The sequence below is a fragment of the Mobula hypostoma genome, chromosome 13, assembly GCF_963921235.1.
Source record: "Mobula hypostoma chromosome 13, sMobHyp1.1, whole genome shotgun sequence".
Lineage (NCBI taxonomy): Eukaryota > Metazoa > Chordata > Chondrichthyes > Myliobatiformes > Myliobatidae > Mobula > Mobula hypostoma.
The window spans coordinates 13,648,272-13,792,450 of NC_086109.1; the positions used below are offsets into that span (position 1 = coordinate 13,648,272).

The 144,179-nt window shown below is 42.7% G+C and overlaps 2 protein-coding genes and 1 non-coding gene across 5 annotated transcripts; 2 read left to right on the plus strand and 1 right to left on the minus strand.

The window, feature by feature from the left end:
- Positions 1-52,000: 52,000 nt before the first annotated feature.
- On the minus strand, positions 52,001-52,073 carry trnak-uuu (transfer RNA lysine (anticodon UUU)). The gene has a single exon. It is a non-coding gene; the product is annotated as a tRNA-Lys (tRNA).
- A 260-nt stretch (positions 52,074-52,333) lies between these two features.
- On the plus strand, positions 52,334-83,071 carry zc3h11a (zinc finger CCCH-type containing 11A). Of its 3 annotated transcripts, none has more exons than XM_063065314.1 (19): positions 52,337-52,441; positions 56,963-57,177; positions 57,806-58,000; positions 58,436-58,555; positions 59,663-59,786; positions 61,052-61,267; positions 62,137-62,250; positions 63,624-63,704; positions 63,827-63,949; positions 65,048-65,137; positions 65,931-66,026; positions 68,465-68,530; positions 69,911-70,243; positions 71,045-71,257; positions 72,866-72,957; positions 73,804-74,113; positions 77,804-77,979; positions 79,296-79,354; positions 80,313-83,071. In XM_063065314.1, exons 3-19 carry the CDS (start codon positions 57,947-57,949, stop codon positions 80,563-80,565), a joined length of 2,520 nt encoding a protein of 839 aa, XP_062921384.1. In that variant the 5' UTR covers positions 52,337-52,441; positions 56,963-57,177; positions 57,806-57,946; the 3' UTR covers positions 80,566-83,071. The 3 variants fall into 3 exon arrangements, with proteins under 3 accessions (XP_062921386.1, XP_062921384.1, XP_062921385.1); XM_063065315.1 differs by having other exon boundaries at positions 52,350-52,441; positions 57,125-57,177; XM_063065316.1 differs by having other exon boundaries at positions 52,334-57,177; positions 72,869-72,957.
- A 3,484-nt stretch (positions 83,072-86,555) lies between these two features.
- On the plus strand, positions 86,556-95,224 carry snrpe (small nuclear ribonucleoprotein polypeptide E). The gene is made up of 5 exons (XM_063066441.1): positions 86,556-86,682; positions 88,066-88,092; positions 88,505-88,567; positions 90,260-90,338; positions 95,001-95,224. The coding sequence occupies exons 1-5, from the start codon at positions 86,629-86,631 to the stop codon at positions 95,054-95,056; spliced, it is 279 nt and encodes a 92-aa protein (XP_062922511.1). The 5' UTR covers positions 86,556-86,628; the 3' UTR covers positions 95,057-95,224.
- Positions 95,225-144,179: the final 48,955 nt, after the last annotated feature.

Sequence of the window (144,179 nt, forward strand, 5' to 3'; positions counted from 1 at the left end):
ATCTGACTCCACCACCTCCCCGGCAGTGTGTTTCGGATATCAACTGCACTCTGTGTACAAAAACTCCACCCTTTAAAACTCCTTCACACTTCAAAAACCATGCTCTCGTAATTTTGTTTCGCCTACCACAGGGAAATGATTTTAACTATACTTCCATAAAATTATATACTTCGGTCAGTTTGCTACAGGAAAACCCAACCTAACCAATGTCTAACCCTATACTGAAGGCCTCCAATGCAGGCAACATCCCGCTGAATCTCCTCTGCACTCTCTCTGGTGAAATCACACATACTCAAGAGCAGCCAAACGTGATCTACATGCTTACATCATTATGTTCTAGCTTTTATAATCCCTAGCTTTGGCCCCAAGCACTTCGGTGGCATGGTAGCATAGCGACTTGCGTAATGCTCTACAGCGCCAGCCATTGTGACTGGGGTTTAATTCTTGACATTGTCTTTTAGGAGTTTATACATTCTCCCCATGATGGTATCAGTTTCCTCCCACACTCCAAAGACGTACAGGTAAGTGTTAGCAAACTGAGGGCACACTATGTTGGCACTGGAAACGTGGTGACACTTGCCCCCAGCATTATCCTTGAACCGTGATGGTTATTGATGCAAATGACGCATTTCACTGCATAATTCAATGTTTCAATATACAGTGCAAATAAAGCTACTCTCTCTTTGTATTCTCTGCCCTGCAATATGAAGTTAAGCATACCATATGCTTTCTTCACCACGTCTTCAACCTATTTTGACACTTTCATGACCATTTGGACTTGGACCCTTCTGTACATCTGCATTCTTCAGTGTTCTATCAGTTATTGTCTACATTCTACCCTTATTTGTTAGTTTTGCTATATCCATGCAAGCAGCAAACAACAATTTTTTTCATTATTGGCCAAGAACAGGATTTCCTGTCTCACTCCATTCAAAGAAACTGCTGATCTTCACACGTAACCACAGTGGAAATAACCAAAGGGAGTTTCCTATTTGCTTACACCAAATGAAGGTAGCTGTGGCAACCCTCTGTATCTTAGGTTCACAGACACCCACCACTCCTGGTGTAAAACACCTTCCTCTGACATCTCCCCTAAACGTTCCTCCACCCACTTTAAATAGATGTCCTCTGGTATTGGCCATTGCCACCGTGGGGTAAAGGCGCTGGCAGTCTACAATATCTATGACTCTCATTATCTTATACTTTATACTTTATTGTCCCAAACAATTGATACTAGAACGTACAATCATCACAGCGATATTTGATTCTGCACTTCGCACTGTCTGGAGTACAAATTAATAGTAAATATTAAAAATTTAAATTATAAATCATAAATAGAAAATAGAAAAGGGAAAGTAAGGTAGTGCAAAAAAAACCGAGAGGCAGGTCCGGATATTTGGAGGGTACGGCCCAGATCTGGGTCAGGATCCGTTCAGCAGTCTTATCACAGTTGGAAAGAAGCTGTTCCCAAATCTGGCCGTACGAGTCTTCAAGCTCCTGAGCCTTCTCCTGGAGGGAAGAGGGAAGAAAAGTGTGTTGGCTGGGTGGGTCGTGTCCTTGATTATCCTGGCAGCACTGCTCCGACAGTGTGCGGTGTAAAGTGAGTCTAAGGATGGAAGATTGGTTTGTGTGATGTGCTGGGCTGTGTTCACGATCTTCTGCAGCTTCTTCCGGTCTTGGACAGGACAACTTCCACACCAGGTTGTGATGCACCCTAGAAGAATGCTTTCTAGTCATAGTCATACTTCATTGATCCCGGGGAAAATTGGTTTTCGTTACAGTTGCACCATAAATAATTGAATAGTAATAAAACCATAAATAGTAATATATAAATATGTAAATTATGCCAGGAAATAAGTCCATGACCAGCCTATTGGCTCAGGGTGTCTGATCCTCCAAGGGAGGAGCATTTATAAAAATTACTGACCGTTTTAGGAGACAGGCCAAATTTCTTTAGCTTTCTCAGGAAGTAAAGGCACTGGTGGGCCTTCTTGGCAGTGGACTCTGCTTGGTTGGACCAAGTCAGGTCATTTGTGATATTGACCCCGAGGAACTTAAAGCTTTCGACCTGTTCCACTTGCGCACCACCGATGTAAATGGGGTCATGTGGTCCGCTACTCCTTCTGAAGTCAACAACCAATTCCTTCGACTTAATACACCTCTATTAAAACTTATCCTCCACTGGTCGAAAGATGAAAGACCTAGCTCACTGAACCTTTCCTCGCAAGAGCAGGTGGTGGATGATCGTGTCAGCAGCTGCTGCGTATTACAAGTTCTGGTTATGTGACCAATGACGCCAGGTAGACAACCTCCGAAGAGTATTGATAATGACTGCGGTCACCTGTCTTATAAAGACACTGCCCAGAAGAAGAACAATGGCAAAGCACTTCTGTAGAAAAATTTACCCAGAACCGTCATGGTCATAGACCATGACCACCTATGTCAAACCACCGTGGCACATAATGACTATGATGATTCTTTCTACTAGTTTGTTAAAGTAGAAGAACATCCCTAATGGCAGACAAAAGACTACAGATCTGCAGAGTCTGAAGCAAAAACTAAGCTGTGCAGAGAACTCAGCAAGTCAGCATCTGTAATGGGAACTGGACTAACAATGTTTCATCTTGAGACCCTTCATCTGGACTGAAAGAGTAGGGGGGGGGGAGATGATCCATATAAAGAAGTGAGAAGGAGGGGAGGAGAAAGTGTTGGTAATTGATAGGCGGATCTGGGTGAGGATGGGTAATAGACAGATAGAGACAAAAGTGGAAATAGTGAAAGAGGCTGGGAAGCAAAGGGTGGGGGCAAATGATGGAATCTGATAAGGAAGGAAGGCAAAACAAGGAGCCCAGTAATGACATGGAGTAGACAGATATGAACCACAGGGAGAGGGATCCCAATGGGTAAATGTATGGGCAATGGGAATGGAAAAAAACTTTCCAATGGTGGAACAGGGCAGTGGCATAGAAATTCACATAACACTATAACAGTACCAGCGAGCAATGATTTGGATTTAATTCCCACCACTGTCTGTAAGGAATCAGAATCACGTTAATTATCACCGGCACGTGACGTGAAATTTGTTAACTTAGCCACAGCAGTTCAATGCAATACATAATCTAGCAGAGAAAAAAATAATAATAAATAAAATTAAAATAATAATAATAAATAAACAAGTAAATCAATTGTGTATATTGAATAGATTTTTTAAAAACATGCAAAAACAGAAATACTGTATATTTTAAAAAAGTGAGGTAGTGTCCAAAGATTCAATGTCCATTTTGGAATCAGATGGAAGAGGGGAAGAAGCTGTTCCTGCATCGCTGAGTGTGTGCCTTCAGGCTTCTGTACCTCCTACCTGATGGTAACTGAGAAAAGGGCATGTCCTGGGTGCTGGAGGTCCTTAATAATGGATGCTGCCTTTCTGAGACACCGCTCCTTGAAGAGGTTCTGGGAACTTTGTAGCCTCGTACCCAAGATGGAAGTGACTAGGTTTACAACCTTCTGCAGCTTCTTTCGGTCCTGTGCAGCAGCCCCTCCATACCAGACAGTGATGCAGTCTGGTAAAATGCTCTCCATGGTACAACTATAGAAGTTTTTGAGTGTATTTGTTGACATGCCTCATCTCTTATAAAGTATAGCCACTGTCTTGCTTTCTTTATAACTACATCGATATGTTGGGACCAGGTTAGATCCTCAGAGATCTTAACACCCAGGAACTTGAAGCTGCTCACTTTCTCCACTTCAGATCCCTCTATGAGGATTGGTATGTGTTTCTTTGTTTTACCCTTCCTGAAGTCCACTATCAGCTCTTTCGTCTTACTGACGTTGAGTGCCAGGTTGTTGCTGCGGCACCATTCCACTAGTTGGCATATCTCACTCCTGTACGCCCTCTCGTCACCACCTGAGATTCAACCAACAGTGGTTGTATCGTCAGCAAATTTATAGATGGTATTTGAGCTATGCCTAGTCACACAGTCATGTGTATACAGAGAGTAGAGCAGTGGGCTAAACACACACCCCTGAGGTGTGCCAGTGTTGATAGTCAGCGAGGAGGAGATGTTATCACCAATCAGCACAGTTTGTGGTCTTCCAGTTAGGAAGTCAAGGATCCAATTGCAGAGGAAGGTACAGAGGCCCAGGTTCTGCAACTTCTGCCACAGGGAGAATATACAAACAAGGAGTTTGTACGTTCTCCCTGTGATCACGTGTGTTTCCTCTGGGTGCTCCTGTTTCCTCCCATATTCCAAACACATACAGGTTAGTAAGTTGTGGGCATGCTACATCGGCTCCAGAAATGTGACGACGCCTGCAGGCTACCACCAGTACATATTCGGACTGTGTTAGTCATTGATCCCAGAGAGCTATGTTGGCTGGAGTCAGGGCTTTGCACTTTGGCTCTTGGTTGGGTCACCCCTGCCAAACAGGTCAAATGGTAGAGGCCTGACTAAGAGTGGTCTACCTGTCTTCCAAGTTTGGGGGATCAGCTGAGGGAAAACAACACTGTCTGGTAAAACAAAATTGTGGAAACAGCAAAGAAGAATCTTTGTACATCTGGGTGTACGTCCATTCCTGAGCCCTCACCCAGGACTTGTATGATTGACAATAGTAAAAACCGAGAGGAAGCTACTGAAATAATGAAGGAAGTCGTGAACACCGTCAGAGATGGAGGACCTTCATTGCTGCCCTAAAAACCAGTGGAACAATGGGCAGTAAGCAAGTCAGTTGGCCCTTCATGTAAATGACACATTTCACTGTATGTTTCAATGTTTCAATGCACATGGTGACAAATAAAGTTAGTCAAAAGAAAAATGGAAGATGGGATCTGGGAGTGGATGGCTTGGAAAGGACATGTGTGAGAGGTCTGAGCAGATCAGGAGAGTCAGTAATGAACAGCAAGGCTGAAAGTGAGAAATTAGAAACTCAGATATTGACTTCCTTTCTGGATGGCATGTGAAGCCAGAATATCAACAGGGTGATTTAGCCAAAGGGCAGAGGGGGTTTGAAGGAAGATAGAGTGGGGGTCAGTTGTGGAGTCTGGAGCTTTTGTGATGGCAAGCACAGGAGAGTGCCCAGTGATTATTTTTGGCAATGCCACTCATTGTTCTGTGAACTCAAAGATAAGATGCAGCCATGCGTAGGAAGATATCGCCTTGCACAATCTTATAGATGACTGGGGTGTACTATCTCTGCTCTGATCACAGTTTCTTCGCTTGGTATACTTGAAAAACAACTGAACAGCAGCTGTTTCCTAGAAATGAGGAGATAAGTACTTGCGGTCACTGCATAGAATTCTCGTGTCACGAATATGCTGTGTTTGTTGCTCTTATGTTCTGCAACTAAATTATGAGAAATTATCTCTGAGATTGGTTTCGTTTTCATTTCAGGTTCTTGTTTTGGTTGTTTAAGAACTTTGTGGTTTAATTAAAATTAAGCATTTTGGTTTATCACCTAATTCACTCGAAGACTTCTACAGACGTATCGTGGGGAGAATTCTGACAGGCTGTATCATCATCTGATATGGGGGTGGGGTAGCTACTTCACAGAATCAAAAGAAGCTACTGAAGGTTGTAAAATTAGTCTGCTCCATCATGGGTACTAGCCTCTGCAGTACACAAAAATCTTCAAGGAGCAGTGCCACTGAAAAGCAGCATCCACTATTTAGGATCTCCATCACCCAGGACATGCCCTCTTCTCATTACCATCAGGGAGGAGGTCCAAAAACCTGAAGGTTCACACTCAGCAATTCAGGAACAGCTTCTGCCACACGATTTCAAAATGGACATTGGAACCCATGAACACTGCCTCCCAGTTTTTTGAGCAACACACATCAAAGTTGCTGGTGAACGCAGCAGGCCAGGCAGCATCTCTAGGAAGAGGTACAGTCGACGTTTCAGGCCGAGACCCTTCGTCAAGACTAACTGAAGGAAGAGTGAGTAAGAGATTTGAAAGTGGGAGGGGGAGGGGGAGATCCAAAATGATAGGAGAAGACAGGAGGGGGAGGGATGGAGCCAAGAGCTGGACAGGTGATTGGCAAAGGGGATATGAGAGGATCGTGGGACAGGAGGCCCAGGGAGAAAGACACGGGGAGTGGAAACCAAGAGGATGGGCAAGGGGTATATTCAGAGGGACAGAGGGAGAAAAAGGAGATTGAGAGAAAGAATGTGTGTACAAAAATAAATAACGGATGGGGTACGAGGGGAAGGTGGGGCATTAGCGGAAGTTAGAGAAGTCGATGTTCATGCCATCAGGTTGGAGGCTACCCAGACGGAATATAAGGTGTTGTTCCTCCAACCTGAGTGTGGCTTCATCTTTACAGTAGAGGAGGCCGTGGATAGACATGTCAGAATGGGAACAGGATGTGGAATTAAAATGTGTGGCCACTGGGAGAACCTGCTTTCTCTGGCGGACAAAGCGTAGGTGTTCAGCAAAGCGGTCTCCCAGTCTGCGTCGGGTCTCGCCAATATATAGAAGGCCACATCGGGGGCACCAGATGCAGTATATCACCCCAGCCGACTCACAGGTGAATTGACGCCTCACCTGGAAGGACTGTCTGGGGCCCTGAATGGTGGTAAGGGAGGAAGTGTAAGGGCATGTGTAGCACTTGTTCCGCTTACATGGATAAGTGCCAGGAGGGAGATCAGTGGGGAGGGATGGGGGGGACAAATGGACAAGGGAGTTGTGTAGGGAGCGATCCCTGCGGAATGCAGAGGCGGGGGGGAGGGAAAGATGTGCTTAGTGGTGGGATCCCGTTGGAGATGGTGGAAGTTACGGAGAATAATATGTTGGACCCGGAGGCTGGTGGGGTGGTAGGTGAGGACCAGGGGAACCCTATCCCTAGTGGGGTGGCGGGAGGATGGAGTGAGAGCAGATGTGCATGAAATGACTTCTCTAACTTCCACTAATGCCCCACCTCCCCCTCGTACCCCATCTGTTATTTATTTTTATACACACATTCTTTCTCTCACTCTCCTTTTTCTCCCTCTGTCCCTCTCACTATACCCCTTGCCCATCCTCTGGGTTTCCACCCCACCTTGTCTTTCTCCCTGGGCCTCCTGTCCCATGATCCTCTCGTATCCCTTTTGCCAATCACCTGTCCAGCTCTTGGCTCCATCCCTCCTCCTCCTGTCTTCTCCTATCATTTTGGATCTCCCCCTCCCCCTTCCACTTTCAAATCTCTTACTAACTCTTCCTTCAGTTAGTCCTGACGAGGGGTCTCGGCCCGAACCGTCGACTGTACCTCTTCCTAGAGATGCTGCCTGGCCTGCTGCGTTCACCAGCGACTTTGATGTGTGTTGCTCGAATTTCCAGCATCTGCAGAATTCCCGTTGCTCACATTTTTTTAAATTATTTCTGTTTTTGCACTACTATTTTTAATTTAGCTATTTAATATACATATATATACTTACTGTAATTCATCTTCTTTATCTATATTTATCATGTATTACCTTGCTCTGCTGCCACTAAATTAACAAGTTTCACGACATAAGCTGGTGATATTAAACTTGATTCTCATTTTGGTTCTAATTTCCCCTCAAAATTGTGTCACCAGCCTTATCACTAAATAATTGAAGAAAGAAACAAACACATAAATAGATAGATAGATAGAGGCAACCTAAAGAAACAGAGGTTGACTGATTATTTTCTTACAAGAATACATGGTCTGTTAATAGATACAACAATATCCTCATTGTAATGTCAAATCCTCAGATAAACGCACTATTGTAACTTGCATCTACAGCAGAGATTCCCAACCTGGACTGCACGGATTCCTTGCTTAATAATATTGATTTATGGTGTAAAAAAATGTTGGGAACCTCTGATCTACAGGATGACGGCCTCAAAAGCACGGCAATTATCACCAACGATCCCCACCGTTCAGGCTATGCCCCATTCTTGCTGGTATCATCAGTCAGGAGCAACAAAAGTCTGAAATCCCACACCTCCACGCTCTGGAATAGCTATTTTCCTACAACCATAATGTTTTCAAATCAACCTCACAACCATAAACCTACCTTCGCAATGGAAGACTACAGACCACCTCTTGCGCTGTCGTGGGCTTATCTCTGATTTTTGCTTTTGCTCTAATGTCCTTGTTTTTCACATGCTTTCTTTTCTTCAATGTCTTGTACATTTTATGCATAATTTATATCCTGCGTCTGAACTTGCATGCTGCGAGCAAGTTTTTCATCGTACACTTGCACCAGTGTGCTGTCCATTTGGACTTGAGCTCAGCCTTCAACAAGGTCTCATATAGCAGGCTGGTCCCATGGAATTCAGGGAGATTCAAAGATTCAAAGTACATTTATTAACAAAGTAGGTGTACAGAATACATCTCTGAGATACGGCCTCCCACGGGCAGCCATGAAACAAAGAAAGAAACACCATGGAATCCCTTCAAGAAAACAACCTGCGAGAAAAGTAACAAATGGCACACATGGCAAAAAGCAAGCAAACAACACATAGAATATCAAACATCAAACCAAGAGTCCAGTATTGTTAGTATAGTTCAGTTCAGTGCCGTGTCATTAGCCCTCTGCAGGCCTCAGAGTCGTTCTTCACCAAAGCGCCCAGCCCCATTCAAATCCCTCCAAACAGCAAAAAAAAAGTAACCAGAGTCCAGAAACACATGCAACATGAACCTCAAAGTCCCCCAAAGTGAGTCCACAGCCTTTTAGATCAATCTTTACAACGTGTACCCCAAGACTCCTGCACTATCCTCTGACAGCAGCTAGCAAGAGGAAGAGGGAGACTGGTGAAATGCAGGCAAACAGTACTGAATGTCCACTTGTCCCCCACTCCCATCCTCCTCGGCTTCAACTGTGCTTGGCACCTAAATCAGAGAGAAGCAACAGAGTCGAGCGTGGGCTTGTGCCCCATCTTCAGCCATAGAGGCTTCCAGGTCGAACACTCTGCTCCAAACCTCACCGAACACCCTCGAACGCAGCAAAGCGCCAGATCGCTCATTTGGCCCAAAAGCACACCATCAGAATGTAAATCACAGTTTCCAATCACACACAGCTTAGTAGTAAAATCATAATTGAAAGAAGCAGTAAAAGAAGTCGTTTCGTAAACTGTCTGCAAGACGTCACTGTCGGTTGTGTTTTTGCCGGCGCCACCTTGAAGAGTAGAGAGAGAACAAGGCAGGTCGATTCATTGGCTCTTCACTCAACCCTGGAACATCTGGACAGCAAAGATGCATACAACAGGATGCTTTTTATAGACTACAGATCAGCATTCAATACCATCATCTCCTCAAAACCAATCTATCAGCTTCAAGACCTTGGTCTCAATATCTCATCGTGCAATTGGATCCTCGATTTCTTCACTTGTCCTGGTCAGTTGGATAAGCAACAACATCTCCTCCACAATCTCCATCAGCACAGATACTCCACAAAGCTGTGTGCTTAGCCCCCTGCTCTACTCACTTTACCCTTATGACCGTGCGGCCAGCACAGTTCCAATGCCATATTTAAGTTTGCTGGCAACACCACTGTTGTTGGCCAAATCAAAGGTGGTGATAAATCAGCACATAGGAGGAAGACTGAAAATCTGGCTGAGTGGTGCCACAGCAATAACCTCTCATTCAATGTCAGTAAGACAAAGAGTTAATTATTTTCTTCAGGAGGAGGAAATCGGAGGTCCATGATCCAGTCCTCATCAGGAGATCAAAGGTGGAGAGGGTCAGCAACTTTAAATTCCTCGGTGTTATCACTTCACAGGACTTGGCTAGGGCCCAGCACTTAAGTGCAATTATGAAGAAAGCATGGCAGCATTTCTACTTCCTTAGAAGTTTGCAAAGATTTGGCACAACATCCAGTATTCTGACAGACTTCTACAGATGTGTGGTGGGGAGTATATTGATTGGTTGCATCCCAGCTAAATATGGAAACTTTGAATGGAAAATCCCACAAGAAGTGGATATTGTAATGTGTGGATATATATTTTTTAGAGCGATAACCTCCCCTCCCCCCACATTACGTATTGATCTGTTATATGCACGTGTGCTGTTCTCTACACATGCACATTGTTCTCTCTCTCTCTCTCTCTCACTGCAATGTGAATATACCAGTTAAAGCCATCTCCCGCACGCGTGCTTTTATTTAATCGAAGTATAGTTGTGCACAGACACAACAAATTGGCAACGAGAACGAATCTGAAAGTCAGAAATGATCACGAACTGCACCGAGAGTTACGGCATAGTTACAGGGTGAAACAGCAAGAGTTAAGCAGTACAGAGAATGTTGTCATTGACGCTAGCATCAGAACATGTGAGTAACAATGAAAGATGCACTGAACCTAAAGTGAAGGTAACATATCGATGGCCTCAATCGGGAACGTTGACAAATTTGATAACGCTAATGAAGGCTGGGAGTCGTATATCGAGAGGGTTGAACTTGTTTGTAACACAAACACCATGGAGAAGCAAAACAAAGACCCTACATTTTTTAGCTTGATGGGCCCAAGAATGTAGTCTCTCACACGACCTAGTAACCCCTGAAAAACCAGCAAGCAAGACTTTCGAAGAAATTGTTACAATTTTACAAAATCACTTGAGCCCTAAACTGCTGGCAATTGCTAAGAAATTTCAGTTTTACAAAAGGAACCAGTCAAAATATGAAAGCATTTCTGAATACATTGCAGAACTGCGCTAACCTTCCCAGTACTGTGATTTCGGAGATGGACTTTCTGAAGCATTAAGGGGCAGGCTTGTATGTGGCATGCATATTCAAAGCGATCAGAAGAGGCAACTGTCTGAAAGAGATCTCAACTGAGAACGGGCAATATCGTTAGAGACAGCAGCAAAGAATGTTGCAGAACTACAGAAAAGGAAGTTAGATTGTGAAATGCACAGAATGTCCCTGAATGGTGCAAAAATTCAGCCAAAGATGTCATCAATGTGGCAAGTCCTCCTGCGATGCAAATGACTGCTAGTTCAAAGAAAAAGTCTATATAAAGTGTCATAGACAAGGTCACATGGAGAGAACGTGAAAGACAGACAAAAAGCACAATCGAATGAAAGGTCTCAAACACAAAACTAAGCAAATGCATAAAATTACCAAACATAAAACAGAATCAGGCAATTTAGATTCTGACAAAGGTGAACGGTCATGCCTAGAACTGCACAGTATAACTAAAGCAGATCACAAAATCAGGTCGATCACAATAGATGTGTCCGGTGTAAAACTGAAAATGGAGCTGGATACAGGATCAGCTTCGTTCATAATTCCAGAGGCTGACTACCACGGACTGTTTTCTAAGATGCCATTAGAAAAGACCTCTGTGATGCTAAAGACCTACACAGGCAAAAAAGTGTCTCCCAAAGGCAAACTGAAGGTGAATGTGACGTATGGAGGCCAAACACAGCAGTTAGAACCTTATGCCTTGAAAAGTGGAGGGCCAGTACTTTTCGTATGTGAATGGTTGAGAAAAATCCAACTAGACTGGCACTCAATCAAGCCGTCAGTGTGCCATCAACAGGCAATGCAACCCAAATAGCAGTGCTATCCAGAGACTGGCACAGCTGCTTAATGCCAATGAGAAGGTGTTTGAGAAGGGGATTAGTAAACTCAAAATATGAAGGCCAGAATTGAACTGAATGAAGCAGCAACACCAAGATTCCACAAAGCATGCCCCGTGCCTTACACTCTACGCCCTAACGCGGATGCTGAACTGCAGAGTTTGGAGACGTCTGCAATTCTCTGCAAGGTTGAGTGGAGCAATTGGGCCACACCCATTGTCCCAGCGATCAAGAAAGAGAAGGCCAGAGTCATTCGCGTATGTGGGGATTTCAAAGCAAGCATCAACCTGGTGCTGCTTACTGTGCAGTATCCCCTGCTGCCACGAGCGGAAGACATTCTGGCATCTTTGGCAGACGGGGAGGGGTTTTCAAAGATTGATTTGCCACAAGCCTATCTTCAAATGGAGATTGAGGAGTCAAGCAGGAAGTTCCTCACAATCAATACTCGCAAGGGACTGTTCCACTATAATCGTCCCATCTTTGTCGTCGCATCAGCTCCAGCAATTTGGAAAACAATGGACCAGATGCTCCAAGATATCCCAGGAACACAATGTTACCTTGATGACATCATCGTGACTGGCAAAAATGATGAAGAGCACCTCCAGAGCCTTGCTAAAGTGCTTACCAGGCTGAGTGGGTATTGTGTGTGTGCAAAGAGAGACACACGTGAGTTTCTCAAGAACAAAATCTCATATTGTGTACATATCACTGACAAGCATGGCTTACATAAGACACAAGAGAACGATTGAAGGAGTGTGACAGGCACCCAAACCGGAAGATATGTCACAACTCAGGTCATACTTGGACCTTGTAAACTACTACCACCGGTTTCTCCCAAATGTTGCTACAGTGCTGCACCCATTGAACATGCTGTTACAGACAGGAGCAAAGTGGGAATGGTTAGAAAGATGTGAAAATGCATTCAAGGAAACAAGGAGACTAATAACACCTGATGAACTGCTCACCCATTAGGACCCATCCCCGCCCATCACACTGGCATGCATTCCATCCCCTTATGGCAATGCAGCCTTTTTGTCACACACTTTGAAAGATAGATCTGGTGTCATGGTCCGGTCCGTGAAGTCCACATTCCGGTTCACGGAGCAATCCATGGACTCAGGACTCCGGGTCGTCCAGCTGTCCCTTGTTTTGTTTGAGCTAATCATAGGCATCTGATTCCCATCTTGAGGCTTGGAATATAAGTAGCCTTGGGGCTGAGTGTGGGCTGTGGGTTTGTCTTGTCAAGATCCCCTGGGAGCAACCTGCTGGTGGAAGGCTAGTGTGGTCACTTGCCATTTTTAGGCTGTGTTGGAGAACCATTGCTTCATGGAGCCTTACTGTCAGTAGTCAGAGCTATGGATTTGGCTGTTTCCTGGGCCAGCTGAGTGGCTGTCAGCCACTCTGAGCTAGGTAGGGATCTGGCTGTTTCTGTAGCCATCTGGGGTTGCTGGCTGTAACTGACTTGGATCAACCCTGAAGCAGAGATGGAACTGTCTGTTGTTCTTTGGTGTTTGTCTCTTCTTGTCCTTGACCCTGTGGGGTAAGTCAGGCTGTTCTGCTGTTGCCCTGTGGGGGGTCCTGTCTTGTCTTGTCTTTGCCTCTGTTGGGTAAGTCTGGCTGTTCTGCTGTTACCTGATGGATGGATTTGTCCCACCTTGGTGTGGAGAAAAAGTGGAGTCCCAGCTTGTCTAAGGATAAGTCCTGGCTCCATGTCTATGTACTGTCCTGTCTCATACTGGTGTGTTAAAGATGATACCTGGCTTTTCAAAGGATAAGTCCCAGCTCTATGTTGATGTACACTTCCCAGTCTGTCTCTGAGCTCCAGCCTCCGAGTTATCAGCCTCTGCAGCCTCAAGAGCCAGGTCTCCAAGCTCAAGAGCCAAAGCCCCAGCCACGTCCTGTCCGGTAGCCATGTCATGTCCTTGCCTAGTTCTGGGGTCTGAGCCTGAGGCAAGACCCAGGTCCTGGGTCCTTGTCCTGTCTCTGGCTCGGAGTCCAAGCCCTGGCTCCTAGTTCATAGTTCCTTGTCTGGGTTCCCTGTTTCTTGTCCATGTTCTAGCCCAAGCCTGCGGTCTTGTCCCTGCTCCTTGTCTGTATCCTGTCACATCCCTACTCTAGTCAAGTCCTGTTCCTTGTACTTCAGTGTCTGTGTCTTGCAATTGGGTCTGCTACCAGTGCCCCCTTTGTGACATCTGGACACCCAAGTGTGTTTACATCCAGGTCACTGACAAGTGCAGAACACCGCTATGCACAGATTGACAGGGAAAAGTTTACGCTCATGACAGATTACCAACACCTTGTGTCCATTTCCAATGCCAGGAAGGGAATTCCAGTGATGACTGCTACCCAATTACAACGTTGGGCACTATTCCTAGGAGCCCACTCTGATGACATAGAGTTCAAGGGCACCAAAAAACACAGCAACTCTGATTACTTGTCACATCTTCCACTATTGGCAACTGAAGAAGAAAAGTCTTCATATTGTGACCCAGCAGAAGTGTTCCACACTGCAATGGCAGACAAGTTGCCGGTAACAAATTCTGAAATACAAAGGGAAACAAGGAATGACCCAACATTGTCAAAAGTCTATGACGTCACCATGCAAAGATGGCAAGTTCATAGTAACCCTGTGTTTCCAGAGTTCTCAGCAAAATGAGACCAACTGTCAGTATGTCAAAGAATGCTGATGTGTTAATCTCATGCAACACACATCAAAGTTGCTGGTGAACGCAGCAGGCCAAGCAGCATCTATAGGAAGAGGCGCAGTCGACGTTTCAGGCCGAGACCCTTCGTCAGGACTAACTGAAGGAAGAGTGAGTAAGGGATTTGAAAGCTGGAGGGGGAGGGGGAGATGCAAAATGATAGGAGAAGACAGGAGGGGGAGGGATAGAGTCGAGAGCTGGACAGGTGATAGGCAAAAGGGGATACGAGAGGATCATGGGACAGGAGGTCCGGGAAGAAAGACGGGGGGGGGGTGTGACCCAGAGGATGGGCAAGAGGTATATTCAGAGGGACAGAGGGAGAAAAAGGAGAGTGAGAGAAAGAATGTGTGCATAAAAATGAGTAACAGATGGGGTACGAGGGGGAGGTGGGGCCTAGCGGAAGTTAGAGAAGTCAATGTTCATGCCATCAGGTTGGAGGCTACCCAGACGGAATATAAGGTGTTGTTCCTCCAACCTGAGTGTGGCTTCATCTTTACAGTAGAGGAGGCCGTGGATAGACATGTCAGAATGGGAATGGGATGTGGAATTAAAATGTGTGGCCACTGGGAGATCCTGCTTTCTCTGGCGGACAGAGCGTAGATGTTCAGCAAAGCGGTCTCCCAGTCTGCGTCGGGTCTCACCAATATATAAAAGGCCACATCGGGAGCATCTCCCCCATTTCACGTACATCTGCTCTCACTCCATCCTCCCACCACCCCACTAGGAATAGGGTTCCCCTGGTCCTCACCTACCACTCCACTAGCCTCCGGGTCCAACATATTATTCTCCGTAACTTCCGCCACCTCCAACGGGATCCCACCACTAAGCACATCTTTCCCTCCCCCCCTCTCTCTGCATTCCGCAGGGATCGTTCCCTACACAACTCCCTTGTCCATTCGTCCCCCCCATCCCTCCCCACTGATCTCCCTCCTGGCACTTATCCGTGTAAGCGGAACAAGTGCTACACATGCCCTTACACTTCCTCCCTTACCACCATTCAGGGCCCCAAACAGTCCTTCCAGGTGAGGCATCACTTCACCTGTGAGTCGACTGGGGTGATATACTGCATCCGGTGCTCCCGATGTGGCCTTTTATATATTGGTGAGACCCGACGCAGACTGGGAGACTGCTTTGCTGAACATCTACGCTCTGTCCGCCAGAGAAAGCAGGTTCTCCCAGTGGCCACACATTTTAATTCCACATCCCATTCCCATTCTGACATGTCTATCCACGGCCTCCTCTACTGTAAAGATGAAGCCACACTCAGGTTGGAGGAACAACACCTTATATTCCGTCTGGGTAGCCTCCAACCTGATGGCATGAACATTGACTTCTCTAACTTCCGCTAGGCCCCACCTCCCCCTCGTACCCCATCTGTTACTCATTTTTATGCACACATTCTTTCTCTCACTCTCCTTTTTCTCCCTCTGTCCCTCTGAATATACCTCTTGCCCATCCTCTGGGTCACCCCCCCTCCCCCGTCTTTCTTCCCGGACCTCCTGTCCCACGATCCTCTCGTATCCCCTTTTGCCTATCACCTGTCCAGCTCTCGACTCTATCCCTCCCCCTCCTGTCTTCTCCTATCATTTTGCATCTCCCCCTCCCCCTCCAGCTTTCAAATCCCTTACTCACTCTTCCTTCAGTTAGTCCTGACGAAGGGTCTCGGCCTGAAACGTCGACTGCGCCTCTTCCTATAGATGCTGCTTGGCCTGCTGCGTTCACCAGCAACTTTGATGTGTGTTGCTTGAATTTCCAGCATCTGCAGAATTCCTGTTGTTTGTGTTAATCTCATGTTGTGTTTCCCTCTGAACTGCGCACCAAAATGTTAGAAAATCTGCATGAAGGACACCTGGGCACAGTCAAGGCGAAGAGTCTCACCCAGAGCTATGTGTGGTGGCTGGGAATAGATAAACAGATTGAAGACTTGGCCAAGAGCTGTTCGGGATGCCAAGATGTTCAAAATGCACCCCCACAGCCACCATTACTTTTGTGGGAGTGGCTGTCTTCACCATGGCAAAGAGTACATACTGACTTTGCTGGGCCATTCATGGACTCCATGTTCCTGATTGCTGTGGATGCTCATTTGAAGTAGCTGGGAGTTATACCAATGAAGTCCACCACCTCAGCAAAGACTGTCTCTGCTCTGGGGAACATCTTCGCCAGAAAGGGCTTACCCGAACAAATTGTGAGTGACAACAGACCACAATACACATCAGAAGAATTCCGAAGAAAAATGGCATCAGACATTTCAAGTCAGCTCCTCACCACCCAGCAATGAATGAATTAGCTGAAAGGTATATCCAAACCTTCAGTAAGTCTATTAAAGCGATGCACAAGGAGGACATTTCTCTACAGCACAAGTAGGACAGCTTCCTTTTGGTGTATCGGAATTCTGTTCATGCTGTTCAGTCACCGGACTTACCTCTCATTGATGATCATGTCACTGATGGCAACGTGACGCAGGAAAACGAGAACACCGTCTTAGACAAGGCACCTACCAAACCCGATGTCACTCCACAGGTCCAGAGGCGCGATGAGAACATTGTTGCTGACGAGACATCTGCCAAACTTGATGTCACTCCACAGGTCCAGAGGCACTATCCTGAAAGAAACACAGCACTACCCAAAAGACTGAACCTTTAGAACTGTGAAGTTAGTTATGGACTGTTAGTGTGAAAGCATGTCTCTTTGGAATATGGGTTTATGAAAGGGAAATGGAATGTTTTGTACATACACAGTTTTATGTTGCATTAATCTAAAAGGGGAAGAAAGGTAATGTATGGATTTATTTTTTTAGAGCAATGAACCCCCCCCCCCACCCCCAGCACTATATATTGATCTGTTGTCTGTGCAGAACAGGTATGGTTATGGCCCAGCTCATCATGGGAAAAGGCCTCCTCTTCATTGAGCACATCTGCGCAGAGCACTGCCGCAGGAAAGCAACGTTATCAAGGATCCCACCACGCAGTCCCCACTCTTTTCTCACTGCTACCATCAAGAAGGCGGTACAGGAGCCTCAGGACTCACATGATCAGGTTTGGGAACATTTATTACCCCTCAACCATCAGGCTCTTGAACCAGAGGGGATAACTTCACCCACCCCATCATTGAACTGTTCCCACAACCTATGAACTCACTTTCAAGAACTCTTCATCTCAGTTCTCAATACTCATTGGTTATTTATTTACTTTTATTATCTTTGCTGTCTTTTGCACTGTTTGTTTGGGTGAGAGTTTTCACCGATTCTATTATTTTTCATGGATTTACTGAGTATGCCTGCAAGAAATTGAATCTCAGGGTTGTATATGGTGACACATATATGTACTTTGATAATAAATTTATTTTGAAATTTGAACATACATAATAAGGTTTGACCTTATAGAAATGTTTAAAATTATAAGAAACGTACATACATAAAGTTGGACAGTAAAAGTCTTTGCCCCAGGGTAAGGAAGTCCAAAACTCGGTGCCATAGATTTAGGGTGAGGGATGAAGAGGCATCAGGGGCTACTTTTTTCAAGCAGAGGGTGCTGTGTGTATGGAATGAGGGGAGGTTTGACTGAGTTATACAAAATTATGAGGGTATACGTAGGGTAAATGCAAGCAGGCTTTGTCCACTGAGGTTGGGTGAGACTAGAATTTGAAGGTCAGAGTTTCAGGGTGCAAGGTGATTTAAAGAGAACCTGAGGGGAAACATTTTCATCCAGAGGGTGGTGTGAGGAGGAAGAAGGTGCCTGTGGAAATGGTGAATGTGGATTTGATTGCAACACTTAAGAGAAATTTGCGCAAGTGCGTGGATGGGAGCGGAATGGAGGGCTATGGTTCAGGTTATGGTTCAACTGGACTAGCAGAATAATAGTTTGGCACAGACTAGGTGGCCTGTCTGTGTGCTGTCATGCTCTATGATTCCATGACGCTAATTCGAAATGGTTTGGGTGGAACCAGGAAGTAAAAGAGCTAAGAAAACATTGGCATGAGAGAAACAAGCTGTGGGACGTATTCAGCCGTCTGTGGAGGGGGATGGACAGTCGATGCTTGGGCTTGAAACCCTTCACCTGGACTGAAAGAGTAGGGGTGAGATGGTCAGTATAAAAAGGTGAAGAGGAGCAGAGGGCTAAGAACTGACGATGAATAGACAGAACCAGGCGAGGAGGAGTCGTAAGCAGACAGGAAGGAAAGGGGAGAGATAATGACAGAGGTAATTTTCACAAAGCAAAGTTAGGACTAAAGATGTAGATCTTCAATTCTTGGAATGTACACAAGAAAAGTACGGCAGAGAGCTAACAAGGCAAAGGACTATCTTAGATTGAGTACATTGTCATGAGAAAGGCTAATTAATAAACGTGGTGAAGGAACCTTGTGGAAAGAGTGACTGTGGTATGATAGAATTTTGCATTATTATAGCAAGTAAATAATCCAACTGACAATCAAAAGAAATAGTGAGTTACAAGGAACAGATCGCAAAACTACATTGAAGGGGTGGGTCAGTGTGGTTTTTGAAATGGTTGGCATTTAAGGTAATAACGCAATATTTTTAAAAAGGGGTGGCGGGGCAGAGATAGCACTCTGTCAAAGGAGGAGTAAGGTTTTTCCTTCCCTCCGCTATCCTGCAGGTCACCCTTGGGCAAGGTGTAGCACCTGCGTAGTCTCCTGATCAGGGTCATGTGAAGCCATGGGAGCAGGGGGTGGGTGGTCGTATGAGCAGCTGGTGCATATCACAAGTCCTGCTTACACGACCACTGACGCCAGGCAGACAGTCTCTGATGAGTATTGATAATGGCTGGGGTCACCCATGTTGTAAAGACACTGCCCAGAAAAAGGCGATGGCAAACCACTTCTGTAGAAAAATATGCCAAGAACAAACATGGTCATGAAAAGACCAAGATCGCCCACGTCATACCACATGGCACATAATGGATGAACAATTACAAAATATTCAAAAAAATTCATTCCTTTAAGACACAACTAGAAATGATTCTTAGCACCCACCCTGTCAATTCCTTCAGAATTTTACTCATTTTGTTGAGATTTATGAATATCTCCTTAATTATCACACACTGCTGATCTACTGTCTTGAATGACAGGCGTAAAATGACAGAGAAGCTCAACAGGTCAGGCAGCATCTATGGAGAGAAATAAGCGGTTGATGTTTTGGGCCAAGACCCTTCGTTAGGAATTTTGTGAGTGTTGCTCTGGATTTCCAGCATCTGCAGAAACTTTCATGGATATGATTTGCTTTGCTATCTTTACTCTGCTTTGTCTGTCCACTTAAGTCAATTTTGGCCTCATTCCATTGTAATTGCATTTATTTAAGGTTAGGACACCAGCCTCAGATCCGGGTGTTTCTGCCTCAGGGTGAATTTGTAATGCTACTGTTCTCTGATCGCAGTTTCCATGGACACGGTGCTCATCCAGAAACTTCATGCTGAAGAGGATACTTACTGCATAGTAGTTAGTGTAACACTATCACAATGCCAATGACCCCATGTTCAATTGTGCCACTGTCTGTAAGGAGTTTGCATGTTCTCCCCACGACCCCGTGGCCTTCCTCTGGGTGCCCTTGTCTCCTCCCACAGTCCAAAAAAACATGGATTAAGTTTAAAAGGTGTATTTGATTTATTGATTGAGATACAACGTGGAATAGGCCCTTCTGGCCCTTTGAGCCGTGCCATGCTGCAACCCTCCTGCTTAAACCTGGCATAATCACGGGACAATTTACAGTGACCAATGAACCTACCAACCAGTACGTCTTTAGACTGCGGGAGTGAACTGCTGAACTGCAGCATCTGGAGAAAACTCATGTGGTCATGGGGAGGACATAAGGATTCCTTCCAGAGGACGCTGGAATTGAACTCCAAACTTCAATGCCTCCAGCTGTAGCTGCATCATGCTAACTGCTGCAATACCATGGTAGCAGCATAGTTGTGGACGTCCACGCTGGCACCAGAGGCACGGCAGGCTTCCCACAGCTCATTCTCAGAATACGTTAGTCATTTACACAAGCAGCATATTTCCTTGTGTGTTTTGAGACACAAATGACTAATAGAACTAATCTATATTTAGGGGCAAGCTGACCCAGGGCAAGTAATGGGTTCTGTTTTCACAGAGGTCCTCAAATCAGAAAATACACTTAAATCACTCCATGTGGTAACCATTGTCCCACAGTATTGCAATGAAGAGTACCAAATGTGCATAAGATCAATAAGAAAGAATAATTACTAAAAGTGGAGAGAAAGAGCCATCTATAGGAACAAATGTATGAATTTACAGTAGACTTTTGAATGAAATAATATTATGAGAGCTTGTTTATGTGTAGGGATGTCCACTAGTTTTGTGTTTGTAACCCAGGGGCAGCCTCTAGTGAGTTCCAAACCTCCACTACACATTGAGTTAAATAATACTTCCTGTACCTAATAAAGAGGCCACTGAGTGTATGTTCGTGGCTTCTGTTCCTGTAACCCATCCAGTTCAACGTTGGACATGTTGTGCATTCAGAGATGCTCTTCTGCACAGTAGTGTTGCATTTGAGTGACTGTCACTCGCCAATCTTGCCATTCTCCCAATCTCTTTCATTAGCAAGGGCATTTTCACCCGCAGACCTGCCGCTCATTGAACGCTTTTTTTGGTTTTTTGCACCATTCTCTGTAAACTCAAAAAAACTGTTGTGTGTGAAGATGCCAGGAGATTAGGAATCTCAGAAGTACTCAAACCATCCTGTCTAACACTAACAATAATTCCATGGTCAAAGTCAAATAGATCACATTTCTTCCCCATTCTGATGTTTGGTCTGACCATGTCGGTATATTTTTAATGCATGATGTTCCAATAGATTAGATGATTATATATTTGTATTAATGAACAAGTGTACAGATGTACTTAATAAAGTGGTCACTGAGCAATACTTTTTCCAAAGCCTTTCTAAGCTTCTTACTATTAACTTAATCCTCTGACCCCCTAATTAAGGATCTCCCTGGTAAGGAAAATAAGTCTTTGCTGTTTCCCTCTATGCAGGTTTTTCATAATGGAGTAGATCCATAGAACAGTAGTCAGCATTACACTTTACAGTACCAGTGATCTTGTGATCATGATCGGGCTTCAATTCTCTGCTCTGGGTAAGGAGGTTGTACTTTCTCCCAATGACCCTATGCATTTCCTCCAGATGCTTCCTGCTTCCTTAGTAGTTTGTGAATATTCGTAATGGCATTCAAACCTTTGACAAACTTCTATAAGTCTGTGGTGAAGAGTATATTGACTGGCTGCATCACAGCCTGGTATGAAAGCACCAACGTCCTTGAGTGGAATTCTGAAACATATGCGATGCGGTCCAATCCATCACAGGTAAAGCCCTCCCTCCATTTAGCATATCTACACATGGAGCTGTCACAGGAAAATAGGAAAGTAGCATCATCAGGGACACCCACCACCCAGGCCATGCTCTCTTCTTGCTGCTGCCATTAAGAAAAAGGAACAGGACTCACACCGCCAGGTTCAGGAACGGTCACTACCCCTCAACCATCAGGCTCGTGAACCAAAGGGGATAACTTCACGAGCTCCATCACTGAAATGTTCCCTCAACCTATGGACTCACTTTCAAGCACTCATCATTTCATGTTCATGATATTCATTGCTCACTTATTTTTTATTATTATTATTTCTTTCGTTTTGTATTTTGTTGTCTTTTGCACACTGGTTGAAGGCCCAAATTGGTGTGGTCTTTCCTTGATTCAGCTATGTTTACTATTTTATGAATTTATTGAGCACCACCCACAAGACAATGAATTTCAAGATTGTATATGGTGACCTGCATGTATTTTGATAATAAATTTATTTTAAACTTTGGATTTTGGATGCTGCAGTTTCTTCCCACATTCCAAAGACATAGTAAGTTGCGGGCATATTATATCAAAGCCGAAAACATGCTGACACCCACAGATTTCCGCCAGCACATTCCGAGACTGTGTTGGTCATTGGTGTAAACAGTATGTTTCACTGTGTGTTTCAATATACATGTAGGAAATAAAGCTAATTTTTAATCTTTAATTTTATATAGCTCATATAAATGAAGAGGAAATAGACAAAGGAAATCATAAAATGACATTTGCAGACCCAGCTCTCTGTGAACCCAGGGAAATATCTTCAACATATTTGTAGAGGTTAGTGCCCAAATATGATTGTGGTTCTTTGTAAACTGCCTGAGCTATTATTGACTTTGGAATACAGACAGGCCCTCTCTGCAGACAGTACCACTGGCTCTCTCTCTCTATTCCTCTCAAATGCAGGGGTTTTTCCTGGGGCTTTCCACAACAAGACCCTGAGGAGCTGAGTATTTATTGACCAAATAATGTAGCATTTTCCATTCTGTTAGCATTATGTTATTTATTCTGGAACTTCTTCTATAGCAAAGAGAAAAAAAAGCATTGATAAATTGGCTATTATGAATTCAGAGTGGAATTCGGTCATAAAGTAAGTGTAATCATAAGGGAACCACAATGGCATTTTTTTGTCCAATGTAAGTATCAATGTTCCTATGACCATACCAGAGATGCTAGCTGTTGAACACGTACAGTGGCTCTCTATTTTACTTGTCAGAACCCGACCTTTGGAGAAGGCAGGAGAATGGATTTAAGATGGAAAATAAATCAGCCATGATTGAATGTTGCAACTTACTCAACTGGCTGAATGGATTAATTCTGCTCCCATGTCTTATGATCTTGTGGATGCTACACTAAATTCTCCCATTAGTATTGAAGCAGTTTTTAAGCTAGAAATAATCGTAAAATACACAAGAGATCTGCAGATGCTGGAAGTACAGTGTAACACATACAAAATACTGGAGGAACTCAGCAGCATCTATTGAAAGGAATAAAGAGTCAATATTTTGGGTTGAGACCCTTCATCTGCGCTCATGATCATAATTACAATCATATTGTGCAGTGTTAATCAATGCCGGAATACTATGTACTCCATTAGTTTTAACTGTTCATCTATTTATTTATTTATTGAGTTACTGTGTGGGCACGTGGCCAAGTGGTTAAGGCATTGGACTAGCTACCTGAAGGTCATGAGTTCGAGCCCCAGCCAAGGCAATGTGTTGTGTCCTTGAGCAAGGCACTTAACCACACATTGCTCTGCGACGACACTGGTGCCAAGCTGTATGGGTCCTAATGCTCTTCCCTTGGACAACACTGGTGTCATGAGGGAAGACTTGCAGCATGGGCAACTGCTGGTCTTCCATACAACCTTGCCCAGGCCTGTGCCCTGGAGAGTGAAGACTTTCCAGGTGTAGATGCGTGGTCTCACAAGACTAACGGATGCCTTTATCATTATTTATTGAGTTACAGTGAGGAAGAGACCCTTCTGGCCCTTCAAGCAATTCCTCAATTTGACCTTAGCCTAATCATGGGACAGTTTACAATGCCCAATTAACCCACCAACCGGGTCGTCTTTGGACTGTGAGAGGAAACCAGAGCTCCCAGAGGAACCCCACTTTGTCATGGGGAGAATGTACAAATTCCTTACAGGCAGCAGTGGCAGGAATAAAGCCCAGTTTGCCTGCACTGTAAAGTGTTGTTCTAACCACTACGCTACCATGCCCACTTATGGGTAGTGTTTGGATGATTATTCAAAGATTCAAAATGCAATTATTATCAGCGAATGTATAAATTATACAAACTCAAGATTTGTTTGTTTAACAGGCCGTCACAAAGCAAGGAACCCAAAAGAACCCAATTTTTAAAGAAGTAAGACCAACCCCACTGCCAACAGCAACGAGAGAGAAAAAACAGATCATGCAAACAATAGAAGCGAACAACAGCAACAGCATTGCGAACCAAATTGAGTCCTTACATCCAGATCCCGAAGCAGCTCGGAGTAGGCCGAAAGCCTCAATATTCAGTGCATCATGTTGGCGGGATAAGTTGTCACATAGGTCACAGTCACGAAGCACAGCAGCCAGAAGTAGTCTCACAGCCTTAGCATCACAGAGTGAGGAGCCTCCAGACCATCTGGGCTGGTGTTTAAGTTGTCCGAATCTTGCACTTGGAACTGGGCCGCGCTGCGGCGAATCACTCCAGGCCTGGATTTCACTGCCAGAGAAGCCATGCTCAACCTCTCCAAAGTGTGATCCAACCTCACCCAACTCTTGATACCCAGCCCTTCCGGTCTATCTGGATCGGTGTTTAGATTGTACAAACAGCGTATTGTACCTCGCATTAGGATCCAGACCTCGCCGTGTCAAATCGCTCCGGGCCTAGAACATGCTGCCCAGCAATTCGCTTCAGACCTGGATTTCACTACCAAAGAAGCCATTCTTGACCTCACCAAATCGGCTCAGCACTTAGAGCAGTCCACCCTCGCACCCCAATAAGTTGGACGGGCATCATCCCGTCTTCTCCCCTCCGAATCGTCCACTCCAACCAGCACAGCTCCAATTCCGAGTGCCAATTTTGATTATTCAATGAAATGAAAGAATTATAACAGAAGTACAACATAGCTACCTATAAAAATGGGGACATTCTGATTCACAGAAGATTTGTCTTACAGTTAACTCTTGGTAGAACCCTTACATAACCCAGGGACTGCCTGTATTGGCAGAAATACCAACAGAGGCTTTCACAGTCTTCTTCAAATGAGTGAAAAGGGCTCTCTTAAGTGAAAGAGCAGAACATCTGAGGATTACATTCCACTGGGAGATGGGGTTTCACTCCCTCAGCATCACATTGCATTGGGAAACTGGTCAATCTAAAACACTGGACAACAAAGATTTTGCTTCCTGAGTACCTTTAGGTGTACCTTATGAATTATGGGCTACTGATCATGAAAATCACCATGAAATTTCCCTATCATAGTCATAGTCATACTTTATTGATCCAAGGGAAATTGGTTTTTGTTACAGTTGCACCATAAATAATAAATAGTAATAAAACCATAAATAGTTAAATAGTAATATGTAAATTATGCCAGGAAAGTAAGTCCAGGACCAGCCTATTGGCTCAGGGTGTCTGACCCTCCAAGGCAGGAGTTGTAAAGTTTGATGGCCACAGGCAGGAATGACTTCCTATGACGCTCTGTGTTGCATCTTGGTGGAATGAGTCTCTGGCTGAATGTACTCCTGTGCCCAACCAGTACATTATGTAGTGGATGGGAGACATTGTCCAAGATGGCATGCGACTTGGACAGCATCCTCTTTTCAGACACCACCGTCAGAGAGTCCAGTTCCATCCACACAACATCACTGGCCTTACGAATGAGTTTGTTGATTTTGCTGGTGTCTGCTACCCTCAGCCTGCTGCCCCAGCACACAACAGCAAACATGATAGCACTGGCCACCACAGACTCGTAGAACATCCTCAGCATCGTCTGGCAGATGTTAAAGGACCTCAGTCTCCTCAGGAAATAGAGACAGCTCTGACCCTTCTTGTAGACAGCGTCCGTGTTCTTTGACCAGTCCAGTTTATTGTCAATTCGTATCCCCAGGTATTTGTAATCCTCCACCATGTCCACACTGACCCCCTGGATGGAAACAGGGGTCACCGGTGCCTTAGCTCTCCTCAGATCTACCACCAGCTCCTTAGTCTTTTTCACATTAAGCTGCAGATAATTCTGCTCACACCATGTGACAAAGTTTCCTACTGTAGCTCTGTACTCAGCCTCATCTCCCTTGCTGATGCATCCAACTATGGCAGAGTCATCAGAAAACTTCTGAAGATGACAAGACTCTGTGCAGTAGTTGAAGTCCGAGGTGTAAATGGTGAAGAGAAAGGGAGACAAGACAGTCCCCTGTGGAGCCCCAGTGCTGCTGATCACTCTGTCAGACACACAGTGTTGCAAGCACACGTACTGTGGTCTGCCAGTCAGGTAATCAAGAATCCATGACACCAGGGAAGCATCCACCATCATGCACCATTTTTAAATAAACTTATGTTTATTATTTCAATTCATAATTCAAGTCAATGTAAGCTGGAAAGTTTCCTATCTTGTCCAGGCACGCTTGGGCATGCTTAGGTTGTGTGGCTGCTGCCTGGCAGGACAGGTTTTAGTAATAATTATTGGGTTCAGGACTGTAGGGGTGGAATTTGCTATCACCAGGCACAAAAATTTCTATAAAGGATTTTGATATTTGAGACAGATGCTTCCCAAAATAACTGATGCTAAGATTAAGGAAAGCATATTTGTTGGTCCACAAATCAAACAGGTCAGCAATGACAGGCAATTTGAAGAATTTCTGGTGGGACTGGAAGGCACTCAAGGAAGTTGTTGAAATTTTTCTCGGCATCTACAGAGCACCAAACTACATGCAGCTGGTTGAAAGCATGCTTCAAGCATATAAAACCATGAAATGCAACATGTCACTAAAGATTCATTTTCTGCACTCCCATTTAGACTTCTTCCCTGCAATCTTGGTGCTGTTAGTGACAAGCATGATGAAAGCTTTCACCAGGACATTGCGGTCATGGAGAAAAGATACCAGGGCAACTGGAATCCATCAATGCTGGCGAATTATTGTTGGATACTTAAGTGAGGAGCCTCAGACACTGAGTACAAATGAAAATCATGAACAAAATATTTTTAACTTAGTTGAACTATTGCAAGGTATCAGCACCATTCTGCAATTAAACACATTACAGGTGTCCCCTGCTTTTCGAACGTTTGCTTTACGAAACCTCACTGTTATGAAAGACCTACATTAGTACCCTGTTTTCGCTTTCAGAAGGTGTTTTCACTGTTACGAAAAAAAGCAGCGCGCGCCCCAAGCAGCTACTTTTCCCGGGATTCGGAACAGCATTCTCGCCGGCATTGCTTAAACACGTGTCTGTGAGCAGCTATTTGCAAGCTGAGTTCTATGGTGTCAGAAAAGCCTGAAAGAGCTCGTAAGGGTGTTACACTTAGCGTAAAACTAGACATAATTAAGCAATTCAATCGTGGTGAACGAAGTAAGGACTAAGTGAGTTTGGCTTGTGGAAGCTGACGAAGATGATGTTGAAGAGGTTTTGGAATCCCATGACCAAAACCTGATAGATGAAGAGCTGATGCAATTGGAAGAGGAAAGGATAACAATCGAAACCGAATGCAGTGGCGAAAGTGAAGCAACTATGTGAGATTTTCGCTACAATGATAAAGTACGACTTTAATTTTGAAAGGGTACGTAGGTTTAGGGGATATTTGCAAGATGGTTTGAGTCCTTACAAAGAACTGTATGATAGAAAAATGCGCGAGGTTCAGCAGTCAAGCAAGCCTTCCACATCAGCCACAGCAGACGATGAACCTCAACCTTCAACATCGAGGCGGGCAGTCATAGGAGAAGATGAGCTGCCTGCTCTGATGGAAACAGATGAAATAGATGACACCCCAGTGTCCCACCACCCCAACACCCAGGCCGTGGACAGATACTGTACCGATTCGCGGAGAATGCAGCAGTAGCCGGGAGGTACACAGCACATCCTTAAGCAAAAAGCCGAAATAAACATGCTAATTAATTAGGTGCTGCCCGACATGTAAGTGTTGGCCCAGATCATAGACGACGCAGTCAGAAATCGGCACTGATCTGGGCCGACAATTATGTGTCGGGCGGCACCTAATTAATTAGCATGTTTATTTTGGCTTTTTTCTTAAAGATGTGCTGTGTGCCCCCCGGCTACCGCTGCGTTCTTCGCGGCAATGTATCGGGTTGGCGGCCCGGAGGGTGGGGGCCACTGCACCACCCCAACCTGCGACGACTCAGTCTAACACACCATCATCAGTGCACTCGGCGCTGTTTTCCCAATTCCGGTAAGTGATACTACACTGCACATACATTATTTCTACTTTATATAGGCTGTGTATTTTTATGTGTTATTTTATATGATTGGCAGCTTCATAGCTTAAAGGTTACTGGAGAGCGTGTTTATGCCAACAGCGCTCACATGAGATTTTCTGCCGAGAGCACTTGCGTGAGATTTTCACTACGGAGATCTGTGCAGGCAAGCGTTGTATAGAAGTAGTTCTACTTTATATAGGCTGTGTATTTATCATATCATTCCTGCTTTTACTATACGTTACTGTTATTTTATGTTTTATGTGTTATTTGGCATGATTTGGTAGGTTATTTTTAGGTCTGCGAGCGCTCACAAAATATTCCCATATAAATAAATGGTAATTGCTTCTTCGCTTTACGACATTTCGGCTTACGAACCGTTTCATAGGAACACTCTACCTTCGGATTGCAGGGGAAACCTGTATATGCAATAAAAGTTAATTTGTTGTTTCTCCAAATTCCTACGTGATACAAGTAGTCTGAAATTGTATTTGTGTTCATCTTCAAGCAGTCTATCATAAACAAAAGAAAATTCTGAGGAAGCAACACTTTAAAAAAAATTTGTTGTCCAGCGAAATCAGCCGAGCAAGTATTTTACGTCTGACATGGAGGCTTTGTTGCACAGGATTGGAAAAAGCTGCAGAGGTTGTCAACTCCTCCAGCTCCTTCATGAGCACAACCCTCCCCAGCATCAATAACATCTCCAAAAGGCAGTCCCCAAAAAAGGAGCTCACCACCCAGAACATGCCCACGTCTCATTACCACCACCAGGGGTGGAGGTATAGGAGCCTGGAGACACACACTTTCCACTTCAGGGACAGCTTCTTTCACTCTGCCATCAGATTTCTGAATGGCCATTGAACCCATGAAGACTATCTCACTATTTGCTCACTTTTTGCACTACTTATTTATGTCCTATATATATTTTTTTACCGTAAGATCGTAACTTTTGTATGCATTGCACTGTACTACTACAAAGCAACACACTCATGGCATACGTCAGCAATAATGAAGTTGATTCTGAGTAACGGGCACCTGGAACGTTCTGCCAAGGATTGTACTGGAAGTCAATGCAATAGGTCAAAGTTCAAAAGTTCAAAGTAAATTTATTATCAAAGTACATAGATGTCATCAAGTACGAACCTGAGATTCATTTTCTTGTAGGCATACTCAATAAAGCTATAGAATAATAACCACAACAGAATCAATGAAAGACTGCCAAACCAGCAGCATTTTAGTGGAGAAAGGGAAATTACAGTGGTATGAGAGAATTGGCCAAAGTAAATTGGAAGGAGCTGCTGGCACGGATGTCAGCAGAGTAGCAATGGAAAAATTGTTCCTGGGAAAAATGAAGAAGGTGCAGGACATGTGTATCCCAAAAATGAAGAAATACTCAAATGGTGAAATAGTACAACCCTGGCTGACAAGGGAAGTCAAAGCTGTTGTAAAAGCAAAAGAAAGGGCATACAACTAAGCAAAAATGATTGGGAAGATAGAGGATTGGGAAGTGTTTAAAAACCTACAGAGAGCCACTATAAAAAATAGAAGGGAAAAGATGAAATACAAAAGCAAGTTAGCAAATAATATCAAAGTGCAAAGTGGAAGTTTTTCAAGTATGTTAAAAATAGAAGAGAAAGGAGAGTCAATAGAGGGCCACTAGAAAATGAGGCAGGAGAAATAATAGCAGAGGACAAGGAGATGACTGATGAACTAAATGAGTATTTTGCATCAATCTTCACTGTGGAAGATGCGAGCAGTATGCCTGATGTTGTAGTGTGTGAAGGAAGAGACGGGGGTGCAGTTACTGTTACAAGAGAGAAGGTGCTCAAAAAGATGAAAGATCTAAAGGTACATAAGTCACCTGGACCAGAGGAACTACACCCTATGGTTCTGAAAGACGTTGAGTTAGAGATTGTGGTGGCATTAGAAATAATCTTTCAAAAATCATTGGACTCTGGCATGGTGCCAGATGACTGGAAAACTGCAAATGTTACTCCACTCTTTAAGAAAGCAGGAAGGCAGCAGAAAGGAAATTATAGACCAGTTAACCTGACTTCAGTGGTTGGGAAGATGTTAGAATCAATTGCTAAGTATGAGGTGATGGAGTACTTGGTGACACAGGACAAGATAGTACAAAGTCAGCATGGCTTCCTTCAGGGAAAATCCTGCCTGATGAACCTGTTGGAATTGTTTGAGGAGATTACAAGTGGGATAGATAAAGGGGATGCATTAGATGTTGTATATTTGGACTTTCAGAAGGCCTTTGACAAGGTGCAACATAGGAAGCTGCTTACCAAGTTAAGAGCTCATGGTATTACAGGAAAGTTACTAACATGATTAGAGCATTGGCAGATTGGTAGGAGGCAGCAATTGGAAATAAAAGGATCCTTTTCTGGTTAGCTGCCAGTGACTAGTAGTGTTCCGCAGTGGTCAGTTTTGGGATTACTTATTTTTATGCTGTATATAAATGATTTAGATGATGGAATAGATGGCTTTGTTGCCAAGTTTGCAGATGATACGAAGATTGGTGGGGGGCAGGTAGTGTTGAGGAAACAGGTAGGATGTAGAAGGACTTCGACAGATTCAGAGAATGGGCAAGAAAGTGGCAAATGAAGTACAATGTTGGAAAATGCATGGTCTTGCACTTTGGTGGTTGAAATAAATGTGCGGACTATTTTCTAAGGGGGAGAGAATCCAGGAATCTGAGATGCAAAGGGACTTGGGAGCCTTGTGCAGAACACCCTGAAGGTTAACTTGCTGGTTGAGTTGGTGGTGAGGAAGGCAAATGCCATGTTAGCATTCATTACAAGAGATCTAGAATACAAGAGCAAGGATGTGATGCTGAGGCTTTATAAGGCACTGGTGAGGCCTCACCTTGAGTATTGTGAACAGTTTTGGGCCCCTCATCTTAGAAAAGATGTGCTGGCATTGGAGAGGGTCCAGAGGAGGTTCACAAGGATGATTCCAGGAATGAAAGGGTTATCATACGAGGAATGTTTGATGGCTCTGGGTCTGTACTTGCTGGAATTCAAAAAGATGAGGGGTGATCTCACTGAAACCTTTTGAATGTTGAAAGGCCTAGACAGAGTAGATGTGGAAAGGATATTTCCCATGGTGGGAGAATCTAGGACAAGAGGGCACAGCCTCAGGATAGAGAGGCATCCTTTCAAAACAGAGCTGGAGAGAAATTTCTTTACTGGTGAATTTGTGGAATTTGTTGCCGCATGCAGCTGTGGAGGCCAGGTTGTTGGGTGAATTTAAGGCAGAGATTGATAGGTTCTCGATTGAACATGGCATTAAAGGTTACGGGGAGAAGGCCGGGAACTGGGATTGAGGAAGAGACAGAATAAAAGAATCAGCCATGATTGAATGGCAGAGCAGACTCGATGGGACAGATGGCCTAATTCTGCTCCTATGTCTTATGGTCTTATGGTTTTATGGTCTTCAACCAGAGTGCTGAAAGCAACAAACCCTGCAAACAGAAAACGCGGTAATAGTGATAATAATAATAATAATAATAAATAAGCAATAATTACCGGGAACTTCGAATGAAGAATCCTTCAAAGTGAGTCCATTGGTTGCGGGAACATTTCAGTGATGGGGCAAGTGAAGTCGAGTGAAGTTATCCCTCTGGTTCAAGAACCTGATGGTTGAGGGGTAATAACTGCTCCAGACCCTAGTGGTGTGAGTCCTGAGGCTCCTGTACCTTCTTCCTGATGGCAGTGGCGAGAAGAGAGCGCGCCCTGGGTGGTGAAGTTCCCTTATGATGGACATTGCTTTCCTGCAACAGCAAAGAGACTTTTAGACAGATGCATGAATACGCTGGGAATAGCTGGATACGGATGATGTGCAGGCAGAGGAGATTAGTTCAATTTTGCTTCATGGTTGGCACTGACTTTGTGGGTCAAGGGGCGTGTTCCTGTTCTGTTCTCCTCTACAGTATGTTTCATATATTATTTTGGACTCAGATCTCCGGAGGTTAGAAACCGGAAATCTCTGATTCAGAGGCAAGAGTTTCTGAGATTGGAGATATGCTTGCTTCCTGTGAGCCTCTGACTTTATCTTAACTTTTATAATCTTTTTTAAACTTGTGCTCAAATTACGCTAATGTCTTCATTCCGTCATGTTAAAGTCACACCCAAGTCCCTGCCCAAAAAACGCTCTATTTCTCGGACTTTGCCCTCTTCTACTGTAGCTCTTCTCCTAACTCCCTTCAATGCCAGCCAGTCAGACTAAGAGATGTCTACGTAGAACAGAATACAATACAGTACAGGAACAGGCCCTTCAGCCCACAATGCTGTGCTGAACTGATTAAATTAGTAATCAGATGACCACCTAAACTCATCCTCTCTGCCTTCACGTTATCGATATCCTTCCATTTCCTGCACCTTCATGTGTCTATCTCAATGCCTCTATCACAGCTCCAGACAGCACATGCCAGGCACACACCACTCTCTGTGTAAAAATTGCACTCTGCCCATCTCCTTTGATTTTGCCCCCTTTCACCTTAAATGCATGCCCTCTAGATTCAAAACCACTCCTTCGACTCTCCTCCTGCTCCATTTGTTTCATGGAACGTCGATCAGTAGACGTCAGGAACAGGCTCTTCAGCACATGATGTTGTTCCAGGCCGATCAAATTAAACTACTCCCTTCCGCCGACCCACGATCTCTATCTCTCCAATCCCTGCACGTTCATGTGACTCCCTGCGAACCACTTAACCACCTCTCTTGAATCTGTCACGTCCACCACCAGCCCGGTCACGTGTCCCAGGCACACCTCCACTATGTCAAACCTGAACTTACTCCTCTTCACCTTCAATACTCGCCTTAAATCTTCCTCATGTTCTGTCTGGGTAGCTTCCGAGCTGATGACATGAACATCGATTTGTCCTATTTCAAGTCATTCCCCCCCCGCCTTCCTCAATTTCCCTCTCTGGCCCCCTTCTTAACACTTATCTTCACCTAACTAACACCTCCCCCCGGAGCCCCTCCTCCTTCCTTTCCTCCTATTGTCTACTCTCCCCTCTGATCAGATTCCTTCTTCTCCATCCCTTTACGTTTTTTACTAATCACTTCCCAGCTTCTCACTTCATTCTCCCTGCTCCTCCAGCCACCTGGCTTCACCTATCACCTTCTATCTCGTACTCTTTCACCTTCTTATTTTGGCTTCTTCTCCCTTCCTTTTCAGCCCTGATGAAACATTGAGTTCAAGATCAGAATCAGGTTCATTGTTACTGGCATCTGTCATGAAATTTAACTTAGCAGCAGCAGTACGAAGCATTGCATGATAATATAGAAAGTAAATCAATTACAGTAAGTATATATATGGCCCACCTTTTTATCAAACCTCCGTCCACAATCACAACTTTAACAGTACTTAACAGGCGAATTAACAATTCATCCAGGGTACAAATATCTACCCCACTGGTTCAATGCTCAGGGTAATCACACAGCATCTAATGAAATCAATCCCAGAACGATACCCCCACAATTGTAACCCTCAGTTCGGCCAGAGGCTTAATCTAGGGGAAGACAGCCTCCCTCCCGGCGTAACTTGAGTAATCTTGTTTGGGTAGATGCTGTGCGATGCGTTCCCCTGTTACAAATCAGTACCATGAAATAACAAACAGTATACAATCTGCAGTTAAACAATTGAGCTTTATAATCCTTAATTTGACTATAGGTTAGTCTTCTTCTTCTTCACGTGCCTTGCACGTTACACGCTTGGGCGATCATGGCTCTCCACATCGAACGATCCCTCGCAGCGTCAATGATATCTCTCACACTTAGATCTGTTAGTTCTTTCACAGTGTCCATATATTTTCTTCTTTGCCTTCCTCTTCCGCGTTTCCCAGGCATACAGCTTTGTAATGTAAGGCATTTTATTTCTCCCTTCATAGGTTGGTAACATAGGTTAGTAAAGAAACAAAAAAAGAAAAAGGGCCCATTCGCATGGAACAGTCTAATGCATAGTTGGAGCTCACGGTTCCATCCATTCGTTCTCCATCGACCTCCTCCGAGCGTCATGGACCCTCAGACCCTCGCTCCAAGTCCAGTCCATCCGGCGACCTACCAATTCTCTCCACTCACATCTTCTCTCTTCATCACTCGCCAACAAAAGACCGCAAAATCCCTTCTCTCAGACCCACAAGAAAGAAACAACATGCCCCTCACTGGATGGTGCACATTCCAAAGCCCCCGTTATCTCCAGTCATAACCCAAACATTGCTGCTACAGAGGAACCATTACATTAGCAGTGAAGCATTACAGAGCATTACATATGTATATAAAATAGATTAAAAAGTGCAAAAATAGAAGCAATACATATTTTTTCAAAAGAAGTGAGGTAGTGTTCATGGGTTCAGTATCCATTCAGAAATCAGATGGTAGAGGGGAAGAAACTGTTCCTGAATCACTGAGTGTGTGCCTCCAGGCTTCTGTACCTCCTTCCCAATGGTAATGATGAGAGGAAGGCATGCTGTGAGTGATGGCATCCTTAATAATGGACAGTGCCTTTCTGTGGCACCACTGCTTGAAGATGTCTTGGATACTATGGAGGCTGGTACCCGTGATGGAGCTGAATAATTTTACAACTTTCTGCAGCTTCGTTCATTATTTCTGCTTATTCATTTCCATTGATCCTCCTATCCAGCTGAGTTCCTCCAGCAATTTTTGTGTGTGTTTCTCATCTTTCTATAAGATTTACCTTAAGATCCATTCTTTTGCAACTCCCTTCCAACACTAGCTTATTCTCCTCCTATTATTGTTTTTGTTTAGCATCAGAAGTTCTTAAGTCTGCACACAACAATAGGGAGCTATTACTTTTGTGTCAGAGAGATCTGATTTTCCAATTTCAGAGGTTTGAGCTCAAAATAGTATGTAGAATTTAAAACAGTACAACACAGGAGCACGCAATTGGCCCACATTGGCTAAGTATAATGCCAAACATCCCTTCTGACTGCATATACCCCCGCCCCATTTCCTGAATGTGTCTAACTGGTATCAAGGTGGGAAGCTGCTGGCTGTAGCCTCTAGCTGACTGGTGCCTGGCTCCAAAGTCTGCTGATAAGTATTGTGTATAAGAGCTGGAATGTTATGATGAGGTTGTATAAGGCATTGGTGAGGCCAAATCTGGAGTATTGTGTTCAGTTTTGGTCACCTAATTACAGGAAGGATATAAATAAGGTTGAAAGAGTGCAGAGAAGGTTTACAAGGATGTTGCCGGGACTTGAAAAACTCAGTTACAGAGAAAGGTTGAATAGGTTAGGACTTTATTCCCTGGAGCGTAGAAGAATGAGGGGGGATTTGATAGAGGTATATAAAATTATGATGGGTATAGATAGAGTGAATGCAAGCAGGCTTTTTCCACTGAGGCAAGGGGAGAAAAAAACCAGAGGACATGGGTTAAGGGTGAGGGGGGAAAAGTTTAAAGGGAACATTGGGGGGGGCTTCTTCACACAGAGAGTGGTGGGAGTATGGAATGAGCTGCCAGACGAGGTGGTAAATGTGGGTTCTTTTTCAACATCTAAGAATAAATTGGACAGATACATGGATGGGAGGTGTATGGAGGTATATGGTCCGTGTGCAGGTCAGTGGGACTAGGCAGAAAATGGTTCGGCACAGCCAAGAAGGGCCAAAAAGGCCTGTTTCTGTGCTGTAGTTTCTATGGTTCTATAACATCAGGTCCAAATGCAAGTGGGAGAAACAGGCCTCTTGACCTGACGTTCATTCCAAGCCCTGAGTCACAAGCATCAAGTCCACCCTCGCTAGCCAGGACATGCGCTCTTCTCATTGATACCATCAGGGAGGAGGAAAACAGGAGCCTGAAGACACACATTTAACCATTCAAAAACAACTTCTTCCCATCTGCCATCAGATTTCTGAACAGTTCATGAACCCATGAACATGTCTTTTTTTCCACATTATTTGTTAATTTTGTAATTTATAGTCATTTTATGTCTTTCCAATGTATTGCTCCCACAAAACAATAAATTTCATGTAATAAGACAGGGAAAATAAACCTAATTCTGATTCTAATTCTGAGATTGCATCAGTAAGCATAACTAATTGAAATGGTTTGGTTATAGAAAATTGATTTGTTATTTTGTCAACAATGTAGTTCACATCATCAGTATATTTATGCTGTTCTGTACCCTGCCAAAGTGATTAAGGATATGAGCAGACAGCAGAGAGTCTTTTCCCGCATTCTTCAATATTCACTTTAGTATCTGGGCCACACTAAAGATGCCATGTCGCCCCCTTCTGGTAAAGATGTGAATCATCCCAAATGCATTCAGTGAGACTGAAATCAGAACTTCCAACAAGGTACAAGCAACAGGAATTCTGCAGATGCTGGAAATTCAAGCAACACACATCAAAGTTGCTGGTGAATGCAGCAGGCCAGGCAGCATCTCTAGGAAGGGTCTCGACCTGAAACGTCGACTGTACCTCTTCCTAGAGATGCTGCCTGGCCTGCTGCGTTCACCAGCAACTTTGATGTGTGTTGTTCCGACAAGGTACTGTAATTATGTGGACAAAGGCCAATTATCATAGAATCAGAAGAGAACTGATAGGTGTGGATTGGGTTAGGTCATTTTCTAGCAAAGGAATGCTTGGTAAGTGGGAGGTCATCAAAAGTGAAATATTGAGAGTACAGAATTTGTCTGTTCCTGTTAGAATAAAACACAAGACTAACAGATTAAGGGAACCTTGGATTTCAAGGAATGTTGAGACCCTGGTTAAGAAGAAGAAGAAGAAGGAGGCACATAGCAAGTCTAGGCAGATAGGATCAAATGAGGCACTTAAGGAGTATAAGAAATACAAGAGAACACTTAAGGAAGAAAACAGGAGGTCTAACAGAGGATTGAGGTTGCTCTGGCAGACAAGGTGAAAGGGAATGTCATATAACATATAACAATTACAGCACGGAAACAGGCCATCTCAACCCTTTTAGTCTGTGCCAAATACGTGTCAAGGGATTCTGTAGGTATGTTAAAAGCAAAAAGATAGCAAGGAATAAAATTGGTCCTCTTGAAGTCAGGGTGGTCATTTATTCATGGAGCTAAAAGAGATGAAGGAGATCTGAAATGGATTTTTTGCATTTGTACTTGGGAGGTAGATATAGAGTCTATAGAACTGAGGCAAAGGAATGCTGAGGATATGGACTGTATCTGGATTATGGAAGATGAAGTGCTGGCTGTCTTGAGGCAAATTAGGGTAGATAAATCCCCTGGGTCTGACAAGGTGTTCCCTCAGAAATTGTGAGATGCTAGTGCAGAAATTGCAGGGGTCCTGGCAATGATATTTAAAACACCCTTAGCCCCGAGTGAGGTGCCAAAGGACTGGAGCATAGCAAATGTTGTTCCATTGTTCAAGAAAGGCTCTCAGAATAATTCAGAAAATTAGGCAGGTGAACCTGATGTCATTCATGAGTAATTCACTGGAGGATATTTTAAGAGACAGGATATATAAATATTTGGATAGACAGGACCTGACATGTCCTTGTGCATGGCAGGATGTGACTAACCAACCTTGCAGAGTTTCCTGAGGAAGTTACTGTTGTGTATTTAATACTTCAGTAATCTTTGAGTAATATTGTAAATATATTGTTTGATTAAATGTTCTTGTTTGTTTAAATAATTTATTATGAGTTATATGTAAAAGTACATGAATGGCCTACATTATCACCTCACCATGTCTTACATGCATGCCTCACTTAAAGAAAAATGAAACTAAGGCACTCATCTTTCAGGTTCCCTTGTTTTTATTTTGATTAGTTTTATGTTTTAGAGTTATAAAATATAATATTGGTGATGATGAAGTTTTAAACAAACCTGAAATAACTACCCACCTGTAGAACCACAGTGAGGCATTCAAGTTTTTAGAAGTGCAGTGAGAAACGGTTAAGTGAAAAAACAGCGCAGTACGTGCCTCTTCAGGAAGGGACAGAAACATTCAAGTTTAAAAAAAGGCAGAGAACAGACAAAGTCATGGAGTCATAAACAGTGAGGACCAGCTGATAATAAACATGAACAAAAAAGAGAGAAATGGCTGCAACACACACAAAATGCTGGTGAAGGCAGCAGGCCAGGCAGCATCTCTAGGAAAAGGTACAGTCGATGTTTCGGGCCGAGACCCTTCGTCAGGACTAACTGAAGGAAGAGGTAGTCAGAGATTTGAAAGTGGGAGGAGGAGGAGGAGATCCGAAATGATAGGAGAAGACAGGAGGGGGAGGAATGGAGCTAAGAGCTGGAAAGTGGATTGGCAAAAAGGATACGAGGCTGGAGAAGGGAGAGGATCATGGGATGGGAAGCCTTGGGAGAAAGAAAGGGGGAGGGGAGCCCAGAGGAAGATGGATAGCAGGCAAGGAGTATAGTGGGAAGGACAGAGGGAGAAAAGGGAGAAAAGAGAGAGAGAGAGAGAGAAAAAGGGGGAAAAAAATAACAATAAACAAATAAATAAGGGTTGGGTAAGAAGGGGAGGAGGGCCATTAATGGAAGTTAGAGAAGTCAATGTTGAGAAATGGCTGGCTACATGGAAAGATAAACGCATTCAATTCTACAAGAGATATCAGGATATTGTATACTGAGTGAATTGAACAGTATTTTGAAGTAAATAAAATAACTAGTGAGAAGCAAGTGCCTACTTTGCTGAGTGCATTGGATTTAAAGGCATGCAGTTTGCTTAGAATTTTAACGGCTTCAACCAAACTAGCTGAAATTGGCTTTGCTGATACCGTGAGAGTAATGCAGAAACATTTAGAACCAAAACCATTGTAGATTGCAGATCGCTTTAGGTTTCTTAAGTGGACTCAAAAGGAAGGGGAGTCCATTTCAGCTTACGTAGCTACATTGAAGAAGTTGTCTGAGCATTGTCAGTTCAGTGATGATGCACTGAGAGATTGTTTAGTTTGTGGAATCTTATAAAAAAAAATCACTTTCAATGTCTCCTAATTGAAGCACAATTTACATTTAAAAGAGCAGTTGAAATAGCTGTATCAATGGAAATAGTGGACAGCAATGGAGTTGAGTTACAGTCAGGAATGAAAGTAAGCGTGAATAAATTGCAACGTCTAAACAGAAACTGGCCTAGACGAACAAGTTCTGTTACTGTTGAGGCAGGGGCTTACATATACCAGGCCAATGCAGATTTAAAGGCAAAACTTGCAGAAAATGCAACAACGTAGGACACATACAAAGAGCACGTCAGGCAGACAAAAATAAGGGGACTGCACAAGGAAGAAAAAAAAATTTTAAAAAGTCAAGTTGCAGTTTCAAAAAGAGCACTAGTCTGTATGTTGCTAATGAAAAATCTGAAAATGATGAGTGTGACACAGGACTGAACAGCCTCGAGATTTATAGTGCGAAAGCTAACAATAGTAAGCAATATGGCTTACACTAGAAGTGAACGGTGAATTAATTAAAATGGAATTGGACTCCGCAAATATGGAAATGGAATCCACAAAATGAGTTTTAACAACATTTCAAAGAGAATAAACTGAAGCTTGTTAAGAGAACTAAGAGAAAAAAATAACTCTTGTGGGAGAGACGTTTGTAACAGTGATATACAACAACCAACAAGCCACATTGGGCTTGCATGCTGTAAAAGCTAGAGGGCCAGCATTGTAGGGTCATGAGTAGCTGAGACAACTGCAACTTCTTTGGAGACCCATCCACTATTTGCATGCCACATCTCCTGGAATAGGTTCAACTGAAGGTGAGTTAAGAAAGGTTAAGAAAGACGAGTTAAGATGGTGCCATGGCAGTGTTCAAGGATGGCACTGGAAAACTCAAACATATCAAGGGTAAAATAGCAGTAAATGAAAGTTTGCACCCAGGTTTTGCAAAGCCCTTATACCAACTGTGATAAAGTAGCCAGTGAGTTAGATCACATGGAAGCTGGATGTACTCCTTCCAAGGTTGAGTGGAGCCCATGGTCCCAGTAGCCAAGAAGAATGTGTCTTGTCAGGATCTGTGGTGATTTTAAGGTCAACATCAACCAGTACAGGAAGTAGAACGAACCCTCCATCCAGGATAGAGGATATCTTTGCAAACCTTTCTGCATGGAAACACGTCAGCAAAGTTGACTTAGCTGAGAACTACAGATGGAGATGGAAGAAGAGTCCAAAGTGTTTCTCACCATAAACACTCACCAAGGGCCTTATCACTACAATAGCTGAAGGATGCTCCGCAGTTCTGTCAGGGCTTGAGTGCCATCACCTCTTATAAAGTAAAGTCAAGTGACATCCGTGCCAGTAGGGCTTTGCTTTCAGGTGAGCCCAATGCCTCCTATGCATGCTTTGACCATCAAAACATGGAGTAACTAACACAAAATCCTGCAGCCCCCGATGACCCTGTGATTTCAGTTTCTGAGGCCGACATGCAAGCAGTCTTTAGGAGGGTGAACCCGCGGACAGGGTACCTGGCCAAATACTAAACACCTGTGCTGATCAACTGGCTGGAGTGCTCACTGAGACCTTTATCCCCTCGCTTTGGCAGTCTGAGGTACTTACCTACTTCAAGCAGGCTTCAATTATACTGGTACGTAAGAAGACTGCGGTAACCTGCCTCAGTGACTATCATCCAGTAGCTCTTCCATCACAGTGGTGAAGTGTTTTGAGGGGTTGGTGATGAAATATAACAATTCCTGCCTGAAAAGTGGCTTGGACCCTCTCCAGTTTTCCTTCTGGAGCAATAGGTCCACAGCAGATACCATCTCACTGGCTCTTCATACAACCCTGGAACATCTGGACAGCAAAGGTGCATACATCAGGATGCTCTTTATCGACGACAGCTCAACATTGAATACCATCCACCCCTCAAAACTAATCAATAAGCTTCAACACCTTGACCTTAATCCTGCCTTGTACAATTGAATTTCCTCACTTGCAGACCCCAATCAACATCTTCTCCACCATCTCCTTCTGCACAGGTGCACTACAAGGCTGTGTGCTTAGCCCCCTGGCTCTACTTGCTTTACACTTATGACTGTGTGGCCAAGCGCAGCTCCAATGCCATTTTTTTTTTAAGTTTGCTGATGACAGCACTGTTATTGGCCGAATCAAGAGTGGTGACAAATAGGCATACGTGAGGGAGATTGAAAATCTGGCCGTGGTGCCCCAACAACAACCTCTTCCTCAATGTCAGCAAGACCCAGGAACTGATTATTGACTTCAGAAGGAGGAAACCAGAGGGCTGTGAACCAGACCTCATTGGGGGATCAGAGGTGGAGAGGCTCAGCAACTTTAAATTCCTCCGTGTTATCGTTTAGGAGGACCTCTCCTGGGCATGGAACGGGAAGTGCATTTACAACGAAAAGCTCAGCAATGCCTCTAATTCCTGAGGAATTTGCAGAAATTTAGCTTGATATCTGAAACTTTGACAAAGTTCTACAGAAATGTGGTGGAGCGTATGTTGACCTGCTGCATCACAGCCTGGTATGGAAACGCCAATGCCCTTGAATGGAAAATTCCCACAAAAACCAGTGGATACAGCCCAGTCCATCACAGGTAAAGCCCTCCCCACCCCTGAAAACATCTACATGAAGCGTTACCGCATGGAAGCAGCATACATCATCAGGGAACCCCATCACCCACGTCATGCTCTCTTCTCACTGCTGCCGTCAGGAAGAAGGCAGAGGAGACCAGGACTCACACCACCAGGTTCAAGAGCAGTTATTATCCCTCAACCATCAGGCTCTTGAACCAAAGGGGGTAACTTCGCTTGCCACATCATTGAAATGCTCCCACAACCTATGGGCTCACTTTCAAGGACTCGTCATCTCATGTTTTCTTGATATTTATTGCTTATTTATTCATTTATTATTATTTTTGTTTGCACTGTTTGCTGTGTTTTGAACACTGATTGAACGCCCAGGTTGGGGTGATCTTTCATCGTTTCTATCATAGTTATTATCCTATTATGCATTTATTGAGTCTGAAAATGAATTGCAGGGTTGTATATGGTGACAGATATGTACCATGAGAATAAACTACTTTGAAATTTTTGGATTTTAAACTTTGTGGAAGACATGCCTGGCCCTTCTATGATGCAAAGTCCAAGTCAGCTGCATGTTGCTGCACTACCTGACCTTTGTTGAAGAGTTCTTCCAAGTAAATAATGTATCATTTCTTAATGCATGCATTACTAAATGACAATAAAAGAGGACTACGTGTCTTCATAATCTAAGCACAAGCATAATTGGGCATCAAGGGCTTGCTGGGCTGGAAGGACGGCTACCCTTGTGTATCTCTAAATAAATAGGTTGAACACACATCCATCAAGCAGTGGTCAATGCAGAATGACCTACAGACACTGCAGACCGGGACAGTATGGATTCTGTACACTTGTTCCCTGAACCACCCGACAGAACGTCTCATCACCAGATCTGACCAATAAGCCCCAAGAGTGTACTTGGGGCCCCTCCCAGTCAGAGTTTTCCTCTACAGATGATACGCCACTCCCAGCGTACACTGCCTTTGGGATGACTGCAGTGGGGAGGGAACAGTCATTCATTTCTTTACAGACTGATGCGAGGGTCCATGCACTGCTTCACCCCAGCAACTGCGCAGCAGAGGTCCCTCTCTCTGCTCCCGGGGACCTACACCGCGTCAGGTGTCAAGTGCTGCAGGAGGGCCATCATCTCAGCAGAGGTACCATTTCTTGGTCTTCCAGCACAGTGGGATGTCCGTAAGGAAACGCTGTAGACTGGCACATTCCATTCTGCAGCAGCTCATGCTGAGGGTCGCAGCAAAGTTCAGTCCAGCCAACGCTAAGTCTCTGTGGGGGAAGGCTACAGTCTTAGTTCCTTCCAACACCTCACAGAGGTGGGTGAAGGAGCCCCTCAAACAATGAGAAGGATTATCACCCCGGGGAACTCCGTGAGTGGCTATGGTGCCATGTTTGTTTGAGATGTTTTTCTGTGAAAGTTTACACTACTGGCCCCATGATGGTTGACCTGTTCCTTTTCTAAACGGCACAATCCTGAGGAAGGGTCTTGGCCTGAAACATCGACTGCTGATTCCTCTCCACAGATGTTGCCTGACCTGCTGAGTTCTTCCAGCATTTTATGTCCTTTGAAGATACATTTTTACTATGAATTAAGGTCATTTTTGAAATTAAAATCCACATTAATCCCATTTGCCAATACTTGGTATGTAGCAATTCAAGCAATTCTTCTTTCAGTCTTAAATGACCCACATACAGTATACATTCTGAGACTGTAACACTTATTTCTAGACATCCCTGCTAGGGGAAAACATTCTACTTCATCTGCCCTCTTGAGCCCTTAAAGAAATTAACATGCTTCAATACGGCCTCGTCTGATTCTTTTAAACTCTATAGCAGCCATCACTCTCTCCTGATGCAAGGAACCAGATGTAGTACACCCTGCAACCACTATGTGGCAGCAATGGGGGCAATGGTCTAAAGATTAACACAAGAAATTCTGCAGATGCTGGAAATCTTCAAATCAAATCAAGTTTAATTGTCATTCAAACTATACATGCATGTAGCTGAATGAGACAGTGTTCCTCAGGGGTTAAGGTGCAAAAACATACCTGCGCATTCAAAATAACGAGAAAGGGGAAGCAAAGAACATAGTTACGTAAGAAAACAAATTTTAGATCAAGTTCCTGAGTTCCAAGTCCTGCAAATTGATGGTTCCCGGCTGTCCAGTCTGTAATTTCACTGATCCACCAGTTGGGGGCAGCACTGCCAGGAGAGGCCACCCCCCCACCCCACCCCTGGCCCCAACCGAGCCCGGATGCCACTCTACAGTGCAAGCTGGAAACTGAGGCCTAGTTCTAGTTACAACCGCGGTGACACTGCCTCCTCACCGCCTGACCTCCACCAAACAAGGGAAGCAGACTTGGAGCAATCAGTGTCCAACAGGATCTTGCGATTGCAAAAGAAACATCCAAGACAGTCACTCACGGTTTCGCTGCATGCCGCCTTCGCGCCAACTTGAAGATACCAACTCTGAGTTGCAGGCAGCAGCGTGGTCTCCACCCACGTCAGAGCTTCCGAACCCAAGCCGGCTTCTCCTGCGGCCTCACTGGCCGATTCAATTCGAATCCAGAGCAACACACACAAAATCCTGGAGGAACTCAGCAGCTCAGTCAGGCAGCATTTATGGAGGGGAATAAGACTTAATGAGTTCCTGAAGCATTTTGTGTGTATTGGTCTCCTGATGAACAAGTTTGGACAGAGCTTTGGTCTACTCACCCCACAACACCTAGCTTCCCATAGAGTCATAGAACACTACAGCACAGAAATAGGCCCTTCAGCCCATCTAGTTCATGCCTATTAATCTGCCTAGTCCCATCGACCTGCACCCGGATCATGATCCACCATACCCCTCCCTTCCATCTACCTATCCAAATTTCATTTAAACGTTGAAGTCGAACCTGTCACAACCATAGATTCGGCTTTGCAGTAGATACAGCAATTGCACTTGTGAATATGCATCTGTCAGTTAATTATTATTTCACTGTGATGGTATTTAACTCCATACTTGTTGTTGTAGGGCTTGTCGAGACTTGGACACAGACACAGCAACACTTCGCTGCTTGCTTGCATTCCGCCTTGCCTGAGAAATTGGACTGTCGAGTCAACTGACTCTGAGGACTAGAGGTACTGTATTCATTTTATTGTTAGTTGTTCTTTTCAGTCGCAATGTAGGCTATGCTTTTCATTAGAGAGTTTTAGTTAACGGCCCTGTTTGGCCTGGAGTTTATTGTTTTCTTTTCCCTTTAACATTGTTCGCATTAAAGTCTGTGAACTATCAACCTGCTTCAGTGTTTCTCACTCCACACTTGGGCCACGTCCGCACCAGGTGACAAAAATGGACCCAGCAGACAGAGAGAGAGCAGCTGACCTTGGCCGTGAGATTCATTGGTCACAGTGATTCGTCAAGGCAACAATGTTCCGTTGGAATTCCTATGTATAAACGCTTGTTTCTGTCTCCATCGTGCAGAAGGATCTTGCCAAGCACGAACACAATTGCCACATCTACTGCGATACCAAATCCGTGGTTGTGACAAAACCAGCTCCAACTACTTCTGCCGGCAGCTCCTTCCACACTCCCACCATCCTCTGAGTGAAGAAGTTCCCCTTCATGTTTCCCTTAAACATTTCACCTTTCACCCGTAACCCATAATCTCTAGTTCGGGTCTCCCCCAACCTCAGTGGAAAAAGCCTGCTTGCATTTACCCTATTTATTCTGCTCATTATCGTGTAGACCAGTGGTCCCCAACCTCCGGGCCACCGACCGATACCAGGCCACGAAGCATGCAGGGGTGCAGTGGTAGCCGGAGCGTACCCAGCACATCTTTAAGAAAAAACATAGAACATAGAACAGTACAGGCCCTTCGGCTCACAATGTTGTACCAACCCTTAAACCCTGCTTCCCATATAACCCCCCACCTTAAATTCCTCCATATACCTGTCTAGTAGTCTCTTAAATTTCACTAGTGTATCTGCCTCTACCACTGACTCAGGCAGTGCATTCCACGCACCAACCACTCTCTGAGTAAAAAACCTTCCTCTAATATCCCCCTTGAACTTCTCACCCTTTACCTTAAAGCCATGTCCCCTTGTATTGAGCAGTGGTGCCCCCTGGGGAAGAGGCACTGGCTGTCCACTCTATCTATTCCTCTTAATATCTTGTATACTTCTATCATGTCTCCTCTCATCCTCCTCCTCTCCAGAGAGTAAAGCCCTAGCTCCCTTAATCTCTGATCATAATGCATACTCACTAAACCAGGCAGCATCCTGGTAAATCTCCTCTGTACCCTTTCCAATGCTTCTACACCCTTCCTATAGTGAGGCGACCAGAAATGGACACAAAAAAAAGCCGAAATAAACAAGCTAATTAATTAGGTGCCGTCCAGAAGCCAGTCTTCATTAGAGGAACTGAGGTGGAGAGGGTCAATAACTTTAAATTCTTTGGCATTAAGGATCGACGTTTCTCTCTCTGAAAAGTGTCAGAGGATCTGTCCTGGGACCAGCACGTAACTGTCATTACAAAGAAAGCACGGCAGCTCCTATACTTTATTAGAAGTTTGTGTAGATTCAACATGTCACCTCGATCTTGACAGCCCTGTCTTTTCAGCCTGTCTGGGCTGGTATTTAAATTGACCAAACAACGGAACAGGTAAAGGCTCCAGCACCCTGGAAAGAGCAGTGAACATCGCGTAGACCAAGTGAAGTCGGCAATCGCCTCTGATCTGGGCTGACATTTATGGGCACGGCAGCACCTAATTAATTAGCTTGTTTATTTCGGCTTTTTTCTTAAAGATGTGCTGGGTGCGCTCCGGCCACCGCTGCACCCCTGCATGCTTTGCGGCCCGGAGGTTGGGGACCACTGGTGCAGACCTCTGTCAAATCTCCCCTCAATCGTCTATGTTCTAGGGAATAAACTCCTAACGTGTTCAGCCTCTCCCTATAACTCAGGTCATCAAGCCCTGGCAAGATCCTTGTAGATTTTATCTGCACTCTTTCAATCTTATTTACATCATTCCTGTTGTACGTGGCCAAAACTGCACACAATATGTACTTCAAATTAGGCCTCACCAACATCTTATACAATTTCAACAGAACATCCCATCTCCTGTACTCAATATGTAGATTTATGAAGGCCATTGTGCCAAAAGCTTTCTTTATGACCCTATCTATCTGTGATACAACTTTCAAGGGATTATGGATAGTATTCCCAGATCCCTCTGTTTTACCACACTCCTCAGCGCCCTAGCACCCACTGTTTAAGTCCTACCCTGGTTTGTCATCCAAAAGTGCCACATCTCACACTGGTCTGCATTAAGTTCCATCTGCCATTTCTCAACCCGTTTTTCCAGCTGGTCCAGATATTGCAGCCAGCTTTGACAGCCTTCCTCACTGTCCCTTATGCTCCCAATCTTGTCATCCGCATATTTGCTGATTCAGTTAACCACATTGACATCCAAATCACTGATATAGATGACAAATAACAACGGACCCAGCACCGCACCCTGCGGCACACCGCTAGTCAACGGCCTCCAGTTAGAGCCAACCAGCTACTATTACTCCCTGGCTTCTCCCGTGAAGTCAATGTCTAATCCACTTTACTACCTCATCCTGAATGCTAAGCAACCGAACCTTCTTGACCAATGTCCCAGGTGGGTCCTTGTGGAAGGCTATGTAGACAACACCCACTGCCTTGCTTTTATCAACTTTCCTGGTAACTTCCTTGAAAAACTCTATAAGATTGGATAGACAGGACCTACCACACACAAAGCCACGTTGACTATCTATAAACAGTCCCTGTCTATCCAAATACTCATAGAATGCCATCCAATAACTTTCCCACTATTGATGTCAGGCTCACTGGCCTACAATATCCCATCTTATTTTTAGAGCTTTTCTTAAACAATAGAGGTACACTAGCTATCCTATGATCCTCCATCACCCCACCCATGGCTAATGATAGTCTCTGCTAGGGCCGCTGCAGTTTCTGCACCAGCCTTCTACTGCGTCCAAGGGCACGCCTTGTCAGGCCCTGGGGATTTACCCACCCTAATTTGCCTCAAGTGAGCAAACACCTCCTCCTCTGTAATATGCATATGACCTGTGACCTCTCTGCTGCTGTGCCTCAGTTCGATAGAGTCCGTATCCATCTCCCAAGTAAACACATATGCAAAAAAATCCATTTGAGATCTCCCTCATCTCTTTCAACTCCACGTATGGATGACCACTCTGATCTTCCAGATGACTAATTTTGTCTCTTGCAATCCTTTTGCTCTTGATATACCTAATCCCCTTGGGATTCTCCTTTACCTCGCCTTCTTTTAGCCTTCCGAACGTACCTCCTAAGTGTTCCCTTGCATCCCTTATACTCCTCACGTCCTGGAGTTAGAGGACTGGGTGGATGAAAGGGGCTTGTTTGGCCGTTGTTTTGTCGTTTGTCACGTTCTGTATTGTTCTGCCGAGCATGGTGAGCAAGCTACGTTGGCATTGGAATACGTGGCAACACTTGCAGGCTGCCCCCGATACACTCATCCCTAGGTGTGTTGATTGTAAACAGAAACAAATATACGAGCGGTGATTGATAAGTTCGTGGCCTAGGGTAGAAGGAGTCAATTTTAGAAAACGTAGCACATTTATTTTTCAAGATAGTCCCCTCCTACATTTGCACACTTAGTCTAGCGGTCATGGAGCATGCGGATCGCTTCTTTGTAGAAGTCTGCGTCTTGGACCTCCAGAAAGTGGTTCACAGCCGGGGGGCGGGGGGGGATGATTTATAAGTTCGTGGCCAAAGGTAGAAGGAGATGAGTTATTAACTTCAAACCTTCTGCATAATCACTCAAAGAGTTGACCTGCACGTGCATGTAACGAGAGCTGTATAACTCATCTCCTTCTACCTTAGGCCACGAACTTATCAACTACCCCTCCTGTGTTTCAATGTACTGTACATGTGACAAATAAATCTGAATCTGAAATGATAGGCAACTGGGGCACTCCTGAACACAGATGCCTCACAAAAATTAATCATCTGATCAATATTTGTTTTTTCCAATGTCGAGATGGCATGGAGTTTCATCAATCTGTTGGGCCCAGGGTAGATCGTCAGAGATGTTGACAGCCAGGAAACCATAGAAACCATAGAAACTACAGCACAGAAACAGGCCTTTTGGCCCGTCTTGGCTGTGCCGAACCATTTTCTGCCCAGTCCCACTGACCTGCACACGGACCATATCCCTCCATACACCTCCCATCCATGTATCTATCCAATTTATTCTTAAATGTTAAAAAAGAACCCGCATTTACCACCTCGTCTGGCAGCTCATTCCATACTCCCACCACTCTCTGTGTGAAGAAGCCTCCCCCAATGTTCCCTTTAAACTTTTCCCCCCTCACCCTTGACCCATGTCCTCTGGTTTTATTCTCCCCTTGCCTCAGTGGAAAAAGCCTGCTTGCATTCATTCTATCTATACTCATCATAATTTTATACACCTCTATCAAATCTCCCCTCATTCTTCTACGCTCCAGGGAATAAAGTCCTAACCTATTCAACCTTTCTCTGTAACTGAGTTTCTCAAGTCCCAGCAACATCCTCGTAAACCTTCTCTGTGCTCTTTCAACCTTATTAATATCCTTCCTGTAATTTGGTGACCAAAACTGAACACAATACTCCAGATTCGGCCTCACCAATGCCTTATACAACCTCATCATAACATTCCAGCTCTTATACTCAATACTTTGATTAATAAAAGCCAATGTACCAAAAGCTCTCTTTACGACCCTATCTACCTGTGACACCACTTTTAGGGAATTTTGTATCTGTATTCCCAGATCCCTCTGTTCTACTGCACTCTTCAGTGCCTTACCATTTACCCTGTATGTTCTACCTTGGTTTATCCTTTCAAAGTGCAATACCTCACACTCGTCTGTATTAAACTCCATCTGCCTTTTTACAGCCCATTTTTCCAGCTGGTCCAAGTCCCTCTGCAGGCTCTGAAAACCTTCCTCACTGTCCACTACACCTCCAATCTTTGTATCATCAGCAAATTTGCTGATCCAATTTACCACATTATCATCCAGATCATTGATATAGATGACAAATAACAATGGACCCAGCACTGATCGCTGTAGCACACCACTAGTCACAGGCCTCCACTCAGAGAAGCAATTCTCTACTACCACTCTTTGGCTTCTTCCATTGAGCCAATGTCTAATCCAATTTACCACCTCTCCATGTATACCTAGCGATTGAATTTTCCTAACTAACCTCCCATGCAGGACCTTGTCAAAGGCCTTACTGAAGTCCATGTAGACAACATTCACTGCCTTCCCTTCATCCACTTTCCTGGTAACCTCCTAGAAAAACTCCAATAGATTGGTCAAACATGACCTACCACGCACAAAGCCATGTTGGCTCTCCCTAATAAGTCCCTGTCTATCCAAATGCTTGTAGATTCTGTCTCTTAGTACTCCCTCCAATAACTTTCCCACTACTGACGTCAAATTTACCGGCCTATAATTTCCCGGATTACTTTTCGATCCTTTTTTAAACAACGGAACAACATGAGCCATTCTCCAATCCTCTGGCACCTCACCCGTAGACACCGACATTTTAAATATATCTGCCAGGGCCCCTGCAATTTCAACACTAGTCTCCTTCAAGGTCCGAGGGAATATCCTGTCAGGTCCTGGGGATTTATCCACTTTAATTTGCCTCAAGATAGCAAGCACCTCCCCCTTTTCAATCTGTACAGTTTCCATGATCTACTTGTTTCCCTTAATTCCATAGACTTCATGCCAGTTTCCTTAGTAAATACAGACACAAAAAACCCGTTTAAGATCTCCCCCATTTCTTTTGGTTCCGCACATAGCCGACCACTCTGATCTTCAAGAGGACCAATTTTATCCCTTACAATCTTTTTACTCTTAATATACCTGTAAAAGCTCTTTGGATTATCCTTCACTTTGACTGTCAAGGCAACCTCATGTCTTCTTTTAGTCCTCCTGATTTCCTTCTTAAGTATTTTCTTCCACTTTTTATACTCCTCAAGCACCTTATTTACTCCCTGTTTCCTATACATGTCATACAAATCTCTCTTCTTTTTTTTTATCAGAGTTGCAATATCCTTTGAGAACCAAGATTCCTTATTCCTATTCACTTTGCCTTTAATCCTGACAGGAACATACAAGCTCTACATTCTCAAAATTTCTCCTTTGAAGGCTTCCCACCTACCAATCACATCCTTGCCTGTCCCAATCCACGCTTTTTAGATCCTTTCTCATTTCTTCAAATTTGGCCTTCTTCCAGTTCAGAACCTCAACCCTAGGACCAGATCTATCCTTGTCCATGATCAAGTTGAAACTAATGGTGTTATGGTCACTGGAACCAAAGTGCTCCCCTACACACACTTCCATCACTTGTCCTAACTCGTTTCCGAACGAGAGATCCAATTTTGCATCCCCTCTAGTTAGTACGTCTATATATTGATTTAGAAAACTTTCCTGAACGCATTTTACAAACTCTAAACCATCTAGGCCCCTAACAGTATGGGAGTCCCAATCAATATGTGGAAAATTAAAATCCCCTACCACCACAACGTTATGTTTCCTGCAGTTGCCTGCTATCTCTCTGCAGATCTGCTCCTCCAGTTCTCGCTGACTATTGGGTGGTCCAATACAACCCCACTAATGTGGCCATACCTTTCCTGTTTCTCAGCTCCACCCATAGAGACTCAGTAGACAAGGCCTCTAATCTGTTATGCCTGAGCACTGCTGTAACATTTTCCCTGACAAGCAATACTACCCCCCCCCCACCTTTCATTCCTCTGCCTCTATCACATCTGAAGAATCGGAACCCTGGAATATTAAGCTGCCAGTCCTGCCCCTCCTGTAGCCAAGTTTCACTTATTGCTATAACGTCATAATTCCACGTGTCAATCCACACCCTCAACTCAAACAGAGGAACTTGAAACTCTCCCAATCAGCAATATGAATATAATAGTTTATTTTTTAAATAATATTGTCTGAGGAGAAACTATGGCTCAGGATACCCTTGGTATCTACTCAGCTCATTTTTGGGAAAAATAGTCCTTCGATTTGAGAAGTTTGATCGAAGCACCTGTCCAACTGTCCTTTAAAAGTTGTTATAGTACCTGGCTCAAACACAGCGCATTCCACATTGATACCAACCTTTATGTAAAAAGTTGCCCCTCAATTTTATGTTAAATCATTCCCCTCGAACCTTTAACCTATGTATGGCGTTTTAGCCTTCGTCCCCCAATCCGGCGAAAAAGACCAAATGCACTTAATCTATGTCCCTTAAGATTTGGTATTATTGGCTTAAATATAGAAAATAGAGTGAAAATTGATGAATCTTTGCAAATTTAAAGAAGTAATACAATTCACTATTTCGACGCGACACTGAAGAAACAAAGAAATTCTATGAATTCTGTATCAGCAGGAGTGCGTTCAATGTAGCAAAAAGCTAACGCCCGAACAGGGACTTGAACCCTGGACCCTCAGATTAAAAGTCTGATGCTCTACCGACTGAGCTATCCGGGCCCTGAGAAAACTATTTGTCCATGATCTATTAAAGGCTGTGGCTGCTGATAAATACGGTATTTGATTTAGATTTTTTTAAATCAAAAAGCAAAATGTGCAACCACATTGTTTATACAGAGAACCTATTCACAATACACTGGTACAGTTCTAAAGAAACATTATCTGCAATAATCCGTCGCAGGGACAGAAGCAGAACATTATGCTGTGACCAATTGGTGGCCGCCATCTTTCTGACAGGAAGTCGTCAACCACTTCCGGCGAGTGCCATTTTTGTTGCTGGCAGGCGGCGGTACGGTCGACGGCAGCAGGGAAGCAAAATAGTCGGGGTATTTATAAGCGGTGGAGTGCCGGGTTCTGTTCGTTCTTTGGTACTGGTTTTCTTACCGTCAGTAGATCGCTGGTTGGGACTGGTGCGGGGTTGTAGGCTGCGCGGGGGTGGGCGGTTGGGTAGGCTGCTTGGTTTCGGTGGCCTGTGCTCCGGCTGGGCCGCGGAGCCTGGGCACTCGCGTAAAGAGGGTGCGGGCGCTGAACGCTGCCTGGGAGTTCCATATCTGCGCAGTAGCCATGACCCGCGCGGCCTTAATATTTGACAGTATTGTGCAAAAGTCTGTATATTTTTTAATATAAATTTGCTTTTAGATTATTTTCTTTGTTCGTTAATGTGTCGATAGATAAGAGCAAATTTTAGATTTCAAAACATTAATTTTCCAAAAGAATTAAATGTTAAAGTCTTTTTGTATTCCGTTAAAGAAAGTAACATTAAATAATAGACCACATTTACGAATCAAAACTGATTACTTTGTAGATATATATGGTCCTGTTCCTGATTAAACAAGCAGGTTTTAATGATCAGTGCATGATGATTTGAATGAACTTAACTGAAACCGAAGCGGTAGTAGAAGGAATCAAACTGAGCAAAGGAAAACCAAACTAAAAGGTGAGGGTGTAGCAAATATGATAGTTTAACCTTCAAAACGTCAATTCTTACACCATGGCAAGAGTGAGCATGGAAACAAGGCATAGGGTGATTGTCCTGCATCAGCAAGGTCTCTCCCAAATAAAAATTTCACAGCAGACAGGAGTTTCAAGATGTGCTGTCCAAGCTCTCCTGAAGAAGCACAAAGAAACGGGCAGGGTTGAGGACCAGAAACGCAGTGGCCGGCCACGGAAACTGAGTACAACAGAATCGGTGTATATCAAACTAACTTCCCTTCTAAATCTGACGAAGTCCAGTACTGCTATCAGCTCAGAACTCACAGAAACTACTGGAACTCAAGTACACCCCTCTACAGTCCGGAGAAGTCTTGTCAGAAGTGGTCTTCCTGGAAGAGTTGCTGCCAAAAAGCCATTCCTCCAAAGTGAAAATAAAGCCAAGAGACTCACCTACGCACAAAAACACAAGGACTGGGGTGCTGAGCAATGGCAGCAAGTGCTCTGGACTGACGAGTCAAAATTTGACACTTTTGGCTCAAGCAGGAGGCAGTTTGGCCGCAGAAGAGCTGAAAATCGCTACATGGATGAGTGTCCACAGCCAACAGTGCAGCATGGCGGAGATTCCCTGCAGGTTTGGGGCTGCATTTCTGCAAATGGAGTTGGTGATCTGGTCAGAGTTAATGGGATCCTCAACGCAGAGAAGTACAAACACATCCTCATCCATCACGCAATACCATCAGGGTGGCGTCTGATTGGTCCCAACTTCATTCTGCAGCAGTACAATGACCCCAAACACACGGCCAACATCATAAAGAACTACCTTCAACGAAAAGAAGAACAAGGAGTTCTGCAACAGATGGTATGGCCTCCACAGAGCCCTGATCTCAACATTATTGAGGCTGTCTGGGATTACCTGGAGAGACAGAAGCAGGCGAGACAGCCAAAGTCTGCAGAAGAACTGTGGCAAGTTCTCCAAGATGCTTGGAACAATCTACCAGCCGATTTTCTTATAAAACTGCATGACAGTGTACCTAAGAGAATTGACGCAGTTTTAAAAGCAAACGGTGGTTACACCAAAATTGATTTGATTTAGTTTTTTTTTAAATGTTCACTGCCCTTTGTAGTAAATTTTTTGATATTTAGAAACTTTTCATTTCATTACTTTTGAAAGCATCTTAGCTTCAGAGAATTTTTTTAAACATGCCTAAGACTTTTGCACAGTACTGTATTTTTTTAATATTTGTAAAATTCTTCCCCATCCCCCCCCCCCACCCTCGGTAATTTGTTTTCCCCTGAGGCTTTTTATTGGGGTTTAGTCCCACATCCGGGACCATTCAGCAGTCACCCACCCCTACGCATTCATGTCAACTCCCATAAGGAGGGGACTGGAGCAACATTTCATTAATCTTTCTGTTGACCTTTTAACTGCTGAGTTCCTGTTACAGTTTACAGGAGTTTAATTCTTGAACTCTGAGGTGATGGAGGTTCTCCCCCTCCTTTGTTCAGTGGAACCCCCTCAAGGGCTGGAGTTAGTTACTGTGGCAACCTGATTGTTTGGAAGCCTGGTGACAGCCTGAGATTCAAGAAGGCCAGTTTGGGGTGGTTGCCATTCTTGTTCTGAGATGTGTATTAAGACAACATAACCGCTGTGGAAGGCAGTTCTTCCCCCCCCCCCCCCCCGTGGCATACAAGTTATTTCCAATCAAGTTAATCGTTGAGCAATTTTTTTGGTGAAATCTGAAATGGGTGTGTAATAATCTAGCTGATAAGAACAAGTGGTGTTTCAAATTGACCAACTAGTTCAGGGGCTCCCATCCTGGGATCTATGGACCCCCTCACCTCGGTTAATGGTAAGGCTCCATGACATAATAAAGGTTGGGAACCCCTGAATTAGGGGGAAAAATTAAAATACTGAATTGGGATAATTTCGCTAAATGGAGTTATTAGCAGAGCTGCATCCTCCAGCTACTTGCTTTGCAAAATTCTGAATTTTTAAAGGCTTTTTATTGTGCACCTGTTTAAAGGAGGTTCTGTCAAAGAGGAGCTCCTGACCAGAATATTCTGCTAATGAGCCCCTCTGAATACCTTCATTTCCCTTTTTAAAAAGAACCTCTCGGGGAAGTGTGCATCAGACTGTAGTTAACTCGGGTAGTAGAGCAGGAAGTTGTAACCAAATTTATACCTGAATTTGACAGGATCTTCTCATTGTGTTTTACTTATGGCGGTCCCTCCCTCTGGGTGTGTTTGGAATTTGCATGGATGTTTCCAAAAACTGGGCCATATTAACCTAGAATTCTCCATTATCCCAATCTTCATGTCCTCCTGGTATGGGTTTCTGAAAACTGACTGCATGAGTATTTTAACTGAAGATTATGCAGCTATTTACACAAAGCTAAACTGACTTCTGAGGCACAAGTAAACCACAATGGGAAGTCATTGTTCTCAAGCTCAGCACTGAGGGGCTTTTGGCACGGCTCTGTCAATTATTTCCAAAATGCCTAGTGTTGTAAATAGCCCATGCTTTGGTGCTCAGCTAAAGTTCAGGGAGGAGCTATTCTTGCGGGAACCCTAATCCAAGCATGGCCTATTTTTAGAAAGCCCAGTTATTATCCAGATGCTGCATCTTTTCTCACTCTACCTTGCATTCAGATAGACGCCCTACCTGCCAGTTGTGGTCAGCTCCGAACGTCACTCAGTTTATTGAGTGAAGAACTTTCCAGACACTCCCAAGAGATGGTTGGCCATATAAATGCTCTTCATTCAGTTGATCTGAGCCAGGGTTGGAAGACCAACATCAACTTTCTGGCTGTACATTACTGTGACCAGTTCACAGCACTTAACTGCCTTTGCCTCGATATCCTGTGTTAACTAGGATGATTTAATTGTACTTCTGCCATTGAATAATATTGTTGTTAGCAGTTTCTGCAGGTACAACAATCTTTTCTATTTCAGAGCACCCCAGTTTGATTTTAATCCCAATCCACAGCAGTGGGCTAGGTGCTCCTTCTGAATGCAATGTTGCAATTTCTAATTTTACCTGTGGTTTCACGTATGTCATTGTTTGCTGTGTTTGGGGGTGGGGAGAGCCACTTAATGTAGGTAACTCTGGGTGATAGAGCTGGAAGCACTGAAACTTGCTAATTAGAAAGCTGTGGTATCTCCTTTTGCTTAGTATAATATGTCCATTGGTATTTATCATGAACTCTTGTATGAAGCAGAATATTGATTTTTATTAATTGCTGTGGGGCTTGTCACTAAATACCCTGCCCAACTTAAACTTGAGTCCCTGTTCTCACAGAAATGGGGAGCTATAGTACTTGCTCTGGATAAATTTGCCATGTTCCCCTCTTAGATAAACTTCCTTGATGAAGTGACACTTGTAGTCATTTTGGAGATTTGACTCAAGTAAATATTTGTCTTTTCTAATGTCAATCCTGTTGGGTGGAGATGGAATTCTGCTTGTGATTTCTCATTGGCTTTCACGGGACCGGGCACCACTGCTGTTGAGTCCCTGATACTCTTGAGAAGTTGCCCAGGCGTGGCTGACTTCTAGCCTCAGTGGGAGTCTGGAAATGACCAAAGCAAATGGGGATACTCCAGTGAAGTTTCAAGTAGTTTTGAGATTGAGGGTTGGGGTTTGCTACCATATTGAAAGCATGCAGGAGGTGCTGCTTACGGATTTGGGGAGGTTGCTTTTGTGTTTTTCTTCAATAGGTGCAGATGACCTGGAGGACCAGAGTCGGACCCGTGTGTTTTTGGTAGTAAATATATTAGCCATAATTACATCACACAAAAAAAAAATCGGTAATCCTAGGCCGACCAAGGCTGCAGAATCCCTTGGAAGATATGTTAAAGAATGGGGTATTTTCCAGCCGGCTGTAACCGTGTAGCTGGGCACCTGCTGCACTTTTGAACTTTTTCGGAGGAGTTGATTTTTAATCCCTGGCTTCCTGCAGTTCAACAGAGCAGAAGATGGACTCATTCTAGCACCTTCACGTAGAGTATTTCTAAGGCAGTTTGTGTATGCAAATTGCAAATATTTCTACCCAGTGTATGTGAAGATGGAGATGACCCATTGCCATTTATAACTGACGGATTCAGTGTTGGTTGGCCTACAGGAGCACGTTGACTGGAAGACTGATAAGCACTTGCACAGCTGACCACTCGAAAGGTACATCTGCTAATCCTTTATGATATCTTCCTTCACTAGTGCAGTATTGGTTTAAACCATCCTTTGGTGCATGTGGAATGACAAATACCCCTGCAGCATTCAGGGAACTTTGCCCTAGTCTTTAATATCCTTGTGTTCATCTGATGTGCCAGACAACCAATTCTCAGTGGGTATTTTGAAGTGCTTCCCATGTTTGTTGAGCTTAACATTTGAAATTATGCTTATGTTATAACATGACTGCAGCTTCCTTCTATAGTAAAATGCATTTAATTTTCATCTGGTTGGTTGCCTTTATTATTTTACAGTTTATTGTAGTTCAAGTCACATTGAAGTTTAAATTTTTTATTGTAAATCTTATCTTGAATTATATACTATCTAGATCCCAAATTATTATATACCTAGTCTGGTGTCTGCAGCTGAGGGCTCCAAAGCATTAAACTTCTATACAGCTACAGAAAATATCTTAAAGAGAAGGATAGAAAGAGCACAATACAGGTTTTCACTGGTTTGCCAGTCTTCCCAACTACTCTGTGGCCCTTGATTCTGAGTGTGCTGCAGTTGGATCAACACTCATTGTTGTACTCTCCAGTATACAGATCAGTTCTTCACTTTCCTGCTTTTGCTTTAGGTAAAGGTTGAAGGTCGTCCCAGAAGATAACATTGCGCCCGCACTCCTAGGCGGACTCTTGCACTGCACAGCAGTGGATGAGATTGTGGAGACAGCAGTAGCAGGAGTCTTTGTTTGGGGAAGATCAGTTAAACTGCGGCCATGACGCAGCAAGGAGATGATTGCTACTTTTACTTTTATTCTACTTGTGCCAAGGTTTGTATACACCAACTTACAGAGCAAGCAAACATATTTTTAGTTCTGAAAGTGATCAGTCTTTGTAAATTCTTCAACAAATAATCTATTGACCATTTACTTGAGTTAGATTGGTGTGGTAGACATGAAGCAATTAAAGTAATTCTGTTCCGTTGAACTTACACAGTTCTTGCTGGTGCATTGATCACTGAGGTCTGGGCACCAGTGGCAAAGTGTGTTCTGTTTTATTAACAATTTTGTGGGAAAATATAATTGCATTTCAAATTTCGGTATTATGTAACATCTGACACTGATAAGCTACCATTATGAAAACTCTGTACAGACCATAACCTATGATTGATTAATTTGGATATATTAGTGACACGAATTTATTTAACCTGGACACTTAGTTTGGGAACTTTTGCTGTTCTCTTAAATGTACTTTTGCTTCTGAAGGGTGACAGCTGTCTGTTCCGTCACTGTGAGGCAGCTCTTGGCAGTGAGACCATCTGTACTTTATGGCAGGAAGGGCGATGCTTCCGTCAGGTGTGCAAGTTTCGTCACATGGAGATTGATGTAAGTTGACAATGTCAAAGTTTTCCTTTGAACAGTATCCTACAGTGGTTTCAGCAGAGAACGAGCCTAGTCACTCTGAGTCTGTGGCAGCTCATTATAGAGCAATTCATTTAGGACAATTCCTTCTCTGCCCCACTCTTCCTCCAAGCTTTACAAATTTTATAACCATTCTGTTTTGATAAGGAGGTGCACATACCCTGTGTCAAGGCTGTTCAGATAATGTAAAATTTGTCTTTGCAGAATTCACAGATACTACCTACTTGCCTTTTTAGGAACAACTTCTTCCCCTCTGCAATCATATTTCTGAACTGTCCCATGAATCCATGAACACTACCTTGTGATTTTTACTCTTTTTTTTAATATATATATTTTTCTTGTAATTTTTAGTTTTCTACTGCACTGTACTACTGCCGCAAAACAACAAATTTCATGATATATGTCAGTGATATTAAACCTGATTCTGATTCCAGAACTTGGAGATACGGGATAAAATTTATTCTTACAGAATTTTGTGTGCAGGGGGAGAAATCCAAAATGTGAAAGTAATTGCTAATATTGTCACTATTTACTTGTCAGTACTGTGGACCAATAAGATTTGAATACAGTGGCCACTGCATTGACATGGTTGATAGTCACTGCCAGATCCCTCCTTTGCCGTGTCCTGGTCGTGTGAACTGGCATCTTGAGTTGCAAAGCTGCCGTAATCTTCACCTGTGAGGCCTGTTCTCTGATGTGTTGCATTGTGGGGAGCTGTTGTAGCCATGGTCAGCTCCTTGGTCTTTACTCCACGTCCACTAGGTGGAGTGCAACCCCTCCATGTGTGGGGGTTGCTTGTAATTATTCCCTTGATACATCCCTAATGCTGCCTGTAATGTTTAATTATCAAAATACAGCGTGGAGTGTACCTTGGACTGTGGGAGGAAACTGGAGTACCCGGAGGAAACCCACGCGGTCACAGGGAGAATGTACAAACTCCTTACAGGCAGCAGCGGGAATTGAACCTGCGTCGCTGGTACTGTAAAGTGTTGTGCTGACCACTATGCTACCTTGCTGCCCCAAGCTTGTGGTTATGAAGTTTAAAGTGGCTTATTTTCCTCCCTCATGCAGAAGAGGAGGAGCGAGATACCTTGCTACTGGGAGAAGCAACCTACTGGATGTACAAAGCTGAACTGTGCTTTCCATCACAGCAAGCCTCGCTTCCTTGATGGTATTTTCATTCCTGCCACAAAAGGTCTGTGTACTCATTGATTGCACTAAATGTGTTTCCCTGCATCTTCTTAGAAATCTTTTTTTGTTCATACTATTCATTTGTAAGTGCTTTTTCCTGCGGTTTAAAACAAAAATGGAGATCTTCAGTTAAACCAGCATATCAGATCTTCCTCACTTTCAGTTGTATGGATGAGCTCAGATGCTAAATCTGACACCCAAGTCACATGAAACAAATTATACCATAAAGTTCCCTACAAAACAGGTGAAAGCCGGCAGCAGCATAACTGAGTACAAAGTGACTAAGCTGTTGGTTACCCATATAAATATGATTTTTTTGCCACTCATCTCCCTAATTGAAATATGAAGTGATATTTCACAAGGCAGATAAATTTGGTCAAAGTGACCTGTTTCTCACTAGCACTCAAGTACTTTCACAGAATGGCAGCATCATTTTAAAGACAGCTCAGTGCCATCTTCTTGAGGTCAGTCGATAATGCACGGGAAATGCGAGCTTTACTGACACTGTGTGTGTGTTTAAAACAAAAATCCTGCATGGGTATACTTGAATTTATCAACTAGACCACCTGAAACAAACATATTTATTTTGAGACATTGAAAATTAGCGCATTGCACCAAATCACCTGTAGTAAATTTGAAATATTATTACTTCACATTCAAGAAATTGCATTGTAATCAGAAATCTTTATACTTGGAAAACAGATCACGTTTCTTCTATCTGGAATTCTGGTTAATACTTAAACTGTCAGATATAAGGTTGTCATACAGCATGGAATTAGGCTCTTCAGCCTAGTGAGTTCACGCCTGCCATCAAATGCTTATTATCCTACATTAATCATTTTTCTTTGTAATGCTCCTGCCATTTCCTTCAACTACTCCTGAATTTTGCTGCTTAGCTGCTTGCCAGGAATAATCTAGCGGTCATTTCACCTACCAGCCCACATATCTTACAGAGGGAGCCAGAGTACCCAAAGGCCGCCCATGGAGAATACAAATTCCAGACAGCACGACATTGAATTTGGGTTGTGTGTGTTTGTGTTTCAATTATTCAGTCCTGGACTCTGTCCTGGTAATGCCAACATTTAAGGCCCATCCTGGATAACCCATTGAGAATTTGGTTTAAGGCCATTCTCTACTGTTGCAGAGCCTAATTATGCTTTCGTCTGCTTTGGATGCAGCCCACTGCAGTGTTCAGTTTTTTTTTGTGTATCTTCCAGCAGTTTAATACTTGTTCACAGCTACAATGCTAACAGACATCACTCTCTCCAGGTGTCCTGAGCAAACAGGAAGTACCGGAGATGGCAGAAGAGCCTATGACACCTCAATTGCCCATCAACCAGTTACAGCAGCCCAAGATTCCAATTCAGTCTAATCCATCACCGCAAGTTCGGGGTGTAATGAAACTGGAGGCATCAGAGAATGTGCCCAGCCCCACTCACCCTCCTGTGGTGATCAACGCAGCAGATGACGATGAAGATGATGATGGTGAGTTGGTTAAGGTTTTTCTTCAGTAATCTCTGCTTTTTTTTAAATTTCCTTCCCCCTGTGTTTTCTTGCCCTTTTTTTTTAGTGTTCCTACTTGTTTGTAGGTATCGCTGTGCATGTTTTCTTCTCTTGAATCTACCAACTGTACAGCAGCTGTGCCTTTTTGGAGGGATCAATTAGTAATTAGCTGATTTTAAAGGAGTGTCTGGAACCAATTAACCACCCCTCACTTTGAAGTTTCAAATTTGTTTGATGGTTAAATATTGGAGCAATTTAAATAGCGGAAATCATGATGCACCTGACTGCTCCCATGCATTGGTTATTGAAATAGAAGGCACATTCTAATTAATTTTTCTCCATAATAGGAGAATAAATGAAGAGCAATAGTTTAACCTTCCTGAGACCAAATCTCTCAACACATTGTTAGAAAGTGTGTAAATGCCTACTTGAAGGACACTAACCTCAAGGCTGCTGCCCAAGAAGTAAGTAAAAAAATTTAAGCCCCAATTTTGGCCAGAATAGGCAGAATGACCTCGTGTGATACAGTAGACATACAGGTACCTCTCAGGACTCTGTGCTTTTGTCTGATCTTGAGATTAATCTTGAGATTAAAGTTGCCTGACAAGGCTCTGTGGCTGTTAAGATGATACTGTAGCAAAACTTACACTTTGTTTGTGACCCACATGGTCTTTTTGACAAGGTTTGTTTCCTCTACTTAAATTTTTTAAGTCATTGCATATTTTAAAATTGGCTTTTAGATTATCTACTTTTTTAAATCTAACAGACGGGCCATCCATTTATTTCCTGAAACAATCACCGCAATAGACGTATTTTCATTGTCATAGCACTCATTTTTACTCTAATTGCAGATCAGTTTTCTGAGGAAGGAGAAGAAAACAAAAATACTCAGGCTCCAGCCGTGGAGGAGCAGAATGGCATCCGCATCATTTCGACTAAAAGGCAGGCTTTACCCGTTCAGAAAGGTAGTGTGGGATAAGCCCAGAAATAACTGAACACATGTTATTCCCCTGAAGTTCTACTTCAGATAATCTCTCTACTAGGCTGCCATTGCATTTATAAAAGATGTCAGGCCAAAGTTACCAGGTATGTGTGGTATGCAGACAAAAAGAGAGGCAAGTGAAAGTAACTTCCCAACTAACTTTCCAAACATGAGAAAATCTGCAGATGCTAGAAATCGTGAAGGATCTTGAGCTGACGTGTCGGCTGTTGACTCCTTTCCATAGATACCGCCTCCCAACCAACTTTCCTTAATTTCACGCAAATTTAGAGAGACACTTTTGCCCAAAATTTGTTGTAAATTTTGATTATAGACTACAAGCCTCATACCCTTCTGAGAGTGCTTTTGTTCTGCTTTTCAAGAAAGGCTTTCCTACATTGTAATGCCAGGATTTAATCCTACAATTAATTTGATTTGTTGTGTTATTTATGTATTTTGTACAGTATTAGAGTTATAGGTTGTTGCAAAGAAAACATTATTTTTGTTGGATGTTAGAACAAAGTTGCTCAGGACCATATTGTTGTTTTTCTGTCTCATAGGTCACTGTCACTGCTTGATGTTGTTCTGAGCAGTATCTTGTATAACAAACTATATAACAATTACAGCATGGAAACAGGCCATCTCAGCCCTCCTGGTCCGTGCTGAACTCTTACTCTCACCTAGTCCCACCGACCTGCACTCAGCCCATAACCCTCCATTCCTTTCCTGTCCTTATAGCTTTCCAATTTAACTTTAAATGACAACATCGAACCTGCCTCAACCACTTCTGCTGGAAGCTCGTTCCACACAGTTACCACTCTCTGAGTAAAGAAGTTCCCCTTAATGTAACCCCTAAACTTTTGCCCTTTAACTCTGAACTCATGTCCTCTTGTTTGAATCTCCCCCACTGTCAATGGAAAAAGCCAATCCACATCAACTCTATCTATCCCCCTCATAATTTTAAATACCTCTATCAAGTCCCCCCTCAACCTTCTATGCTCCAAAGAATAAAAACCCAACTTGTTCAACCTTTCTCTGTAACTTGGGTGATGAAACCCAGGTCACATTCTAGTAAATCTTCTCTGTACTCTCTCAATTTTGTTGACATCTTTCCTATAATTCGGTGACCAGAACTGTACACAATACTCCAAATTTGGCCTTACCAATGCCTTGTACAATTTCAACATTACATCCCAACTCCTATACTCAATGCTCTGATTTATAAAGGCCAGCATACCAAAAGCTTTCTTCACCACCCTATCCACATGAGATTCCACCTCTTGTGCCTTGTGACTGAGTTGCTTTTGTTTCTGTGGTACGGAATACTATGGCAGTAACAAAGATCCTGCTTCTCACCAGATGACAACTTGGATTTTGGAATAAAAACACTGGAACAGATCAAACGCAAGAAATCTATGAAGGAGAAATCGAAGAAAATGGGTAAGCAGTCGGAAACCTACAACTACAGCGCTTGAGGGGCACCAAGGATACTGGAAGAGTGGGAGAAGCAAATCTCCCTGTTTGTAATTCTGCAATCTTGTCCCTTTTTATTTTAATCATAGAGGAGCCCACAGTACACCAAGTGGCACAAGTCCAAAAGGTGGAACAGAATCGTGAAAACCTAGTCATTGAAAAGGAAAATGTGAGGACAGTCTTCCGGACAGTGACCGTATCACCAAAGAAATGTACGTATTTAGTTTGTGATTTGTTTAAAAAGACCTCATGGCAGATGTTGTTGTGTGAACTAAGTCACCGGAGAGATGATTGATAGATAGTTATACTTTATTGATCCCGAGGGAAATTGGGTTTCGTTAGAGCCGCACCAACCACGAAACCCATATGAAAAATTGTCTTTTTATTTGACGCATACACTCTCAAATAAGCAGACAGCCTTTTTGAGTCAGGAAAGAGAGACCCTTTCGGAGCAAGAGGTCTGCTCAACCCAACGCTATACGACATTTTATGTGCTAAAGATCAAAGGATAATTCATCCACAATGCTTCCTTTGAAATGCACACAAACTCCACACCTCCCAATTTGCACAAATACCACTGACACCCAAATAATGAATTTAATCAGCATAGTCTGGTCTTCCAATTAACTGTGGTACCTTCCAATTAATTTGGTTCATGGTTCTCAGGAACCCATTGTTCAGAGCAACATTTTAGATTTAATCCACAGTTCATATTTGAATCTGAAGACTGGTGGCTGAAGTTATTTGCTCTATGTGCTAACCTCCAAAAACACTCTTAACAGCAGGATTGGAGGAAGTTTCATTATTGAATGAATTGATTATATGAATTGTAATTGTTACAACTAATAGGCACACTGAGAACTTTTCGTATACAGAATTTGTACTCTGAATCGCATTCTTTTTCTTGGTTACATTTTGTTCTTTGATTTTGAAAGTTTGATACCATTAAATTGATATAATTTTTTTGTGAGATAATCAATGTTAGTATACTAGAGTAAGTAGATGGTGTATGATTAATCATTGTGCTAGTGTGACTGAATTTGATCCTAGACTCTACAATGCAATGCCTAGAAGTGCTTCAGGAACAGATTCAATCATTTTCAAAATGTATTCGATAATTTCATCAAATGGGAAGACTTGGAATTGAATAACTGACCTCAGTGCTGTATTATTAGGACATCCAGCATAATATGACTTTGGAAAGTATGACATAAGTGCTGTTGTCCACTTAAGTGTCTAGAAGTTCCTGATTATTTGATTTGAAGCTTAACTTTTAATTTTTTCTGTCTTGCCTCTAACCACGTATAAAGGTGAGCCACCTATTAAGCGCAGTCTTGCAGAAAGACTTGGTCAAAAGAAGATGGCCGCAAATGACACATCTCAGGAGGTTCCACTAAAAGGTATCTTCCATTCTGCCACCATTTCAATGAAGGAAAGAAGGAGTTTCCTTTGTATAGTGCTTTCACAATCTTGGGTATTCCAGAACTCTTCACAGCTAATGGTTTAAAAGCATGGTTGTAGTTTTTGTTTTGTGCCATGTCATATGACCTGGGCGACCATGGTCTTTCCATGGCCATGATTGTTCTTGGCAAATTTTCTATGGGTGGGTGACCCCAGCCATCATCAGTACTCTTCAGAGATTGTCTACCTGACATAACTGGTTGCATAACTAGGATTTGTACACCAGCTGCCCATTGTGACCATCCGCCACCTGCTCCTATGGCTTCACGTGACCCTGACCAGGGAGCTAAGCAGGTGCTGCACTTTGTCCAAGGGTGACCTGCAGGCTAGCAGAGAGAAGGAGTGCCTTACACCTCCTTTGGTAGAGATGTATCTCCACCCACCGTCCAATGGTTGTAGTAAAGTGTAGAAAATCTTGGACAGTGAGTTTAGTTGTCTTTTGTTGGTTTCTTTGTTCTGTGGTCAGAGACAATTATTTGATGACTACCCAATAATGTTTGGGTCTTGCTTTAGGTTAATTTTGGCCAGGTATAAATTCCTACACCTGAGAGGCTTCTTTGTGCTTCCCTCCATGTCCAATTAACATGTTAAAGCACTCTAGAAGATTTCCCTTGTTGCTACTCAGAGTGAAGTAAATGAGACTTCTGTTTTTCTCTAGCCAGCATCATTTTGTATATTGGCTGTACAGAATACCTTGTGAAAATTACTATTTTTGTTGTTTTTATTTTGAAGCTGAGTTTGAACCACCTTTAAAACGCAACCTTTCTGAGAGACTTGGGAAAAGAAAGATACCAGCAGACGATGACCCTGAAGAGTTGCCGCAGAAAGGTGCACGAACTACTTTGTCGTGATTTAATCAACTGTTGCATGACTTTGATTTTATTAGCCATGGTGAATTAATTACATGATAATATGTTACCCAGAAGTCAAGGTGATGCATCTGAAGACCCAATCAGGCCTAAGCCAGCCAGCAACTTTTCCATTCGATTTGGGAGCCTGTATGTAAATAAATAGCAGAGAACTTCTGCCTCCTTCCTTTCCAGTGCTGAAGAAAGGTCTTGGCCTGAAACATCATCTCTATTCCTTTCCACAGATCCTGCTTGATCTGAGACTTTGTATGTGTTACTAGAGAAAGTAACATGTCTGTTTTAAAATCTTGGACACTTTAGTCATCATTTTTGCTGTTAATGAGCTTTGATTGTAGTTCTGAAATTTTGGGAAATCATTGCAAACGGGGGATGAGCAATGTAACCAGCTAAAGCAGGCAAAATAGAACTCCAAAATAAAAGTAGTGACCATGGAAATGGTCAACATGTCAGGCAAAACCATGAGCTGGCCCTTTTTATTGTGTACAATTGGAAGTTTAATTAATAACAAAATAGAATAAATTTCTAAACTAAGAAAGGCAAGCCAGAGAAATTGCTCCCAATGTTTTGGGACAAAATCTTGTTTTCTTAGACTGGCAATAAATCGGAAAGTATTGATTTTGTTAAAGAATAATAGATATTTAAAAACAATTACATATTTTTTCTCGCTTTTCATTAATTTAAGTGTGTACCCCTATGGCAGGGTAATGAGTTCCTCATAAAATTATCGGTTTTAGTAGGGATTTTTATTCTGAATGAAGTGATAAACTTCAAATCAGTCTCTGATGTCTTGAAACTTGGTAAGAGACTACAAAGTGGCCAGACTTAGGCATAGTGAAATTAATTAATTTTACTGAATATGGATATTAAAGTAAGATGATGCGTAAACTCCGGAAGAAAGTACCACTGCCCCAGAAATAGTAATTTTTGCTTAAAGTAATATTACACGCGTTAATTGAAATTTTACACTTTAAAGTTTACCCACGTTATTTGTTGTTTAGAATAAATGTAGAGTACTGTGCGAAAGTCTCAGTGTGGATGGAAGGGTGTGGGACAAGTGGCAGAGAAGGAGTGCCAGTGTGGGGGTGGTGCAGGTACAGACACACTCAGCCCTGAGACACCAGGCAAGGTCCTTTGATTCCAAAGAATTGGTTTGTTAATCATTACAGAATGTCTCTTCCTGCTCCCTCCCTCTCCCCCCCGCTTTTCCCAACAATGATTCCCCTCTCCCTGCCCACTCTAAGTCCCATAGAGACCCATATCAGAATCAGATTTATCATCACTCCCATATGTCATGAAGTTTGTTTTTGCAGCAGCATGTTAGTGCTATTCATAAAATTGCTACAGTACTGTGCAAAATTCTTAGGCACTCTAGCTGTATAAGTGAATATATACAAATGTTAGCTATATATGCTAAGAATTTTGTACAGTACTATATTTCGTATGTTAATTAATAAAAATGGGCAAGCGTCAAAGTGGAAAATTTCACTCGTGGCTTATATAACACCCCACCTCACTAACTACTACAAAAGTCCCATTGGGCACCACCTGCCCTATCTGCAATATGGTATGAAGTTCCCACACTGGCCTCATGAGTCACTTAAAATCTTAGTAAAAACAAGCTTCCTTGAATCCCAAAAGACTGCCTAGCCCCTAAGAAGAAGCTGATGTTTTCAGAGTAGGAATCAGGTTTTATTATCACGGACATACTGTATGTTGTGAAATTTGTTGTTTTGTGGCAGCAATGACAAAAAAATTGCTAACAACAAAGAATACAATAAGTAGATAGTGCAAAAGAGGAATAGCCAACTAAATGGTGAAATTAATTTAAAGATTTGTCCTTGTGTATATTTAAAGAAAAAACACCTTGGTATCACTGTTAAGTATTTTATAGTGGCACTTATTGATTGAAATAGGCTTAATCTCAGCTTAGCTCATTTCCATGTGCTTAAAAATGATGGGTTGCTTTTGCATTGGAATTAATTGATACACTGCTTGATTATGCATTTATTGCTATAAATTATATCAGGGAAAGTATTTCCGGAAAACCCATTTAAGAAATATTTTTAAGCAAGACAAACACACCTTTCTAAATCTTTGTACTGTTGATAATTCTAGTTTGCTTCTATTCCATCGTAAGCAACCCAGCTTGCTGTAGTACTGAAAGCATTTTAGTTCTATGCAAAAGTTAACATTCTTCTGCATCCATTTTGTCCCTTTTTCTGAAATTCCATCTTGCCTCCAGTGGTGCTGTCAGAGCTCAGATAGTGAATAGTGAACATCAACATGATACTCGGTGTTGCTATATAACCACTATAGAGTACATCTTACTGTGTATGTCGTCAGGCAAAATCACCTCTGTGAGTTGATCACTCATGAAGGTCTGTACTTCTGTTTCAGTGCAACGTCCCAGGTCGGTGAGGGAAAGGCTTGGTCTGCCTGCAGAAGTTTCTTCAATAGATCATGGTAGGCAGTCAACTGGTTTAAAACTATGTCTGTGGCAACCATATTATAGCAATTACTTGAAAACAAAACAAAACCACTCGGAGACTGAGCATGGAGGTTGACACTGTATTACATGTTTCCAAAGTGATGAAGTTCCAAAGTCAAAAAATGTACATTTGATCCTTTGTTACTAAACCAGCAGAGGTGAACAATCTTATGGCAATAAAATTAAAACTAGCGATATAGGAAAATTAAGAAATAGGCAGTCTAATAATATTCCAATTAGTGTTCTAATAGCAGTATTAAGTGATCTTAGTGGTTGAGAAATTAACGATCGCATAATCAACCAAATAACGGTCAACGAAAAAATACCACCCCATGGCCCACTCCCTGGCTCTAACTCTCAACTAAGCCGAACTAAAAACAAAGTGAGAATACGTAACTATATTCATTTGCTTTTACCACACCTCAAACCAAAGGACAAATTGCCTACCCATATTAAACGGTTTGCCCCACCAAATTCCCTATGACAAGATACCTGTTCAGACAGTTTTAGTTGCTGTTTAAGCATTTGTCGGATGTCAGTAGCGTTGCCTGTTGCCTTTCAACTGAATGATATTCCAGGCAATTAGGAAGGTAGCATGGACTATGTTAGATAATGGCAGCAACCTTGCTCTCTAAGGAATATCAATGAATCTATATCAATTTTTATTACCACCTAGTATTCCATGATCACCATCATTGATACTATTTTTTTGTTGCAGTGTGCTAATTTACTTGAACTACTGGTCTATGTATTGTCAGACCTCTAATACTAATCCAGTAAACGTAAGCATTTCGTGGCTGCGTCATCCAGGCAGTGCCCTGATCCTTGTTTACTTAAGCACTCATTTTCTTAAATCTGTTTGGATTTACATAAATACCCTATATGTGCATGATTTGATTTGTCTATTTCCCCTTTTGGGAATCTAGGTTCAGTTTTCGGGGATTGTAACCCATCTACTTCAGTGGAACATGCCTCCTCTAGCACCCATTCTAGAAGAGACAATCAGGGCTCCTGAAGTCTTGATGAAGGGTCTCAGCCCAAAACGTCGACTGTTTATTCCTTTCCCTGGGTGCTGCCTGTTATTCTGTGTTCCTCCAGCTTTTTGTATGTGCTACTCTGGATTTCCAGGATCTACAGAATCTCTTGTTTTTAAGCTGTACTGGGTTTGGATGACTTCTTACTCTTTGGATCTCCTTCGAAGTGGACACTTTGTTGTACAGTTGCAGCAGTTGGTACTGAGTGTAGTGTAGAAGTTTCAAAGATGTTGCATTTGACCTGATTAATGTTTGAGCCACATTTCAGATAAGCAGCCTGTGAGGTACTGTAAGTGACTAAATACTTTACACTTTTTACAGAAAAGCCTATAAATAGAACAGAAGGCCCTGGAGAAATAAGGGTGAAGACTTTGGAAGAGATTCGCAGGGAAAAAGCTGCCAAGCGGGACCTTAATGAGAGCAACGGAGATGCCAGAGTTGGCATTGCTAGTGGTAGTACAACTCCACAGGCATACGCTTTGCTAGAGGAGGCATCGAAAATCATTCGGACTGTTCGGGTAAAGACTACATCAGACTCCCTATTGAAGAAGCAGGGAGAATGCCAGGAAGAGACTGTAATGGATAATTCAGCCACAGAACAGCCTGAAGCTGACCCAAGAAAGGACAAGAGGCCAATAGTTTCAACAGGCAAAGGTGTGTTCTATTTTTTTTGTTGCCTTATCAATAATTGATACCAGTTTTATGTAGCATTCTTTTTAATATTTGTGTTGTATTGACAGCCAATTCCATTTTCTATGGCAATGCACATAAATATATTTCCACTTCCACAGGGGCATGCTGATAATGGTGCATGCTTTTAGCTGTTTTTACTCTTCTGGATTTGCCTCATTACATCCATGTGTGGCAGAGCATTCAGCCATTGTGCTTTTGCATTTCTGAAATTCTCCCCTCACTTTTTCACTTCTGACTTCTAAACATCTGTTCATAGTGTTCAACCCCTCTCCTTGATAAAACACAAGGTTCTGCAGATGTTGGAAATCTGGAGTAATACATACAAAATGCCATAGAAACTCAGCAGATCAGGCAGCATCTATGGCGATGAATAAAGAGTTGACCTAATGGGCTGAGATGCTGGCCCGCCAGCATTTTGGTGTATTTCTCCTTGATTATATTGCTTCTCAATATTCATTACACTAGCTAAACCATATGGGATATCTTGCATTGTAATACCCTTTTGTATATATTTGTAGAACTTTCTTTGCCTTTGTGTACAGTTAATTCATCAAATTTATTTGTTAACTATAGACTCTTATTTTTTTTGACATTTTTAATGCTTCTGGAAAAAATTTAAAATGCAGTTTTGCTTCACCTGAATATAATCTTGCTTTTCACCTTTAACTCAATAAACTTCAGTTAACAAATTTCACGTCACATGCCAGTGATAATAAACCTGATTCTGATCCTCAGGACCTTCTAATCTGTATTGTTTTACAGTGAAATCTCAGAGGGTGTCTCCTGACGAAACGGTAGCAAAGCCAAAGTCACTAGAGCAAGTAAGGATTAAAACTTTGGAAGAGATTCGACGTGAGAAGGCACTGAGGAGGCAGGAGATCCAGGAAAGTTCTGTGACGCAACAATCAGCTGAGAAGCCAAAGACGGAGGCTCCACCTACCAGAAAGAGACTGCTGAGAATCACTAAACCTTTGGGTGAGTTTGCTAAACTTTGATTTAATATTCACTGTTTACCTGTCTGCAAACAGTCCTCCCCGCATTTTAACAGACCACCTCCCTAACTGCTTCTTCAGTAATGCTATACTTCAAATCAGAAATGATCGGATCTTTTAAGAGACTCCTGGATAGGTACATGGAGCTTAGAAAAAGAGGGCTATGGGTAAGCCTAGGTAATTTCTAAGGTAAGGACATGTTCGGCACAGCTTTGTGGGCTGAAGGGCCTGTATTGTGCTGTAGATTTTCTGTGTTTCTAAATAGGAATGTGAATCTCTTCTGAAAACGTATAGAAATTTTTTTGCAGCCTTTTGCAAATGTTAAGTTTACTGGAAGTTACTGTCAGTAGAGTTCGGAATCTCACGCCAAGACCTGTTTCCCAGATGCTTTCAAGCATGAAAAGGGAAAACGTTCTTTTTTAACGAATTTGGAGTACGCAGTTTGTTGCCTCTATATGCATCTCCATGTATTTGTCACTGTGATGCATTGCGAGATTGGAATCAATTGTGTTTGCTTCACCACAAAGTGCTTTCAATGTATGCCTACATAAACTGCTGTGTCACATCTATAAGTCAATGCCTTCTGTTCCTTAAATGCAAGCCTTTCTAAGAATCAACAGCATTAATAATTTTGCCATATTCCCATCTTGTCATCTGCAAATCCATTTGCTTCAGCTAATGTAGATTTGTTAGCAAATGGTATCCCAAGAACTTCCCCATCAGAAACACAATTAGGAGTGAGCACAACCATTCTAAGTCCAAGCTACTGGAGGTTTTGAAATTAATCTTGAAACTGTGACCAAGTAATTTTGATTTGCATGGCTCTGTTAATGTTGTGCATTTCCATAACTGAAAAATGCAAACTTTGGAAGATGAGACCTTGAGCTAACCCCACTTGTTTCATTAAAAACAGTAATTATTTTTTAAGGCTTTTTAAAAAAATAAGTAAACTAAATTACTGATTTATGTTGAGCGACATGTATGTAAACGTTTGTAGACATTAAGAGTTGAAATATGTGTACCTTAAACTCGGGCTTAATCTCTAAGGCATTGCACAATGTGAAGAAATAAAGAGATTAGAGATTTATTTTAATGAAACCAATATAACTGGTTTTATTTGAAATGTCAATTTTTAATGGAAAGTATATTGCTTAGAAATGTACTCTTATTCTAGAGCTGAGTTTCTCAACCTGGGGTCCCCTTCCTCAATGGTATTGATCCATGCCATAATAAAGGTTGCAGACCCCTGTTCTAGAGGTTGAATTATTAAAGGCCAACACTCAATCGATAAAATCTGATGAAAGAAGTTTGTTTTTAACACAAATTTAGAAAGTTGTGAAATACATTAACAGGGTTAGTGTTAAATCCGTGGTTTTGGATGTTCACTGGATGAAGGTGAATTAAGGGATATGTGATCAGCATAGTCGTGTCAGGTTGGGACAAAAGATCATCAGTAAATTCACCTGGTTGTTTCTGTTACTTCAAGCTTGAATTTCATTTGTGTTTTTTTGTGTGTGTGTATAGTATTTTATGTATACATGTGTGTATATGTTCAAAGGCACTTTTATAATATTATATATCTTTTGCTAAGAAGTTGTCAAGCCAGAAAAGATTGATAAAGAACCAGTGGATGTACAATCAGTGGACAGTGCTGCCGAAGGTTACTCCAGAGAATCTCAGAAGGTTAGTGCACTTTGACAAGAGACCAAAAATGTATTTCATCTTTTCAGTATTAAGAGTGATGATATAAAATCAAGTTGTATTTTACTGTAGGAATTGTTTTATAATTTGACTGAAATTGTTGGAAGAAAAGCAGCAACATATTAATTCTGAGTTAATTCTACTCTGCAGAAAAAAAATTGTGTATTGTCCTGGAGGCAGTTAGAAAATGCAAATGAAGCTTTTTGAGAGTGGACTAAAACAAATAGTGAATTGTAGGTTGTTACAGTGATCTTTATTCTCATCTCTGTAGTTGGCAACTGAAGGTCAAAGTGTTGAGGGACAAAAAGGCCAGGGAGAACAAATCACATTAACCAGTATCACAATGCTTTTTAAGTAAAGCTAAACAAAATTGGATTTGTTTCCAAAGGAGTGGAATTATAACACGAGGTTTCGCTGCCTTGTGCTGTATCTTGTGAAGAGTGTTTGTAGTACACTGTCCAATTCTGATTGAGTGTAAATAATCATTTTAAGGATGCAAGAAAATATTTATAAGGATATTATCGGAACTGCAAAGTTATAACAATTAAGAGGTAAATGGAATCTATTCTTAAAAATGGTAAAATTAGAGGTCGTTATCAGTGTAAGCTTGTCAGTAGAAAATTTAAAAGGAATTTTTTCAAAATGCCAAAAAAGTAGAAATTTCTGTCACAGGGAACAGCTGGCATTGCAGCATTGATGTCTTTAAAGGGAAGTTATAAGCTGTGGAAATAAGGACAGGAGGAAGCTAAAAATGGATCAGAATGAACATGTTATGCCAAAATGGTCTGTTTTCTGCTACATTTTTAATGAAATTCTATCACTCTGTAGCTTGAAAGTAGAAAGGAAGCTTCAAGATTGCAGAATGTGCAAGTCAAAAGCTTTGAAGAAATACTGAAGGAAAAACGCCTCAGACAACAACAGGAGAAGGAGAAGCAGCAGAGTCAAGCGCCAGGCAAAGAGGTGACTACAAACGAAACGGACAGTGAGATTCAGGTCCTGGAGAACAATAAACAGCTGACTGCTTCGCTGGATTTGAAGCCAAACAACTTTCTTGAAGTTGAACAACCGACTGTTAAGACGGAAGAAAACTTGACTGTTGCCAAACCTGAAACAGCAGAACCTGCACTTGCTTTGAAAGGTATTTGTCCTAGGATTACAGTTGCAGTTACAGGTGGTTGTTTACCCATGTATTTCAAAACTGCTCCAGAGAAGCTGGCAGATCTGATGCGCAATAATTTGAGTTAAAATAATACTGTACTAATATTTTTCACTTATTTCTTGGACCATAGTAAAGTGTGTGCAGCTGTTTCTCCTTCACACTGTCCTGCCCCTTTTTTTAAGATAAATGATCAATGCAGATGTGTATGCAGCACTGATGTATTGACGTGCACATCTTCTGAGCATTGCTGGCAGATGTAGCATCTCATATGAAGCAGTCCTTGGGATGGGAGTGGGTGTCTGTAATCTTTCTGGTTGTGAACGCAAGCTATTATTTGTTAATCATTAATGGAAATTCTGTGCCAATTCTCCATATCCCTCTACTCTTTGTCTATGAAGTATTTACCTACCTCTACTTCTGATGAAGTAGCTGCCACCATCCTTCAGGGCAGAGAGAGAATTCCAGAGATTCGCCACAAACTGAGAAAAGAAGTTTCCACATACTCAGTTTTAAATGACTAAGCCCTTATTGCATGGTTATGTGCCTTTTTTCGACATTCTCCCACTGGTGAAAACATCCCCAGATCTACCCTGTCAAGCCCAAGTCTGATCTTGCATGTTCCCTCCTTGCAAGATCACTGGTGAATTTTTTTTGTACTGCCTGCAGTGTTACTATATTTTTTTTGGGTAAGGGAACCAAAACTGTGCTCAATATGCCAGGTAAAGCCCTGTGCAGCTGAAACAAAACTTCTGTCATTTTAAATCCACCCCTTTGCAAAGAAAGCAAAAGTGCTGTTTTCCTTCCTTAATAGATAGCATTTTCCTTGCTTATATTGGGCTGACTGATCTTCTGGTTTTCTCCCTTCCTCCCTCTTCAAATACTAAAGTTGTATTTCCTTCTGATCTGATTTGGAGAAACCATTCTTTTTCAGTGTAATTTTAGAAGATGGCTACCAATGCATTTGTTATCTCCATAACTGCCTCTGTCTAAATTGTGGGAGGAAATTCATCAGATCTTGGAGAATTTTTGGTGTTCTTCCCCTTGAGTTTCTCCAGTTCTTTTTGCCAAACTACACTTCAACTCTTCAATCTCTCTTCACTCGTATTCCCCATTTTTTGAGAGGTTTTGTGTTTACTGTGACAACAGATGCAAAATGTGGTCAAGATTTGTTCAAGGTTTCCAGCATCTGCAGAATCTCTTGTGCAAAATATGTTCAGTTTTTGCACAGTGACTTATTCCCCAATATTTCTTCTGTCTCATTTATTTGTGTGAGGTGGTGTAGTGGTTAACTTACTGAATTAGCAGCTAGAGTTTTGGTCTGTTGTTCAAATCTTCATATGGAAGCCGGGGAATTGAAGTAATTATTTAAATGTCTTGGGGGGGGGGGGGGCAGCACCGGAGACTTGGAGCCACTCAAGATCTTGGAAGCTGTCTGTGTGGAGTTTGCACATTCTTGTCCATTTTTTTGCAGATCCCAAAGGTAGTTGCTAGGTTAATTGGCCATGATAAATAGTTCTTAGTTTATAGGTAGTGATGGAATCAGAGGGAAGCTGATGGGGTGGCATGGTTAGCACAATGCTTTGCGGTGCCAGCGACTCAGGTTCAGTTCTTGGCGCTGCCCACTAGATGTATGTACGTTCTCCCCCTGACCGCATGGGTTTCCTCCTGGTGCTCCGGTTTCCCCCCACTTTCCAAAGACTTGCTGGTTGGTAAGTTAATTGGCCATTGTAAGTTGTTCCATGATTAGGCTAGGGTTAAATTTGGGGCTGGAGGGGCCTACTCCATCTCAATAAATAAAAAATAAACAATGTGGGAAGAATAAAATAAGTGGACTTGTATAGGATTAGTGTAAATGGTGAGTGATCGTTACATAAGAACATAAGAAATAGGAGCAGGAGTAGGCCATCTGGCCCGTAGATCCAGCTCCACCATTCAATAAGATCATCGCTGATCTGACCATGGATTCATCTCCACCTACCTGCCTTTTCCCCGGAACCCTTAATTCCCCTTCTACGCAAAAATCTATCCAATCTTGTCTTAAATATATTTACCGAGGTAGCCTCCACTGCTTCATTGGGCAGAGAATTCCTCAGGTCCACCACTCCCTGAGAAAAGCAATTCCTCCTCATCTCCGTCCTAAATCTACTCCCCCAGATTTTGAGGCTATGTCCCCTAGTTCTAGTATCACCTACCAGTGGAAACAACTTCCCTGCTTCCTGGGTTATGTGCTGTATCTCTGACTGTTAATCTTTTTACATTTGTATAGATCTAGTTTCTTTCTTACTCGATTACATAAGTTCTACATATTCATTTCTTTAAGTCCTTGCTGAATTGAAATTTTCCTAGAACTCAGCTTGTTGCTTTTTTTTTCCTCAACATTAGAAACATTGTCCATTTACCTAAATGCTCCATAATCTGTCAGTCATTGCGCTATTTTTCCTTTTGGATTTTTGTTTTAATGCACTTTGTATGGTTGATCCAACTGCAATACTGCTGATGCAACTGAAGAGACTACTTATTTAAAGCATAATTGTTTAGGTTGTCAATCCAGTCTAGTGTGTAAAATGCCAACAATAATTTTATGTTCCTGTTTTTAAAAGAAAATTCCCCTTTCCTTCAGGTACCTCTCCCCATCTCTTACACTCAGTTATGATCCGTTTATTTAATACTCCCTTTTATTGTTTTTATTTAGTTCCTATCCTCTCTTTGCTCTCTCTCCACAAAATCTGATTCAAGATTCAATTTTCTTTTTTTTGTTGCACTTTTTTATTTGTCATTTCATTTTGATCTTGGATTGACAAGCTGGCAGGTGCCTGTGTTTGAGGAGAATCCAGCTGAAACAAAAATGCAGAGGGAGAATAGTAAAGCAAGAGTCTGGATGAATCTCTGTGCTACTCACTGGAATTCAGAAGAATTGGGGGTGGGGGGTTGTCCTCATTGAAACCTATTGAATGGTGAAAGGCCTCGATAGAGTGGCTGTGAAAAGGATGTGTGATCTGTGGAATTTGTTGCCACATACGGCTGTGGAGGCGAAGTCATTGGGTATATTGACGGCAGAGGTTAAAAGATTCTTGATTAGTCAAGGCATGAAGGGATATGGGGAGAAAGCAGGACATTGAGGCTGAGAGGAAATGGATCAGCCATGACAAAATGGTGGAGAAGACTCGATGGGCCGGATGGCTAATTCTTCTACTATATCTTAACATCTTTGGAGCTGGTTACTGGTCCATTTTAATAAGGTTCATAAATTACCTTCTGATAGTATGGTTTCAAAGATTTATTAATTTTAATATATAATAGCATATTGCATTGAGCAATATTTATTGAAAATTTAAAAATCCTGGAAATACTCACCAAATTGAGTCGCTTCTGTGGTAAATACAGAATTAGTGTTTCAGGTCAAAGACATGTCTTTATGTTCTCTTCTGCCAAAGGGCCTTAAACCTGAAACATATTGATTTCACAGATGATCCTTGAACTGCTAAATATTTCCAACATTTTCTGTTTTGCTTTACATTTCAGGCATCTGTTTTTACATGGTTTTTCGCTGTATATTGCATCTGTTCATAATGAGCCACTTTTATTGGATAGACCTGTTGTGCATGTGATTTGATTAGGTTGTATCAGGCTTTTTTCTGATTCTCTAATGTCTCGTTATCTCTCTCACAGTGAAACCCAAATTAAATGTGAAACCGTCAGTAGTGAAGAACTCTTGTCCTGTGAGGATTGGCCAGAAACGCAAATCCCCAGACAACAATCCTTCAACTGTTATGGCAGTGAAACCCCTCAACTCCGTAACTACTGATCAGATGAAGCAGCCGCCAGCGGCTGAGAAGATTATTACTGTAAGAACCTCTATTGTTTCAACCATGTTTCTTGTGGAATGATCTCAAAAATAGTGGTTATTAACTTGGCTCAAAAGGTGCTTTCTAATTATCAAAAAAAACCAAATAGGTATATGGCTTCTGTCAACTTAAAATATCATGTCCCAGTGCAAAATGCACTTTAAATCTAAGGGTTGGATATGTGGCATGACGGTGGAAAATTCTGGCTTTTTATCTCTTCCAATACGCTTCTTTAGAGAGGTAGTCAGCTTTGGGAGACCAGGGACGGATTGGGAGACTTGTCCACAGCTAACCTTTGTCCCTGGTATTTTGTGCAATATGTATCCTAGTAAAATGCACTGCATTTTCTTGCCATTGCTATTCTAACAGTACCTTCCAAATCTATGATCTCTGCCACCAAGAATTGAAAAAATAGCAAGCACAACCCCTTCAAGTTGCACATCCTGGCTTGGAAATATATCACCATTCCTTCATGGCATTAGGTTTAAATCCTAGAACTAGCTACCTAACAACACTGTGAGTGTATACTTAAAGTGAGAGTTGATAGGTTCTTGATTAGTAAAGGTGTCAAAGGGAGCAGACGAGAGAATGAATTTGAGATGAAAAATGAATCAACCATGATTGAATGATGGAGCAGATTTGATGGTCTGAAAGTCTAATTCTGCTCCTATGTCTTATGGTCTAGTACCTTCACCAGGAGCACCGCAGCAGTTGATGAAGGCAGATTATTTGGGAATACTGGTTTTCCCCGTGACACCCTCAATCTGAAAATAAGGGTGGTATAATTAGGTTGCAACACTGGTTGAATTTTTTTTAATTATTTAGAATCTAAAACTTCCATCACCATGTGCATCTTGAGAAATGAGAGAATTTTTTTTTGTTTTAGAAGTATTAGTAAACTTGTAATATCCACATCTAATAGACAACAAAGTAAATCCTCATACTGTAGCCCAGGAGGAAGATGGATCTGCTTGCTATATTGGCAAATATTGCCATGACATTACATTTGTACTGTATTTTGAGTTCCAGCTGCTCCTCTTATCTATACACTCAACAATACTCCAGCATTGTCCTCAGATTTCTTTGATTGTTCTTTCTGCAAGGATTGTGAAAAGTGCACCTTATAATATTTTTCTGATAATCGTGTCCAGATGAATGGTCTTGGCACCAAGCTTTAGCTGTGTGCTCCTCTCTGTAGAAGCTGCCTGACCTGCTGAGTTCCTCAAGCAGTTTATGTATATTTTTTTGCTCTGGATTTGCAGCATCTGCAGAAATCTCTTGTGTTTATAATATTCTAAATATATTTTTCCCCTCAGTCTGGGCCACTGCCTCTCCAGGAGGAAGATAAAACACCTTCAGAGAGATCCAAGGAAAGGTAAGATCTCAATAGTATTATCCTGGATGGAATGTCTTTACCTTCAAATCTTGTAATCCTGAAAATATCTGACAAGCCACTCAGTTCTCAGGTAGTTTGGGGTGGACTGGAATTAAAGACACTCGAAAAAGGATAACCATGGAGAGGAAAGTACCACGGTGAGTGAAACACTGAGAGCAGAAGTTAACAAGGAGAGAGGCTGCGAGGTAACCCACTTCGCAGTTTACTTAGAAGAATGCAGAAATGATTGTGAAGTAAATGGTTTGGGGTGAGCAAGTGGAGCACCAGCAAAAATTAGATATCAGAGCAAACAAATCCCAAGAATAGGCACGGGTGCAGACATATTTAAAGGCCGGCAGCATTGCTCTTTGTCTCAAGCACAAAGGGATATGGGAGTAATTTGATTCAGCAGGATTGTGCATGGATGCAGTCTAATGCAGTGCGTTCAGTTTCAAGCACTGCATCCCAGTGAATGTACATGGATCTTGGAAGCAATAGAGTATGCTGGTAGCGTGCGTCGTTGTGTTTACTGTTTTGATGGTATTTAGCATCTGGCCGGAGAGCTTTCCTTGACTGGGTTGTGTTGCAGTAAATAACAGTAACAGAATTGGCATAGCATAGAGATTAGTGTAACATTATTACAGTGCCTGCTGTAGGATCAGGGTTCGATTCCAGGTACTGCCTGTAAGGAGTTTGTACGTTGTCTTCCCATGTTCCAAAGAGACACGGTTAGGGCTAGTGAGTGTGGACATGCTTTGTTGGCACTGGAAGCATGGCGACATTTGTCCAGCACAGTTCTCACTAATTTGCTGTTGATGTATTTCATTGTACAGGTATGTTTGATTGACATGTGACAAATACAACTAGTCTTTAAAATCTTTTAATCTTTAAGTATTCAAAGTATTTTCAACGAAAAAGAAATAAATGATTACAGTTGACTTTATTGCTTGCCTTCCAGGCTGCACCCTGATGAGCAGAACAAGACAACGAGCCGGTTGCTGCCTGGAGTAGCAGCTTTCTCTCCTCCCCGACTGTCTGCCAAGGTTCGGAGGCTGAGTTCTGCCACATCCAGATCTGCGGTGGCTGAGGATGACTTCGAAGAACTGATGAAAGAATTCTCAGATGATAAACTGGAGGCAGAAATCGACCTGGATCCTGGAAAGGATGAAGACGACCTGTTGCTTGAGCTGTCTGAGATGATTGACAGCTGAAATGTGTTGGGTATTTTTCTGGACCTACTCAAACCAATTTCAACCGCTTCTGGAATTTCCTGGATGATAAGAAACTGGTCTAGAGTTTTGTATTCGACTAGAATGTCTATTTTTAAGGCTGTGTATATATATATATATATATATATATATATTACTGTGTCTGCATATTGTATGCAGAGAAAAGCCAGGTCTGTTTTAAACATACCGATACCACCACCAAGTTATTCAGTTATGACCTCACAACTACTGGCTACACTTTCTTCTGACCCCAAGTACAAAAAAAAGAAGTAACATCTTGTCAAGTTCTGATTCTAACAATTTGAAGGAACCTCAGTGATGCAGCCTTTCTGGAGATGCGATGCTTTTCTGGCTGGAAACTGCTTTGTTGCGAAGTCCATGTCCAAAACAGAAGGGAAGTTCCACGGTCTTAAGCTCTGTATAATGCTAGTCTTTCCTTGGACTTGATCTCTCCATTTGTATAGTTCTTCTGTTGTGTTCTATCCAGCCATTGGTAATAAGAGCGTTATGATTGTGTGGAGTCACCCCCAGCCTCTCAGAAGATTGTGAACCAACCCAATTGTCTGCCATTTCCTAATATAAAAAACAAGTCTTTTGTTTTCTCAATTGTAAAAAGCTCCACGTGGTGTTGGCTTGAGATAAATGATTTTTCTGTTTATTGTATTAAAGGGTCTGACTACACAGAAATTGAAATGTTGTGATTCCCAAACTGAATTTTTTTGAGGAGTCGTCTAGTCTGAGCCCAGGATGTATATCATTGCAAGTTGTCTGTGTACTGTGTGTAGCAGGGACAGTTGACAACTGTCAAGTTACATAGTTTGAGGAATGTTTTGGTTTTTAGAAGCTCTGACTGTAACTATCATATTTTGTCACTGTAACATGGATGGACTTTAACCCTCACAATTTCCTCATAACTTTTCCCTCATCAGTTTCATTGTATATTCAAGTCCAATATATTTTTGTGTGAATTGTGAGGCTCTCCAGACTCAGCCTACAGGTATTTGAAGACAACAGTTATGATCCATTTGAAGGTGATTTCTTACCTCTTTGTGTACGGGTATCAAGGCTGTGATTATAACTACAGTTGGTAGGGTGGTAGAATGAAACACTAATAGTACTTTAAAATAGTGCTTTAAAGCAACAGGCAGATAACAACAGAGGTTGCAATCAGAGGTTTAACTTGAGATGAAAAGAGAAGTCTAATTTTGAAGCCAGAGCATCAAAAACACTTGTAGTCCATAATTTGGCTGGTTTGTGAAGAAGGGCTGGATGTGCTTGTGCATTCTCCTAGGCTCAAAATGATTCTGCACTGTGTACCATGTCAAGGAGATGTATCCATAGTGCTTTCAGTAAAGGATTTTGGTATTGCTAGCAACAGAGACCATGGAAGTAAAGCCAGTGTGTGCTAGCTTTTAGCCAGTCCACCTGTTACTTGCAGCTCGTGATATTGTAAAAGCCAGCTATCTACTCTCACGATCCATTGATTTGGTTGGAAACTGATTTTCTAGTCATTACAATGGGGTTAGAAGAACTTTATATAAAAAAAAAAGCTGCTCCTTTGCAACTTAAACTTCGAAGAGATTTTGAAGGAAAAATGTCAGTTTTGAAATTGGGACACATCCAGTGTGGGTTTTAATCAAAAGAAGTGAAACTCATAAAGCAAAACTTCAGGGAATTACTTCCAAGCTGGCTGTGTTTGTAGTGCCTTAAGGTTTTGATGGCGAACTTTAAGTATACACCCATAAGCATATATTTGTGTGTTACCAGAGCACTGTGTGTATGTGTGTAATGAGGATCTTCAACTCAGAGGGCAGCAGGAACTGCCCTGTTAACATGGGCTAGGAACAGAAGACCAATCTAAAAGAGCTTGGTGCTGCAGAACACTTAAAATTCAGGGCTGGTTGGATCTGTCGCACCTGAGCAGAGTTCATAGACTGCCAAAAATACCAGAGAAATGAATGGCCAACTTGTCCTCCCTGAAGGCCACTCTGCTTGGTGATCTTTGTCAGCTCCTGTACCTCAATGTGATGGAGTCCCTGCTTGATGGAATAACATGAAGGGAAGGAACCAAAGCTTTTAAAGCTTTTCAAAAATAACACCACAGATATTTCACAACACTGAAGCATGCATCTATGTACAAATGCAACTTTGTGTTCTAGAGCAGTTCCAATCCTGTAAATATGTAAGTTGCTTTCCTAAAGCAGCGCCTCTCATCAGTATTCTGCAGAAGCAATGCGATTGATCTCTTGTGAAACTTTGTAAATATTGTTCGTTTTAGTCCAATTATGGTTTGGATTCGAGCTGATAAAAATTAGTTTTAAAAGCTGTTGGGAGTCTGTTTTGTGTTTCTGCGTTTCTGCATTTCTGCCTTTTGACTTTATCAAGTACTTTTTATTAATTCAAAATGTACATCCATGGTAGTGGGTGATCTTATTTATGACTTGCGCAGACACCAAAATGTAATAATTTCTTTGTAATAAAGAGACTATTGTTCAATTTGTACAGCTTGCTGTGATGACTAGCTCTGCCTGGCAAAAATGGGTAAAATACACTCTGTCCATTTTATTAGGTATACAAGTAGAACCTGGCGTGATTTTCTACACACCACAGTTGTTAAGCATAGTTATTTGAATTACTGCTGCCTTCCTGTTAGCTTGAACCAGTCTGGTCATTCTCTTCTGACCTCTATCACTAACAAGACGTTTTTGCCCACAAATGTTACTGCTTTGTTTCACACCATTCTCAGTAAACTCGAGAGACTGTTGTGGGTGAAAATTGTAGATCAATTTCTGAGATACTCAAACCACCCCATCTGGCACCAACAATCAGTCCATTCCTTCCCCCATTTTGATGTTTAGTCTTGACTATGTCTGCATGCTTTTATGCATTGAGTTGCTGCCACATGATTGGCTGATTGGATATTTATATACCTAATGAAGTGGCCGCTTAGTGTAGATCTAAAAAAAAGTCAAATCACTACTTTTCCACACAGGTTTTAAAGTACAATTAAACAACCCAGAATGAGGACAGCACCGATTTATCAAATGTGAGGCATAGTCTAACCATGGTTTAATAAATGAATATGCCTTTGCCATTGAATCGCCATGGTTGTGATGGCATTAGATACCAGCCAATTTCTTGTCGATAGAAACACCATTCGTAAGAGTGAATGTCAGTATGGTACATGAATGGTGTCCTAACGTGGATATTTTCTGTCCATCACTTTCTAGACCAGAATTGTGATTAATGGGACCGGTAAATTTATTTATTTCACAGTTCTTCCTTAACCCCTCATCTTGGGCTGAGTGGGTTACCTTAAACTTTATCCTCTCGGAATTGAAAGATTGTAAACTTTATGTCATTGTTAAAAATCCAGAATGTTGGAACGAAGATGTTCCATCTGAAGAAGTTTGCATTTGCTTTCAAACTCAGTTTGCATATACTGTATATAACTCAATTTTAACAACAAAATTTTTGCCTCAGTATGCATAGATGATTTGATCATTTTTTTTTAGCTATACGTTTTTGGTATTAAGTGCAATTATCTGAACTTGCACCTATCAGCTGTATACATCAATACATGGAACATTAGTGAATTGATCATCAATGTTAATGCTTGCTGGGTAATGGATCAATCACTCCCATTTTCCTAACGGATGCACGTACTGGATTGAGCTTCAGACTTAGTTAAATCTCATATCAATCATCACATTTACAACTGATCCAGCTGTAATTTGTGGAGTAGAAATTTGTTCATGGTTGCTATGTTAATTAGTTTGATAAATTTGTTTACAGTACATAGGTTACCATATACACTACCTTGAGATTCATTGTCTTGCCGACATTTATGGGGCGGGGGGGAGAGAAATATGTTAGAATTTTACTAATGTGGTAGATTAATGTTTGCATGTTGTTTTCTGCTTCCAAAAGCTAGTTCTATGCACTTTAATGCGATAGAACATTACAAGCAGGATTTTCTTTGCACTGTATCTCATGCATTTACAATGAGGCTTTAACCTTTGCAGTTAGGTATAAATTTTAGGTATTTTTTATGTCAGTTAGCAATACATTCCACAATTTTAGTGCCAGTAGATAGTTGCACAGGGACCTTAGCTGAGGAAGTTTAGCATGATGCTGCCTGGTTTACAGAGTATGCATTATGATCAGAGATTAAGGGAGCTAGGGCTTTACTCTTTGGAGAGGAGACATGATAGAGGTGTACAAGATAATAAGAGGAATAGATAGAGTGGATAGCCAGCGCCTCTTCCCCAGGGCACCACTGCTCAATACAAGAGGACTTGGCTTTAAGGTAAGCGGTGGGAAGTTCAAGGGGGATATTAGAGGAAGGTTTTTTACTCAGAGAGTGGTTGGTGGGTGGAATGCACTGCCTGAGTCAGTGCTGGAGGCAGATACACTAGTGAAGTTTAAGAGACTACTAGACAGGTATATGGAGGAAGTTAAGGTGGGGGCTTATATGGGAGGCAGGGTTTAAGGGTTGGCACAACATTGTGGGCTGAAGGGCCTGTACTGTGCTGAACTATTCTATGTTCTATGATGTGTGAGAATACTGTGGTATTAAATATACATTTTTGTTTTCCTATTCTGTGATATTCGTTTGAAAAGGAAAACGTGTTTTAAGTATTGTATGTTTGGGGGGGGGGAGATAAAATAAAAACAATATCTGCTCCTGGGTCTTGTTGCACTGTCGGCTCTTTTGGCAGATCATGTTGTTTGCATGTAAACCCTATACTCAAAGGAATCTATTCTGAAATGTCATGAAAAGAAATTAAAGACTGCAGTTAAAGAAACTTAACTTCCTTTTAGGAATTCCTGGCCCATGAATACTTAGTGAAAGTATAATACCTTGAACCTTGTTTTCCATGCAATGGGAGCGATTCAAAGCCCATAAATGTTAATACTGTATTACCTCAAATATATTCTGCATTGCTCTCACCAGTCACCTCAGAACCTGCAGAATTGGGTTGGAAGTGAGTGTATTCAGTCCCAAGGAATGCCTATGAAGAAATTGGACAATTTTGCTAATGTAAGAACTTGGTGCAGTTCATGGCTTCTAATTGATTGTTGCAAAGTGGTCTGAAATATAACTACTGTAGATGATAGACAGCAATGATATAAATTCTGGCCATTGCCTTCAACTGAACCAGATCCCAAAGTCCTTTTAGGCTTTGGCTGAGTTACTGGCATCATACATAGTCTTTCCATCAATAAGACTATCTGTTTCATGGTAAATATTCGTCCCACCTCAATATTTGCTCATGCCTTTGTTCTTTTTGTTACCCTGTGACTTTACAGTTGTAGTGGTATCTGTCTTGGCTAGCCTCCATCTGAGAATTCATCCATAAATGCCACCTATGGGTGGCAAGGTAGCACAACTCTTTACAGTACAGGTGACCGGGGTTCAATTCCCACGCTGCCTGTAAGAAGTTAGCATGTTCTCTCCGTGACCACGTTTGTTTCTTCCCATAATCCAAAGGCGCAAGTTAATTGATCATTGTAAATTGTCCCGTGATCAGGCTGTGAAGGCAGAGCAATGGTTAACATTTTTGGTCCCGATTCAAGGTTTAAAACCATCCCTCTGCCCCCATAGATGCTGCCTGGTCCGTTGAGTTCTTGCAGCAACTCGGTCTTTGCTTATAATCTTATTTTGTCTTCACCTGGAGCTTCTCTCTAATACAGCCTGCCTAAGGTCCACCCAAGACCGCTGTGTTCGACCAAATGTGCAAATCTTTAAGCCAAACAGTTGTCATCACTGAGCTATTCAAACCGGACCATTTGTTAGAATATAACTGTGCACACTGTTCTCATCAGTAGAATCGTTGTATAGTACCATTGTTTATTAATTTGTTTTACGGCTGAGAGCAGGTTAATAAACCCGGCCGTGTTATCCGAAGACCTGACACTCGCTCCACCGCTGCAACAGGCGCAAGTTCCGCCCCGCCAGGGGTCACGTCCCAGAACCCTCCGCAGGGGTGAGAGGTCACGGCACGCCAGCGCGCCATTTTGTAGCGAGGCGAAGCGGCAGCGATGGCGTACCGGGGCCAGGCGCAGAAGGTTCAGAAAGTGATGGTGCAGCCCATCGTATCCTTCACACTGAGCGCAGGGGACGGGAGTGGGAGAAGGGCTAGGGGCGGGGGTAGCAGGAGGTCTGACTGGGATCGGGCCTCACATCCCCAGGTCCCCCACTCATCCTCGTCTTCCTTCCCGGTTCCATTCTTTTCTCCCACTCTGTTCCCTGACCACGATCCCTTTTCTTTCCCCCATCCCTTTTCTTTCCCCCATCCCTTATCTCTCTTCCCCCCATCCCTTATCTCTCTTCCCCATCCTTCCTTTCTGCCCCCTCTTCCCCAACACTCTGATTTCTGCTCCTCCCCCCACCAACCATTCTCAGTCCCACCTCCTCCCGATTCCACTCTCCTCCAAAGACTCCTAAACCTGGCAGGTATGATTAATATTGATGGGCAGAAAGTGTGGCATTGAATGGCCGCTTTTGCTGTAGCTACGATTCTATATCTTTGTGGAAACTGCTGGTGGACTGTCATGAAGTGTGAGTGAGGCTGGGACTTTTTGTTTGAGAAATATACTTTTGTGAGCGTAAATCTTGCAATTAAATACATTTGATGTGCAATACGTGGGATATTTGGATGTAATTTTATTGATAAGTTGCATGAGCCGGTAGAGTGGAGGGTCTTATGTCACGGATTTAATATGATAGGCTATAAGCTTTACAAGAGCATTTTCAATCAATCATTGTGGTTGTCATGTTACAGAAAAAATGTAGAAGTTTTGGACAGGGTGCAGAAATTCACCAGGACGTAGCCGGGATTTAAGAGTAAGGGAAGGTTGGGCGAATTAAGGCTGTTTAATCTGGAGCATCGGAGGCTGAGAGGCAACCTCATGGGTGTTTATACAATGAGCTGTAGGTGCCTGGGAAGAGCTGCCAGCTAAAATGATGGAAGCATCACTCGCTTTGCTGTTCCTCTTTTCAGAACATCTTTCAACAGCAACTTTTAAGAGGCCTTTCGACTGGCACAGGAACAGTCAGTGAATGGGGAGATGTAGATCCTGCAGGCAGATGAGATTAGTTTAATTTGACATCGTGAGACGAAGGGCCTACCCCTGTGCTATTATGTTCTATATTCTAAAACATGCCACTGAGCTACAGGAAATATTTGACGTAAGTAGCCAAAGACTTTATGAAAGAATTAGGAGCACGTCTATGGCTCTTGGATGACGATAGGATTGAGCTTGCAAAAAGTGATAGATGTAATAAAATGGTTTGCTACCGGTTAGAAGAATAGTGTTATTTGAAGCAATAATAGGTCATGTCCTCTGGTTTTAAATAATTTACATGTATTAGAATGACAGCTATCTTAAAATTTATACTGTGTATGTATAGATATTATTTTTAAATATTTATTTGGCTCTTGCATATAACCATACTCCTTAACTGAACTGCAACAGAATCTTATTTTCAGATACCTTCAGAATGTAAGTATATGTTTTCGTTTATGGCACAGAATATGTAGCAAAGACTAAAGACTCTTGAACTGACCTCTTATGATAAAGGGGGCAGATAACCTCACTAGTTATGATTTTGCACCTTATTGTTTACCTGTACTTTCTCTGTAAGTTTTACACTTTAACCTGTATATTGTTTTACCTCAGTGCACTGTGCGATGATTTGATTGGTATGAACGGTATGTGACAATAATAAACCAATAGTAATCTTATAACCTTGTAGGTTTCAGACTTGATTGAATTCAAAGTTCATGTTCCCATCCTTTGACCTGAGTGTTCTAGGCTGGCACTGAAGTTCAGTTACAATACAACAGGGTTCACTTCATGATATTTAAAAAAAAAACAAGTGTCTCATTAAAAATACTGTTTTTTTAAACCATAGAGATCTCGAATTCAAGTATGGTTATATGAGCAAGTCAACATGAGGATAGAAGGCTGTATAATTGTAAGTATCAGTTGTCAACTATGATTCTGATAATCAGAAAGATGCTGTAGTTTAAATAGTAATTGATCTCAATAATCAATGATGTGATGTTTCTGCTGCAGCATTTTATTGTATAAATAGTTTTTTACTAAAACAATAAATAGTTTTTATTTAACATTTAACCCTCTCCAGTGATCCCAAATATGAATTTTAACCCTAAGTTATCTGGGAAGTGTCCTAAAAGGACCAGTCTTTGGTCCTTACTGGAGATGAGCTGCAGGCAAGCATCGGTACAAGATGACAGGAATCAGCTCAGGATCACTAAGCATCTGCAAGGGTTGAGCTGTGTTCTTAAACCCATAGATTTTCTTCACTTGCAAACAATGTCTGCATTCCCACCATTTTTAATTTTTAATTTCTTAAACTGGAAATGTTTTTATTTGAAGTATAGAGATTTATGAACATTTGGAGAGGCATAATATGATTAGGAATGGTCAGCGTGGCTTTGTCAAAGCCAGGTCCTGCCTTACGAGCCTGATTGAATTTTTTGAGGATGTGACTAAACACACTGATGAAGGTAGGGCAGTAGATGTAGCGTATATGGATTTCAGCAAGGTATTTGATAAGGCACCCCATGCAAGGCTTATTGAGAAAGTAAGGAGGCATGGGATCCAAGAGGACCTTGGATCCAGAATTAGATTGCTCACAGAAGGAAAAGAGTAGTTGTAGACGGGTCATATTCTGCATGGAGGTCGGTGATCAGTGTTGTGCCTCAGAGATCTGTTCTGGGACACCTTCACTTCGTGATGTTTATACATGACCTGAATGAGAAAGTGGAGGGATGGGTTAGTAAATTTGCTGATGACACAAAGGTTTGGGGTGTTGTGGATAGTGTGGAGGGCTGTCAGAGGTTACAGTGGGACATGGATAGGTTGTAAAGCTGGGTGGGAGGTGGCAGATGGAGTTCAACCTAGATAAGTGTGAGGTGGTTCATTTTGGTAGGTCATATATGATGGCAGAATACAGTATTAATGGTAAGACTCTTGGTAGTGTGGAGAATCAGAGGGATCTTGGGGTCGAAGTCCATAGGACACTCAAAGCAAGAAATAAATCTTGAAATTAATAATGCTGAGAATGCATAGATCTGTTAGCAAGCAAAAAGAATCCATGGGTTTCAGAATCTACCTCAAACATTAACCCTTGCAGGTGCTCAGTGATCTCTAGTCATCTCTTGCCGGTGCTGACCAGCAGCCCATCTCCAATTTGTCACAAAAGAGCACTCCCTTTGGAGCACATCTCCAGATATATTAGGGTGGGCATGGTAGTGTAACGCTATTTCAGCGCCATTGACCCAGGTTTATTTCTTGCTGCTGTCAGTAAGAAGCTTGTATGTTCCCTCTGTGACCATGTGGGTTTCCGCCCACATTCTAAAGACGTATGGGTGTAGTTGGGTGGTACGGGCCTGTTACTGCACTGTATCTCTCAATAATAAATAAACTGAGCCTGCATTCTGTTTGTTCTCTATTGTGCTGTGTGCTCGGTGAGCACAGAAACTGTAATTTAAAACCCATCGGCACTAGAGCACACCTGATGCCCACGTGGCCCGAGGTTGTTCAATCTGATTTGTCACTAATAGCTGCTCTGTAAATTCGACAAGTGGCAGTTCTAACTGAGGTTTCTCGATTGCGGTACGTAATCATTGTTTCTTTTTAGGGATTTGATGAATACATGAACCTCGTTTTGGATGACGCAGAGGAGATTCATATGAAATCAAAAGCAAGGAAACCATTGGGTAAGTATGCTGATGCAATCTTTCAGTAGCATATCTAAAAATTTATTAAAATACTCAAGTACAGTAGTTGGGTTGAGTTGTTCTCCAATCTTGGCAATTTACTTTCAAACGTTTCATCACCATGCAAAGAGACATTGTCAGTGCACTGTTGATTGTGGTGTGTCCTCCGAATGCTTGGCCTGTATTCGGAGGATACACCACGTTGCAGGTAAATTGTCAAGATTAGAGAATAACACAACCATCAACCACCCAAGTTATACATCTCCCGAATTATTACCACTAAGGTACAGTACTGGGCAAAAGTCTTAGGCACATATATGTAGCTAGGGTGACTAAGACTTTTCCACAGGTCTGTATGTTATGTTTTTTCAGTTACCAAATAATACAAGCTATAATAAAAAGGGTTATTTCTTATTTCTGTTTCCCAGCCATCTTCCTATTTTAACCAATATACAGTACTGTGCAATAGTCTTAAGCATATGCCAATCCTCTCAAAAACAGTTTGGTGTTTTCCTCTAAAGGAGTGTACCTGCCATTCTCCAAAACACCTGTATGCATAGCAAACTAGTGAGGTAACATTGTTTTGATTAAAGAGCAAATTATTTATGGCTCATCACTTTACAAATGGGCAACCGGAAAGATATGCTGTTACTTCAAAGGCTCAGCTTAACTTGCAGTTAAGCTCTTTGTGTCCAGTTAGGAAAACAAGGAATATTGTGGATGTGTACTGGTCAGATCCAAAATGCAGTCGCTCTGAGCTCCTCCGTGGGTCGCAAGAGAAAAGGTTGCACAGGTCTACTGCTACTAAATGGTGCTTAGAATCGTGTGTGGAAGGTATGGCTGATGCAATGTCATTTGGGAATGAGGGTGTACCTGTTGATACCTTCCCAGGATCGTAGACAGTTGTGGTTATTTGGTCAAGGTGAAGAAATGCTATCATCAGTGCAATATGGTACCTCCAAAAGGGAGTCGGGGGGGAGGGGGCGCTGGAGAAAAACACAGCACATTAGTATAATGGTTAGCATAATGCTTTACTGCAAGGTTGGGGTTCAATTCCCACCACTGACTATGAGGAGTTAATATGTGTGGGTTTCCTCTGCGTGTTCTAGTTTCCTCCCACATTCCAAACACGTACGGAGTCGGCTTACTAAGTTGTGGGCATGCTTTGTTTACACCGGAAGCATGGCAACACTTGCCAACTACCCCAGCACATCCTGTGTTGGCTATTGACTCAAAATGACGCATTTCACTGTCAGTTTCAATGTACATGAGACAAATAAAAGCTTATTTTTTTTTCTACCGATGAAATTTATCCACTGAGTTTGGCTAATTTTTTAATTGTGAAAATGCAGTTGGATTGTGTAACTGAAGTATTAGTCTGATTCTCCTCAAATTGATCTGTAGAATTTGATAAGCAAACCTTGAGGTTGTTGGTGAATCTCTGACGGATTCAGTACATCTTAAAAACTTAAACAAAGCAGTCAATGTTCATTGTTATACCAGATCCTTTATGATTTCCCTGCATTAAGTTTTTTGGGAACTGTTGTGCATTAGCATGAATTCTGAATGCTTTACCTCCTCAAAGTGCATCACCACCCCCACTTGCTTCCCCCCCCCAAAAAAAAACCCTGTCATCTAAATTGCTTTAGTTAATGTATCTATCAGTGTATGTTCATTTGACCACTTTCACCTTCACCTAGGAGTCATGGGTTTGGCAGCAGCAGTTGATCACTGAATGGTTCACTGAAGTAGCAGCTTAGGCTTAAGCGTGAGCTGCCTTGTGTGAGGCCATCTTTGGAATGAGGCATTTCCCTCTTAAAAATTTCACCTGCTTTTCAGCAAAGGTCTTCGACTTCTCCTGCTTTTAAACACATTAATTAGCAGTTAACTGATATAATGTACAAAGTCGACATGCTTTTTTTTTCACAGCCCTTACAATTAAATACACTCAGTGTGAAACACTTAGTGACACCCTGTATCATAGTGCTTTCTTGCTGTGTAGTAAACTATTCCAACAAGTGTCAAATATCGCAGTTGACATGATGATGAGTTTATGAGTGATATCTATAAACTTTGCCTCCAAATCTTTTTGCCAGTGTTGACACCCTCCATCTTGGTTGCCACTGAAGAATACATATAGCTAAAGAATTTGGGGAAACAACTTAATACCCCAGTGTATACAACACATTGCTCTTGAAGTGCTTTTGTAGTTATAGAAATGTGGCACTGGTTTGTTTCAAGGTCTCACAGAACTTTAGATTTGTTGTTAACACGGTAATTCTCAATGGAGATTTATCTACCTGAATTGGCTGTTCAAATGATGCTGTTTAACTTTTTGGTCAACTTCAACAAATCAGAAAGAATGACGCGCCACTTTCCTTAATGCTGGAGTGTGGATTTCAACTGGAACCTGCTGATGCACCATTAAATGCTGATGAAACAAGTTCCATTCAGTGGGTTTATAGAGTTTTACTGCACAGAAACAAGCCCTTCAGCCCACTGTGTCCATACTGTCCTTTTTAACTACTTACAGCACAGTACAGGCCCTTCGATGTTGTGCCGACCTTTTACCCCGCTCCAAGATCAATCTAACTCTTCCCTCCCATAGAGCCCTCTATTTTTCTTTCATCCGTGTACCTGTCTAAGAGTTTCTTAAATGTTCCTTATATATCTGCCTCTACCACCACCCCTGGCAGTGCATTCCACACACCCACCGCTCTGTTAATAAAAAAAAATTATCTACCTCTGACTTTCACCCCCTACTTTCCTCGATAATTATGCCTTCTTGTCTTAGCCATTGCTTCCCTGTGGGGAAAAGGCACTGGCTGTCCACTCAATCAGTACGTCTTATCATGTTACCTCTCTTCCTTCTTCACTCCAAAGAGGAAAGGCCTAACTTGCTCAGCCTCCTCTCATAAGACATGATCTCTAATCCAGGAAGCAAATCCCATTTATACTAAATTCCACTTGCTCACATTGGAACCAGATCTTCTTAAATACCGTGATTGTTCCTGATCCTCTGGCACAACGTTCCTGATTTCAACCAACCTCCATGCAACAAAAGTACTCGAGGATCTCCTTTAAACCCCATCCCACTCATCTTAAACCTATACCCACTTGTTTTTGATACCCTTACCATGAGAAAAAGAGTTTGACTTTCTATCTTTTCTGTGGCTCTTATAATCTTATATTTTCCATCAGGCAACCTCAGCTTCTTTCACTCTAGGGAAACAAGCCTGCCCTATCCAATCTGTCCCCATAAACTAAAGTCCTCCATTCCAGGCAACATCCTGGTGAATCTTTTCTGCGCTCACTCCAGCACAAACGTGAGATTTCTGTGGTGTACTGACCTGAACTGCGCAACTCCCAGTGCAGCCTAACATTTGCTTTTGTGAAGTTCTAGCAGAACATCCCAGCTTTTGTATTTTACGCTTATGCCTTCACTGTGGTATCTACTTGTGTTACCACTGTCATGTGCGATACACTTGAATCCCAAATTCTTTCTATTCGTTGACATTCCTTTGTGCTCTTTCATAGTTAACGTCCTCCCAGTATCCTGCTCTACAGCCATCAGGGAGAAGCTTGCAGACCCACTTCAACAATTCAGAAACAGCTTTTTCCCCCATCAATACTGCCTTGTGAATCCTTGGTTTTCTACTATTTATTTGTGTTTTATAATTTATGTCCTTGCATTGTACCTCTGCCACAAAACAACAAATTTCACGTGATAATACACCTAATTCGTAGACTCTCTTCCTTGCTTTCCACAACACTTAATTTTCATGTCATCCACAAACTTAATCTGACCTCCTATAGTCGCATCCAATTAAAATACAGGGAGTTTTTTTGCCAAACCATTTTGTGTCGATCTCAGTTTAGAAACTAGGGGCGATTGAATTTAATGAGCCGCCCTGTGTTGCCACTTTCATGGTATTATAAACTTGAACCTCAAATTCTTTCTGTTCATCAGAATGGGGTTTAATATCACCAGCATATGTAGTGAAATTTGTTAACCTTGCAGCAGCAGTACAATGCAATACATAATAAATAAACTGAATTGCAGTAATATATATGTATATTAAATAATAAACTTAAAATAAGTATTGCAAAACCAGAAATTTTTAAGAAAGTAGTGAGGTAGTGTTTATGGGTTTGATATCTATTCGGAAATCTGATGGTAGAGGGGAAGAAGCTGTTCTTGAATTGCTGAGTGTGAGCCTTCAGGCTCCTGTATGTCCATCCTGATGGTAACAGTGAGAAGAATGCACGTCCTGGTCAGCGGGGGTCCTTACTGACAGGCACCGCCTTCCGGAGGCACTGCTTCTTGAAGATGTTTTGGATACCGCAGAGGCTTGTACCCACGATGGAGCTCACTAATTTTTTCAATGCTCTGCAGCTTACTTCAATTCTATGCAGTAGCCTCCCCATATCAGATAGTGATGCAGCCAGTCAGACATTCCTTTTGCTGTGTATATACTTCCGACTTCATGGTGCCTATTGCACAACTATCAGCAAGTGAGTGAGCTCAGCTGTTGCCATTTAATGATGCTCACTACTGTTAAACAAAATACAATAATTATCTTCCCCCCAACTAAGAGAATATTTTGGAATAGTGGTTTATTTAGAATAAAGGCCATTTCTGTATTGCGTTTTGTTTTTCAGGCCGTGTTATGCTGAAAGGGGACAACATCACCTTGCTACAGAGTGTCCACACCTAGAGATGCCACCAGAAGAATAATTTCTTTGGAGGGTAGTGAATAAATTTTGTATGTTTCTGTAGCATTTTTGGGGTGATGAGCTGACCGAGGGCTAAAATTGTGATTTTTTTTTTATTTTAGTAAATAAAAATTTTGGAACCAGCAGTTCTGTATTAATACCATTGAAGTTATGATTGAAAAGATCACATCCATTTTAACCAGTTACTACAATTTACAATACTTGCAAAGACAAATTGAGTGAAGTGCTGTTCAGAACACAATTTGAAGACTCAGTTCTGCACCTATAGACAACCTCCTTGCAGCACCAGAGATTCTGGTTCAGTCCTGATCTTGGGCTCTGTCTTGTGTGAAGTTTGTGTGTTCTCTCTGTGACCCTGTGGGTTTCTTCCGGGTGCTCCAGTTTAAAATAGGGTGGGGGTAAGGAGGGGAGCAAGAACTAGTGGGTGATAAGCAGGGGAGGGAATGATGTCAGAGCTGGGTCCTGATAGTCCTGACGACAAAGGGGTGAAAATTGTGTAATCTGATAGGAGAGGAATCAGATGGGACAGGTCGGAGGAGTGTGTGGCGAGGGAAAAGATGGGGTGGTGGGGGCAGTTTGTGATCAGTGAGGCCTTAGTGGGCCACTAAGACTGACTACTGCAGCAATAACTAGAGTGATGTAAGATAATTAGTACTCTCTGGTTAATGCTTTGGCTGATAATGGGTGCACTCTCGTGTAGTTACATACTAGACAACGGGGTGACCCGTTGGGGCACCCTTTGAGAGAAGGGTAGTGCAGTCTGATGTGACTAGAATGAACATTAAATTTTCCTGAATGCTATTGGTATCACTTTGCTTTGGACACTGAAGTAGAAAACTCAGTTTATTAAAGAAGAACGACGCGTAGCAAAGCAAATATAACTCCTCTTCGTTTAACGAAGGACAGTTTTGATAGCATCATTTCTGGTTTATCCGCCATCCAGAACGTCTCCTATGTCCTCTTTCTTTACGGATCATGGTTTCCCTTCTGCTGTCATCAATGATGCCCTCACCCACATCCCTTCAATTTCCTGCGCTTCGGCCCTCACCCCATCCTCCTGTCACCACAACAGGGACAGAGTGCCCCTTGTCCTCATCTACCACCCTACCAGCCGCCAGATCCAGCACATTATCGTCCACAACTTCTGCCACCTTCAACAGGACCCCGGCACTAAACACATCTTTCCCTCTCTGCTTTCCGCAGGGATCATTTCCTCCGCGACTCCCTGGTCCACACGTCCTTTCCCACGGATCTCCCACCCAGCACTTATCCCTGTAAGTGTAAGTGCTACACCTGTCCCTACACCTCTCTTGGCACCATTCAGGGCCCCAAACAGTCCTTCCAGGTGAGGCAACACTTGTGAGTCTGTTGGGGTCATCTATTGCATCCAGTGCTCCTGGTGTGGCCTCCTCTACATCAGTGAAACACGACACAGATTGGGGGACCACTTCATCGAGCACCTCCACTCCGTCCACCAAAACAGACAGGATCTCCCGGTTGCCACCCACTTCAACTCTGCTTCACATTCCCATTCAGATATGTCCATACATGGCCTCCTCTACTGCCAGGATGAGGCTAAACAGAGGTTGGAGGAGCAACACTGGGTATGAACATTGAATTTTCCAACTTCCAGTAATTCCCTCCCCATCCCTGTTTCACTCTGCCCCCTCCCCCAGCTGCCTACTACCTCCCTTATGGTTCCGCCTCCTACTACCCATTGTGCTTTCCCCTATTCCTTCTTCACCTTTCCTGCCTATCACCTCCCTGCTTCACCCCCCCCCCACCCCTTATCTTTCCCCTTACTGGTTCTTCACCTGGAACCTACCAGCCTTCTCCTTCCCATCCTCCCCCCATCTCTTTTATAGGGCTTCTGCCCCCTCCCTCTTCAGTCCTGACGAAGGGTCCCAGCTGGAAACGTTGACTGATCATTTCCACGGATGCTGCCCGACCTGCTGAGTTCCTCCAGCGTGTTGTGAGTGTTGCTCTGCCACCCTTGTGCCTCTCGTCATTCTGGAGATGTGCAGCCCTTTCATCCCCCATCTCTTCAGCTCTTCTGCTGTTTGTTGTTTGTCTCTGATCCTGGAGACGTGCATGCCTCTCCTCCTCTGTCTCTTCTCTCATTTTTTTTGTCCTGACTCTTTGATCCTGGAGTCGTGCAGCCCTGGCCTCATCGGATTCTTGTTCTCTCCCTCTCCTTGCCGTTTCCCGACGACCTTTGGCATCATCTCTTGACTATAATGTCCCCTCTCCCTTTCCACACGACATAATTAGGCTGACCAATTTTTTTTACCCTAATGCTGGATAGAAGATACGAAGCAGTAACACCAAAGGATGCTGATTATTCTTGATGATGTGGTTGGCGCTTTCCTAAATGGATGTGATATAGTCACCGCTGTCCTTTGACTGCAGCAAAGGATTTTATGGCTGTCTTGAAGTCCGTCATTACAATAAGATTTAATTATCTCTTATTGATGGGTGGCAGTTAGATCTGTCCCAATCCTGCACATGCTGATGGTGATTAGCAGAATGTGACCCCTCGACATAGAGCTGTCCTGCCCTTTTGCTCCGGTAGGTGTTGCTGCTGAGGCTGGCAGCGCGCATGCGTCAGACTGTCGCGTCCAGATCGGGTTTAGGGTGAAAGCAAGCCTGTTGATTTTTGGCGAATGAGCAATTTTATACGAATATATAGCCCTGAACGTTGCCTGCAGTCTGTAAGTTAGTGCATATTAATTCGATTGAGCCTAAAAAAGTGCAGCCGTAATGCACCGTTTGCACTAATTGGAGGTCACAAACAGACACACACAGCATGGGAGTTTTAGTAGTAAAATAGATAGATAAGAAGATAGATGTCCTGTCAATATTCCAACATGGAAGTACACTCAACATCTTGAGTGAGAGCACAAAAAAATAACAAGAGAAAGCTTAATTAATACATTTCTTAGCAGATGCTCCTCCTTATTGTACTTATGGCCATGAGGAACTGCGGTTCTATACTGAGGTACGATGAAGTTCTCTTTGATCTGCTGTATTGGCTCTGGTTAGCATCTCGGTGCAGCACCATTTGCTGGAAATGTGCCGGAACAGAAAATCCTGGGAACACTTGGTCACCATCAGTGGAAAGAGAAACATGTCAATGGGAAAAAAATTTAAATGCAAGAAAAGGGGACAATAGTGAAAGTCCACTCTAAGGGTGTGTTGGGGGGGGGTAATGATTGGGTGTAATTGGGTGGAACAGGCTTCTTGCAACTGAAAAGCCTGTCACTGCTGTATCTCTAATTACACTGGTTAACAAAGATTTTGCTTCCTGAATACTTTTGGATATATCTTATGGATTTTGGGCTCCTGATCATGAAATTTCCCTATCACGCCATTTTTTAAAAATCGCTATATTTCTTACTTCAATTCATAATTCAAGTCAGAATAACTGATGTCAAGATTAAGGAAGGCATTTTTGTTGGTCCACAAATCAAACAGGTCATCAGAGTCAGGCAATTCAAAGAGCTTCTAGTGGGACCAGAGAAAATTGCATGGAAGGCACTCAAGGATTTTCATGAAAATTTTCTTGGCTGCTGCAGAACACCAAACTATGTGCAGGTGGTTGACAACATGCTTCAAGCATATAAAACCATGAGGTGCAACATGTCACTAAAGATTCATTTTCTGCATTCCCATTTAGACTTCTTCCCTGAAAATCTTGACAGTCAGTTACCAACATAGTGAAAGCTTTCACCAGGATATTGCGGTCATGGAGAAATGGTATCAGGGCAACTGGAATCCATCAATGCTGGCTGATTATTGGACACAAGTGAGAAGCCTCAGACACTGAGCAGAAACAAAAATCACCAAAACATATTTAGTTTAGTTGCAAAGAGCACTATTATGCAATTAAATGCATTATATCCAATAAAAGTTATTTTCTTGTTCCTCCAAAGTCTTACACGATATAAGTAGTCTGAAATTATTTTATGTTCAGCGTCAAATATCTATCATAAACAAAAGGAAAATTCGGAGGAAGCAACATTTTCGGGAAAAAGCGGTGTCCAGTGTTATTTAAAGTAAATCCAACAGGAATGTAAATAAAATCTCTGCATCATTGCTGCCCACGAGGCCATTCATCTCATTCAGTCAATGCTAGAGAAGCTGAACCTTAAACTAAAATGACAATTTTGTGTTTTTATTTAGACTAATTTAACACCAATTTAAAGTGTTAACGTTAGAAAACTGTGTTTAAACCAGCAGGTGAACATATCTAAACTGGATCCTGCATCCTTCGATAAGACACACAAGGCTGGACTGGTGCAAATTAGTATTAGTACTGGTGCAAATTACCCACTGATGGCTGAATCATGAGTGGTCACATAAACTGCTTGAGATATTCTACTGATGATAGCTTTATATGATCATAGGACCGAGGCGAAACGAGCGACTTAAAGCAGAAAATATGAAGTGAATTTATCAGGCCAGGCTGCATCATGATAGCCTTTCTCAACCTTTTTGCCTTAGGGGAACCCTTGAAATAATTTTCAGGTCTTGGGGAGCCCCTGTATAAAAATTATTATATCTACAACTCTCAGTATATTAGTGTGATCAGTAAGTTGTGGATTTAATAATGTAAATATAATTGTCAATGCTCTTTTGAGTAGAGAATGAAATTTTAGTCAATATTTCTTGGAAAAAAAACAGGTAGTCGAGCTTAGTTTATCTTTCTTGAAATTAATCTCTAGCCCTTTCATAAATTATAAAAACTCATAAGACAAACAATACATTTCTATTAAATAACTGGCTTAAGCCAAAATAGGATTTAATTTTTCTAAAGGCACGTTTGGTAGATTTAATTTAAATAAAGATTGTAAATTGATTTAAATTAATGCTATTTACAACATGAAAATGTATTGACAATGTTGAATAGTGAAGTTACTAAAAACCATAAGCCAAAGCAATATGAATGAAAATTTAGCCTAAGACACAATTTTATACAAGGCTTTGAAAAAACGTTTTCTCACGAAGTGACATGATCAGCCTCAAATACAGGTCTAGCATGTGAAACCTGTGCTTGTTTTTTGCTGCACAAATTCTCGGTTCTGGGTTGAATGTGAGATTAGCACACACACATTTCGCTTTCATCTGAAATTAGACTATATCCTTTCACTTGGTGCTAGTTAAACAAGAAAAAGCTTGCTCACATATGTAAGAACTTGAAAACTGCAGCAAAATGTTCATTGCTTTCCTATGAATGGCAGGATATCCTTCTTTCACAGAAATCCAGCAGTTGTCCAGGGGCAGGCCAGTGAATCTCATCTTTAGTGCATGGTCAGACTGCAGCTCACAAAGTTCTTCCTCTTCTCTCAAAGGCAAGTTCTCATGCTGAGCGGAAGATTCGGAGAATCCAGCCACTTTTGTTAAAAGGGAGGAAAAAATACTGTTCAATTTTATTCTGCTGTTCTCTAAAGTGGTCTTCAATAAGACTTGAGCCTTTCTGATGCTTCCTCATTCTCAAGCCCAAGCAGGAGGGGAAACATTTCAAGATTTCCTTTTGCAACATTATTTTTCTAAAGATTCATTTTCCTTTTAAATCCAAGAATTTTGTCACTTGAAGTCAAAGTATTTTCTCCAGGGCCTTGCAGAGACTTGTTCAACTGGTTCATATGATGAAAAATGTCTGCTGAATAATCTAGTTTCTGCAGCCATTCTTCACCTTCAAAGCACTCAGTAAAACATGACCGCCTATTTTCTTGAAAATGCTCCTGCAATTCACCTTTCAGCTCAAACACCCTGTTGAAAACTCTGCTAACTCACTGGATTTCTGTATGTAGCAGGAGATTGGTGTGATCTTTGTCCAGGTTTCCACACGGCTTTTTAAACATTCTGGAGTAAATTGGTCTTTGTTTAATTTAGTTAACCCCTTTTGTAGCATCATCCAGAACGTTTTTCATTTCATCTTCAAGAGATTTTGACATCATCTCTCTGTGAAGAAAGCAGTGTGTTGTGATAACATTAGGATTTTCTTTTTTTAACAAGAGAACAAAACCTTTCATGGAGCCAGCCATTGATGGGACACCATCAGTACAGATGCCAACACAGCTCCTCCAAGACAGACATTTTGTTTCCAGATGTGAAGACAAACCATTAAATATATGTTGGCCTTTGCAGAATAGGCCTCTACAGTCACCAACGATCGTGCCGTCACTCCTGAGGACTCTTCTTTCCTCCTCATCTTCACAAGCGAAGAACCAGTCATCATCATCATTGAGCGTGAAACCTTTTCAATTCCTCATACTGCACCTTGTCCTAGCATTTTACCCACTATAATTTTACATGCTGGTGTTATTAGATTCTTACCAACTGTGTGACTTTTCCTTTTCTGGGTAATAAGTTCTGCTACTAAATAACTTGCTGCCTGAATCTTTTTACTGACTGTGGCTTTATTAACAAAAGCTTTACTCTGTTTGCGATTCCAATAGCCAATTAAAATAATCAGCACTTTTATGTGTCATATGGCTGTGATTTGTAGTTAAGTGTCTTTTCAATTTTGCTTGAGCCATTGCTGCATGTGTAAGTTATTTGCCACAGACGAGGCACAATGGAATAGGACAACTTGGATCACCAGTCCATGTAAAACCCATTGATAAGTAGCTTTCCATGTAAAGATGGATTTTTTTTGTGTCTGTAGTTGCACAAGTGCAGTGAAATGACTCAGAAGATTGTAATTCAAAAATCATCATATTGGACCTTCAGATGTGTCTGTAAAACATGGTTAATAAAATATAAAAATGGGCAAGTCCACTCAATGCTCAGAAAGTACACTTCATGCTCATCAGCCTATCGCTCTCCCCTCCATGCAATATCAGGGGTAGCTAGCACCGCCAGCTCTGGTGAGTTGATTGGCAACGTCCCTTACCACTGCAGCGTTGTTGGAGATGATACTGCCAAGGTAGGTGAACCGCTCAACAATTACCAGTGGCCTCCCATATCTCGCGTCAGAAACTGAGAACGTTAACAAATAAACAGGGTCCTGCTGCGCACTGCCATTCTGGGCTGAGAGACCTCGCATGAGATTGCTAACGAGGCTGCTCGGTCACTGCCCACCACTGCGAGCTCTGACAGAACCCCAAGCGCCCTCTCGCGGAGCCCCGGGTGAGAAACTCGAGTCTATGAAGTGAAGCAGAGTGAGCACTTCAGGTCAGTGAGAATGGACTTTCCTGATGAAAGGTCATCAACATGAACTGTTCACTCAGTTTCCTGCTCCATAGATACTCGCTGGCTTGCCGAGTTCTTGCAGAGCCTTGTGCTTTTTTGTACTGATTGTCCAGCATATGGTTTCTCTTGCTGGATGAACTCAGCAGGTCAGGGAATAAATAAACAGTCGAGGTTTTGGGGCAAGACCCTTTCATCAGGAAGGATGTTCCGGACTATAGATGATTGATTAATGTTCTGTGATCATCCTGTACAAAAAGGACAGCATTCTAAATCACACGGGGCCACATTCTTGTCCCATTCCTGAACAACCAGCATTTGATCAGACGTTTTTCCAACAGGCAATTACTAAAGAGATTCAAAGTCTATTGACGTTTCTTTGATCTTGGAGTAGGTTAAAAAGTTGGCAAAATGTCATATGCCAAAGGGTGCTGTGCCAGACTGTTCTATGTTCTATAATCTTTTAAACGTTTATTAGCTTTCTATAACAAAAGGCCCATCTTTTGTTCTCAATGTAAACTATTGTACATAATCCTTTTTACCATTATACCAGAGGGTGTGGAATTGTGGATGTTTCCAGAGGGCACAGCCTTAAAACAAAAGGGCGTCCCTTGAGAATGGAGATGAGGAGGAATTTCTTCAGCCAGAGGGTGTAAACTTTCCGTCCTTTGATGTGTTGTGGGCAGCTGGAGAGAGCGAGAAAGCAAGATAGGGAGGTGTAAAGTGGACATTCCAATCTTTACGGTTGAGACCGCAGAGATTTGACATCACATGTGAGGAAAGGGTGGGGTGAGGAAAGAACTGGAGACTCACCCAACTTGATTGTAGGGTGGGGCAGGAGGGGTGAGGTGTCTTCAATCTTCCTATTGTTGGACTGGAGAGAAGATCTGGTTGATAGCAAGTGCCTGTATGGGTGCAAATGTTACATCAGAAGCATACACAAGTATACAGTACACACATTAATTGTATCTTGATTTACATGGAACATGCAAATAAAGCACTGAGACAGAATTGGCATGTGGGGGAGATTCCGTTCTATTCTGGAACATGGTCAGATAGTACCGCACACTGATAGCTGGCTCATTGAGTTAGACAAAGAGAAAAAAAAGCACACCAGCTTGTGTTTCACAACCTCAGGACCTCTCAAATATTTAATCTCTAACGTACAGCCTGTAATGTGCTGTACTATTCTATGTTCTATGTTTACCGAAGTTTATCTTGTAGGAAAACACAAGCCAGTTTGCAAAAGAGCCGGTCATTGACTTCAGAACGTTCCCGTCTACGTCAATGGTGTTGATATTGAGAGAGTTGACAGCTTCAAGCTCCTAGGTGTGAACATCACCAATAGATCCCAGCCACCCTAGACATTCTCTCTTCTCTCCCACCGGGCAGAAGATGATGGTTGTCCGTTGTGTCCAACGATGACGGGAAACCTGTGTGGGAGAGTTATTAAAGTGGAAAGGTTATTACACTGGGGCAGTTCCACTCTCTTAACTTCAGAAGTCCAGGTCCAGTGGTACGAACAAGCTTCACAAACTGGGGTCTTCCTTGGTTGCAGTAGATGACCATGATGTCTTCCATGCCGTGTCCTGCCCTTTGCTCTCCACGGAGCATTGAAGTACTGTCTTCCTGGCTGTTGGATCTTTCTGTAGATCTCATCTGCCCAGTCCACCGGAGCTAACTTAGCATGCGAGGACAGGCATGTCCCTATCTCACCATGGTGTGAAGCCGCCAGCAACCCTCACCTGGTTTAGCCCGCCTGTCGAAGCAGTGCACTGGGGGTGTGGCCGCTGTCGCTTGCAAACAGCTACCTGGAGCCACAGGTGAGAGCCAAGGGTCCGGTGGGGACCAAAGGTGAGTGAGCTCCCCAAGAATAAACACGACAAGCCCCTTCACAGGAGGTGATACAAAAGCCTGAAAGCACAAACCACCAAGCTCAAAGGCAGATCTATTCCACTGTTATCAGACTCTTGTTCGAAAAGACAGACTCTTGGCCTCGGAGTCTATCTCGTTATGTCTCTCATTTCGTTATTCCCCTGCACTGCACTCTTTTGGTAGCTTTTACACTTTATCCTGCGTTGCTACTGTTTTACCTTACTCTGCCTCAATGCACTGTGTAATGATTTGATCTGTATAAACAGTATGCAAGACAAACTTCTCACTGTATCTTGGTATTTGAGACAATAATAAACCGATACCAATATCAAGCTCACACTCACGGCAGTGAAGTATGTAATCAACTTACCTCTTTTAGAGGTACCTCAAAGGCAAAAGGCTGCAGACACTGGAGTGAAATAACAGCAGAAAGGCCCACGATACTCACCCAGGTCAGGCAACAGTGATGGGGAGAGACCCAGAGTCACCGCTTCAAGTTGATAACTTTCACTGGAACTAGTCGTCAGAGTTGCTCTTTCACAGCTTCGGAGTCCTGGATTCAATTCTGACCGCTGTCGAGTTGGCACGTTCGTACCGTAACAGTGAGGGCTGGTTTACTTCTGACATCCACCCCTCTAAACTGCTCCTGGTGGTGGGATTGGGGGTGGGGGGTGAATTGTTGAGGGCTGGTTAGAGGGGAAATTAACGAAGCATCAAGGTTACTGTTTTGAGCAGACACAGGCTGAATATCCTTCACCCTCAAGAAAAATGCAGAACTTGAAAAAGTTAGAAAGAGAAGTAGTTCGAAGTTGCAAAAAAGAGGATGATAACAAAAAGGAAGGTCTGGTACTGAGTGATGAAGGTGTGGCTCGTGGAATTAAATGGGAGGAAAACTGGTAGGTATTGGTCAGGGAGGGGGGGGTGGTATATTCCAAACGAGACTGGGGACAATGCAGGCCACCAATGGCAATCAAACCCATTGCAGTCAAATAGTGAGATGGCACCTTGGCTCTGGTTCACTCAAAAGCCAGGTGCCATCAACGCTGCAGCACGGCTTTACTGAGCTGAAGTCTCTCCCCAGAGTCCACTGAGCGAGACCTGAGCCTGTGGATCGACAGCTGAGAAAGTCTCTGTCGCCGAGTTATGGGTGGGGTAAGTTCATCCCAGTGACCAATAATGACCGAGAAGTCAAAGAATAGCGAGAGTCTATTGCCAAAGGTCTGATATTTGACCAAAAATTCTACATGAATGCAAAAATAACACTGGCCAACAAATTTTTTCAAAAGTGTTGCTTCCTCAGAATGTTTTTTGTTTATGATAGGCTGCTTGAAGATGAACAAAAATATAAGTTCAGACTACTTGTATCACGTAGGAATTTGGAGAAACAACCAATTAACTTTTATTGAATATAATGTGTTGAATTGCATTATGGTGCTGATGCTTTGCAATAGTTCAACTAAGTTAAAAGTATTTTGTTAATGATTTTCATTTGTACTCGGTGTCTGAGGCTTCTCGCTTAAGTGTCCAACAATAATTCACCAGCATTGATGGATTCCAGTTGCCCTGGTATCTTTTCTCCATGACCACAATGTCCTGGTGAAACCTTTCACCGTGCTCGTCACTAACAACACCAAGATTTGCAGGGAAGAGGTGTAAATGGGAATGCAGAAAATGAACCTTTAGTGACATGTTGCATTTCATGCTTTTATATGCTTGAAGCATGCTTTCAACCAGCTACATGTAGTTTGGTGCTCTGTAGATGCCGAGAAAAATTTCAACAACTTCCTTGAATGCCTTCCATGTGATTTTCTCCGGTCCCACTAGAAATTCTTCAAATTGTCTGTCATTGATGACCTGCTTGATTTGTGGACCAACAAAAATGCCTTCCTTAATCTTGGCATCAGTTATTCTAGGAAGCATCTGTCTCAAATATCAAAATCCTTCATAGAAATTTTTGTGCCTGGTGATAGCAAATTCCATCCTTACAGTCCTAAGCACAATAATTATTACTAAAACCTGTCCTGCCATGCAGTAGCCGCACAGCCCAAGCATGCCTGGACAAGATAGGAAACTTTCCAGCTTACATTGTAGGTAACATTTTAATTGACTTGAATTATAAATTGAAATAATAAGCATAAGTTTATTAAAAATGGTGCATGATAGGGAAAATTCATGGTGATTTTCATGAACAGTAGCCGAAAATTCTTAAGATACACCTAAAGGTATTCAGGAAGCAAAATCTTTGTTTTTCAGTGTAATTTTTGCTCTGCAGCTGACCTGCAATCCCTGCTCTGTAATTCCTTCTTGTTCTGACTGCTCATCTTTTTTTTTCCCAGTCCTGATGAAGGGTCTCAGCCCGAAACGTCAACTGTTCACTCTTTTCCATAGATGCTGCCTGACTTGTTGAGTTCTTCCAGCATTTTGTGTGTTTTGCTCTGGATTTTCTCGTGTTTGCAAGTCCCTCTGTGATCACTAGAGGGCGCCATTGTCATATTTAAATTATAATCAATTGTGCCTCTCACACCCAGGGCCTGAATGAATCTCTCTGACGTGATTGTCTGACTGGAAAACAAAGAGGAAAGAATTGCAGCTGATTTTTGAATAATGTGTTGTGATGCCCCATATGAGTATCAGACATCCCACCCTGCAAAACCTCATTTCAGGGAGGTAGCACCATCAATTTGTGGGAGACTCCGAGAGAGGTGGGATGTCTGCAATAGAGTAGCTCCTTAGCAGCTAGCCAGCTAGTTTAAATAACGCTAGCTATGCTAATGAACGAATGACACCTGTTAAACTCACCTTAACATGTCTTTTACAGTCTTAACCCACCATGAGCAATAGCAGCGAGCAACACTATCATTATTTTAACCCCTATTATGCAAGGGTACACTTTACTGTAGTCTGGGGTGAAGTACATTTTATATTTTCTCTTTTTGGAACACTCTGCTATCGCACTCTCTTTCTCTCTCACTCGCTCTCAAAAAAAATCGATTTCCGGGATATTGTATATAATTTGCGGGCATCAGGGAGCCGCTATCAATATGCAAGAGACTCCCGTAACTTCCGGAAGAGGTGGGATGTCTGGAGTATTGCTCTACAAAATGCAGTATCTTTTGGAACAAGAGATCGCAGTATATGAATGTCTTCACCCTGGAAGTTCTGTGCATCTCAGAACTATTTCCAAGGGAGTTACAATGTGCAGGGAGCCACATCTGTCCATACAATCACCAGGCTTCATGCACATTGACCTTCTCCCCTGGTAAGGCACAAATAGATTGAGAAGCCTTACATTTACAGCCCCGTGCAAAAGTCTTGGGCACATATATATAGCTAGAGTGTCTAAGAGTTCTGCACGGTACTGTATTTGTCAACGTGGAGCAGAGAGTTAGTTTGCAAATCTGGCCGGAGCAAACGATGTTGGGAATGGTGAGGGTGGGAGGGGTGGGGGGCAGGTGGCAGAGAAGAAGTGCCAGGGGTAGGGTGTTGCCACAGGTGCTGACACACCCAGCCCTGAGTCATCAGGTAAGGTAATTTGATTCAAAGCAGTTGGATAATTGATCATTAAAGAATGTCTCTCTGGTGCTTCCCAGTCCCTCACCTCTCCCTTCCCTTTCTTCCCAACCATGACTCCCCTCTCCCTGACCTCTTCCCACTCTCAGTCCACAACAGAAACCCATATCAGAATCAAGTTTATCATCACTCACATACAACATGAAATTTGCTTTTTTTCGCGGCAGCAGTACAGCGCAATACATAAAATTACTACAGTACTGAGCGAAAGTATAAGGCATGAGGTAACAAACAGTAGTGGACACAGCCCAGTCCATCACAGCCTAATCTATCATCAAAGATCCTCAACATCTGCTGCCGCTAGGCAGGAGGTACAGACACTTGAAGTCCAAAGCCACTAGATTCAAGAACCGCTATTATCGGACAACCAGCAGGCTCATGAAGCAACCTGCACAACTCCAACCCTATCCCAGCAAAAGAACATTACAGACCGCCTACTGTATTACCATGGGCTCGTTATGGGTTTTTTTATCTGCAGAAAGGCCTTGTTGTTAACCATCTGTATTTTTTCTTTCTCCTCACTATCTGATATAATTTATGTATTTTGTTATATGTACCTATGTAGTGTGAAGCTGCTGCAAACAAGTTTTTCATCTCATCTGTACCTCATATAGCAATAAACTTGACTTGACGGTAGGTAGAAGGAGCGAAGAATGAATTGAGGAATTCACCTCGACTCCAAATTGTACATGGCTCTGACCAGCCAACCTTTCACCTTCATGCAACTCCTGCGAATGCTGCACACAACATTTTTCTGGCTGCCCTTTTCATTTACAAGATTTAATACTTCAGTTCAAAAAAAAAGTTCACATGCGTAAAAAGAAACGGTTAGATCGTAATCCATGGAAAGGTTGGTGACATTTTTCCGGTTTACAGTCAATACATTTGATGTACTTTATACAGCCTCATTTAAAAACATTAGTGATTGGAATTGGTTTACTATTGTCACCTGTATCAAGATACATGGGCGGAGGGGTGGAGGTAAGCCACTACCAAAGAAGGTGTGAGATGCTCCTTCCCTCCACTCGCCTGCAGGTCACCCTTGGGCAAGGTGTAGCACCGGCTTAGCCCCCTAATCAGGGTGAGGTCATGGGAGCAGGTGGGGGGTGGTTGTATCAGCAGCTGGTGCATATCACAAGTCCTGGTTTTTACAACCACTGACAACAGGCAGACAATCTCTGAAGAGTATTGATCATGGCTGGCGTCACCCACCTTGTAAAGACACTGCCCAGAAGAAGACAATGGCAAACTGCTTCTGTAGAAAAATTTGCCAAGAACAATCATAAGACCATAAGACAAAGGAGCAGAAGCCGGCCATTCGGCCCATTGAGTCTGCTCTGCCATTTTATCATGAGCTGATCCATTCTTCCATTTAGTCCCACTCCCTGCTTTCTCACCATAACCTTTGATGTCCTGGCTACTCAGATACCTATCAATCTCTGCCTTAAATACACCCAATGACTTGGCCTCCACTGTCGCCTGTGGCAACAAATTCCATAGATTCACCACCCTCTGGCTAAAAAAATTTCTTCGCATCTCTGTTCTGAATGGGCGCCCTTCAATCCTTAAGTCATGCCTTCTCGTACTAGACTCCCCCATCATGGGAAACAGCTTTGCCACATCCACTCTGTCCATACCTTTCAACATTCGAAATGTTTCTATGAGGTCCCCCTCATGCTTCTAAACTCCAAGGAATACAGTCCAAGAGCGGACAAACGCTCCTCATATGTTAACCCTTTCATTCCCGGAATCATTCTAGTGAATCTTCTCTGTACCCTCTACAATGTCAGCACATCCTTTCTTAAATAAGGAGACCAAAACTGCCCACAGTACTCCAAGTAAGGTCTCACCAGCACCTTATAGAGCCTCAACATCACATCCCTGCTCCTAGACTCTATTCCTCTAGAAATGAATGCCATGGAAAGACCAAGCTCACCCACGTGATACCACACGGCACATAAGGAACGAGCAAACAGAGATACAGTGAAGAACTTGTCTTACATACTGTCCATACAGATCAGGTGCTTATGGCATACAAGAATGCAAGAGAACACCTAGGAAAGAAATCAGGAAGGCTAAAAGAAAGCATGAAGTTGCTCGAGCAGACAAGGTGAAGCAGAATGCTAAGAGATTCTACAGATATGTTGGGAGCAAAAAGATTGTAAGGGACAATATTGGTCCTCTGGAAGATCAGAATGGTAATACATGTGTGAGGCCAAATCAGATAGGGGAGATCTTAAATGCATTCTTTGCATCTGTATTTATTTGAGAGATGGAAAGAGTCTATCGTGAGGCAAAGTGGCATCAACTTCAAGGACCCTGTGCAAATTACAGAGGAGGAGTTGTTTGCTGTCTTGAGGCAAATCAGCATGGATAAATCCCCATGGCCTGACAAGCTGCTCCTTCAGACTCTGCAGGAAGCAAGTGCAGAAATTGCCGGGGCCATAGCAGGTATACTTAAAACATCCTTAGTGACAGGACAGGATTGGAGGATAGTCAATGTTGCTCCACGGTTTAAAAAATGCTCGAAACATAAGGCAGGAAATTATAGGTTGGTGAGTCTGACATCAGGTGTGGGAACGTTATTTGGAGGGTACTCTCAGGGACCGGATATATAAGTATTTGGATAGCTATGGACTGATTAACGATAGTCAGCATGGCTTCATGTGTGGTAGGTCATGTCTAACCAATCTTACTGAGTTTTTTGTGGAAGTTAACAGGAAAGTAGATGAAAGTGGTGTCACAGTTAGATAGGGTCGTAAAGAAAGCTTCTGCCACATTGGCTTTTATAAATCAATGTATTGAGTACAGGAGATGGGATGTTAGGTTGAAGTTGTATAAGATGTTGGTAAGGCCTAATTTGGAGTATTGTATGCAGTTTTGGTCACCTACCTGCAGGAAAGATGTAACAAGGTTGAAAGAGTGCAAAGAAAATTTACAAGGATACTGCTGGGTCCGAAGGATCTGAGTTGGAAGGAAAGATTGAAAAGGTTAGGTCTGTATTCTTTAGAACATAGAAAATTGAGAGGAGATTTGATAGCGATATATAGACAGGATAAACACAATATACTCTGCAGATGCTGGGGTCAAAGCAGCACTCACAACACGCTGGAGGAAATCAGCAGGTCAGGCAGCATCCGTGGAAAAGATCGGTCGACGTTTCGGGCCGGAACCCTTTGTCAGGACTGAAGGGGGAAGGGGCAGAGGCCCTATAAAGAAGGTGGGGGGAGGGTGGGAAGGAGAAGGATCTTCAGTCCTGACGAAGGGTTCCGGCCCGAAATGTTAACTGATCGTTTCCACGGATGCTGCCCGACCTGCTGAGTTCCTCCAGCGTGTTATGAGTGTAGACAGGATAAATGCAAGCAGGCTTTTCCCACTGAGGTTGGATGGGACTACAAGCTGAGGTCAGGGGTTAAGGGTGAAAGGTGAGAAGCTTAAGGGGAACATGAGGGGAAACTCCTTCACTCAGAGGGTCGTGAGGGTGTGGAATGAGCTGCCAGCACAAGAGATGCGTGCAAGCTTGATTTCAATGCTTAAGGGAGGTTTGGATAGGTACATGAACGGTAGGGTTATGGAGGGCTACGGTCGATGGGAATAGGCAGATTAAATGGTTCCAGTGTGGACTAGATGGGCCGAAGGTCAAGTTTCCATGTTGTATTTCTCTATAACTCTCTACCTCTGATCCTCCCCCAATAAGGGCTGGCTCATGGACCTCTGGTTTCCTCCTGCTGAAGTCAACTCCCTGGTCTTACTGACGTTGAATAAAAGGTTGTTGATGTGGCACCTCCCAGCCAGATTTGAAAGGATGTGAGTCTCGAAGAGAACGATGTATCTCTGCAATTTCTTTATCCGCGACTGTTGTGGGCGCTAGATCAGTGTGGGTGTTTACAAGGTGGTAGAGAAAGTTTTGAAAGGTCGGGAAATTGAGGGCTGTGGGAAACTGGGCGCAGGGGAGGCGTTGACAGTGGAGATCGGTATGAATCATGTTGGGTTGCGAGAGGGGGCTGGTGGCGTTCTCTCTTGTTCTGATTTTCTCGGTTTCTTCTCGTGCACTGCAGCCATCTGTAGGAGCCTTCTATGTACAAGTGGGTGACTGTGTTTTACTGCAATAGCTAATGAAAGAGACGCTTTAAAAGAGATAGACAAACAAGCAGGGAAAGGAGGGATATGGATCATGTACAAGCTGAGGGGAATAGTTATCCTGGTCGACACAGATATCACGGGATGAAGGGGCTGTTCCCATGCTGTTCTGCTCCAGCTTCGGTGGCCCCACTTTATTAGGTACACCTGTGTGTTGATGCAAATATCTAATCAGCCCATCATGTGGCAGCAACTCAATGCATAAAAGCATGCAAGCATGGTCAAGAGGTTCAGTTGTTCACTCCAAACATCAGAATGGGGAAGAAATGTGATCTAAGTGTCTTTGATCTGTTGGTGCCAGATGGGGTGGTTTGAGTATCTTAGAAACTGCAGATCTCCTGGGATTTTCATTGCACAAAGGTCTCTAGATTTTACAGCGAATAGTGCAAAAAAAAACCCAGAAGGAAACACTCTGTGAGTGGCAGCTTTGTGGGCAAAAATGCCCTGTTAATGAGAGGATCAGAGGAGAATGGCCAGACTAGTTCAAGTTGACAGGAAGGCGACAGTAACTCAGATAAGCACCGTTACAGCAGCGGTGTGCAGAAGAGCATCTCCGAACGCACAACACATGAAACGTCAAAGTGAATGGCCTACAGCTGCAGAAGACCACAAACATACACTCAGTGTACCTTCATTAGGTACAGGCCACTGCGTGTAAATTTCATGTCCAAAAGCTAAGCTCTGAGAACGTAAGGTTTTCAGTAGATATCAACAAAGACATGAAAACAGAACAGATCCTGGAGCAACTTTGACCAAACTGAAAGGTGGTGTGACCCTGGGGGGAGTTAAAAAAACTAGCTTGTCCCTCTTTCTAATCTTCCATTGTTTCTAAGTGATTACAAACAGTAATCCTTAAAATCTTTGAGAACAATGCTGGAAATCCTGTGCACAAAGCAGCCAGTAATTGGTTACGTCTCCTGAGTTGAGAGTAATGGCTTTGTAGATTGTGAGCATATTAAAATTGAGGAAACTTGGACAGGCACAAAATGGAAAGTATAGTTGGAGAAAGCTCCATTGTACAAGTGAGTTAATCATTTGCTTGTAAATTTTATTATTTTTAATATATTTCTCTACACATAACAAGATAATTGAATATTAGCAGTTCAGGAACAGCTTCTTCCTCTCTGCCATGTGATTTCTGAATGGACATTGAACCCATGAACACTACCTCACTATTTTTTCCTGTGTTTCCACTATTTATTTAATTTAACTATTTATTGGGTGTAATTTACTGGGTATTGCGCAAGTCATTGGGTGTATTTAAGGCAGAGATAGATAGGTTCTTGATTAGCCAGGGCATCAACGGGTATGGGGTGAAAGCAGGGGAGTGGGGATGACTGGATAAAGTGGATCAGCCCATGATTGAATGGCAGAGCAGACTCAATGGGCCAAATGGCCTACTTCTGCTCCTAAATCTTATGGCCTAATGGTCTTATTTAATATACACATATATAGTTACTGTAATTTACAGTGTTTTTAATATACAGTATTATCATGTATCGCATTGTTCTGCTGCTGCTAGGTTAACAAATTTCACGACATATGCTGGTGATATTAAAGCTGGTTCTGATTCTTATTCTAAATATCAGGTAAAAGAGCTGTTCTTATTTCACACAACCTGTCAGAGTATCAAGGGCTTTCTGGCGTCACGGCAGCATAACGGTTAGCGCAACACTATTGCAACTTGGCGTTCCAGGGTTCAGAGTTCAATTCTGGCGCCGTCTGAAGGAGTCTGTACAACCTCCCTGTGGAATACGTGGGTGCTCCAGTTTCTTCCCACAGTCCAAAGACACCTGGATAGGTTAATCGGTAAATTGGCTATTAGGTTAGAGTTAATCAGGTTCGTCAGGAATTGCTGGGGTGGTGTACCTCAAAGGGCCTGTATCAGTAAAGAAAGTAAGTAACACGCAGCCCGACAGGAAAGCAGCATCCATCGTCAAGGACTCCCAGCATCCAGGCCATGCTCTCTTCTCACTGCTGCCTTAGGTGCAGGAACGCCAAGATCCTTCAGCCATCAGGCTCTTGAATTAGAGGGGATAACTTCACTCAGAAGCAGAATCAGAATCACGTTTAATATCATCATGTCGTGAAATCTGTTGTCTTTGCGGCAGCAGCACAATGCAATTCATAATGGCTTCTCTGTAATGTTAACTGCTGAGGCTAATGTAGTGGCTTCTCTGTAATGTTAACTGCTGAGGCTAATGTAGTGGCTTCTCTGTAATGTTAACTACCGAGGTAATGATTTCTTTGTAATGCTAACTGCTGAGGTAATGGTTTCTCTGTAGCAGAAATGTTTGGGTTATGACTAGAGATAACGGGACTTTGGAATTCAGTGGCTATCCAATGGGAGAGATGTTATTCTTTCTTGTGTGACTGGGAGCCGGAGTTTTCGCGGGTTTTCGTCGAGGAGAGAGGAGGAGGAAGGAAGCGTGTGGAGAGCGCTGGTAGACCACTGGATGGTGTATACTGGGATCCGAAGGTCCGAGGGTCGGTGATGTTCGGCGGAGGTCGATGGTGGAGGAATGCCTACTGAGTGAGCTCCAACTGATACTGTGACTTTAATTTGGGCCGTTTTTTAGCCATCCCCTCATTTTTCACCTCCCGTGCTTTGAGAAGAAGTAGCTGGGTCAGCTACAACAACAACTTCTAAAAAAAGCAGTTAGATAGGTACATGGATCGGAAAGGTTTTAAAGGTTTTGGGCCAAACACTGGCAGGTTGGACAAGCTTGAATAGGGCATCTTTTCAGCATGGACCAGGTGAGCCAAAGAGCAGTACAGTATGATTCTATGAGTCTATGACTCTGATTTTTCTTTCCTTTGGTACCTTGGGTTCTGTTGTGTCAAAAACATTAATTAAATGGAGGTTGTTATTGTTGTGCTTCAGACCACAGGTAACAGACATTTGCCCTTACGGAATTTGCAGATCAGTATCAAAGCTCTGGGATTCAGAATTAAAATTTACTCTTTATGCGACAAATGATAGCTAAGTAAATGCACAATGTGAAACAAACTACAAGTTTGTCCTGAAGAAGAGTCTTGACCCGAAACGTCAACTGTCTGTCCATTTCCATAGATGCTGCCTGACCTGCTGAGCTCCTCCAGCATTTTGTGTGTGTTGCTCTGGATTTCCAGCACCTGCAGAATCTCTTGTGTTTATAAACCAGAGGTTTTGTCAATGCTTATCAAGGGTTCCTGTTATGGAAAACTGTGAAGGGGATGGTGTTCCTGGAACACGGTCCCTCTGTAAAACAGGAGTCAGGAGTGTGCCAGTTGTGGAGATGTAACCCCAGACAATGAATCTGAAACACAAATACTAAAAGTTACTGCGACCACTCAGTGCGTCACACAGCAGTAATAAAGGGAAGGGAGAGGTGACCAGGAATCAACATTTTCACCCTAACCATCCATACTGCCCCAGTCCCAGAAGTCCCATATCCAAACCCAATTAATAATGTAAGTCATTGATGGCTCAAGAGACAGCTGATGCCAGAAAATAGAGCAAATAAACAAAATGCTGGAGGAACTAACTAGTCAGGCAGCAAATACTAAACATGAGAGATTCTGCAGATGCTAGAAATTCAAAACAACACACACAAATGCTGGAGGAACTCAGCAGGTGAGGCAGCATCTATGGAAATGAATAAACACAAATAAACCTTCTAGGTATCCTCCGTGCATTCCCCCCCCTCCCACTTTTTTATTCTGGTATCTCCCCAACTTCCTTCTCAAAGTTCAATGTAAATTTATTATCAGAGTTCATACATGTCACCACGTACAACCCCGAGATTCTTTTTCAGTGGTCTTTCTTTTTCTCAGTCCTGAAGAAGAACCTCAGCCCACAACGTCAACTGTTCATTCGTTGCTATAGATGCTGCCTGACCTGCTGAGTTCCTCCAGCATTTTGTGTGTGTGTGTGTGAGTGTGTGTGTGTGTGTATGTGTTTGTTGCTTCGGTCGGGCAGCATCTGTGGAGGAAGAGGGATGGTTGACGTCTCAGGTCAGGACTGTGGATGCCGAGGGGAGAGAGCCTACATAGGTGAGAGGTGTTCCTGCAGAGGAGAGTACCAAACCAGAGTCTGAGAACTGGGCACCATCTCCAGGAAGTGGATGTGAGAGAGGCAACCTGGTTCAAAAGTCTGACAGCAGTGGGGAAGAAGATGGCTCTGGAGTGTGGATGTCCAAGCTTTCAAGCTTCTGTATCTTCTGCCAGGAAGTAAAAGGGAGAAAAAGGAATAGCCAGAGTGGCAGACATCTTGCAGGCCTTCCCGAAGAAGATGGGAGAAAGTAAAATAGAGCAGAATGATTTTGAAAGCACTTTGAGAATCAGGCAACCTTGAAGAGTTTGCAGTGTATAAACAGATCAAGGGTCAACATTTTGTCAAAGCAACCCTTTATTAAAATAGGCTCCAATTCAATAGCAATGAAAGCTTTGCCACATGATATGATTTCTCTATTTGTATTTCCAAATGATTTATGGAGAAACTGAACGATTTTATTCATAAATTGTCATAAATAGAGACGAAAGCTCAGAAAGACACACAGAGATAAGAGATATTAGTAACACCTGTTATTCCCTGATAGTCACAATTCCAAAGCAATTGTTTTCACAGAAAATAGGTAGCTGTTACTCTATTTGGATCTGTGGTTTGTTAAAGGATAGCAGACTTTTGAAGGAGTAATCTTCTGTTGTAAGAGACATCTATCAGCAACCTTATTATTGCTGTGAATTGTAACAGCAGCAGAGATCCCACGGTATAGATAAGGTTGTTATTTCCAATGCAGATTTAAAGTAGGTTTTGCACAATTGCCAGAGTGCTTGACATGAACAATGAGCAGCTTTGAAGAGTAATCACTAGTGTAAGGTTGCAAATATGACAAATTGTATTGCCCAGAGCAAGGCCCTAGATGGAATGTTGTAATAATAACCTGGTTCTACCAAAACTTGATCTTTTTGTGTTTTTATTCCTCTGAGCGGGGATAGTTGAAAAGAATTGATGGGGACATACAACACCATTGATCACATCTACATGGAGCGCTGTCGCAGGAAAGCAGCATTGGTTATCAGGGAGACCCCACTACCCAGGCCATGCTCTCTTAATGGTGAGGATGTGGACATAGTGAGGACCTACAAGTACCTGGGGGTGCTCCTGGATGACAGACTTGAGTGGAGCACCAACACAGAGGCTGTGTACAAAAAGAGCCAGAGTCACCTCTGTATCCTGAGGAGACTGAGGTCCTTTGGAGTATGCAGGCCTCTACCTCACACGTTCTACCAGTCTGTTCTCGCCAGCACAATCTTCAATGTGGTGGTGGGCTGGAGCGATGGCATCAACACGGGTCATGCCAACAGGCTCAATAAACTGATTAGAAAGGTTGGCTCTGTTATAGGAGTCAAACTGGACACACAGCAGGCCGTGGTATAACAAAGGACCCTACGGAAAATCCTGGCAATTCTGGACAACCGTTATCACCCTCTACATACCACCTTGGTTGAACAGAGGAGCACTTTTAGTAATAGACTAAGGCAAAGAGAGCTATATAAGGTCAATCTTACTCTTGGCCATTAGGCCCTATAATGAGTCAACCTGTAGCTGGGGAAGCGATGACCCCCTCCTGTTAGACTGTTTGAAATAACTTATTTTTTATTCTTTCTTACTTCTCTTCTAATATTTGTATATTTGTATATCTGTGCACTTGTAATGCTACTGTGACACTGTGATTTCCTTTGGGATCAATAAAGTATCTATCATCTTTCTATGTTCTCGCTGCTACCATCAAGGAGGAGATACAGGAGGCTCAGGGCTCACACCAGCAGGTTCAAGAACAGTTATTACCCCTCAAACATCAGGCTCTTGAACCAGAGGGGCTAACTTCACTCACCCCCACATTGAACTGTTCCCACAACCTAGGGGCTCACTTTCAAGGGCTTTTCATCTCGTGTTCTCAATATTTCTTGCTTATTTATTTATTTATTTATTTATTGTTATTATTATTATTATTATTATTATTATTTTCTTTTGTATTTGCACAGTTTGTTGTCTTTTGCACATTTCTTGTTTGTCTTCTTGTTTGTTTGTTTATTTATTTGGAAATACTGTGTGGAGCAGAACTTCCCAGCCCTTCGAGCCACTCCACCCCAGCAACCCCTGTCAACCCCAGTTAAACCCTAACCTAATCATGGCGCAATTTACGATGACCAATTAACCTACCCGATACAACTTTGGACTGTGGGAGGAAACCGGAGCGCACGGGGAAAACGCACACATTCTACTGGGAGGACATACAGAGGATGTCGGAATTGAACTCTGAACTCCGATACCCCGAGCTGTCATAGAGTCATACTAACCACTTTGCTGTTGTTTCTGTACAGGTTTTTATTGATTCTATTGTGTTTTTTTTTCGTATTTACTGTGAATGCCTGCAATGAAATGAATCTAGGGTAGTATACGGTGACATATATGTACTTTGATAATAAATTTACTTTGAATGAAGGCAATGGCTGCTTGAAACAGGAGGGAGACAGGGAAGTGGTTTATATTAATGGGTGGTTCAGAATTAGCTGTGAAGAGTAGGAGGCACAGTGATATAGTTTATAGAGCCGGTGTCTTAAGGGTGCCAGTAGTCTAGGTTCATCATGGGCTGGAGCTTCCTTAGACATCCAGGACATCTTCAAGGAGCAATGCCTCAAAAAGACAGCGTCCATCATGAAGGACCCATGAGCCATCCCTCAGAACGTGCCCTGCTCGCATTGCTCCCATTAGGAGGGAGTCAGAGGAGCCTGAAGACACACACCGAATGATTCAGGAACAGCTTCATCCCCGCTGCCACAAGATTTCTGCATGGGCATTGAACCCATGAACACTACCTCACAGCTTCCTTGCTCTTTTTGCATGACTTACTTAATTTATTTCTTTGACTTAGGTAATTCACAGTTTCTATCATTATGTATGGCACTGTACTGCTGCTGCAGAACAACAAAATTATTAAACCTGATTCTGATTCAATCGTGACTTCACATGCTGTCTACGTGGAGTCTGCATGCTGTCCCTGTGACACGTGGGTGCCACAAAGACATAAGTGGTCTGTAGTCACTGGTAACGCGGCTGGTCGTATCTGGGAGAGACGATGAGAGTAAAAGAATGGGATTGATGTGGGATGAGTGCAGATGTGTGCTTGATGGCTGGTACAGGCATCAGGGGCTGAAGGGCCTGATTCAAGACTGTATTTCTCTATGACTCTGACGTGAATCCCCTGCACTACTCCCTGTCATACAACATAGTCAACAGTCATAGGTGTAAAGCAAGTAGAACAGGGGTCTAAGCACACATCCCCGTGAAGAACATAGATAATGCACATTATCAGCCTCGCGTGGACCACTGGATGGATTTTCTATTGAGACCAGGCTGATTGGGATAAGAAATGACATAAAACACCAAGTGGGTCTTCTCGCAAGGTACAGGAACCTGAAAGACACACACTTAACGTTTTAGGAACAGTTTCTTCCCCTCTGCCATCGGATTTCTGATTAGACAATGAACCAACAGACAATTTCTCTCTTTTTGTATTATTTATTTAATTTATATATATATTTATTATTGTGTTTTTTTGTATGTATTGCACTGTACTGCTACCACAAAATAGCAAGCTTCACGGTGCATGTATGTGTATACTTGATTCTGATTCTGAGGAGCTGCATCTGTCTGCTTGAAGCAATTCATAGACTCCACAGCCAGACGTGTTCAGCAGTGCCTCTGGGTTATCGGGTTTAGGAGATGTGCGGTTTGGGGAGTCACACTTTGTGCTGGGGCAAGTTCCTTTCTGAGCCAGCTGTCCGTGCCACAGTGCTCCTCCACAGCTGCCTCTGCCTCTTTACCCACTAATTCCTGCTCCAGGTGTCTGATTGAATCACACTTCCTCCAACCAGCCTCCACCACAATCTCCTCCATCAAAATAAAAGCCTGTTCTCCCTTGCCTCACCTTTGTGGCTTTTAGAAAATAATTGTTTGACTTTCAGCTGTTGACTTCAATTTCACTTGAAAAGATCCCCTTAAAGATCTATGTTGATTGAAAACGTGTTTCAGAAATTCACCTGTTACAATCTCAAAAAAGCATGGGTTAGTAGGTTAATTTGCCACTGTAAATTGCTCCCAGTATGTAGGTGTGTGGTGGAGTTGTGGTGGGGGAGGGGGTTGACAGGAATGTGGGGAGAATAAAAATTGGGGCTTGGAAGTTTGAAGTCCCACACTGTCATGTCCAGTAAAAACTACTTTACTACAACCACTAAGTGCTTGAACGAACTTACTGCCTGTTACACCATTGGCTTTTAGGACGCCAATGAAGGTCCTTTATCTCTGGTGGTGTTCAAAGCTTCCTTTATCAGAATCAGAGTCAGATTTAACATCACCAGCATATGCCGTGAAATTGGTTATCTTTGCAGCAGTACAATGCAATAAACGATAAATAAATATAGAGAAAAAAACTGAGTTACATTAGGTATATAAATGTCTATTAAATAGTTAGGTTAAAATAAGTACAGCAAAAAAAAAACAGAAATAAAAATGTAGTTTTCATGGGTTCAGTGTCCATTCAGAAATTGGATGGCAGAGGGGAAGAAGCTGTTCCTGAATCGCTGAGTGTGTGCCTTCAGCCTTCTGTACCTCCTTCCCGATGGTAACAGTGAGAAGAGGGCACGTCCTGGGCGGTAGGGGATCCTTAGTAACAGAAGCAGCCTTCCTAAGCCACCACTCATTGAAGATGTCTTGGAGACTACTAAGGCTGGTACCAATGATGAAGTTGACTGTTTTTCCAAGTTTCTGCTACTTATTTCGATCTTGTGCAGTAGCTCCCTCCGTCACCCCCCTCCGCGACCACACCAGACGGAATGCTCTCCATGGTACATTTGTCGAAGTTTTCAAGTGTTTTCGTTGACAAACCAAATCTCAGACTCCGAATGAGATTGGAATTAATATCGGCAGCTTCCTCTCGGTTTTCTCTACTGTCAGTCATGCAAGTCCCGGGTGGAGACCCAGGAATGCTGTTACACTCATTGCTGTTTCCATAACAGTTTTGTTTTACCAGTCAGGGTTGTTAGCAATGAGCTGAACCCCCGAACCTGGAGGACTGGCCGACCACTCTTAGTCTGACCTCTACCCTTTGACATGTTTGGCATGGGTGATCTTACCAAGAGCCAAAGCACAAGGCCCCGACTCCAGCCAGCATAGCTCTCTGGCTCATTGAGGCACACAAACCTCCAAACCTCCGACAAGGTTGTGGTCACTTTGGAGGCTTGAACCACCTATCTCAGCAACTGAGCACCGATTGCACTGCTATGGAATTAGTGGCCTCATTCTACTTCTGTGTCTTGTGGTCTTTTGGAAGGAATAAACAAACTTAAGATGCTGGAAATTAAAAAAATAAAAGCAGGAGAAGCTCAACAAATCAAGCAGCATTGATAGATAGAAAAATAGTTAATCTAGGGCTTGTCATCAGAACTGAGAAAGAGAGAAACAAGTTAGTCTAGAGACGGTGGGGAGGGCGGGAGGTGGAACAAAAGTGATTTTCTTTGATGTGGCTTATGTAAAATAGCTGTTACTGGGCACTTAACAGCTCCCTGTCATCGAGGACAGAGACTCAAGAGGCAGAGACTCAAGAAGGTGGCATCCATCACCCCTCCATCCACAACACGCTCTCTTCTCATTGCTACCATCAGGGAGAGGAACAGGAGCCTGAAGACACACACTCAACATTTTAGGAACAGCTTCTTCCCCCCTGCCATCAGATTTCTGAATGGACAATCAACGCATAAACACTACTATTTTTGCTTTATTTTTGCACTGATTTTTTAAGTATATGTTTCTTATTGTGATTCACAGTATATTTTATGTCTTGCACTGTACTGGTACCACAAAACAACAAATTGCACAACATAGGTCAGTGATAATAAGCCTGATTCCGATTCTGGTTGCTAAAATAACGTTTGTATAATGTTATATAGGGTGTTACTGTTGTATAACGTGGCCTACTGGGTTATTACCATTGATCGATCACCAACAGTAATTGAAAAATGCTGGATTTTCTAGCAGGTGAGGACAGGGTGGGAAATGGCCACAGAAGTAATGCGATTGCTGAATGGTGTGTGAGAGCAGGAGGCGCCTGTCAATGTATCAGAAAAAGAAATGACAAAGAAGGGTCTCCCACCGGAAATGCTGACCCTATCTCTCTTCCCACAGATACATCCTTACCTGTTGAGTGTTTCTAGCATTTTCTGCTTTTCGTTTTCCAGCACCTGCTGTTTTTATTCAGATTTCCGCCATGAGAAGATCCCCAGTGTTTGCAATATTTCTACCTGAGCCTTTGTTCACAATGGTGACGTTCCACGTGTCTCTGGAGCTGTCACACCGTGGTGTGAATTCATCTCAGTACATCACGGGTAAAACCCTCCCAACCACCGAGCACGTCTACATGAAACGTTGCCATAGGAAAGCAGCATCCATTATCAAAGATCCTCATCACCCAGGCCATGCTCTTTTCTCACTGCAGCCATCAGGTAGAAGGTAGAAGTGTCTCAGGATTCACACCACCAGGTTCAAGAATAGTTACTATCCCTCAACAATCAGGCTCTTGAGCAAAAGGGGATAACTACACTCATTCTACTTCTGGTGTTTCCACAATCAATGATCTGACTTTAAGGACTCTTTACTTTGTTATTTCATTCTTGTTTCATGCTATCTACAGGATCTATGCCTCTCATAAGCTTATGTAAGGGGTTTCTTTTTTATTTGTCACTGCGTAGTCTAATTAAAATGGCCTCTTTGTTATGTTATAATTGAAAGGGCTTCTTTGTTATGTTAACTGCTGAGAAAGTCCTTCCTGCTAGCAGCTTGTTTGAATCACGTTACTGATAAGAAGATGTTATGAACCAATTGGGATAGTTGTTATGTTTTTGGTGTATCTGTAAGATATTGTATGCGCAGGGTTTTGGGGCAGAAGGCGGGAGAGAGAGAGACAGAGGATGGACCAGGTGCTGTGAGTCCGCTAGCGGGGTCGGACCCCAAGCGGGGCGTTCGGCGAGGAGAGGAGATGGAGACAGACTCGTGTGGAGCGTCTGGTCGACCACCGTTGTTAGTCCCAGGCAGCCGGTCGAGGTGGTCTGAGGGGTCGCAGGGTGAAGAAGAAGGGTCCTGAGCTCCAACTGTTTGTGCACGAAGAGATTGAACTTTGATAAGTGTGGCACCTTTTATTTTCCTTTTATATTTTATTCTCTATTAATTATATAGTTCCAGTAATATCTATAAACTGTAAATCATTTAATCCTATCTGGTGTATTGTCTGTTATTTGGGTGGGGTGGGGTACATCACAAACTGATTACCCGATTTGGCGGGGCCGAGGGCTGTCTCCCTAGATGACAGCGAGCCGAGCGACCCTGAGGCTGGCAGGGGGGCTACACTTATATACTTCTCTAGGTCACCCCACGGCCTCCTTCACTCCAGGGAAAAATCTCCTCTGCACTCTTTCCAGTACAATCACTGTCTTAATGTATAAGATGTGAGTGTGTGTGTGTGTGTGTGTGTGTGTGTGTGTGTGTGTGTGTGTGTGTGAAAACATTAACTATTCTTCTCTCCACAGATGCTGCCTGATTTGCTGAGTTTCTCCTGCTTTCATTTTTAATTTTTGAGTTTTGTTTACTCTTTCCATAAGACCACAAGACGCAAGCCACTAATTCCATGGTAGTGCAAGAGGCATTCCGTTGCTGAGATAGGATTAGGTTTGTGCAAGTTGTTTCAAGCCTCCAAGAGGACCACAATCTGTCACAGAGTGGAGGCTCCAAGCCAGGACCTGATAAATCTCCTCTACCCTCAATCCAGTACAATCAATGTGTGTGTGTATGTGTGCACATGTGCGTGTGTGTGTGTGTGTGTGTGTGTGTGTGTGTGTGTGTGCGTGCGCGCGTGTGTGTGTGTGTGTGTGTGTGAGTGTGTGTGTGTGTGTGCGTGTGCGCGCGTGTGTGTGTGTGTGTGTGTGTGCGTGTGCACATGTGCGTGTGTGTGTGTGTGTGCGTGCGTGCGCGCGCGTGTGTGTGTGTGTGTGTGAGTGTGTGTGTGTGTGTGCGTGTGCGCGTGTGTGTGTGTTTGTGCGTGTGTGCGTGTGCACATGTGCGTGTGTGTGTGTGTGCGTGCGTGCGTGCGTGTGTGTGTGTGTGCGTGTGTGTGTGTGCGTGCGTGCGCGCGTGCGCGCGTGTGTGTGTGTGTGTGAGTGTGTGTGTGTGTGTGTGCGTGTGCGCGTGTGTGTGTGTGTGTGTGTGTGCGTGCGTGCGTGCGCGCGTGTGTGTGTGTGTGTGTGTGTGCGTGCGCGCGTGCGTGAGTGTGTGTGTGTGTGAGTGTGTGTGTGTGTGTGTGTGCGTGTGCGCGTGTGTGTGTGTGTGTGTGTGTGTGTGCGTGTGCACATGTGCGTGTGTGTGTGTGTGTGTGTGTGTGTGTGCGTGCGTGTGTGTGTGTGTGTGTGTGTGTGTGTGTGAGAGAGAGAGAGCACGAAGCTATTACAGGTCGCGGCATCCCAGAGTTAGGAGTCCAGTTCCGCAGCTGTCCACAAGCAGTTTGTGTGCTCTCCCTGTGAATTGCATGGGTTTCCTCCCACATCCCAAAGACATACTGTTCAGTAGGTTAGTTGGTCATTGTAAATCGTCCTGTGATTAAGCTAGAGTTAAATAGGTGGGTTGGTGGGCCAGAACAGACTGTACCACGAAATAAATAAATTGTAGAGGCTTGTGGTGTCATTCTGTCTGTGATTTATTTTACAGAGCTCGGGCTGGATGATCCCTTTAACACTGCAACTATATATAAAGACCTCTCGACATTTTTGCACTGAAGTGAGAATTTTCCCTTCCCTGCGCCAAACAAATTCATCATCAATAACTGAGATTACAGATAAATCTGTTTCCTGCAGCTTTGACATCAATAGTTGTTAATCTTCCACAGTCTGCTGAAAGAGCTGCATTTGAAAGGGAGTCTTCAACCAATCCCTCACAATAAGAACACAGCCTGTATTTATATGGCACTTTCAAATTCAAACTTCAAAGGAAATTTATTATCAAAGTACATATATGTCAGCATAGACAGGCTCTAGATGATCTGAGCAATGTGATTGACATGCACGAAACAGCACACCTAGATGCCTTCACCATCATTTTGGGAGACTTTAACCAGTCCAGCTTGAAAAACTCACTAAATAATTATCATTAAGTGTAATTATCATTACACTTGTAGTACCAGAGGAAACTTCACACTGGACCACTGTTACACCATCATCAAGATGCCTTCCATGCTACTCCACGCCCACACTTTGAAAAGTCTGATCACCTTGCTGGGCTTCTACTCCCTGAGTATAGGCAGAGACTGAAGACTGCAGCACCAGTAGTGAGGACCAAGGAGGTATGGACAAGGGAAGCACAGGACTGCTTTGAATTTGTGGACTGGACTGTATTCAGAGATACATCTTCAAATCTGGATGAGCATGCCACATTAACTGACTTCATTAAAGCCTGTCTGGGTGAGTGTGTGCCTACGAAAACTTGCTGTACATTCTCAAACCAAAAACCGTGGATGAACCAGGAGGTACGTCATCGGCTGAGGGCTAGATGAGTGGTACTTAAGTATGGTGACCCAGCTCTGTACAAGAAAGCCAGGTATGATTTGCGAAGGTGTATTTCAAGAGCGAAGTAACAATTCTGAGCAAGGTTGGAGGCGACATCGGATGCATTTCAACTCTGGCAGGGTTTGCGGGACATTACTTCCTACAAAGTGAAACCCAATAGCATGAATGGCAGCAATGCTTCACTTCCAGACAAACGCAATGCCTTCTATGCCCCCTTTGAAAGGGAAAATATAACTACAGCTGTGACAATCCCTGCTGCACCTGGTGACCCTGTGATCTCTGTCTCGGAGGCCAACGTCAGGCTGTCTTTCAGGGGGGGTGAACCCTTGCAAGGCGGAAGGCCCTGATGGAGTACCTGGTAGGGTTCTGAAAACCTGTGCCAACTAACTGGTGGGAGTATTCAAGGACATTTTCAACTTTCACTGCTACAGTTGGAAGTTCCCACCTGCTTCAAAAAGGGAACAATTATACCAGTGCCCAAGAAGAATAATGTGAGCTGCCTTAATGACTATCGCCCAGTAGCATTCACACCTATGTTGATAAAATGCTTTAGGAGGTTGGTCATGGCTAAGATGAACTCCAGCCTCAGCAGGGACCTGGACTCACTGCAGTTTTCCTATTTCCACAACAGGTCCACGGCAGACGCAATCTTAATGGCTCTTCACACAAGCTTCAGTCACCTGGACAATACAAACACCTACGTTCATTGACTATAGCTCAGCATGTAACATCATCATTTCTACAGTCCTGATCAATAAGCTATGGAACCTGGGCCTCTGTACCTCCCTCTTCAATTGAATCCTCAGCATCCTCACTGGAAAACCACAATCTATGCAGATTGTTATTAATATCTCTTCCTCGTTGACAATCAACGCTGGCACACCTCAGGGCTGTGTGCTTAGCCCACTGCTCCAATCTCTCTACACCTACGACTGTGTGGCAGAGTATAGCTCAAATGCCATCTATAAATTTGATGATGATACAACCATTGTTGGTGGAAACTCTGATGAAGGTGAGAGGGCGTACAGGAGCGAGATATACCAGCTAGTTGAGTGGGGTCGCAGCCACAACCTTGCACTCAATGTCAGTAAGATGAAAGAGCTGATTGTGGACTTTAGGAAAGGTAAGACAAAGAAACACACACCAATCCTCATAGAGGGATCAGAAGTAGAGAGAGTGAGCAGTTTCAAATTCCTGGGTGTCAAGATCTCTGAAGATCTAACCTGATTCCAACACATCAATGCAGCTATAAAGAAGGCAGGACAGCGGTTATATCTCATTAGGGGTTTGTCACCTAAAACACTCAAAAACGTCTATAAATGTACAATGGAGAGCATTCTGACAGGCTGCATCACTGTCTGGTACTGGTGGGGGGGAGGGAGCTAGTGCACAGGACCAAAAGAAGCTACAGAAAGTTGTAATAGTAGTCAGCTCCATCTTGGGTACTACCCTTGTAGTATCCAAGACATCTTCAAAGAGCGATGCCCCAGAAAGGCAGCATCCATCATTAAGGACCCCCATCACCCAGGACATGTCCTCTTCTCATTGTTACCATCAGAAATGAGGAACAGAAGCCTGAAGACACATTCTGAGCGATTCAGAAACAGCTTCTCCCTCTCTGCCATATAATCCTAAAGGAATATTGAACCCATGAACATTACCTCACTTTTTTAAAATACATATATAATTTCTATTTTAGTACTATTTTTAATCTACCTATTGAATATATATAGATATACTTAGTGTAATTGATCCACTTTTTTTCTTTCCATATTATCATATATTGCTTTGTACTGTTAACAACATATGCTGGTGATAATAAACCTGATTCTGATTCTGATATACAATCCTGAGATTTATTTTCTTACAGGTATACCAGAAAAAAATAACCACGATAGAATCAATGAAGGGCCGCTCCAACTTGAGCGTTCAGCTAGTATGCAAAAGACAACAAACCGTGCAAATACAAAAAGAAAGAAAGAATAATAATAATAAATAAATTAGCAATAAATATCAAGAACATGAGGTGAAGAGTCCTTGAAAGTGAGCCCATCTTCTGGCGGGAGGAGAAGATGGCGGCGTGACGCAGCGCGCGCAGCTCTCCGGTGAAATTATATCATATTTGTAAGTAGGATGCCATGCACAATCCTAATTTGATGGAGATAGACGTGAGAAACACGGAGGAACATCTGGAGAAACTTCTGAAACGCCCGGTTCGCTGCCGCTGCTACTGTGCGATTGAGAATCTCCGGAGGGAAGGCTTCAAAATCCTCGGCTTTGGCTGCTGCTGGCGGCCGGGGCTGGGGTCGAAGCGCTCAGCAGAGATGGTGCTTGGTACTCGGTGTCAAAGGGCTGGTCGGAGACTTGAAGTTTTCGGACGACTCAGAGTCGGACTGTGGTTGGGCATGGCAGGGAGAGTTTTCTTCCTTCTCCCGTCTGCGTGAGATGTGGGACTTCCGAGAGACTTTGAACTTTTTTTTACCGTGCCCATGGCCTGTTCTTCATCAAGTTATGGTATTGCTTGCACTGTTGTAACTATATGTTATAATTATGTGGTTTTTGTCAGTTTTTTTGGTCTTGGTCTGTCATGTGTTTCAGTGATATCACACTGGAGGAATATTGTATCATTTCTTAATGCATGCATTACTAAATGACAATAAAAGAGGACTGTGTGTCCTCATAATCTAAAAAATATGTAGTGGGAACATTTCAATGATGGAGTAAGTGAAGTTCAGTGAAGTTATCCTCGTTGGTTCAAAAGCCTGATGGTTGAAGGGTAATCAATGTTCCTGATCTTGTTGGTGTGAGTCCTGAGGCTCCTGTACCTTCTTCCTGATGGCAGCAGTGAGAAGAGAGCACGTCCTGGGTGGTGGGGGTCTCTGATGATGGATGCTGCTTTTCTGTGACAACATTTCATGTAGATGTGCTCAGGGGCTGTGAGGGCTTTGCCCATGATGAACTGTGTTGTATTCAATACATTTCGTGGGATTTTCCGTTCAAGGGTATTGGTATTCCCATACCAGGCTGTGATGCAGCAAGTTAATATACTTTCTGCTACACAACTATACAAGTTTGTCAAAGTTTTAGGTGTCTTGCAGTTTCTTCGCAAAATCCTAACAAAGTAGGGCTGCTGCTGTGCTTTCTTCATAAGTGCACTTACATGTTGGGCCCATGTTAGTTTCTCCAAAATAATAACACCAAGGAATTTAACGTTGCTGACCCTCTCCTCCTATGATCCTGGTCCGTGGACCTCTGGATTCCTCCTCCTGCAGTCAATAGTCAACTCCTTGGTTTTTCTGACATTCAGTAAGAGATTGTTGTTGTGGCACCGCTGAGCCAGATTTTCAATCTCTCTGATACTTTAAGTCATCACCACCTTTGATTCAGCCCATGACAGAGGTGTTATCAGAAAACGTGAATATGCCATTGGAGCTGTGCTTTGCTACACAGTCATAAGTGTAAAGCGAGTAGAGAAAGGGAATAAGTACACATCCTGGTGGTGTACCTGTACGGATGCAGATCCCAAGGAGATATTGTTGCCAATCTAATTGACCAGGGTTTGCAAGTGAGGAAAACGAGGATCCAGTTGTACAAGGTGGTATTGAGGTCAGGTTCGAGAAGCTTATTGATTAGTTTTGTGAGAAATGATGGTATTGAATGCTGAGCTATAGTCAATGAAGACCATTCTGATGTATGTCTCTTTGCTGTCCAGATGTTCCAGAGTTGAGTGAAGAGCCAGTGAGATGGCATCTGTTGCGGACCTGTTGCCCTGGTAGGCAAATTGGAGTGGATCCAAGTCATTTCTCAGGCAGGAGTTGATGTGTTTCATCACCAACCTCTCAAAACACTTCAGCACACTGGATGTAATTGCTAATGGGTGATAGTTGTTGAGGCAGGTCACTACATTCTTCTTGGGCGCTGGTATAATTGAAGCCTGCTTGAAGCAGTTGGGTACCTCAGACTGCAGGACTCTTCGAAGAGTCTCAGGCTGAAGCGTCAACTGTACTCTTTTTCCATAGATGCTGCCTAGTCTTCTGAGTTCCTCCAGCACTTTTGATTGGAGAAAGGCTAACTTTGAGGAGATGCGAAAGGATTTAGGAGTGGATTGGGAAAATTTGTTTTATGGGAAGGATGTAACAGAGAAATAGAGGTTACTTAATGGTGAAATTTTGAGGATTCAGAATCTTTATGTTCCTGTTAGGTTGAAAGGAAAGGTTAAAAGTTTGAGAGAGCCATGGTTTTCAAGAGATATTAGAAACTTGATTCAGAAAAAGAGGGGGATCTTCAATAAATATAGGCAGCTTGGAGTTAATGAGGTACTCGAGGAATATAAAGAATGTAAAAAGAATCTTAAGAAAGAAATTAGAAAAGCTAAAAGAAGATACAAGGCTACTTTGGCAAGTAAGGTGAAAATAAATCCAAAGGGTTTCTACAGTTATGTTAGTGGCAAAAGGATAGTGAGGGATAAAATTGGTCCCTTGGAGAATCAGAGTGGATGGCTATGTGCGGAGCCAAAAGAGATAGGGGAGATTTTGAACAATTTCTTTTCTTCAGTATTCACTAAGGAAAAGGATATTGAATTGTGTAAGGTAAAGGAAATAAGTAGGGTAGTTATGGAAAGTATGACAATTAAAGAAGAGGAAGTACAAGCACTTTTAAGGAATATAAAAGTGCATAAGTCTCCGGGTCCGGACAAGATATTCCCTAGGACTTTGAGGGAAGTTAGTGTAGAAATAGCAGGGGCTCTGACAGAAATATTTCAAATGTCATTAGAAACGGGGATGGTGCCAGAGGATTGGCGTATTGCTCATGTGGTTCCATTGTTTAAAAAGGGTTCTAAGAGTAAAGCTGGCAATTATCGGCCTGTGAGTTTGACGTCAGTAGTGGATAAATTGATGGAAAGTATTCTTAGAGATGGTATATATAATTTTCTGGATAGACAGGGTCTGATTAGGAATAGTCAACATGGATTTGTACGTGGATGGTCATGCTTGACAAATCTTATTGAATTTTTTGATGAGGTTACTAAGAAAGTTGACAAGGGTAAAACAGTGGATGTTGTCTATATGGACTTCAGTAAAGCCTTTGACAAGATTCCACATGGAAGGTTAGTTAGGAAGGTTCAATTGTTAGGTATTAATATGGAAGTAGTAAAATGGATTCAGCAGTGGGAGACGCCAGAAAGTAGTGGTGGATAACTGTGTGTCAAATTGGAGGATGGTGTGTAGCGGTGTGCCTCAGGGATCTGTACTGGGTCCAATGTTGTTTGTCATATATATTAATGATCTGGATGATGGGGTGGTAAATTGGATTAGTAAGTATGTAGATGATACTAAGATAGGTGTTGTTGTGGATGATGAGGTAGGTTTTCAAAACTTGTAGAGAGATTTAGGATAGTTAGGAGAGTGGGCTGAAAGATGGCAGATGGAGTTTAATGCTGAAAAATGTGAGGTGCTACATTTTGGTAGAACTAATCAAAATAGGACATACATGGTAAATGGTAGGGCATTAAAGAATGCTTTAGAACAGAGGGATCTAGGAATAAGGGTGGATAGTTCCTTGAAGATGGAATCTCATGTGGATAGGGTGGTGAAGAAAGCTTTTGGCTTGCTGACCTTTATTAATCAGAGCATTGGGATGTAATGTTGAATTTGTATAAGGCATTGGTAAGGCCAAATCTGGAGTATTGTGTACAGTTCTGGTCACTGAGTTATAAGAAAGATGTCAATAAAATTGAAAGAGTACAGAGGAGGTTTACTAAATGGTTGTCTGGGTTTCATCTCCTAAGTTACAGAGAAAGGTTGAACAAGTTAGATCTTTATTCTTTGGAGCTTAGAAGGTTGAGGGGGGACTTGATAGAGGTGTTTAAAATTATGAGGGGGATTGATAGAGTTGACATGGTTAGACTTTTTCCATTGAGAGTGGGGAAGATTCAAACAAGAGGACATGAGATGAGAGTTAAAGGGCAAAAGTTTAGGGGTAACGAGGGGGAGCTTCTTTACTCAGAGAGTGGTAGCTGTGTGGAACGAGCTTCCAGCAGAAGTGGTTGATGTTGTCATTTAAAGTTAAGTTGGATAGATATATGGACAGGAAAGGAATGGAGGGTTATGGGCTGAGTGCAGGTCGGTGGGACTAGGTGAGAGTAGCGTTCGGCACGGACTAGAAGGGCCAAGATGGCCTGTTTCCGTGCTATAATTGTTATATGGTTATTTTGTGGATGTTGTCTGTGCTAATCAGCTGTCTTTGCCCCCCTATTGACTGCTGAGCTCCAGAGTCTTCAACAGTAATTGCTCTACCTCTGTTCACATCGGTGCTATGGTGAGATTTAAACTCACTTACAGTCTTCAACCTAGATGGGTTGGCACTGTGGCATAGTGGTTAGCTTAATGCCACAATGCTGTTACAATAACTGTAACCCAAGCTCAATACCCACCACTGTCTGTAAGGAGCTTGTATGTTCTCACTGTGACCACACATGTTTCCTCCCAAATTCCAAAGACATATGCATTAATTGGCTACATGGGTGTAACTGGAGGGCGCAGGCTCATTGAGCTGTAACACCACCATCATCGTTACGTGCCTCATCGTATGACGTGGGCAATCGTGTTCTTGGCAAATTTTTCTACAGTAATGTTTTACTATAGCCTTCTTCACCCATCTTCAAGATGGATGACACCAGCCATTATCAAAACTCTTCAGAGACTGTGTGCCTGGCATCAGTGGTCGCATAACCAACTGGTTTTCACCAGCTGCTCCCATAACTTCACGTGACCATGATCGAGGGGGCTAGGCAGGTGTTGTACCTTGGCCAATGCTGACCTACAGTCTAGCAGAGAGAAGGAGCCCCTTACACCTCCTGTGGTAGAGATGTATCTCCACCCCACCACCCAGATGTTGACAACATTGGAACAGTTGACAATGGGAGTCACAAGCAGAGCAAAGGGGGATCAGAGGGTGCGGAGGACCCCCATCTCCTCCATCTCCGCTGTTTCTCATCACATCTTCACACTTCCGCATAAAGTCAAAGTCACGCTTATTGTCATACACACAACTACATGTCTACATAGGTGCAGTGAAAAGATACTTACAGCAGCGTCACAGGCACGTGGTATTAGATATACAACATTCATAAGAGAAACTTAAATTATACACAGTTTTACAAGGAAGAATACAAACAGAATAAAATAAACAAACCCACAGCTCTGGTGGCTGGGCTGCATGCAAATGCCTGGTTATAAGATTGCTGTTTTAACATTGGGCATCCCGAAAAATATTTGCGACCAATTCCCCAACCCGACCCTACAGCCCTCTCCCACCCCTAAACTCTACCACAGAAACAGAAGCTAGCTCTGGCAGTGAGGAGAATAATTTGAGTTATCTACCAAAGTTCTGTTCCCAGTTTTTTGAATGAAACATCATTTCATTTACCATTTGCTGAGCCTGGATACCTCTCTGTAATAAGTCATCTAGAAGCCCTGGATCACAGAAAGCTTCTAGATTACTTAATAAGGAGGTGACTCCAGCCCCATAGTGGGTTCAAGCCCTACATGGATGTTGGAGACCAAGTTTATTTACTTACGGAGATACAGCATGGAATAGGCCTTTGTGGCCCTTCAAGCCCCAATTAAACCTTAGCCTAATCATGGGGCAATTTACAATAACCAATTAACCTACCTACCAATACATCTTTGGACTGTGGGAGGAAACCAGAGCACCCAGAAGAAGCCCTCACAGTCACGAGGAGAACGTACAAACTCCTTACAAACAGTGGCAAGAGTTGAACCCGTGTCGCTGGTGTTGTAACGCTTTGCGCTAACCACTACCTTACCGTGCCGCCCCAAGCTGGTTTGGTGAAGACATGATGGCATCATGTTGCCGTCTTCCGCAGGTTTGCCCAGATTTACAAGCTGCTTCTTCCCCACTGCTATTTGAACCAATGACCTGCTGCACGTTCTCTTCCCGTTGGCGCTGCCACCTTCTCGGGTGCTTAATTCTACCTCCCTCAATTACTTCATCTTTACTTCTGGCACTACTTCAGTCTACTGCAGTCATTGTACTATGCCACCGTTTCGCAATCACTTTTATATTTAGTGTTGTACAGTATTTATTAACACAGTACCTTGTAAACTATTCACTCTGTGAGGTTCACGTGATCAAAGGATTTTATTGCACCTGGTGTGCGTGACAATAAATTAATCTGATTAGATCAATTGCCAACTAACCCCCAAGTAATGGCCTTCCAAACACAACTTCCAGTGAGCAAATTCTTAGAGTAAAGTTCAAAGAATTTTCACTTTCAGTTTTAGATGTTTCAGCACTGCCTGTCCAATTAGCCCTGTGTTTGTCTAGAGCAGGGCTTCCCAACCCGGGGTCCACGGACCTCTCAGTTAATGGTAGGAATCCATGGCATAAAAAAGGTTGGGAACCCCTGGTCTGGGGCCAAAAATCTGCCGGGTTGTTTGTCACTCCAGATTTCAGCATCTGCCATCTCTTGAATCTGCTTTCTTCAGCTGGATTCTGGATTGCGAGCTGTTGTATCAGCTATTCAGCTCTGATTCTGATTCTGATACTTTTGCTTCTGAGTCAGAGGGTTAAAGGTTCAAGTCCCATCTAGAACCCCGAGCCAAAGTTGACAATGTCTCTCTCTCTCTCACACCTCTCTAAAATCAATTGGAAAGCAGCAATTTCATCTGAAAACAAGGCTACGTTATATAAAACTAACAGAACATTGACAATGTTTTCAATGCATTCCTACTCTCCCTTTCTCCCGCATTAACATTCCACATCCACCATCCCTGCAACGTACGGAAAGCCTGTGGTCACATGATGCAATTCCTTAAGCAGTAACGTATCGCTGCATCTTCTTAAGCCCATCACCCCTACTGTGTCATTGGCCGCCAACTGCAGCTCGTCAGAGCGCTCTTGTCCTGGACCAGTCTTTTAAATTATCTGCAGCGTTAGCCCATCTAATGCAAAGACCCTTCCTCTACCGAAGACGAGGCCTTTCGAGCTTCTGTTTGTGTTTCTGTTGCTCTTGGTTCCTTAGAGGATGAGGATGCTAACCCCATGTCCATCCCTCCTCCTTTCACAGCTGGGCTTGGAACCGTCCAAGCAGATTTGAATGCTATATCCCTCCTTGAATATTGAGAATAACAGAGGGAAAATATTTAAAGTAGCATCCGGTCTATATCTGCTTTCCTTGGACACGCATGTTTGCAATCTCAGCTGTAACTGAAGACTGTTGAGTAACTTAACCCTTTTGAGCTTTGGTATCAACATAACCACAGCCCACTGGTGGTGTTGATACCAACAAGGAAGCACACTCAATAGATCTCTTGATGCTACCTTACAAGAACTTTTCCCAGCCGACTTTCAAGTAGGATACAAAAAGAGTCAACACAACATGACATAAAAGCAGAACATAGAAAAACTCTGCTGTTGCTGTGAAAGGGGCTATGTAAATCAACCCTTTCCTTCTTGCGATATCAGAGTTCTGAAATGTTTTCTGAGTAGGCTTGACCAGGCTCCCATGGTGTGACTAGTCCTGATTTTAAAAGGGCCTAATGAAGCCTGACCTGACCACACAATGTACACTCAGAGTCCACTTTATTAGGTACACTGTACACCTGCTTGTTAATGCAACTATCTAATCAGCCAATCATGTGGCAGCAGCTCAATGCATAAAAGCATGCAGACATGGTCAAGAGGTTCTGTTGTTGTTCAGACCAAACATCAGAATGGGGAAGAAATATGATCTAAGTGTCTTTGACCGTGGAATAATTACTGGTTCCAGAAGGGATGGTTTGAGTGCCTCAGAAACTAGTGATCTCCTGGGATTTTCACGCACGACATTCTCCAGAGTTTACAGAGGATGGTGTGAAAAAGTTCTGTGGGTGAAAACACCTTGTTAACAAGTGAGGTCAGAGGAGAATGGCCAGACTTGTTCAAGCTGACAGGAAGGCGACAGTAACCTAAATAACCTTGTGTTGCAACGAGCACCTCTTTACCTCCACAGTTACTCTTCAATCCACTGAGTTTTTCCAGCTGTTAGTTTTCAGCAAGTCTTTTCCCTAATCTTGAAGCAAGTCTGGTGATCAGTGGCCTTTTTCAGAAGAGAACAGCTGCATTTTTTCTCTTGTGGGATTTTGGTTCATGTGATTGGAGATCAAGGACTTACAAGTTTTTTTTTCCAACAGCTGAGTTATGTGGCGAGAGGCCAAGCACGTTTTGTATTTTAATAAGCAAACTGCTGGAAGAAACTCACAGAGAGTCAGGCAGCATCTATAAAGGAAGAGGGTAGTCAGTATTTTGAGCATGATAGAGAGTCTCAACCCAGAATGTCAACAGTTCCTTTTCCCCATCAATGGTGCTCGTCATGTTAACTTCAAAGTTGAAAGTTCAAAATAAACTTTATTATCAAAGTACATATACATCTTAATAATATAATCCTGAGATTCATTTTCTTGTAGGCATACTCAACAAATCTATAGAACAGGGACCCATAGCAGGATCAATGAAAGATCACTGCGCAAATGTAAATATAAATAAATAATAATAAATAGTGAGAACATGAGATAAAGAGTCTTTGAAAGTGAGACCATTGGTTGTGGGAACATTTCGATGATGGGCTAAGTGAAGACGAGTGTAGTTATCCCCTTTTAATTCAAGATCCTGATGGTTGAGGGATAGTAACTGTTATTGAACCTGGCTTGGTGAGTCCTGAGGCCCTAGTACCTTCAACCTGATGGCAGCAGCGAGAAGAGAGCAAGGCCTGGGTGGTGGGGATCTCTGATGAGGGATGCTGCTTTCCTACGGCAGTGTTTCATGTAGATGTGCTCAATGGTTGGGAGAGTTTTACTCATGATATACTGAGTTGAATCCACTATTTCTTGTAGGAGTTTTCCATTCAAAGGCATAGGTATTCCCAAACCAGCCTGTATTGTTTTCTCTTGAGATATTCTCTATTCCTTTGATTATATGTCAAAATAATGCTTCACATTTTCAGATTTACTTATGACATAGCGGGAGACCATTCCATCTCTCGAGTCTATGCCAGCTCTCAGAGCTAGCCTATCAGTCCCATTTCTTCTTCCTCTCCTTGTATTCTGGCTGCCCTTTCACGTGCCCATTAATTGCCGGTTGTCCCCCATTCCCTCTGCCAGACACCTGCAGGAAAGGTCACTTACAGTGGTTAATGAAAATCCCTGCACAAGTCTGAGATGTGGGGGTGGGGGTGGTGGGGAAGCTGCACCAGCCTGGAGAAAACCCTAGTGATTGCAGTGAGGATGTGAGAACTCCACATAGACAGTGAATGAAAACCAAAAGATTGCAGATGCGGGAACCCAAAATAAAAAAAAATTTTTAAAAACTGAATTCTCAGGATTGAAAGGGGCTGCAGAAGGTTGTAAGCTCATCCACCTCCATTACAGGCACAACCTTACCCACCATCGAGAGCATCTTCAAAAGGCAGTAACTCAAGAGGGTGGCATCTGTCATTAAAGACTCTCACCACCCAGGGTATGCCCTCTTATCATTACTATCATCAGGGAACCTGAAGACCCACAATCAACAGCTTCTTCCCCTCCACCGTCAGATTTCCGAACGGACAATAAACCCATGAACACTACTTCACTATTCCTGTTTTTCACTATTTATTTTTTATATTGTAACCTACAGTACTTTTCTCTTTGTCTTGCATGGTACTGTCACCACAAGACAATAAATGTGACAACATTTGTGAATGATAACACTGGACAACAAAGATTTTGCTTCCTGAGCACCTTCAGGTGTATCTTATGAATTTTGGGCTACTGATCATGAAAATCACCATGAAATTTCCCCAGCGCACACCATTTTTAAATAAACTTATGTTTATTATTTCAATTCATAATTCAAGTCAATTAAAATGTTGCCTACAATGTAAGCTGGAAAGTTTCCTATCTTGTCCAGGCACGCTTGGGCATCCTTAGGTGGCGTGGCTGCTGCATGGCAGGACAGGTTTTAGTAATAATTATTGGGTTCAGGAGCCAGCTGGTGGTGTAGTGGCATCAGCGCTGGACTTTGGAGCGAAGGCTCCCGAGTTCGAATCCAGGCGGCTCCCTTGCACGCTTTCCATCCGTGCTGGGTTGAGCGTTGAGCTAGCAAACTGGGCCTCGTAAAAATAAGAAAGCCTGCTTAAAAAACGCTGTCATGACGGCATCCCGATGACTCCACTCAGAGTCTTCTCTATTGGATTCAGGAGTGTAAGGATGGAATTTGCTATCACCAGGCACAAAAATTTCTATGAAGGATTTTGATATTTGAGACAGTTGCTTCCCAAAATAACTGATGCTAAGATTAAGGAAAGCATATTTGTTGGTCCACAAATCAAACAAGTCATCAATGACAGGCAATTTGAAGAATTTCTAATGGGACCAGAGAAAATCACATGAAAGGCATTCAAGGAAATTGTTGAAATTTTTCTCAGCATCTGCAGAGCAACAAGCTATATGCAGCTGGTTGAAAGCATGCTTCAAGCATATAAAACCATGAAATGCAACATGTCGCTAAAGATTCATTTTCTGCATTCCCATTTAGACTTCTTCCCTGCAAATCTTAGTGCTGTTAGTGACGAGCATGTTGAAAGGTTTCACCAGGACATTGTGGTCATGGAGAAAAGATACCAGGGCAACTGGAATCCATCAATGCTGGTGAATTATTGTTGGACACTTAAGCGAGAAGCCTCAGACACTGAGTACAAATGAAAATCATTAACAAAATATTTTTGACTTAGTTGAACTGTTGCAACGCATCAGCACCATTATGCAATTAAACATATTATATTCAATAAAAGTTAATTTGTAGATTCTCCAAATTCCTACGTGATACAAGTAGTCTGAAATTATAGCAACACACATCAAAGTTGCTGGTGAACGCAGCAGGCCAGGCAGCATCTCTAGGAAGAGGTCAGTCCTGACGAAGGGTCTCGGCCCGAAACGTCAACTGTACCTCCTCCTAGAGATGCTGCCTGGCCTGCTGCGTTCACCAGCAACTTTTATGTGTGTTGCTTGAATTTCCAGCATCTGCAGAATTCTTTGTGTTCATCTTCAAGCAGTCTATGATAAACAAAAAAAAATTCTGAGGAAGCAACACTTTTGAAAAAATTTATTGTCCAAGGTAGTAAACCTGATTCTAATTTTGATTCTGATTCTCATTCAGAAAATGCTGGGAACGCTCAACGGGTCAAGCAACATCTGTGGAGAGACAGCATGAGTTGAAATTCCTGATGGATATGAAACATTAATGCAGAGGACTTGTAGAATCTTTTCTGTTTTATCTCACTCACACACACACACACACACACACACACACACACACACATACATACACACTAACCTCTTTATTAATCTCCTCATCTGGAACATCTTAAAGCCCATATGTATCTTTCTGTAATAAAGATCCAGACAGTTTCCCCTCCTCCAACATTCTTATCTGCCACAACTCCATGTTTCCACACCTTAGATAGGCACATGAATATGCAGAGAATGGACGGACTGGACCTTGTGCAATCAGAGGAAATTAAGGGTCATTATCTTAACTGCTCAGCTCAACGTCATGACTATAGGACCTGTTGCTGAGCTGTAATGTCCCTTATTCTATGTTCTCCCTCCCTCACTTCTTCCATCCCTCCTTGGTCCACCCATCACTTACCCTGTCTTTCCCCTCCCCATCTCCACTTTATAGTAGCAGTCTTCCCTCTCTACCCTTCACCCAATGCGGAGTCTCAACCTGTAATCTGGACAATTTCCTCTCCCACCACCCCCCCCCATGGTCGCTGCTTATCCTGTTGGGTTCTTCCAGCAGTTTGTTCCATTGCTCTAGGCCAGGGTTCCCCACGTGGGGTCCACAGACCCCTTGGTCAATGGTAGGGGTCCATGGCATATAAGAGGTTGAGAATCCTTGCTCTAGGTGTTACCCATGGTCGGGATCGAACTCATGACATTGAACCTGTTAGGTAGCAATGCTAGTCCCTATACCACTGTTTCCCCTTCATGCCTATAACCACTGTAGACTGTGCATGGTAGCCCTCCATGGTTGCTGTGGCCCGATTCATATGCATTGTTCCTGTCAGTTAGAAGGTTCTGGGTTAATGCAATGTGAGCAGAGTTCCTAGTACATTACTGAAGGGGTGCAGCTTTGTCAAACAATGCAGCCATAAAGAAGGCAAGAAAGTGGATATATTTCATTAGTGGAGTTTGAGGACATGTGGTATGTCACCAAAAGCACTCTCAAATGTCTACAGGTGTACTATGGCATTCTAACTGGCTGCATCACCATTTGGAATGGGCCGGGGGGTGTGTTGCTACTGCACAGGATCGAAGTAAGCTGCAGAGAGTTGTAAAATTAGTCAGCTCCATCATACGCTCTAGGCTGCGTAGTAGGCTGCATAGTTAATAAATTTCACAGCATATGGCAGTGATATTAAATGTGATTCTGTTAATAGACTAGTCTGCTCCCTAGAGTAGACATCACAGAGTCACATGACCGGTGTTGCCTTGGAGTTATCCACAGTGTCACAGCAAATGACCCTCAATGAACATCACAAACACGTGTCACCTGACTGTTACAGAAGACCGATATAACTCCGGGTGCTGAAATCTGAAACGCAAACAGAAATGCTGGAAGAACTCAACCAGTTGGGCAGCTTCTGTGGAAAGAGAAACCGGTTAACATTTCATGTTCTCAGAATCTGTTCTGAGATAATTAAAGCGTTCACTAAGTTTTCTTTCCACGGAAGCTGCCTGTCTGCAACACAGAAAGATGCCTGAGGAATTCAGATAGTCGATGTTCTGGGTCAAGACACTTCCTTTGGCCTGACGAAGTACCCTAACTATCCACTTCCCTCCATTGATGTTGCCTGACCCCTTGAGGTCCTCAGGCACCTTTGCAATGTTCCAGATTCCAGCATCTGACACCTCCTGTGTCTGCACCTAACTGCCTAGCCGGCTGAGTTCTTCCAGCGTTTCAGATTTTATATCTAGTTGATATATTTTTTGTTTGTGGGACCTAGCTGGGCTGCTAAATTACAATAGTAACCTAATTACAAACTAGTGATTCATTGTCCATGAAGCAGTGTTGCATAAAAGTTGTCAGTGCTGACTGAGTTACACAGTAATGACGTACCTCCTTTGCATTGTAACCGACAGTATGCATTTCAGAAGGGAAAGGCAATGGAATGCTACAGAATGGGAGCACATATCTACACCTTTCTCAATATCAAGTTGGTATATCGTCATGTTTGGCATGGGGCCATATAAGGAGTTCTCTAAACCTCTCTCTTCTTCTTTAAGACTCTGTTTGAAACCTCTCTCATTCTCAAGCTGCTGCTTATCTTTTCCCCACTCTGACCTTTTATTTCTTCTCACCTGCCTATTACTTCCCCCTGGGTCCCTTTCTCCCACTGTCCACTCCCCTCTCCTCTCCTCCGGCCATTGACCTTCCCCACCCACCTGGCTTCACCTATCACCTTCAGGCTAGCTTCTTTCCTCCCTCCCCACCGCCTTTTTATTCTGGCGTCTACCGCCTTCCTCTTCTGTCCTGAAGAAGGGTCTCAGCCCATAACATCGACTGTTTACTCTTTTCCATAGATGCTGCCCGACCTGCTGAGTTCCTCCAGCACTTTTTGTGAGTTGCTCTTTTAATGTACCTCAGTGTGTCAAAGCCTGATAGCTATACGCGGTCCAGAGACTGTAAAAGACAATATAGATATACTAAAGATTTGTTTCTTCTTGTTCGGCATTGTCAATCTTACCTCCAATTTTACATCTCTCGCTTAGAGAAGAGCTCTCCAATTTTTTGTCCCAGAAATAATCTAATAAGCTTATATCCCCAAATCATTGAGAGACTGTGAGGTTATGTACTAAATTAATATGGATGGAGAAACCTTCAAGTTCACCGTAGAGATTGATATTGGCACCCTTGCTTTTTATGACGTGCCTGAATGATTTGGATATCAATGTAGGAGGTAGGATTTAGATATGCACTTGAATTGTTTAGAACACAATGACCTAAAATTACTGTGGCAAGACTAAGTGGATATTCTGTGGAGACACAACTCACCAACGATGCTGGAATATAGAACAACAAGGAACTGTGTAGTCAGCATGGACATTGAGAACCACATGGCCTGCCTCGGTGCTCTGTGATGAAGCTGGTGGACAATCTCCTTTTAGTCACAAGAGATCCTCCAGATGCTGGAAATCTTGAGCAACATGCTCAAAATTCAGCAAGTTGGGCAGTATCTATGGAGGGGAAGATCAATTGTCTTTTCCCCTCCACAAATGTCACCTAACGTGTTGAGTTCCTCCATCACTTCATGGGCAGCAATCTCCTTTTAACTGCTCAGCCACTTTTGTCTTTAGAAGAAACTAATATCACAGCTTTGACTGATAGATTAACAAAGGAAGCTTGGTGTGGGTAGGAGGTGGGGAAGTGGTCACTATTTAAACCCCCGGTGGTTCAGATTCATTTTGGGTCATTCTGACCCATTGTTATGAGATCTTGAACACCAGGCCGGAACAGCAACATTAATAATGGTTGCCATTCTGATGAAAGGCCACAGCTTGCTCAGGTTGGCATGCTATTGTCTCAATATGTTAACTACATGAATCAGCTTCATCTCCATCCAAAGCACACAGAGATAACATCTCACCGGTAATTGAGTTTGTCAGTCCATTGAAAGGCTTTTGAGTTAAGAACAGGCAGTAAAACAAAGGCTTCATGAGTAAGTTCACATGCACTCAAAAATGTACTTGACACTAAAGTCCAACATAAATCCTGCATCTTAATTGAAATTCCAAACCAATATTTTTTCCCTTCCCCCCGAACAATTAAGTGTGATGGTCACAAACTGGTTCCATTTCAGTTGATTATAAAGCATGCCAGGGACTTGTGAGCTAGAGGCACTTTGGAGAACTTGTTTAAAGAGAAATGTGAGATATGTGCTTTGGAGAGGAAGGGTTCCCACAGAATGTAGGTCAGTTAGTTCAATCCTCTCCCTAAACATGTCCAAGATGTTTCATAAAACTGATCTGGATGTCCAATGCACTTTGCACCCAAAGACATGCTGTTTGCAGCATTGTGGTATTATAGGAACAGAGGAACAAAAGTGGATGACCTTTACACAGAAATCTCCCACAGACATGACAAAATAGTCTGTTTCTTTTTGCAATTTTGATGCATTGAACAGTCAATCAGGGCAATCTGTCTAGGGATTCCCTGGAAAAGAGCAATGGGATCTTTTAAATCCACCTATCAAAATATAATGAGAATCATCTAGAGCCTGGAGTGTCCAGGTCAAGGGTCATGGGTCATGTTATTTCTCATATCTCATCAAGTAGTGAAGAAACTCATGAAGCCAAAGGGAAAATGAGCAGGCTCCAGTAAAACCAAAGGCTTTACTGAACTCCATGTAGATGATATCAGCTACACTACTCTCATCATTAGAGTTTGTTACTCTCTGATAAATTCAGTCAAATTGGTCCAACGTGATCTCCCCATAACAAAGCCAGATTTTAAACAATCATTGCCTTTGCAAGTTCAATTATTCCATGGTATCCCTCAGAATCTTTTCCAATATCTTCCCTACTACTGAAGTTAGACACAGGCCTCTAGCTTCCTGGATTGAATAAAGATATTACATTTACTATCCCTCTGTGACCAATGATGATTAAAAACTAACTGAAAGAGCCCCAGCTGGACCCTTCCTTGCCTCCCATAGTACCCTGGGACACATCTCATCAAGTTTGGAGGGTGGTTTATTCACCTTTAACCCTATCAAAACATTTTAAAAATGACATGTTCTAGTACCTCACTGTCCACTTCCCTGAATTCTCCAATAACAATGTCCTTCTCTTTAGTAAATACAGATGAGAAGTACTCATGTAAGACTTCACCGAATTCTTCTAGATCGACACATAAATTGTCACTTAGATCCATGATGGGCCTCATTCTTTCCCTGGTTACCCTCTTACCCTTAATACTTATAAAAAGCTTTAGGATTTTCTTTGATATTCTCTGCCAGTAATATTTTATGGGCCTTCTCTGTTCCAGTAATTCATTTTATCAAGTGTCTTCCCCTCTCCCCATATTCCTTTCTCCATCCAGTCTCAAGATCTCTCAACATCCAAAGTTCCATGACTATCTGTCATTCTATCTTTTGAGGAACACACTGATCTTGAACTCTCACTGGAGGGCACAGCCTCAGAACAGAGGGACATCCATTTAGACCAGAGATGAAGAAGGATTTCTTCAGGCAGAGGGCAGTGAATCTGTGGAATTCATTGCCACAGACAGCTGTGGAGGTCAGGATGCACTGAAAGTCACCCATTTAAACCAGTCCTAAACTCATTCTATTTTATTCTGCTAATATTGCGGAAGAGAATCAGAATTAGAATCAGATTTATCATCATTGACCTATATTTATGCTGTGATTGTTTTTGTTTTGAGGCAGCAGTACAATGCAAGATATAAAAATTACTTTAACTTACAAAATAAAACAGTGAAAAAGATGATGAATAAGGTCATGTTCATGGGTCATGGCAGAAAGGAAGAAGCTGTTTCTAAAACTCTGAGTGTGGGTCCCCAGGCTCCTGCACCTTCTCTGATGATAGTAATGCAAAAATGGCATACCACAAA

What these genes read in the sequence shown, in the direction of transcription:
- zc3h11a (XM_063065314.1), top strand. Translation starts at nt 57,947, where the DNA reads ATGACGCAGCAAGGAGATGATTGCTACTTTTACTTTTATTCTACTTGT. An exon ending in TTCGTCACATGGAGATTGAT is followed by an intron (nt 58,556 to 59,662) that starts GTAAGTTGACAA and finishes TCCCTCATGCAG; the next exon opens with AAGAGGAGGAGCGAGATACC. An exon ending in TCAGGAGGTTCCACTAAAAG is followed by an intron (nt 65,138 to 65,930) that starts GTATCTTCCATT and finishes TTTATTTTGAAG; the next exon opens with CTGAGTTTGAACCACCTTTA.
- snrpe (XM_063066441.1), top strand. Translation starts at nt 86,629, where the DNA reads ATGGCGTACCGGGGCCAGGCGCAGAAGGTTCAGAAAGTGATGGTGCAG. An exon ending in AAGTGATGGTGCAGCCCATC is followed by an intron (nt 86,683 to 88,065) that starts GTATCCTTCACA and finishes GAACTGCAACAG; the next exon opens with AATCTTATTTTCAGATACCT. An exon ending in TTTTCAGATACCTTCAGAAT is followed by an intron (nt 88,093 to 88,504) that starts GTAAGTATATGT and finishes TTTAAACCATAG; the next exon opens with AGATCTCGAATTCAAGTATG.